Below are 144,179 nucleotides of genomic sequence, written 5' to 3' on the forward strand. Positions count from 1 at the left end.
TAATTAAATTGGTTAATTAAGTTATTTAAGGATTTAATTGTTGGAACTAGTCGAAGTTGGAAATTATCGGTGTAATTGGATTTGAGCGGTTAAGTTTATAGTCGAATAATTATAAATTGAAAGTTGTTTTAGTTGAATAAAGTTGTTAACTGATTTGTAAATTGGAAGTTCTAATTCCGTTGTCTTAATAATAAAAAGGTTGTTATATTCATATGAATAAATATGTTGTGAGTTGCTCAGCCGAATGTTATGTATCATGTTAAAAGAAATACAAGTTGTTTGTTGTTTTAAGTTGAAATGTGACATCCTGTTTTATGTTTGAAATTTTGGCACTTTGATTCTAATATAAATGTTGGGTAGAAAATGGAGTGTTACAAGAAGGGGCTGTAAGAGGCCTGAGGATTTTTTTAGTTTCATACTTCACTTGTTGGCAGATGGTACAATTTTTGATGAATTGTTGTACATGGTTTCGCATGCCTTCCCACCAAATATTAGCTTTCTATCGTGCTAGAGTTTTGGCAAATCCCATGTGACCGGCCGTAGGGGAGCTATGGAATTCTTCTAAGAGTGTGCTACAAAAGGAAAGTGAGCGATCCAACCAAATACGATTATTAAACAAAATGAGGCCTTGATGTATTTTGTGATTGGGGAATTAGGATGGTGTTTGGGAAATTTGATTGTATAGAGAGGTGAATTGGGTGCTAGCAGCCAATGCTAGTTTGAGTTGCTCTAAAAATATATAATTAGGCATATAGAGAAAGAGATACGTACCTGAGACTGTTCTGGAATGCGAGAAAGAGTGTCGGCGATGATGTTGGATTTCCATGTCTTATACTGTATCTGGTAATCATATCTCATGAGTTTGGATAAATAGATTTGTTGCTCGGGTGTTTGTATTGTTTGTGTGAGAAGTTCTTTAAGGCTTTGGTGGTCGGTGTAAATTGTGAAGCGATGTCCTAGCAGGTATTGTCTCCATTTTTTTAACTGCAGCGGTGATAGCATGGAGTTCACGGATATATGTAGAGGATCTTTGAAGTCTGGGACAAAAGGGCTTGCTGAAATAAGCAATTGGGTGTGAATTTTGCAGTAACACTGCGCCCATAGCAAGACTGGAAGCATCAGTTTCAAGGTAGAAGGGTTGTGTGAAGTCTTGGAGGGCTAAGGTATGGGCAGAGGTTATGGCTAGTTTAAGAGCTTTAAACGCGATGGCGGCTTCAGGAGTCCACTAGAAAGCATCTTTGCGAAGGAGGGATGTGAGTGGTATAGCTATTGATGCATAACCCTGAACGAATTTGCGATAGAATCTGGTAAGTCCCAAGAATCCTCTTAATGCGGTGAAGTTTTTAGGGGTTGGCCAGTCAAGGATGGCTTGGATTTTTTAGAGTTCTGGTTTAACACCTTCAGCAGAAACAATATGTCTTCGTGTTGCACCCTAAAATTTGCCCTCTTTAGTTTAGCTATAGGTTATGGATGACGTTGATTTCGTCAATCAAAAGTTGAAAAAAAATAATAAATATGTCTCAGGGTTTCAAGAAAATGCGGTGTGAAATTCGATTTATATAGCGGAAATATAAAGTTTTCAAGTCTCAGTTGGAAGGTGCTATGAGTCAGATTCCCGCGTTGTCGGGACTACTTCAACGTTCCCTACGTTTTTCGTGTTCGAGTCGAAAGCCATTTCATCAAGGAAAGTGACAGGAATTAATTGTTTCTAAAAGTTCGGGTTCGCCGTTCTACAGTCCATCGAATATTCAAAAATTCCTATCCCCTGTGTGGATTACTGTCTTAAAGCGAGACCTATGTCGAAAGTTTTGTTTCGATATATACTTCATTTTGCTTGTTGGGTTCGACAATGTATTCTGTGGAAAAGGTTGTCAAATTTGCAAATTACCTGATTTGTTACAGTGAAAAATGGTGCTGAACCGCAGGTTTTCGGACATTAAAAAATTCATATCTCATGATCTGCTTGTCAGATTCACTCGAAATTTTAACTGCGGCTCTGTGACAATATTCTCGAAATTTCATATGTTCGGGCCGAAGACCAATTATGCACTGAAAACACCCATAATTTTGAAGAGCGTCGTGACTTTTCGGCAAAAAAGTGTATTTTCGGGTATGTCGCGACAAGTTTGAAAATTCGTAACTTCTTCAATTTTTATCGTATGAAGTCCATTCCGGCGGCATTCTCTCGGAAATTTCGTTAGCTTCGATTCTTCGTCACATATGCTCATTCAGATTTCAAGCCAAGGGATGAGTTTGATCGCGTTCTTTGAGCGGTACTCGCAAAATTCTGCATAGTCGCACCAGATGAACCGACGTTTCTCGTCATTCAAACGCGCGTAACTTTTTGACCGCTTATCGTATCGAGACGATTCTTGCGGCTGTGAGTCACAAATTTGGTCATTTTCGCATTGACATTGGTCTCGTTCCCGATTTTCGCGTCAAATAATTTTTCCTTGAAAATGAGCTTAAAAAAAGACACGTTAAGAGTATTTCGGGCAATTCACCTTCGCACTATATATTTCATTTTGCCCTAATTTTCATTCATTCATGAATTTCCACTCTCTCCACAAACAAAAATTCAACTTTCTCTAACCTCTTTCTAAAATCAAAACACAAAAATATAGAAAAAAATAAATCAAGAACACTATGAACTTCATAGCATTCCTCAAAAACACTTAAAGATGAAATCTCAAATCTCCTTCTCAATTCTCTTTTTCCGATCGCACCACTGCTAGTCACCGCTCACCACCATTTCCGGCGGCCTCAATCTTCCACGCCGGCCACGCTCGCCGTCCTCTTTCCGTCACGCAACTGCACTAACCGCGATGCTCTTCCAACTTCTCCGCGGATCGTGACTTCGTCTTCTCCTTCCTCCGATCAATCTCCGGCACGACGCTCCTCCCTCCGTTCGTGTTCTCCGGTTTCCTTCTCATTTTCGGTAATTCCTTGATCTTGTTAATTGTCGTGACTTGAGTATAAGGCTGAATGATGATTATGATTAGTTCTTGAATCGTTGTAGAGGATATAGTTGTTGCTGATTCGTTTACAATGCTCTATAAACTAAGTATTTGCATATAAAGTGTTCGATTTATTGTCTATAATAATTTTGGTGTTCTTGTTTGTGTTTATGTCATGAGTTTGGTGATGCTGTTGCATTGATTAAGTCTAATTGATGCTGAATTTTTGTTAATGATGATTTGAAATTGTTAATTGAACGTTAACAGTGATGCATAAGGTGGATTAGGCTTTGGTTATTGAAGTTTTGGTCGAGATGGTCGTTGATATTAACATGCTCATAAATTGAATCGATGCACACCATATGTTTGTTGAATTCATTGTGGAATTTGTATTGTCTTAGTTATGATTAATGACATGAGTTTGATGCTGTGTGGTGGATTAAACATGCTTAATGTTGATTTTTGGTGATAGAATGTATGACGATTTAATTATGAAATACATTACTTGACAAAAGTATGATAGCATGATAATTAATGGTGATCTTGTTGTCTTTTGTTGCAAATATGAAATGAATGCAAGTGTTGGAAATTTTAAGTGTGAATTGATAATGTTGTTGACATGTTATTTGAGTAAGATTCATGATTCTAATTGTGTTAAAGTGGCTGGAAATTAATTGATGATGGTTGGTCCTGAGTTCAAGTGACGATGGTGTGATGTTGTTAATTGTTGCTAGTTTTGCTAAATGTTGATGATTCAGGAACTTGGTTGTATTGTCAATAATTACTGGTACTCATTGTTGAGGATGTTGTTAATTTGTAATGCATTCTTATTGCTTGGAAGTACTCTCATGCTATGCTCCATATTCTAAAATTGTGTATGCTTGTGCCTATGAATTGCAAAATATAATAACACTGGTTCATTTCCAACACTTGTGCCGAACTTGCTTAATTGCTAATGACAATATTGTGGCTGTTTTGATTGAACTTACTATAGTGCAGAATTTTGTTTAAAAGGAAGCACTAATGTGTTTGTGCTTCAAGTAAATTCATGAAAATTTTGGTTGATGGTTAATAATTGTGTGGTTCATGAATAGGTGCTTAATTGTTGTTCTAAAACTGATCTTGAGCCTCTAATCGATGAATAAAAGTTGCTGGAAATTAAGAAGTATGGTTGTTGTTGGTTAATTGGTAATGATGTTAGTATGTTGGTGCTAATTAGAACAAGTAGAGATGCTGAAAATTAATTGGTACCATGCTTATGTGAATTGTTGTGCATTTGATTTGGTCTTGAATGTTAGTAATACTCGGTGCTTAATTGTTGAGAACTTTAATCGTTGAGGATTTGACACTTTGTGCTTACTTGAAACTATGCTCTGTTCTAATTTTCAACATGTCAATTATATGCTATCTTGTGCAAAATACCATGAACCATTTTCTTGTGTTTAGGCGTATTTCTAAGGAACTTTTTGGGACTGTTTTAAAACATTTTAATGCAGAGTTTTGGTTGTGTGTTTGTTAGTGCATCTAATCATTTGTTTTGATTCATAAAAATGTGAAAGATAAGAATAATTGTGGTGCTTGTTGTTTAGTGCTTAATTGTGGATTCAATAGGTAAAATGGACTTTATATGAGTGCTAATCATTGATAACATGAGCTGGATTTTCTGAATCATATTTGTGTTCTCTTTTTCTCAATTTTGCAAAGTGAATACGCGATACGTCGGGTTTAATTGAAGATGACATATCTTTTGATTCACTTAGAGTTTTTGAGCATATGAATAATGTTTCTTGAGTGGAATAATGTTTTCGGAACTGTTAAAGCATTTTATATTCGGTTTCGGCCGACTTTTTCTATCGATTTCGCTTCTGCCTCGTCTCGAAAGTCGTGCCTCCAGGCCGATTTAATAATTTTCGATTGCATTTATGAGTTCCTTGACACATTTAATAGTAACCGTGTGATTTTAGTTTGATTCCAATGACTTTTGTTTTTAGTTGTTTATACCGTTTTCACTAGTTTCCGGGTCCAATTAACATGTGTAGTTTTTGCTTTGAATTTCATTTGCATTCATATCTTGTTAATATTGACATACTATTTCGATCATGTTGGCTACTTAGGTTTGGTTCCGCATATCACTTGTGTGCGCATGGCTCTGTTATATCATTTTTAGTTTTGCCGCAACTTCGGGTTGCATTTTTGTTATCTCTGTCGTAGTTGCTAGTGTATGCAAGGTACACTCGGGAGATTCTTGTTTGGTGCGAGTCGCCTCGGGTTCCACTTTATTTGTGGGATATGATACTATAATATTTGTCTGTATGTACTGTGTATTTGCCTGCAGGTGTTGCACGATTGTGCTGATATATGACTCGATGCGACGTGCGATTTATTTTCGCGATGTCGCGATGCTTTGGTATTTGGCTTTTGCGGATTCCTAGTATTTCTTGTTGCTTGTGGATAATTGTTACGCTATCTTCCTGGATTTCTCCGCTTACGCTTGCTAGCTCATTGCGGATTTGCTATCCGTACGGTATTGTTCATTTTCCTTTTTACCTATTCGTGCACCATACCTTGCCATGAGAAGTAGGGTAGGCATGCTGCATCATTCATAACATGAGAAGTAGGGTAGGCATTCATCTGACCAAGCCCTCGAAAAAGGCTATGTTTTTGCTTGTTTATTATTCCCTGTTTCTTTCTTTTTTTTACTTTCAGCCTGTCTCGAGTGGCTTTCCCCGTTGACAATAGCTTCGGGTGGCTTTCCTCGTTAGCTAACAGTCTCTGGCGTGCCTGTCTCAGGTGGCTTTCCCCGTTGACAGTAGCTTCGGGTGGCTTTCCCCTGTCCCCTGGTCGTTACTCCGGTAGTTTTGTTTGATTTGCGAGCTGAGCTTGATTGTGTGCCATTGTGTGCTATTACTGTGTACATGCTTGTTGAGCGCTCGTGTATGCCTGTTACATGTATGTCTTTTATCTGCGATCCTTATTCGTACGGTATTCACCTTGTGATGCCTGTTCACACACTCACATTCGTGTATGTCTGTTACATGTCTGTTTTCTATTTGTGATACTTGTTCGCATGTTCTTATTTGTGATGTCTGTTCAAATGCCATGTTTGCTAGGATCTTTGTGATGCTCCTTGTTTGCATGCTCCCTTAGGGTGGTCGGTTCCGTTTCTCTAGGAGACGCATATCGAGATAGAAATCGAAACTTTTGAGCCGAACTACGGCGCTCTGATTTCTCCATTGCAGGTTGGGGGTACGTAGGCACAGGGTACGAACGCCCTAGCGAGCGAACTTTTCTTTTTTTTGTTGTTTTGTTCGATTTTTTTCTCTTATCTTGTCCGCTTGCTATTTGCATGTTTTCTGTTATCTGTATATCTTTCCATTGTATGTTTCCCTTATCACATTGCATGATACACACACCTTTAGATTAGAAAACTAGCAATAATGGATCATGTGGAGTACCACAGACGTGAGGGGTGCTAATACCTTCCCCTCACGTAACAGACACCCTTACCCGTTCTCTTAGACTCGTACTATTATTTGGTTTTCTTCGATATTTTTCATTCCTGTGTGTAGGATAAATAGATGTTCGATGGCGACTTCATTGTTTTTGTTTCGATGAGTTTTCCAGTTGCTTCAGCTGGCGACTTCACTAGGGAATATCCGAGAGTCGTTCCTAGTTCTTGTTTGCTTTCTTTTCTGTGGTGTTTTGTGTGTTCACTGTTATCATCATTATATATACTGCTTGCATGCACTAGCATCTATGTGTTTACCGCTTTCCATATTCTGGATATACCGCTTTGCTGGTTCAGACCAAGTATACACTTAGATTAGCGTGGATAGTTATGTTGGCTCTCGTGGCGCCTGGCACGTAGAGTTGGCATAACATACCACAACCAGGACTTGGCGAGATCAATGATCCGGCTTCTGAGTGAGCCCTCGAATGATCTCGTCTTTCTCTTGAAGTTGATCTCTTAGAATATAATTTTCTTTCAACACTTTGTCTAACCGAACTTGACTTCCTTGGATGTAACAGTCTAGCCTTTTTCTTTACGTGACATTTCTTTACTTGATTCTAAGAGATCAACTTCAAGAGAAAGACGAGATCATTTGAGGGTTCACTCAGAAGCCGAATCATTGATCTCACCAAGTCCTGGTTGTGGTATGTTATGCCAACTCTACGTGTTAGGCGCCACGAGAGCCAACATAACTATCCACCTTAATCTAAGTGTATACTTGGTTTGGGTAATGGACCTTTTACCCCATAGTAACATCCCGCCCGCCAAAAAAACAACCAGCACATCAGTATATCCAAAATATGGAAAGCGGTAAACACATAGATGCAAATGCATGCAAGCAGTATATATAATGATGATAACATTGAACACACAAAACACCCACAGAAAAGAAAGCAAACAAGAACTAGGAACGACACTCGGATATTCCCCAGTGAAGTCGCCAGCTGAAGCAACTGAAAAACTCATCGAAACAAAATAATGAAGTCGCCATTGAACATATATTTATCCTATATACATGAATGGAAAATATCGAAGAAAACCAAATAATAGCACAGGTCTCAAAGAACGGGTAAGGGTGTCTGTTACGTGAAGGGAAGGTATTAGCACCCCCCACGTCTGTGGTACTCCACATGATCCATTCTTGCTAGTTTTCCAACCTAAGGGTGTGTGTATCATGCAATGTGCAAGGGGAAACGTGCAATGGAAGGATGTACAGGAAACATGAAAATAGTAGGCAAATACGACAAAGGAAAGGGTCGAACAAAACAACAAAAAAAGAAAAGTTTGCTCGCTAGGGCGTTCGTACCCTATGCCTTCGTACCTCCAATGTGCAGTGGAGAAATCAGAACGTCGTAGTTCGGCTCAAAAGTTTCTGTTTCTATCTCGATTCCCGTCTCCTAGAGAAACGGAATCGAGCACCCTAAGGGAGCATGCAAATAAGGAGCATCACAAAGATCCTAGCAAACACGGCATGTGAACAAGCATTACAGATATGAACATGCGAACAGGCATCGCAAACAGAAAATAGACATGTAACAAGAATGCACGAATGTGAGTGTGTAAACAGGCATCACAAGTGAACAAGCATCACAAAGGGATCATAAGAACAGGTATCGCAGGTAACAAAAAGGGTATATCACATAAAGCACAACAAACATGCACACACCAGTAGCACACAATCGTGCTCAACTCGTAAATAAAAAAAACTACCGGGGTAGTGACCTGGGGACAGGGGGAATGCTCTAGCTAACGGGGAAAGCCATCCGATGCTACTGTCAGCGGGGAAAGCCACCCGAGACAGACACGCCACAGACTAGTAGCTAACGGGGAAAGCCACCTGAAGCTACTGTCAGCGGGGAAAGCCACCTGAGACAGGCACGACACAGACTGTTAGCTAACGGGGAAAGCTACCCGAAGCTATTGTCAACGGGGAAAGCCACCCGAGACAGGCTGAAAGTAAAAAAAAGAAAGAAACAAGGAATAATAAACAAACAAAAATAGAGCCTCTTTCGAGGGATTTGTCAGATGAATGTCTAGGTTCTACTTCTCATGGCAAATATGATGTTGCATGCCTACCCTACTTCTCATGGCAAGATATGGTGCGCGAAAGAGTAAAAGGGGCAAGGAGCAGTACCGTACGGATAGCAAATACGTAATGAGCTAGCAAGCGTAAGTAGAGAAATCTGGGAATATTGTGTAACAACTGTCCACAAGCAACATCAGGAATCCGCAAAAGCAAAATATCAAAGCACTACGACGTCGCAAAAATAAATCGCACGTCGCATCGGGTCATATATCAGCACCATCATGCAACACCTGCAAGCAAATACATGCTACATACAAACAAATATCAAAGTATCGTGTCCCTCAAATAAAGTGGAACACGAGAACTCGCACCAAACAAGAATCTCCTGAATGTACCTTACATACACGAACAACTGCGTCAGAGATAACAAAAACGCAACCCGAAGTTGCGGTAAAACTGAAAATGATATAACAAAGCCACGTGCACACAAATGATATGCGGAACCAAACCTAAGCAGCCTACATGATAGAAATAGTATGCAAATATTAAAAGAATATGAATACACATGAAACTCGAAGCAAAAATTACACATGTCAATTGGATCCGGAAACTAGTGAAAACGGTATAAACCACTAAAAAATAAAAGTCATCGGAATTAAACGAAAACTACACGGTAACTATAAAACGTGTCAAGGAATTCAAAAATGCAATCAAAATTTATTAAATCGGCCTGGAGGCACGACTTTCGAGATCGGACAGAAGCGAAATCAATAAAAAAGGTAAGCCGAAATCAAAAATAAAACGCTCAAACAGTTCCAAAAACATTATTCCACTCAAAAAACATTATTCACGCTAAAAAACGTTATGCGGATCAAAAGATCTGGTGTTTTCAAATAAAGTCGACGTACCGCGTGTTTGGCAAAATTCGGACGAAAAGGAGGAAATTAGCACAACGATACAATAGCATTCAGCACGCATTATTTACACTAAACAGCCCACATACTCATCCAAACATTTAGCAAGCAAATACAAATGGAACCACCACAATTGAATCCCAATCAAACAACATTTTTAGGCGTTTTGAACAAATAACAAGTAATTTTTCAAGTAATTTTCTGCATTGTCCATTTGCTCTATTAGTCACAAAACAACTAAAATCAACACCCATTCTCACATTCTTACAAGTTGATATAAACACAAAACAACACTATTTTCAATTATCTATTTAATTTCCAGCATTGTTATTGTCCAAATTAGCACCAAACCAACATTATCACTATCTATTCATGAACACCGTCAACAACTAGCAACAACAATTATCCTTATCTTTCACATTTTTATGAATCAAAACAAATGATGCATGCACTAACAAACACACAACCAAAATTCTGCATTGCTAATATTTAAAATAGTCCCAATTATTCACATATTTTCCAAGCATTTTTATGAAGCAAAATGAATGAAATGCAACTCAACCAATACCAACAAAAATTCTGCACTAAAATGTTCTAAAATAGTCCCACAAAATATATTAGAAACACACCTAAAGGCAAAAAAATGACTCATGGTTATTGAAACAAAAGAACACATAATTGGCAAATAAAAAAAACATTGAAACATGATTTTATTGACAAAACAAACTAGTATCACCATTAACAATTTTACTATGACAACTTACTTCAAACAGCACTCAACAATTACATTCTAAGCATAAGATTCAAATAAACCTCGTTGTCAATATCTAAGATGAATTATCAACCTCTCATGAAATTAGTAACACACCATAATTTTATCATATCAATTAGTGTTACCTTTTATGACTTAAGCCCAATTTATCATCAACAAGTAACAACAATATCACCTTATGGAAGTTTCCAGCATCATTATTTACTAGTATTAGCAACAAACAACAACGTCATCATCATCTTTCAATAAGCAAGATATCCATAAAAAAATTCAAGCTAACCAAACAGAACATATAAAAATTCAATCCAACTCAAACTCTCATAAAACTCATTGTCAATTCTCATCAAGAAATATTCTACCATATTATGATTCCAAATGAATTCAAACAACAACATGTATTACCTTTATCAATTTAAGAACACAAAACTCCTAGCATATTTCCCAATGGCCCCCACGGTTAGCATTCTCAAGTTCATAGTATTCCTCCCCAAACGAACTCAATGACAAAGGTTTAATTAAACAGCATCATCATCTATTCAAATCAGCACCAAAACAACAACACCACTTCTTTTTCATGAATATCGTCGCCAACTAGTAATACCAACAATGTCATCCCTATTCAACGCCTAGCACAAGCACTAGCACAAACATCTAATATGCACGTTATTGAACAACCAAATACTAATGATCCAACACCATATCGAGAGTTCTAATTCTCATATAAACCATAATCCCTAACAATTTGCAGTATTAACAGTCAGACAACAAGCTATTCACATCCAAATTCTCCAATTAGCCATAGCAACAACAATATCATCATCAACTACAAGCAAAAACTAAGTTCAATTGGAAATTTAAGAAGATTACCGAATTGAAGAACACAAGCGTGAAGACGGAAGTGATGATGTTGCCGAAGTCGCGTGAAGAAGAGGGAGAGATCGTTTGCTATACGATCGTGACCGGATAGCGGAGAGAGAAGTACCGTGCCTGAATCGCGCTGCGTCGAAAAGGAACGTCCGTGCCAGAATCAATGGAGATCGGTAGTGGTGTTTGGCTCTGAGGTGGTCCGCGCGGTGAGAGATCGGAAACGAGGAAGGAGATTTGAAGTTTTTGTTGATTTTGTGTTTAGGTGTTCTTGATGTTCTTCATCATCTTCAACATGTTCTTCATCATCTTCAACATGTTCTTGAGCCTTTTTTATTTTTTTTGTATTTTGATTCTAGAGAGAAGGGAGAGAGATTTGAGTTTTTGTTTGTATAGAGAGGGAGCGGGAATTGATGAATGAATGAAAATTGGGGCCAAATGGAATATATAGTGTCAGCGTGAATTGTCTGAAATATCTTCGACGCATCTCTTTTTAGCTCATTTTCGTGGAAACATGATTTGACGTGAAATTCCAAAACGAAACCAATGTCCCGTCGAAGATGACTGAATTTGTGACTCAGCCGCGAGAATCGTCTCAATCCGATAAGCGGTCAAAAAGTTACGTGCATTTGAATGACGAGAACTGTCGGTTCATCAGGCGCGACTGTGCAGAATTTTACGAGTACCGCTCAAAGAACGCGACCAAACTCATTCTTCGGCTCGAAATCTGAATGAGCATATGTGACGAAGAATCGAAGCTAACAACATTTCTGAGAGAGTGCCGTTGGAATGGACTTCATACGATAAAAATTGAAAAAGTTATGAATTTTTAAACTTGTCGCGACATACCCGGAAACACTTTTTGCCGAAAAATCCCGACACTATTCTAAAATGCTGGGCGTTTTCAGCGCATAATTGGTCTTCTGTCCGAACATACGAAATGTCAGGGATAATGGCACGGAGCTACAATTAAAATCTCGAGAGAATCGGATAAGCGGATCATGAGATATGAATTTTTTAGTGTCCAAAAACCTGCGGTTCAGCACCATTTTTCACTGTAAAAACTCAGGTAATTTGTGACTATGAGGACTTTCTTCATATAATACATTGTCGGACCCAACCAATGAAATGGAGTAGACCTCGAGACGGAACTTTTGGCATAAGTCTCGCTTCAAAACGGTGATCCAACCAGGAGATATGAATTTTTGAATATCCACAAGACAGTGGAGTGGCGAACCCGAAATTTCAGAAACAATTAATTCCCACCATTTTCCTTGATGAATTAGCTTTCGATTTGAACACGAAAGATGTAGAGAATAGAAAAAAAACTCCCAGCAAAGCGGGAATCAAATACATATCACCTTCCAGACGAGAGTTACTATTTTTGTACTGTTCACCGTATAACAGAGTTTTGTAACGCATTTTCTCAAAACTACTTGAACACTTCAATAATTTACTTCAATTTTCGAATGACGAAATAAACGTCATTTATAACTTATGGCACGGATAAAGAGGGCAAATTTTGGGGTGCAACACCCTGATAGTTCAAACTGCGTTGAGCCAATAAGCACTTGGACTGCTTCAACAAGTATTCACCTTGTAGGAGAGTGATGAAAACATGTTCAAGGTTACGAGAATATCGTCGAAGAACACTGTGACAAATTTACGCAGAAATGGTTGGATAAGTGTGTTCATCGCGGCTTAGAAGGTGGATGGCGCGTTGTAGAGGCCGAAAGGCATAACGCAAAATTCGTAATGTCCTTGATGAGTTCTAAATGCTGTCGTTGGTATGCCAGAAGGATTCATCCGAATTTGGTGAAACCCTTGGCGAAGATCGAGTTTAGAGAACCAGGATGCGTTACCAAGTTCGTCAATTAATTCTTCAATAGTTGGCATAGGAAAACGGTCTCGCACAGTGATGGCGTTGAGTGCTCTTTAATCAACGCAGAAGCGCCAACCTTCATCTTTTTTTTACAAGAAGCACTGGTGATGAGAAAGGGATTTGGCTTGGTTGGATGAATTTGGTGTTAAGCATGGTTTGGATTTGGTGTTCGATTTCATTTTTTTAGAAATATGGGTAACGATAAGGGCGAGTGTTTATGGGTTTGGAGTTGGGTAAGAGGTTGATATGATGATCAATATCACGTTGGGGAGGAAGTTTAGGTTGTGAATTGAAGAGGTTGGAGAAATGGAGAAGAAGTGAATGGATTTCAGGGATAGGGTGTGGTGGAATTGGGTCAGGTTATGGGTTCAGTTTGGTAGGTATGATTTGGATTTGAAATAGTTCAGCAGTGGAATGGGTTTGGATTAATCTTTTAACTTGTTGGGCCGAGGCAGGGGATATTTGGGCCTTTTTGTCTGCAGTGAGGGTTATGGGTTTGTTTTGGTGTTTGAAAGACAGACTAAGAGTAGCATAGTCCATCAACACGGGCCCAATTTCTTGCAACCACGGGGCACCCAAGACAACATCGGCGCCGCAGAGGGGAGGGACATAAAAATCAACAGAAAATTATTCCGATTATAGAGAAATGGTAATACCTACGCAAAAATGGTTGCAATCGAGTGTGGCGCCGTTGCCAACCATGACTTTGAGTGGAGTGGTAGGGATTGAAGGGAGCTCAAGGAATTTGGTGATGCAATCTTGTACGAAGTTGTGCGTACTACTGCCATCTATCAATACGGTGACTGGGTGGTTTAAGATGTGTTTGTTAATGCGAATGGTTGAAGCAGCGGAGCATCCGGAGAGAGCATGCAAACTAATTTGGGCTTCGTTGGTGGGATCATTCTTAGGGATGTTATTGGAGCAATCGTATGAGGTGGGTTGGTTGTCTAATAGATCAGGAATAGAATCTGGTGGTTCTTCGGTAATAAGGAGGAAGAAACGCCCTTTGCATTTGAGTTGGGGAGTAAAAATTTCATCACAATTATAACACAAACCTTTTTCTCGTCCTGAAGCCAGTTTCTCTGGTGAGAGTTTATGGTAGTTGAGTTTGTTGGATTTGGGAGTGGGTAAGAATGGTGGTGGGTTTGTAGTTTGTGGTTGTTTGAAGGAGGAGGAAGTTGTGGTTTGTGGTTTGTGGTTTTGTTTTGAAGAAGCGACGACGTTCGTCAATTTTGTCTTCCTGCAATTTTCCAAGAGCGATGACTTGGGTTAAGGTGTAAGGGCGGAGTGCTTGAACTTCTGTGTGAATCTCGGGAGAGAGGCCAAAGATGAAACAACTGAGGAGGAATGTTTGGGGAAGACCAACGATGCGGTTGGCCAGCTTTTCAAATTCGGTGAGGTAATTGTTAACTGAGGATTTTTGGGTGAGTTTGAAAAGGGAGTTTGAAGGGTCGTCGTAGTAGGATGAAGCGAAACGGGTTTCCAGGGCTTGCAAGAATCCTATCCAGTTGGTGATAAATCCATTGCAAAACACCCATTGGTACCAACTAAGAGCTGGTCCTTCCATGTAGAATGAAGCTATGGTTAGACGCTCTGGTTCTGGTGTTTGGTGATAGTCAAAAAACTGTGAGATTTTGAAGATCCAACCTAGAGCATCGTTGTCGTCGAACTTGGGTACGTCGAGTTTCATTCTAGGTAGGGGTAGGTGAGAGTGGGGGTTGTATTTGGTGTTAGTGTTGGTGGTGGTGGTGGGTTGGTGGTGAGAGCTGCAAGTTGTTCAGCAATGACGTCGATTTTGGATGAAAGATCATCCAATCTCTCTGCGTTAGTGGGAGCCATGGGAGGGGATTATGAGCAACAAATGAAAGCACCAAATTGTTAGGGATATGATTCCTTGAATTAGTAGGACAAGGGAATCCTCCTTAAGAAGAGATAAAGATAGAATATATAATTGTTCTTTGATACCATTCATTCATGAAAATGAGTACAATATATAGGCATACATAATGCACTATTTCTAGTACAGGTAATAAATCATAACAAACTTTGGAAGCTTCTTCCTTATTTGTCTTCTTGTACAGGTGGCAATATCTTGATTTAGTTTTCAAGTCTCTTGAGTCTTTTGGTGATTCTCTTGGGTCTCTTAAGAGCAATTGTTGATGGGTCTGTTTCTATAGAAAAGTTGGATTTTGCTTCTGTAATTGAGCTAACACAACACATTTGAGAGATGGTAATTTAGCACATACATTTGAGAGATGGTAACTTAGCACATGATTTGAGAACATTGAGAGTCTCTTTCAAGTTTCAAAGCAAGATCAATTAATTCATCTTGAGGGTCTATGACATCATTATAAAAGGGAGGTGTAGTATAAAAACACCATCATAATATCCTTGAACAAAAAGAATCGAAAGAACCTTCTTCTAATATATTTGCTTTTAAGAGTTGCCATCTCTCCTTAGCACCATCAAATTTAAGCAAGTGATCGATCTTTTTGGGATCATTTGAAAAATACAATCAATTATGAAATATAGAAAATAATAGAAGAATGAAGAAAATAAAGCATAGAGTAATACACTTGGGATTATGACAATGGATTTAACAGTATAACCACCACGGAGAAAAAATTTGTGCATCTATCAGATGCAATATGAACAAATTTGAGAAAGAAGAAAGGGATCGCGTGAATGGCACATGGTGGTAACAAAAAATTGCAATTTTCTGAGGGGTGTTGTGGCACCACCCCACCCCTCTTATGAACCGCACCTTTAAAGGGCATTGGTTGGGTTGATTGAAGTCGGGTCGACCATTGATAAAAAAAGAAGAAGATACACATTGAAGGTGAAGTAAGGTTGGAAGATGATTTTGTTGATGGAGATTTTGGTGGAAAAGAGGCTGATGACAGAAAAGTTATCTTGAACTTATGCAAAGATACCCTTTTCTCGTAAGCAACAATTTCTTGGGACCTTCGTTAGAGGAGACCGTTCTTCCTCTATTAGAAATCTCTATGGTCTATGATTTTTTTCTTGATCTTGCAGGAGTTTAAGTTTAGTGAGAAGAATGATAGGTGGGTGTGGAGTGTTAGAATATTTTATGTTTAGGATCTTGGTATCATGATTTTTACTATGCTTTATTTTTTATGAAAAACAATAAAACGCATCCGGATTCAAAACGTGAATTCTTTTCAGGTTCTCGATTCTCTATTCTAATTGTTCTCTCCTCTATTACTTCTTCCTTATGTATCTCTGATGATAACGTGTGTTCATGACAAATAAGAAGGAATTAGAAAAGTTGGTGTTGATTGCCTAAAGGTGTCTTTTTATAGGCATTTTATTTTAACAGCCATAACTCATTTCCAAGAGTCATAACTTTCTGCTTGTAGCTCCAAACCATGTAATTCTTGAAGATTTGGATTCTACACAAAATTTCCTTTGATTTGATATATTAATTTGTGTCAGGGAAGTTCTCGATGAGGGAGATAAGCGAGTTTGAAGATTGGAGATTCTTACTGAATTTGAGGAAAGAGGGCTTACGGGTTTGATGGAGAAGAAGGGGAAAAGTCCAGATTCTTGGCTAAGGTAAGGGGGGACATTTCCGATTAACATCTATTATTGGGTTATGGATAATAGGATTGATATAGATATATTATTTCATATCGATTGAGTCGTATGATAGAGTTTGGGTTTGGGGATGTTTGTTGATAATTATCTGTTTTGATGAATCCCATGAATTTGGTGTTGTATGATGTTTGATGATGCATAATATATGTTATAGGTGTGTATGATATATGTTGTGTGGCTGTTTTATGGTATTTGATCAACTTGAATCGATTTTGGGTTGAGGATGTGTGAAATTGCAGGTCTGTCGCAGACCTGAGAATCTGCAGAATCGCACGTCCGCTAAGCGGCCTCTGGCTCGCTAAGCGGATGTTGTTTGTATTTCAGAAAATAAAAGGGCTCGCTAAGCGGAGCCAGTCTGCTAAGCGGAGGTTCCAACGTGGTTCGCCTCTGTGATGCTTCGCTTGAAGCGGGGTTGTTGAATTTTTACCCCATAAGCGCGCTAGTGGTCGCTAAGCGGACCCTGTAGTGTAGAAAATTATTGGAACTTGGAAATAGTGTATCTTTTGATCCGTGTATCATTTCTTAGTGCCGTTTTGGGCGTTGTAAAGCAAATTAAATATTTTATATGATGAATTGGTGAGATGGGCGGTGGCCCGACTTATTTTTAAAAATTGATTTAATTGCTTTGTGAAATGAAATATTGTGCATATATGTGATGAGATGTGATTGCTTTGTAAAAAATGTTACCTATGTTCTTTCCAGACATAATTTTTTCCTCAATGACGTGATTGGCTAATCTTGTAACAATTAACCATGTTCCATTGCACAATCCATCAGTTTGGTCCAAATTTCTCATTAGCATAATGAGGGTACCAACTTTCAATTTGATCCTATGATTTGGTAGACCTGATGTTCTTAGTTTGCTAAGAAATTCAGGAGTTAGAACTTCATAAGCTTCATTATAACTCGTATCAGTTCTATCAATTGAATCGTAACTAAGATACTCTTTCTCTTCTCCTAAAAAGCAATCAAACGATAACTTATGAACATTATGAAATTCAACATGATATTTTTTGTTGTTGTATGTATGCATAAATAAAAATTAAATAGTTTTTTACCTGGTATTAGGTCCAATATTTAATGACTGATTTTATCCATAACTTCAATGGTTGAGGCAAGAATCGTTTTTCCTTGTAGATATGCAACATCTTGGAATACATGAACCAAATTGAGATATGTGCTTTCAACAATAGCTTTTATAGGATCCTCGAAATTGGTAACTAATAATTCTTGAGGAATCTCTATGTCAACCAATCCATCATTTGGTTCAGGTATCTTACCATCCCCAACATTTAAGATCTATTTTGAGAACTCCGCTAATTCCTTAGAACTTGTACTATCTCTTCTCTGCTGAAGTCTCATGTTTTTTGTTAGGGTTAGAACCTGACAATAGTCCCAAATATAAGAGGAGCATATTGATGCATGAACAATATCAGAATGCCCTGCTCTTGGAACAACTGGAAGAATCTGTCTGAAATCTCCTTCGAAAACAACAACTTTGCCACCAAAGATTTTATTCCCAAGACCCTTCTTGGTCATGACATCATTGAGTGTTTTATCCAATGCCTCAAAGTAATTTTTATGAGCCATAGGTGCTTCATTCGATATTATGACATCAGTTTCCTTGAATAACTGTAAATATTTGGTGTTTTGTCAATATTGCAAGTAGAGTTGTCAAGTGTTGGCATATGTATTTTGAACTTTGAATTAGAAGTTCTTCCACATGGCAATAATAATAAAGCTATGCCACTTGAAGCAACAGTAAGAACAATTTTTTTCTTCGAACGAAGATAACTTGATAGTGTTCTCCACATGAAAGTTTTACCGGTCCCTCCATAACCATGTAAAAAAACACCCATCCTCTTTGTTTGCTTACAGCTTCGATGATTTTTTTAAAGATTGAACGTTGTTCATCTATTAAATAGAATGTAAACAGTTATCTTTCTAAAAATAAAAAAACAAATAATGTCAAGTTATGCCACCACATAGTATAAAGAAAAACAATCACCAGTAAGGGCACGAAAGAGATTGTTGAAGTTTTCTCGCTCAGAATTGGCATTGTGATCATGTTCGTCATAAATCAGTTGTCATACCCCAAAATTTGCCCACACTTTTCAAAATTTCGAAGCTATTTCAAAAAATTAGATTTTATAAAATATCGGGTTCATTTACATTGACATCCTGAATTTTATAAATATTCGATTTAAAGTCTATTTTAAAATATAGTAGTTTACTCTTAAATTGCTTATATTTTAATAAATAGAAAACGTTGGCCGATGCTTCATACACTTTCAATTGGCTTTTTATTTCGAATAAATAACATAGTACAATTGGTAAGAATAAAAGACTTGCAAATAAAAGGTCACGAGTACGAATCCTGTCGGGGGTTGTTCCATTTTTTTTTGCTGATATATCACCTCCAATTGCAACTCATTGAGACATGCCAACAGCACAACCGCAGAAAGGTTGAGTTCGGTTTGGATTGAAGAATCGATGGACAAAGAGATGAGGGAATATGACTCGTTCAAAAGAATTTGGAGCGAGGGCATCGATGTTGAGAGAGGACGTGAGATCTGTTAGAGAGGGAGGCTGATTTTGTTTCTTTCATGAGTTTATTTTTTTAGGGTTTTGATGACTAATTTTGTTATTGGGCTTGTTATAGATGGCCCAACGCCCTTACCTTTGTTTCACCACTCATTTGTTGCGATACACCGCCTCATGGGGATTGATTTATTTTTTGTATTGGGCCTTCCTTTTGAGCCCAGTTATCTTAATTATTTTACACCCCTTTTTACTGTTTTTAATCCCTATTTGTTTATATGTTTCTATTTCTTGTTATTACTTGTTTATTTATAACTGTTTTAATTTTCATATTGAAAAATATAAAAATAATTTATTTAGAATTTATTTTCCCTTAAATATTAGAAAACACACAAAAAATATTTATGTGCTTTTTATATGCTTCTTTTTATGTGTTAATTACTTTTTATTTGAATTAATTTTGACTAATATTTGTCCTTATTTTGTTCATTTTATTTTATACATCTGCACTAACATTTTCTTGTGTATGCGAGGTACTATCTTGGAGCAATCTGACTTTTAAATTTTCATTTTGGGTTTGTAATATTTAATTATGACCTTTTACTTTCCGCGTTTTATTTTCCCGCCAGGTTTTATTGTAATCCCCATCCCGAAGCCATGTATTAGCTTAGGACCTTTATTTTCCTGCAAATATTAAACTGTCTAGATGTATGCTTAGGATTGTATGGCAAGATAATCAATCAATCGCTAGCTAACTTTAACTCAAAGATAAATAATATATCTGAATCTAACACACTTCGCACACACTCACCCCTAGGGTACGCCCCTCTTGGTTGCCTTACGAATAACAATGGCCGTGTCCCTCGAATATAGAGGTACCCATTAGCAAAAGTCCCGACGATTAAAAAATCATCACAAAGATCATAAGTCCCTCGATGACCCTCGATGTTGCCTACGAATATATGATCTAGCCCCTCGAATGGTTGCCTACGAAATGATGATTGTCCCTTCGAATTTGCTAAAGGTACCTCTACTTGTTGCCTTCAATGACCTCCGATGACCCTTCAATTGTCCCGTACATCCAATCAATGGGACTACCTATCCCGAATGGTAAGGATAGCCTATCTATCTGAGGAGAGCAAAAAGCATAGAAAAAGACCAAACTTAGGGTAGTGTTCTTAATTTGCTTGCTCAATTAAAAAAACTTTTCGCACCTCTCTTTTCAAAGACTAAGGCTACGCTTTTAAGCTAAAGTCCTTAAAATTCTTTTCAAAACAAACAAACAAACAAACATGAGCTAAGAAAATTAAGAGCCCGTAGATAACTACGGATGAAAAGAATGCTAATACCTTCCCTTTTCATAATCTACCCCTGAGCCCGTTTTTCTTAAAAGGTATTTTTCTGTTCTTTTTGCCCTTCCAAGATATTGAATAAAATAAAAGTCGGGGGCGACTCTTGCTCACCGCAACATTGTTTGCGACATTTTGAAAGTAAATTCTCCCACCGAGTTACATCAGTCTATTGCCATTATGTTGTGTGACATAAGAATATGGGTAAGTCATATGTTTAAATTCACGCAAACTTCTTCGATTGGATTGCAACATATTCTCAATCTCAATGAGTGTCAATTTTTTTAACTCAGTATATGTTAACTGCATATCTATTAAAAATACACCAATTAACACTTGATATATGGTTGCATGGCAGTAAGTTGATAAAGGTACCAATTAACACTTGATATATGGTTGCATGGCAGTAAGTTGATAAAGGTACCAATTAACAATTATATATGCAACAATATAGAATATTCTATATAAACAGAGATGGCATAGTACCTTATTACTAAATACTAAGATTATATAAATGTTTACCGTGGTTGTATAGATAGCAACATGATATTTGAGGACTGTTTTTGGTATAAACAACAATACAAAATATAAGCATAGCATGTAGGCATAAGTTACTTATCCATGTTATTAAGGAATGTGCAACTTGCATGTTATACATATACCAGTTTGCATGTGTGTTAAAAAAATGCAGTGTACCTCTTGTTGGCCTGTCTTTGTCGGTGAAGAATATCGTCAAATAACGTCTTCAAAGTTTTCTCCCAAACATGACGCGGTCTATTAATTGTACCAGATAGTAGCATAGTGACAAATAACTTTCTCAAAAAATATCCTGAACCCCAATCTTCCGCCTCAATAATGGCTGCAACATATTCCTTGTCATCATTAAGAAATCCCATTTCGAAACATGCATCCCTAAAATTGTCTCGAACAATTCCACCGACCTTTCTTATATCCTCATAGCATGTTGGTCCTATTGCAACCGTCAGCATCATTCTTAGGTAATACAACTCACCGGTACTTGGAGGAATCCAGATAAGTCTTCCAATGGTATGGCCTCTTTTACGTGGTCTCCATCGTCGATATCTTTTTTCATAAACAAACTTGGTAAGGAAATTTGAGTATGTCAAATTTCTGGCCTCTGGATATGTCTTGTTTGCTTCCATCCAAGCGGTAAACATTGATTCTTTCACACTTGGTTTTTCAAGTACTTCATCTATCAGTTTATAATCGGTATAGTAAACTGAATTGTCGCCCTCGAGATGAAAATACAACCTTTCAACTGTTGGAGACCTTCCATGAATGGGAAATGAAAATATCCTCCAACATGCTTCACTTGGCGAGTCATATCTACAATCAAGATATTGCTTGATTTCATCGACATTTTCAGTGAAAGAAGTTCCGTCTGTGTCTCCTTCGACGACAACTGCAATAATTTTGTCATAGCCCTTGTTTATATACTTGAGTAAGTACTCAACAGAAGTACCTTGATTACACCATTACATATTGATGTGAGCTTGAAATTTCTTTAGCAAATATGGATTATAAGGAACGACAAAACTGTTATCAAGAACAATGTTCTTCTTCATAACTGTATTTCCAGTTTCCCTTCTTCTGTACACGGGATATTCGTCCTGATCAACGATAGTCTAAGGCTGCCATTTTTTTTGAAAGAATTTAGAGCATTGTCCATTTTTCATGCAAGGTGAGGTCCTGTTTTCCAAACCACATGGACCGTGAATCATATATGTCTTAACCAAATGATACAATTGCATATCATCTTCTTTTGATGGTATCACTGCTGAGATGATGTTGTTTATGTTATCTGGAATGGAATTCTTGCTTTGCGAATGCATGAATAGCAGAATATGTGCATGTGGTAAACCTCTCTTTTGGAACTCAATCGTGTATATATCTGAAATAAATTATAGTAATGACAAAGTATGAATATAAAAGCTTTTAGATAGATGTCATAAACAGAACAATAGCTTGAGAGAAATGTAGTTAACATGACTTACATGCAACCATTCTCCCTAAGACATGCTTCTTAGTCAAATCAAACAATAAATCATCCAACTTCATTTTAAAAACTCTTGATATATTGTCAGGACGGTCAGGAGGCTGCAAATTGATTTTGTCAAGTAGTCTTTTGACTTCGGGCCAATTTGGATTGCATGTAAATGTGATAAAAAGGTCCGGAAAACCAATATGTCTACAAATAGCCATTCCATCAAAATACAGTTGTTACATGTATCTCCGACTTCCAACATAAGTTGATGGTAAAACCACTCTTTTACCTTTGTTTGCTCCTTGAGTGTTTGATTGTTGTTCTGGACTGGTCAAATTGCAGTACTCATAAACTCTAAGTATTTTCTGATGCTTGCGGATATAATTCAACATGTGAGACTCCGTCAAAGTGAATCCATCAACCAAAAATTGATGAAACAACCTCCTTGACATCAAAAGTGTATGTGCTTCGGTAGGTCTGGTTTGAATCCGAAGCGTAAGCCATTCTCTAATGATAAGCTTATTCATCTTTTTCTTTCCTTTTCTTTCCCTGTGTAGAATACCAAGTCTAAAACCATCTTCTCCATATGGAAACAAAAGTGGATATTGTAAAGCAAGATAACTTGGATGAAACTCTCTTATTCTTTTCAGCCTTCCACTCTGTCTCTCAAGTATAATATGTATTTTAGAACCTGTGTCGATATCACCAACAATAAGTGTCGCAACCTCCGAAACAGTCGGTTGATTATAAACTCTTCCATCCTTTGATTGATAAGCTATTAACTTCAGTTTTAGTTCAGGTACATGAGATTCCTTTAGTCGATCTGCTGCCATCTTAAAAGATTTAGCATGTGTGTTGAACTCATCCAGCATAAGTTTCAATATGCTAACAGTTTGTGGATCAACATTTGGATTGTTATTGTAATATACAATAAAACAATTAGTATGCATAAGCATCAGATAAACAGTAAAAAAAAGGAAAAAACTGAATAATGTCATAAAGCAAAGTAAGAATTGAGCCATTACCCTATTCCTTGCATTCTATGTTGAATCTCATTCTCAATGTCGTAAATATAAAGCTGGGCAAATTTTGGTAATTGTCCATCCAAAGGGATCATTTTCCCAATTCTATGGCAAGACTGGCCATGTATTCTAATGTTTGGCGGTCTTCTTCCCGCTTGGAATCTATTGTCAAAATTTATCCCATGAGACGTAAAGGCAAACATAATGTTGTACAATCTGCAATACTGCTGATAATTTCTACATTTTGTATCATTGTTATCAAACAATAGATGCTTGAGTAATAGTGGTGGTGCATTCAAAAGCGATAGCACAACTTTACCATTTCAACAACATAATTGGAATTTGGGTACCACACTATATTTTCGTTTGTCTGTCTTCTCTTGATACCAAATAAGTGCTCCACAATGTATGCATTCAATGAGTGGATCACTAATATCTGAGTATCCTATTTGAATTAAACGAAAATAAAGGAAGTAACTATTTTTAATAATACAGTCATAAGTAACTATAAGTTTACTTATTTCATGGCTGCCAATTGAATCTTATTTGTTCCAAGTAACAAACCATAGTTATTTTGTGCTATGAATAAATAAAGTGTAAGAATGATACATACCAGAATAGGTTAGATTTTGCGGAGTAAAATTGGGATCTATATATTCTTCATCATCAAGACTTGATGTTGTGTCATCGTTAGGATTTTCGTTTATGAATTTACATTCACTATCACTAAGCGATTCATCTAACGTACCATCTTCAAGTGATTCATCGATTTCAATGTTAACATTTGTGTTAGGATGTAAATTTCTTGTGGATGAAGACACACGTCCATGATCAATATTTGAAAATGTATTGAATAGATTGGCTCCCATAGATCGAATAGCACCAACATTCAATTATTTTCTGGAAGATACGACTGATCCACTGACCCGTGCATTAACATTCTTGTCAACATGATTAAGAAAGGATAAAAGTTATACCAATTAGAGGTGTGTTTGTATTGAGACTGGTAGAAGAATGGAGAAACTGATACGAAGAAGTGTTGTTCCTAATGTTAGCATCATGTTTGCGTGTCTGTGATGGCTTCTATTGAATAATTGATTTCGGTCGTTGCCGTGCTGATGCAACAAGCTGTTTTAGGGACATAACATCAATAGTACATGTTTAATTGGAGCTGCATGATCCAATTTTGGGTGTTGATCTATTAGACTTCAGTGTAGAAGCATAATGATGAATATCCTCATGAAACTCATTGACATCCATGTTCTTACTTTGTGTTGATGAGATAACATGCCCTCTTGGTTGTGCATTCAAATTTTGGTTCCTTTCATTCATCACTGAATAAGTGATGTTAGACAGTGGTGTTCTGATGTTGTCAATGGATGGATGATTGTACCTACTAAAACAAACTTCAAAATTCATTCTGTTCTCATCAACTCTACTTCTTTTCAATCTTTTTCATACGAAGTTGTTTCCTTTTTCGTCTTGCCAATGCTGCGATTTTGTTGTTGTTGCAAATTTGTGTTTCCATAATAGTTGGAGAAAAATTTACCACATCTACTTCCTGCAAACAATCTAATTAACAGTTATAGAAGTGTAGAATACTGATTTATATTTCTTGCAGGTAAAAATATATGTAAGATATCATAAAATCAACCATTGATTACAGAAAATCGTGTATGTCAAGTAATTTTTTGAGATACATAAATGACTATATTATGCCTCGTTCAATTAAAGGGATGGCCTCTATTATGCACAATGGTATAGCCTTTATTACAAAGGGATAGCTGTAATTACACTCTATATATTTATGACAGTAAGCATGTCTATATAAAAAAGAGGGAATATTAAAGTTGATGTTTAACCGATAGGTCATCATCAATACTCTATTGAACCAATTAATGTCCATTGTGCAATATATCTTGAAATTTTCATATACATTCATATAATAAAACCTGTTGGAAACAACCAATGAATGTCAACGAATTATAGCATTGAAACCACTAAAGCAAATTAATGGGGAAAAATCAAATCATTATATATTTACATTGGAAACCGTAAATGGGATTAGTAAATGGGGTGAATAATGAATAGTAAGAGCAACAACATGCAATTGAAAGGCCAGACACGTTTTACATAGACATATCTCTCAGATTTCTTCAAAGATTTTTTTCTTGTGGTTAATATCTTTCAACACAGGTTTTTGTCTCTTGATACTGAAGAAATCAACGCAATATTAGGGATGACTGCTAAGGACGATGAGGACTCCGAGGGCAACACCAATACTGTGATGAAGGAAGTGAAAATTGGGCATGCTATTGGCTAGTGCTCTAAAGCTAAACCTGATGATGTGATGAAGGAAGTCAAAGTGGAGTATGAAGTTGGGCAATCCTCTCTAGCGAACCATGATGATGTGTTGAAGGAAGTAAAAGTGGAGCATGATGCTGACCAATCTTCTCATGCGAATAACAATGGTGGAGGGCTCATGAAAGATATATCATAGGAAAAATAAATCACTCGTTCACAGAAGCGTGGAAATCAAGTTTTGGTAAGATTTCTGCTTTGACCAGTATTGATGTTAAATTTTCTGATTCATTAAAATTTTAGATGTTTAGTCATCTTAACATTTTTATCCATACGAAATTGTTATGCAACAATTCCCTCAGGAGTTATAAGGAAGGCTTTAAGACCAGACATCACTACTTGCCAATTGACGGACCTTGACAACTTGTTTTTTTATGATTGTCAGATCTTGAAATCAAATAAACCATACTTGGAGATGTATGTTGGGCATGGTTGGTATGCATTCTCAAAGAAAAAAAAACTCATGGTTTGAGATAGGTTGGTGTTTAACTATAATTCAGAAAATGAGATCTTGTATGTTAGGGTCATCCGATGACGCCCGCAGAAGAATGTTTAAAAGACTTATTTATCCATGTCTTCGTTGGTTCAAATGATTCAAATGTTGTATTTTGTTTAAACTATGATTATACATGTCAATGTCTTATGGATTTAGTTTAATATTACTGTTGGGTGAATCAAAACTTATGTTTTGTTTTAGTGATGTAATGTCGTTGGTGATATCTATAATGTTTAAGTTTGCAGTTCAGAACTTGGTTCAAAATAATGTAATTTACCTTCATAATGAAGGTACTTGGTAATCAAAAATTCTGTCTGTATTTCCCTTTATACTGCATATGTTTATAGTTAGCCTTTCATTACATCAAGTTTAGAATTTAAAATGGTAATACTTTAGAAGTTAAATTTGGATTAGTTTTAAACGATAAAACAATATGGAAAGATTTTGAATAATCCCTTTAGTTGGATTGGACTATTAGGAATAAGCTGTTATGAATTTTGATAAGTAACCAAATTTGTCAAAAAAAACTCACAAAAGTTTTACTATCTTTGGAGTCTCCATTCAACATTGCCAGCACATGATGTAACTTGATATTTTCCACTTAACTTTGCTCACTTTAGTGTTTCAAATTAAATTAAAGTGTTACTTGAGAGTTTATTAAGAATACAGCTGCAATGTGGTATTTGTGTGAAACATTTGGATACCATTTGGATAATATAATTAGTTTTTAGTAACTTATCCAATATTTGTTCATACATGTAGTGTTTGCAATTAAGATAACAAAGAATGCCAAAGTGTGTTTAACATGAATGTATGTTTATAGATTGTCTAATTTGAAAAGAATGTGTAATAGATTGTTAATGAGTACATATTTATGCCAAAATTGATAATTCCAAGTTGATTGGGTGTTGTTTTGTGAGGAGTTTATACCAAAACATTTATTCATGTTGCATGTTATAGTTGATTGGGGGCTGTTTATAGAGATGTTTATAACAAAGCATATATTCATTTTTTATTGAAATAAAAACTTGATAGAGTTTTAGTGATAACATGTATTATATTAACTTTAGATAAAAACAGAAAGTACATTTATTTGTTCATGCATGTAGTGTTTTTTAACTGTATCCAAATTCAGTCTAATTTAAAAATTAAAAAAAACAGATATGCCAAAGTGCTTTTACATGTAGTTTTCTTTAACTGTATTTAAATTCAGTCTAATTTGTTCATACATGTGGTGTTTTTTAATGCCAAAGTGTGTTAAATAGCAGATATGTCAAATTCAGTCTAATTTGGAAATTGTATGCAATATTTTTTTCTTCTAATATGCATTGTTCTCTTGTATTGAAAAAATAAGTTGCAGTTCCAAATTGATAAAACATAAGTATAAGTTGCAGTTCCGAATTAATTTCATTTGAATACTGCAGTAGAGCACTGTTGCATTATCATAAGGAGTAGTAAACATGACAAAGATAACAACATTTCAGAGCAAGGTGTTGGTACCAGATTCAAAGTAACAAAAAAGCAAGTAAAAACATCAACAATAAAATTGTTTTGATCAAAAGCTAAGGTTAATTAATCATTTAAAATTCTGAAGCTAACTTAGTACCGGATTCAGAGAAACAAAAAAGCAAGTAAAAATATCAACAATAAAATTGTTTTGATCAAAGGCTATGGCTAATTAATCATTTAAAAATTCTGAAGCTAATTATTTCTCCTTTTTAACATCTTTGGTCAACTTGGTTGATGATTGTTGGACACTACCAACATCTTCCATTGCATCAGTTAGAGACCTTTTAGACGGAGTCAGCCCAAAATTTTTAATTGACGGGTCGTATTCTGCAGATGCAGATAAGGGTTCCTGCCATGGAAATGGAAAACCAACAATAAGGTTTATAACATGGATATGGAAATTAAGTTTATAATAAAAAAATAAGTAATTTAGTCAATACTCACATAACAACTTATTATATCATCTTAGGACAAAGGACCAGGTGTTTGAAGCTTTGAAGTGTGTTGAAAATACCAACCAATGTTAGTACTGTTTAAGAAAACTCTAAATGCACCAAAAGAAATATACAAAGTTTACCTCCTCAAATTTGAAACTGTCCTTAATTTTCGTACGGGAATCTTCATCATCTTTGAAGCCAATGACAGAAAGTCGGCCATTCTTAGACTGAAATACAGCTCTAATTGCCAATTCCTTCTTCAGTATTGAGTCAAGTCCGTAAGGAAATTCGAGTGGATCATAATCACCTCCCTATAAAAATACACACAATTATACAGAAAACAAAGTTACGTATGTGTGTGTGTGTGTGTGTGTGTGTATATATATATATATATATATATATATATATATATATATATATATATATATATATATATATATATATATATATATATATATATATATATATATATATATATATATATATATATTGAATTATATCACATTACTAACCTCTACCAAATCCATTTTCATTTGAAGAGCAAACTTTCCAATTAACTTCACACACTCGTTGTTCCAAAAGATGAACTTCGCTTTGGCTTTACCGTCAACAGTCAATACTCCAAGCTTATACCTAAAACATTTACCGTGGCACAGGTTTTGCGCTGATATGTTCCTTATAACACTTCAGCTTTCCATCCTTCACAGTTACACTATTGGTGCATTCTACACAACCATCATAATACCAGCCCATCTTCCCATCTTCAAATTTATCTAGAGTAGCAACAGTCACACATGTTATCTCCTACAGAGTTGTCAATTAATGAAATGTCAATTTATGGTCACATAAGTGTGGTGTTGTTTTTTTTACCTCCCTGTTTCACTTGGGAGGACGGCACGCTAAACCCTTCACGCGAAATTTGGAAGGAGATGAGCACCCGGTTGTGGGATGAAATAAAATTCATAGGGCACGCTAAACCCTTCAGCTTGGGCCTCATACAAGCCAGCTGAAATCAAATCTTTCATACAAGCCAGCGAAAAAAGCCTCAAGCTTGGGCCTCATACAAGCCAGCTGAATCCCCACACTTATCAAACTCCTAGGGTTTATTTGAGATCTTTTTCCCCTTCCTCTTCATAGGATAATTAAAAAGTTCGTATGAGGCCCAAGCTTGAGGCTTTTTTTAAAGGGTTTTTAAAAGACTCTGGGAGATGACTCCACTGGGAATTTAATTTTTAACTGAGGAAATTTGTGTTCTGTACAAAGCCCAGAATTGAGGCGGACTCTAGCTGGAGAGTGTTTATTTTATTTTTTAGATTGAAAGGTTTATTTAGTGTTCTGTACATAGCCCAGAATTGTGGCTGACTCTTCCTAGGGAGACTCTATTTTTGTGCCTTGTACAAAGCCCAAGGTTGTGGCTGATTGCTGAGGAAACTGAGTATGGATGACTCTATTTTGTGCCTTGTACAAAGCCCAAGGTTGTGGCTGTTTGATGGGGAATGACTCACTCTATTATCTGCCTTGTACAAAGCCCAAGGTTGTGGCTGACTCTGAATAGGGGAACACCTATGAGTAGGCTTTTTGAATCTAAAGGGGATATCTGCCTTGTACAAAGCCCAAGGTTGTGGCTAACTCTTAAAATGGGGAAAGATCTACCAGTGTGGGACCTTTTGACTCAGAGGGGATTTTTGACTCTACTGAGGGTTACTCTGTTGTTTTGGAGACTAAGGTTGACCCTTCTGAGGATTGTGCTTTTATTAAGTAGGGATTGATGAATGAAAGACCCAGGTTTGAAAATTGACCTCACTGGGGAATTTATTTGAATGATTGACCTAAAGTAGACTCTACCGGGGAATTGGTTTTTATTGACTGAGACTGACCTAGGTGGGACTCAACTGGGGAGTTTTGAAGTTTTAAATGAAAGATGGTGGAAGCTAACCCTTTCCAGGGAATTTGGATTTGAAGGAATGATTTGTTTTTGGAGGCTGGCCCTTTCCAGGGGATTTGGATTACTGGATATTTTGTCTTTTAAAAGTTGAATGTTGGAAGCTAACCCTTTCCAGGGAATTTGGATTAAGTGTTTTAGACTTCTTGTTTAAAGCCCAAGATTAAGGCTGACTCTGACTGGAAATAGACAGATGTGGAACCTAGACTCTGCTAAGGAGGAAAATTATTGGAGTTTGAAGATAAAGGTGACAGAGACTGTCCATTTCTGTCATTCCAAAAGGTGGACTCAATTCTGAGATTGAGACATTCTTAGCTTGTTTAAAGTCTGGTTAGAAGAGTAGAAGAATCTCACCAGGGTAGGCTAAAAGGTGACTAAAGACTTGTTCCTATGTTTATAAGAAACCTGATGGGTCCTTGTATACAAGCTCAAGAGGAAGTTGGGAATATGCTTTTAAGAAGCATGTGGGTCATTGTATTGTAAGCCCAAGAGGAGGCTAATCGAGGGTCCTTGTTATAGCACAAGAGAAAGCTATGTGGTTTTGAAATTATTTGGCTCTAAGCAAATGGGTAAGAGGTTTCACCGGGAATAATTCCTCTTGGGTGGATGTGCCCTATTTTTGTTCTAAGGTTGTTTCAAGATGTTTCACCGGGAATAATTCATCTTGAGGTTTAAACTAAGGAAATCTAATTAGGAAAGAGCCTTCACCGGGAAGACATTCTCAATCCTAGGCCATAGTCATATAATATATATATATATATATATAGTTTATTTGTCCTAAGGTTGTACTCAAACGTAGTTCTAAACAATATATATATATATATATATATATATATATATACAGTATATATTTGAAAGTAATTTAAATGAAAGCTAGTAAATGGAAAGCTATAAAGCCTAACCTGGATGGAGTGGAGGCCTTTGAAAGATGTATGTACAAAGCTTTACCAGTAGCTCAGTTGTTTATTGGCAACAGTGGAATGTTTAATTGTAAACAGTTGAATATTTTATTTAAAACAGAAGAAGTGAAGATGGACACTAGGTCACATAGGTATCTGAAGAGTTTCACCGGGAATAATGCCCTTCAAATACCAGAAGAAAGTTTTGAAAACAGATGAGGATATTTTGTAAATACAGTTTTGAAAAACAAACTATGAAAAAGAAGAAGGTGTTGGGTATTACACTCTATTAGAGGCCCATTGAAAATGATTTACTGTTTATGAAAAATACAGTTGAAGAGATTTAAAATGATACAAGGTTTTGTTGTCTGAAAAGCTTGGTCGTCTGTTTAATCGGTGTTTGAAAACAGTTTGAATTATTGACAAAAGTCAACTTAATTAGGGTAAAGACAAAGTCTATACCTAATTAAGACCTAAATGATTAGGGTTTTATCACAAAAATATGTACAAGAAATTAGGTTTTGAAAATCAAGAGAAAACTATATTTTAAAGTATTAAAACATACTTAAAACATATGATTTTAACCCTAATTAAAATATATTAAAATAATATATTTTTTGTGATTTTTTTGGATATTCTCAAAATAGACATGTTAAATGAGAAGTGTGTGAAAAATCAAGGAGAAATGATTTAATTTGATTGGTTAATTAATTGTGTGAAGTTATAAAATAAAATGAAGAGGAAAAGTAGTAAAAATAATGTTTTGGCCTCACCATGGTTTGAACCCACGCCCTTGAAGCCAGCACTCAAAACACACACCAATCAGCCAACGCGCGTTTGGTGTCATAGAGGTGATTCTATTGCAATATGTGTGTTGTCAAGTGTATAGAGCAAAAAAGAAAATAAAATCAAAAGGTTTGGGGCGAGGGGGATTCGAACCCCAGACCTTGGGCACGCGCAACACACAAACTCTCTTTACCAACTGGGCTATAACGATGTATTCGTTATATGAATACCTTGTAATAAATATATTTTAAACTTATCCATGAATGTTTGAAAATGGCGCGCCAAACACCATCTTCGTCTTCAACCTCAAGCTTCCATGAATTTGAAATTCCTGTCATTTCTCAACCAAATCAGATGATGTCAACATCAAACTTGCTCTAATTTCTCTCACGAATTCAAATATGTAACTATCACAAATTATAATTGACTATAGCTACTGAATTATCAAAGATACGTGAAGAACCCTAAAATTTGAAAATCAAATTAAATGACTATGTGAAAGATAAATAGATGATGGTAGAGGGTTTTTAATCCTCTGATGATGCTGAATGAAATGGTATTGAGTTTTAACACAAAAAGTACACGAATTAAATAGGTGAAGTTCAAAAAATTACCTCTGAAACTGAAGGTCGTGGTGATGGTGGAGAGCTTCTGGCTATGAATGGATGATTGCAAAAGCTTCCTGGGACCTTGTTGATGCTATCTGGGCACTTGAATTACTTTGGAAACTTCTGAAATGCTCTGCTCGACTCCTTCTATTTTAGCTTCAAGTGAACATGGAGATCAGTGATTCTGCACTTACAGATGAGCTGCGACCATCTGGATAGCTTCACTACACCCTAAGGAATGTGTCTGATAGCTTGCTCCAAATTGAAAGTGAAGATGATGTTCTTGCACTTACAGAAGTGTTCCAGGTGTTTGGATCACTTCTAATGAACCCCCTTGAGAGGTTTGAACACTTAGTTTCAAAGGAAGAACTCTGGTTTGAAGAACCCGAGTCTTCTTGCCAAAGAACCTCTGAAAAACCTAAGTGTTAGAGGGAGAAGGAGAAAGCAAGAATTGGAGTTGCTTTGGTGTGTCTAATACTGAGGAGGGCACTTGTATTTATAGGCAAAATCTATGTACAGATTGAAGGGAGTGAGCTTGCTTAGTGAGGTAGTTTTGGTTTCTTGGCCATGAAGAAATTCAAGGAATCTTGCAAATGTAATGATGGCAAACTCGGGCTAGCTTCCTATCCATTAATCTCTTATGATCTTGGGGAAAATTTCTGATGCAGAGGAGAGTTCTAATTGGTTGGGAAGAGATGCCTTTGATGATTCACCACTTGGCCATAAATTTCCCAAATGTAATCATTACATAATCACATGTTCTTCTTTTGGGAATATTATTTAATCCTTATGCCATGGTGAAAATGAATGTATGGAATCTCTACTGATATGTTATGGGTCATGTAGCATCAGTTGGTGAAGCCATTTGCACAAATTTGCAAAGTTTCAATTTTGTACATGACCTATAATTTTACTTCATGAGCCCAACTTTGAAAAATCATAACTCCTAGCTCAAAATGAATTTGGAGAAGTTTGAGCACAATTTGGAAAGCCCTTAACATATACTTCAATTCATTAGTTTGGAGTTTCTTCAAAATTATTTGGGAAAATTGTGTAAAATGGGCCTAAAGTTTGAAGAAAACTAGGTTAAAAATACTTAGAATTTTTCTAAGTTTTTTATGACCTATAACTTCCAAAGCTCATATCTCTTAAATGATTGATCTCTTGAAAAAAGTTCTAATGTGAGAAGTTGTTTTATTTTGTGAGATCTACAATTTTCATGTTGGAAGTTTTTTGAGTTGTGTAGGTGAAATTTTGAGATCTATGAACTAGGTCAAAATGCACTAGTTTGACTTTTTGTTGACTTTTTGATCTTTGATGGATTTTCTTGATTTTCCTTGGTCAAATGACTTCAATAATCACATATTGATCCTTAAAAGTCATGGTTTGACTCAAAACCCTAAAAGTCAAAGGTGATCTTGTACAGTTGACTTTTTCCAAATGAAGTGAAATCTTGGACTTTTGTGATGAATCAAGCTCTCCTCCTCAAATGAATGGTATGAATGGATTATATTTAGGTAATAGAAGTTCTTGAACCATGTTTTTAGTTGTGGATCCATGTCCTGATTAAAAGTTAACTGTCCAGGTGAATTAGGTCTAAAACCCTAATTGTAGACCAAATGAAATTGATGACTGTAAATCTTGAATTGAGGTACAATGCCCAGTGGATATTGTCATAGGGATCATTTGAAGGTAATTGAACCCTTTGTGTGATATCCTGGAGCTTTTTAGGGTTTCCCAAATGTGGCCCCTGATTTTAGTCCTTGATGGGTTCAAAACCCTATTCTGGTGACCTGAGCAAACCTGAGTCCTGATGACTGGTGTCTAATCAACATAGGTGAATCAAATGAATCATTTGAGTCCTATGATTTTATTAGAGGTCATTTTATTATTGATTGATCATTTTCCTGAGCTTCTTTGTTCTTGCACATCCTCGATTGAGTACTAGACAAACAAATGACTGCTCTGGGTACTTGTCTTGAGTTAATGAAATGTCTAGAGATGTGACATCTCAGGGGGGTCAAAAATTAGAGTATGACAATAAGAATAACGTAAAGATAATACTCAAACTTCCTTACATGTTGCAGATTTGCTATTTCAAAGAGACTCATTATTTCACTTTCCAAACAAATTTGTCATAGTCAGAATAGTATGAGTTTTGTGTTGCTTCAACTTGCAGGCTTGAAGATGATAACAACGGAAAATCAACACCAAGTCTATAATATGTCAAACCGAAATTTTTTGCATCAAGTTAGGAATAAATTTGAATGCAATCCCAAAAATATTTACAGTAATATAAGAGGAAGGCTTTCCTACCTTTCTTTTAGATTCTTAACTTCATCAAAACGAAGGTCATTAATCAACAACTTTGTTCCGTTCCAGGTGTTGGAAACACTCACAGGAAACCCTCCTGCAGAAATAGATTTATTAGGCCAAATTAATACATAAGACAGAGAAGAAAGTGAATCAAGCGATGGTAACAAAAAACCTTAACTATATTAATCTTTTATTTATTTCAAACAAACAACACATAATTTCGATTACAAATTTAAAACAGAAAAACTTTGAGCCTCTTTAACCCTTGCATTTATTAGTACAATCACAATGTTGGAATCTTCGTTATTATTCTTATAATATTCATATAGCTGAACCACAAGTTGTCCCCACAGAGTACATTGTACAACAAATTTGTTGCTATTAACAATTGTAAAAACAACCCTGTTCTTGTTGTTGTCACCATTTACTTGTGATTGAGAGATCTCAGTAACTCCTCCAATAATATCTAACAAACACAAAATCATCCAGTTAATAAGATTATATAAAATGCACCAAACATTCACAGTTATTGGTAACATAATCAACTTACCAACTAAAACATTAGACTGAAACCTTCCTTCAACTATGGAATCCAATCCAAGAATGTTAAGGAAGCAAACAGGGATGTTAGAAAGGTCTGTTTTCTTAACAGAAGTTGATCCACAGAAAACAAATTTGTAAGAATGATTGGTTGACTTAAAAGAGAAATCATTTTTCCTAACTTTGAAATTTTGCATGATATAAGAGCTACCAGATGCAATTTCAGACTTGAATTTGGAAACCAAATAAGTAGGGACAATGACTTGAATCATATCACGTTTCAAAAAAACAAAAAAAATTAATTAATAGTTAATCAGTTAAGGCTAGACATATCATTTAACAGACAGACAATAGATATTGGTTACTTTGCACTACCTTTGAATCAACCAAAACCATCTCTATGTGTTCTTTGTTTGAAGAACTTATCACATACCATATATGCTTACACCTAAGTGCTATCTTCCACAAATCCTTAGACTCATTGATGTCCTTCACTGAATCGATTGGGCGAGCCATTCTTCAGTTTAAAATGCTACAATAATATAACAGATTTCAAATAAAAATCAAAACCGATGGAATGAGATGGAGAAACAAATATACAGATATACAAAAAAATTGAAAGAACAAATAAATGGAGTGAGATGAAGAACAGATACACGGGTGAATTGAGATGGAGAAACACAAATATTCACACTTTTTGAAAAGCAGAAGCGCATAAGAATTGGAATGGAGAAAGAAATACTGAAAAGTGGAATTCCATTGGGTGAGTAGATATAAAAATTAAGAGAAAGTTTTAGAAATTTGAAAGGTATGCAGCTATTGTAACAATTGATAGTGGAGGAGTTTATGTTTTCAAAGAACGTAGCCACTCATATAACCTATCAATCCAAAAGCAGACCTAATTTTGTGTATTCCAAACGTTATAATTTGTCATTTACAGTAGAAACTCTTTAAATTAATACTCGGTAAATTAATAAACTCTCTAAAATAATAAATTTGTCTGGTCCCGACTTGGGCCAATGTAAAAAATTGAAAAACTCGATAAAATAATAAATAATTTTTCGGGAGATCCCTTTATAATTTTCGGTCCCAAGAAAATCATAAATTAATAATTCATAGAAACTGAAAAAAATATATATTACACTCTATTGAAATATAATTCAATAGTTGTCTGTTTCACTTTAAAGTTCAAGTCCATTTGGAGCTCATCTCTAACTTTTCTTATTGCATCCAATAGCATATGAACATAGTAGTTACTAATTTACGTTGAGTCCCAAGGTTCTGCAACGTAATTCTAAGAGGCATAGACTAATTTGCCTTTTTGTTTGGTATGTGTAGTATAATTACTTAAAAACTCTTTAAATTAATAATTATTAATTTATCGATAAATTAATAGCTCTCTAAATTAATAAATTTCTCCGGTCCTGACATTATTAATTTAAAGAGTTTCTACTATATTAGTGTTTTGCAATGTAAATTTGATTCAATATAAAAATAAATAAAAAATAAAATATTGTTGAGTTATAAATGCCCGTAATAAATGCCAAAAAAATAATATTGAGTTATTTTGTAAAAAGATTTATTTAACTATGAAATAAGAACAGATTCAAGAAGATTCAATAGTTTTGCTTTTCAGATACTTTTGTTTTTATATATTATTATAATAGTTTCATACTTATATAAATATAAATATAGATTTATGAACACCTCACTATTTATATATGGTAATTTTTTCATGCATTAAAATACGATATAAACATTGGCCTAGTGGGAGGATGCTTGGGTCTCAAGGGTTTGCTCCCCTTGAGGTTCTGAGTTCGAAGGTGCCTAGGACCAACTTTCAGAGGCTACGCGGGGGAGCCTAAAAAACTCCCTTCGGGTGGATTAGTCGGCACGGAAGGAAGGATACCACTCTATAAAAAAAAATTATATCAAATCAACTATCTAGTCTAGCCATTAATAGAAGATATCACCATACTCTTTAAAATGTCCTTTTTCAGTTTTTAAATTTACAAAGGATAAAGGTTAAAATGGTCTATTCATAATCAACCTATTTTTCCAACCTTCCCATCATTTCTGATGTTGCCACGTGTAATAAACCAATGGACAAACCACCATCTCATTTCAACACACTTCACTTCTAAATAACTTTTATCTCTCTCTTCAATAAAACCACTTTAATAAAACCATTGTGGTTTGAATTTCACAATAATTTTTTTTTTCAAACATTAAAATTTTCCTTTTTTTTTCTTTCTTTATCGTACAAATTCTTTTTTTTATATAACATCGTTCAATACAGTTGAGTTTAAATTATTATTATTATTCATTTTAAATTTATATTTGTATTTAAATAGATTTTACACTATATAAAATCATTTATATTTATTTATTATTATTAAAAATATTAATTAATATATTTTTAAAATTTACACGAAATTTTTATTTTAAAATATCAAAAATTCTCTTTTTCTCATGAACCATTGTCAGTTAAATTTTTCTTTTTCTCACACCTATTTTATTATAATTAACATATATCTTTATTTGAGACATAAAATTTATATTTTCAAATGTCAAAATATTTTCTTTTTTCTCACGGGCCACTGTCAGCAAAATACATATTTTATTTTAATAAACATTTGCCTTTATTTAAAACACAAAATTCTTATTTTCAAATGTCAAAATTTTTATATTTCTCACGGGGCATTATCAGCAAAAGACTTTTTTTTTAATTAACAATTACTTTTATTTGAGACACGGAATTCTTATTTTCAATTTGCAACTAAATATATATAAATATAACTTTCAATTTACAGTATACTTTTACACTACTAAATAACTTTTACCCGTGAGGACGCACGGGTATATTACTAGTTTTTTAAAAAGACTATCGGATTTTTCATTTTTTACTGAATTTTTCATTTGCTTACAGAATTTTTCTTGCGTTATTGTTTATAAAAATTTGACAAAAAAATTTCAAATATTATGAAAAATTGAAGGGGTGTCAAATTTAAATATGAATATACATGAGAAAATCATCCTTAAAAGAATACAATATCTTTGGTTTCATACAAATTGGGCCTTATAAATATTGAGCCCAAGCAAAAATATCATGAAGTTTCTTTATCTACACTGATTAATAAAAATTATTCCCGTCCGTTTTTACTTATTTGGATGAAAAAAATGTTTTTATTCAAATTTATCTATGTAAATTAAAAAAGAAAAAAAATTATTTATTCCAGTCTAAACTGATTATTTTTGAAGATGTCATTTTAACAAAATAAATAGCATTACTGAATGAAATATACACTTTGATTAATAAATAACATTAATATTAATTTACGGGTATGCTAAAAATATAATATATTAAATTAGGTGTATAAAATATCAGGTCGTTCCCACCAATAAGAATTTAAAAATGTAAAAACTACTGTCGGTTTCAAAATCACAAAATAAATTAACATTTTTTTTATAATGTCGGCTATAAGCATGTGTATCAGAAAAATCATTTGTAAATTGAATGATACAAATTTTGTTTAATTTAAGTGAAATTAGTGGTTGCCTAACAAGGTGTGCAACCATTTTTGTAAAAGTAATATAATATTAAAATTGAAGAAAAATAGTTTTATTAAAGCATTTTAGTGGGTAGCTGCTAAAGATATGAATACATTTAAAATTACAAAAATGACCATTTTTCCACTCATTTCAAATTAATTACCCGTCCCAGTCGAAGGGAACTAGTGTAAATAGCAAGCTTGTCATTACATGTCCTAATCGAGGGGAGCTAATATAAGTCTTCAACGTCACTAGGAACGGTCTCTGACCAAGGGTGGGTTTCCTGTCATTACCCCTATATTTTTATCCTAGTTCGGGGTAGACGTCTCTTGGGCTACACCGACCACCCTCTTGGAGTGGCTAGTTCCTAAGAAGAGGGTGTGTCAGCTGCACGTAAGTGCATTTTGCCTAGTACGGTCCTGTTTCGCAAAGACAATATATGTCATATTGCCGTGGACTATAATATTATTTGTGCGTACATCATTTCTTTAGACAAAATATTTACTTATTTAATTTTTGAGGAGTCTTGAGAAATACTTATTTTGCATGTTGAGAGGATTGGCATGCGTCCTTTTGATAATCGACATCGTGGGTTCGCATATGATTGTACGGCGATAACGAGGGGGTTGTCCCTAGCTATCACAATGTTTCCTTCTCAATCTTCCTAATTACATTCATCGAGATGGATATCTGGATCAGAAGGCTTGGAGGAAGAGTTCTCTAACACGAGGTTAGGAACATAATGAACTTTGGATACAATTTCTTCACGATTTGGCTTTGGAACAAATGAGCTTTGATCGTGGAATTTCGCGGAAATTAGAAGTCAACTTTCACACACTGTGTCATTGTTCCGTCTTAAAACCTGAATTCTGTTTGATAGATAATGATGGACTCCAAACGCGGTGGCGTTGATCTCAAATATAGTGGCACGTGGGTGTACATACAAGATTATGCAAGTCAGTTACAAAGTCTAAGATGAATGAAGTAAAATTATAAGATCATAAAGTATATCTTAAACCTCACATATGCTGATTATATACGTTGGATAATTTTGATATTAGACTTTGTATGGTTAAACTGAATATGTTAATTTTACACATAATTATTATAAAATTATAATAAATTGATAGGCTAGATACAAAATATAACATGTAACATATTAAAAGTTAATGATTGTGTTTAAAATATATGAAATAATAATAAAAATTATTTGAATAAACTAATATCAATAGTATTATTATAAAGAGTTATATGTTTTTTGTCCCTATAAATATCTTAAATTTCATTTTTAGTCTTTATTAAAAAAATTATATATTATAGTCTCTACAAATATTTTATGCATGCAGTTTTAGTTTATGTTATTTTTTAAAATTTTGAAAACTGTTTAGTGATCCTTAAAATTTTAAATTTTTGAATAATTTTTTTTATACGTGTTTAGCGTATTATAAGATACTTCTTTATCAAATTATAGAACTTTTTATGATGAGAAAAATTAAATATAAATTTTTTAAATTTCAAAAGATAATGATAAAAGTAATGCAAATCTCGACTTAAAAATCAAATTTTGAGTTTTTTTTTTTAGGAATTTCTTATAACATTCTAAACATTTCAATAAAATAATCATTAAAAAATACATATCGATTTAACAATAGAGACTAAAACTACGTGCATAATAACTTTATGCAGACCAAAATATGTCATTTTTTTAATGGAACTAAAAATGAAATTTGAGATATTTATAGAGACCAAAAACATACTTAATCCTATTATAAATATATGATTTAAGTTAAAAAATAAATTTAAAATGAACAATTTCCATAAAAAGTATTAAAGGATATTCTATAATATTTGATTTTGCACAATTTTCAAAAGTTTTATATTACAATTTTAGGTGGCTTTAGCCAAGTACCATCATTAGCCAAAGGCAAAACCATATAGTGTATGATGTAGACAAAAAACATTAATATTTCTAAAATTTATGATGAAATATAATATTTGATACAAAACATATATATTAAAGTTAATATTATAAAATTAAAAAATGATGTTTAAAACATATGAAATAATAATAAAAATATTAAATCACACTAATAAATAATATTATAAAATATTAAAACTAATACTACTCCTCATAGGCAGAACCCTATCGCTATATTGTAGACAAGAACAAATAGCTAATGTTATTGTCTGCCCAAAACAAATATTGTCAGAAAAAGTTTAATACTAATGGTCTTAACACGTCAATAGTAAAAATCGGTAAGAATATATAACGAATAAAGTAGCACCCACTCACTTCTAATTTATATTTTGCTAATTTCGCGTACGTTTTTTAAGTCTATATTTACGGAAAGAAAACTTTTACACTAAAATACACATGAAACCACACAAAAACTTATTTTTCCCTCTTTCCTTTGTATTTTTGTTACTTTTCTTCATAAGCAATGAAAAGGAAATCTTTGATGCAAAATCCTATCTCTGGTGCAATAAATTGACTCCAAGATCCGTTTGTGTTCATTAGTATCTAACCCAAATCTCTTTCCCATTTATAATCTACAAAGGAATTAACCCATAAAAGCCTTTTAAAAAAAGTTGAGAATAAGAGAATCTTAATATACACTAAGATACGATACCATAAAAGAAAAAATACCAAATTTTGACGCAACAACAAAGAAATTACCTATTTATTTGGATAAGCCAATTTTGTTTCTCTTTCTCCACCATTGATCTTTTAGCCGCAATGCTTAGAAAGGACTCACAAGTTAGGCAAAGAATGTATTTTTCAATTTCTTTTCTTTTTTTTTTCCTATATTTTTTGTCTCTCAAATAAACAAAAATATAAAAACCCCTCAAAACCCCACTAATAAAGCAAATCATTTTTTTAAAATTTAAGAATAATTACCGCAACCATTATTAATATAAACAAACCTAGTTTTCTTTATTATGTTATAAAACCCAAACCCAATTCCCAAAAATTTAGCTTCTTAAGTTAATGTAGTTGTGTATTGAAAAGAAAAACATTTGAAGGAAACAAGAAAAAGAGACTTAACAAAACCTTCAATTTCTTTCTCCTTAACTTGCTTACTTACTTACCTCAATACCCCCAACAACAAAAACAACAACTTCTCTTACACAAGTCATTATTGTTGTTGTTGAAGAATGCTTCTTCCTATGAGCTGCATTCTTTTAATATGTCTCTTGAGTTCTTTCTCAACCCAAATCAAAGCTACTAAAACCAATTCAAATCTCACCTTACCCCACCAACATCCTTACCCTGAAGCTGTGGTTCATGAACTTCAACAGTAAGTTAACTCAAATTCAAACTTACATTTATTCATTCTTAAGCAAATTCTCAACCTATACTTTTTTATTGCAGGAAAATCAATGTGTCACTTTTTAGAAGAGAACTTCTCGGAAAAACGCAAGGAGGTTGTTTAACTGGAAACCCGGTGGACGATTGCTGGCGCTGCGACGCAAACTGGGCGACGAATCGGCAGAAGTTAGCCGAATGTGGAATCGGATTCGGACGCGCTGCCATGGGAGGTAAAAACGGTCAGATCTATGTTGTCACAGACTCCTCCGACTCCGACCCGGCGAATCCCGTTCCAGGCACACTCCGTCACGCGGTTATCCAAGACGAACCTCTCTGGATAATCTTCTCCGCCGACATGACGATAAACCTCCGCCACGAGCTTATCTTCAACAGCTACAAAACCGTCGACGGCCGCGGCGCGAATGTTCAAATCACCGGCCACGGTTGCATCACACTCCAATACATCTCTAATGTTATCATCCACAACATCCATGTTCATCACTGTAAACCCTCCGGGAACACTAACATACGCGCGAGTCCGACGCATGTAGGGTTCCGAGGAATATCGGACGGCGACGGAATATCGATCTTCGGTTCTAGAAACATCTGGATCGATCATTGCTCGTTGTCTTACTGTACCGACGGCTTAATCGATGCTATAATGGGGTCCACTGCTATAACGATTTCGAACAACCATTTTGCTCATCACGATGAAGTTATGCTTCTAGGTCACAACGATAAGTACACTCCTGATAGAGGAATGCAAGTTACGATTGCGTTTAATCACTTCGGAGAAGGACTTGTTCAGAGAATGCCACGGTGTAGACTCGGTTATATACACGTTGTTAACAACGATTTTACACAGTGGGAAATGTATGCTATCGGCGGTAGTGCGAACCCTACTATCAACAGCCAGGGTAACCGTTACACGGCTCCCTCCGATCCAAACGCAAAAGAGGTACGACGGTGGTGAATGGTTGTAACAGGGGCGAATTTTCTATTTTACCCTTTTTGAATTGAATGCTTTTTTACTTTTTCTAGTTCTTTTAATCTTACTTTATTGGAAATGTAATAGATATCTTGTTGTTTAGTTATTTGACCCATGTCTGGAACGAATATATGCTAGTTTTGGTGTTAAGTTTTACTCGCAAGGGTGGCGCGTGAAATGAAAATGCTATTCTAATAGTTAGTTTTTTTTCAGGTGACGAAGCGCGTGGAGACGGATGATAAAGAGTGGAGTGATTGGAATTGGAGGACGGAAGGGGACATTATGGTAAATGGAGCGTTCTTTGTGCCGTCCGGCGGGGGAATGAGTGCACAATACGCGGAGGCATCGAGTGTGCAGCCTAAGCCCGTCGTGCAAATCGATCAGCTCACCATGTACTCCGGTGTATTCGGTGATCCCAGGTACACCTCTAAGCACACTCATTAGCATTTTTTTTTAATCTATTTAGTTTTTTATAGTTTAAATTAAATAAAGTATTAGTAATTTAAATGCGGAATAGAATGCTCTAACAACGGACATTACCTGTCTTATTAACTGGCAATTTAAAAAGGTTAGTATCGTCTTTTCAGTTTAATAATATCTTAGGATGAAAAAGGTTACTATCGTCTTTTCGGTATATGATTAATTTACGGGAATGTCCTTCTCTCTGATTACATGGTCCCACAACTTTTTTTTTCTGTTGTGTTTTATAAAAAAGAAAAACACATGTTGTTGTTAGTTGAGGGACGCGGTACAGCACGAGAACAACTAAACACAACTTGTTGATGAGTAGTGTACTGTGAAAAGGTGTGAGGAATATTGTTATTTTAACGTGCTTCCACTTTTATTTCACTGTCTTCTTGTTTCCTAAACATGGGTTTAAGCTAAATTCACTTTTTGAGGTAGAATTATTGTAATGATGGAGTAAAACAAGGTTGGGATTTGTAAAAAAATGTACTACTACCAATTTTAATAATTTAGTGAATCAGAGAAAAGTGGGACTTTTTTTTTGCCTATGCACGTGATCATGAAGCAATTGGGAATCTCTTGCTCATGGGCCCAACAGACACATTTGTCTGTATTAAAAAGTTGAGCATGTATGAGATAAAACCCTTTTGTTTGTGTGGGGAGTGAGTTGATTTCGAAAGGTAAAAACTTTGTTTACTCTTGAAGACGTTGAGAAAATTGGTTGGGAGAAAAAGACCTACTACTTTGTGCGTTGAACAAGTTCTTGTGATAGATTGAAAAATCATATAAATCCAATGTTAGAAAATCCAAATCTTATTATGAGCGCTCTCAGAAAAGATTTGAATAATGTGTAAACAGGGTTGTAGTATAGGTTGAAAAAAACTAGGTATCCAGGGTAGAGTGATAAAGACCTGTGCTTACGTTAGATCAGATGTTTTGGAGGGTATTATGGGTAGATGAGTGAGCTATATTCCCTTTTTATCTGCTTTCCAGCAAATAAGCGTGGGACCTTTCATAATATAACATATTTTGAGCACCCTTTTCCTCTTGGGCCCATGTCTGATTCGACACTAACTGGTCACACAGCTCACCAAGTTGCTATTGAATCAGAATTTTGAAAGGGACTCCTCTTCCCTTGTTACTTTCTTATACTGTCTCCCACCCTTAACCTTTTATTGCTTCATTAGTCACTCTTTACAATTACATGATCTCTACCCTAACCTGATTAGGGGTGGCAAACCTATGTCGTTTAGACCTGTTCCACAAAAGTTCAAAAAACAAAAACAAAATGGGCAGACATATCAAAGAGTGTGCCTAAAATATTAGTCTTCCCCGTGAAAAAGTGAGGGTAGGGCGGATATGCTAAAGGTTAAAGTTGCAAAACTTCCTCCGTGTCTGCAAAAATCCAAAAAATATGATATGGGGCTGAAGACATTTGAGAGTGCGGGCCTAAAACGCTTATCCGTTCCGCAAAAAATGCGGGTGAAACAAACATGTCCGACAGACCGCACCCATTTGCCGCCCTTTCTAGCAACCAATGAGTCTATTGTTTCTTTATCTAATCGACTGCATCATAAAACCAACTTTTGAGTATACATGTTCTCATCTTTTAAAAATGGATCTTCTAGCTGCTAAGAATTCAAGTCCTATTAATCTATAAGATTTCAAACTACTACCCAAATAAATTTATTTCTTATTTGACTTATTTGCCTAAATTTATTGAAATCTAGTCACACCCATGTATGTTTTTGACTCATATACTGATTACATTGCCAAAAGGCTTGTATTTCTTACGTTTGAGACCCACTAACTTTTTCCTACTCAATTTATATTGCTATTGATGGATCTTTAAATAGTAAATGCAATTAAGTCTCCATCAACAAATTACTTCATCATTAAAGTTTTTTGGGCTTTCCTTCAAGATGAAGCTACTATGAATAAACCACAAATACTACTCTTTTATTTTTCTTCTGTTAGCTCAACGTTTTCATCATTATTAGTGTTTTTTTAAGAATAAATTCCCATGTCTACCTAACAAAAGTTAAGGTACTTTTCATTGAGTCTTATTATGAATGAATTATTAATAATCAGGGACAATGGAGATATATATCCCGGTTTCAACGGCGCCGGGACCACGACTGGAGCCACCAGCAAGGGCTACAATGAGGGACCCAGCAGTGACGGTGGAGACTTCTTTGGTATGATATTCAAAGGCAGTAGCAGCCAAGCAGCACCATCAGCACCATACTCATCAATTGTATTTGTTTCAACTTTATTGTCTCTTTTAATTATTTTCAATTTGGACATTATCACCAACTATGATATTCTATTATCATTATTATGATCTCTCACAATTGGGGTGGGAAAACAATTCCTTTGATCAAAAGAAAAATTATCAAAGGGAAACAAAGATTAAAGTTACTGTCATTTATTTTACAGTTTAGAAATTAGAAATCATATTTCGTTAGTTATGCACAGCTATTAGAATTTAGTAAAGTAGCCAAAGTTTCTTTTCTAATCTAACTTTTATATAAAACATTTGTAGGTATATTTGTGTCATCTTTTAATCCGACTCATACACACACTTTCTTATCACCATATAATATTTAACTCTATTATTTGGTTATTCATGCTTGACTTTTATAGCCTCTTGCAAGTAGATGCCCAATGGTGGTTATGGAATTTCAAAGTAAAACTTAAAAAGTGTTTTGTATTATACATATATTACTGATGAATGATTTAGGGTCTCTGGTAAAAATAGTGGTTGACTGGTAAAAAAGAAAAAAAAGAAGCTATAAGTTAAAACACTATTTGAAATAGTTATAAGTTCAAGATGAAAAGACCGTTATCAAACAAGTCTAAATTATCATATGAGTTTATAAGTCATAAGTACAAAATTGTGTCTTATCAAACAGAGTTTAATCGTACATATAAGGTTTGTTTATTTTTCTGGTGAATTCTAAAATCCAAACGACTTTTTGTTATTGTTATGAATTTTAAAATCCAAACGAAACTGAGTAATTTTGAGAAAGATATAATCCTTGCAGAGCTGTCATTTTTAAGATCTTAATTTATTGAATAGCTTATTCACATCATTAATAAATCCTTTATAATATGTCTAGTATGATACCCAATATTTTGAAAAAAATATCAATAACTATGTTTTTAAAAAAAAATATTTTTCAAAAAATTTACTTAGATAACCATGTTTGGGGGAACCCTACACATAGACACCACCCCATGGCGTCGTAGTGCAAATTTTTTAGGGTTGGCACTTGGCACCACCCCCAGGACGCTATATTGTAATTTTTTAGGGTTGGCGCTACCTCAGATGACACATAAGTAGAAGCCCAGCTAGGGTTTAGGGTGGGGTGGTGCCTATGTACAAATTTTGTACATAGGAGTCATATGAGATGACTACTTAGAAGTCACACATCTCTCAAACTCTACATCTCTTATCTTGGACATTATGTCAAACACTTGTTGTCCCAGCCAATAACTCAAAGTCTAGCTATGGCATCAAGATCCAAAAGAAACAGGGGTGACGCTAAGGATAAGAAGAAGGTCGGTTCTTCATCAAACACTGTGGTTACTCCTTTTTCTCTGATTTGTGATGAATCACTTGAGTTCTTTGAAGAAAAATGTATGGAGAGGATTGTTGTGAAGCAACATGTCTACAAGTTTAGTATGGTGAATGAAATGCACCTTTCGCTAGTTGCTGAATGTGTCAACTTTCAACGCATCAACCACTTTGTTTAGCTCTCACAAGAGTACAACTAAGATTTTGTGCGCGTGTTTTATGTCGGTTTGCACCGTCGGCGTAACACAGAGGTTACGTTTTGTATAGGAGGGGAAGAGTATGAGTTTTCAAAAGAAATGTGGCAAACTTTGTTTGGGATTACTGTGGCAGATGATGAGTCCAAAGTGTCGGACACAAAAATTTATCACGATTTTAGATGGCATCCACACCGAAATCAATTGCTAAGAGTTCCTCGACCTGTCAATGATTTTGCGGGTGTGACAACCGGTCACTTGAAACAATTGCCTCGCATTCTACATTGGATCGTGTCTCATGTGCTGCATTCGAAAAATGCAGATTCTCAAGGGTCGATCATATGAAAATTCATCTGGTATATCTCCTCCTAAACAGGATTAAAATTTGTTGGCCATACTATTTTGTTTCTCATATGTTCAACATTACGGAAGCTTCCAAGGGAAACTCCTTCGGCTATCCGTCCATGATTACCATAATCCTCAATCACTTCAACATCGAGGTACCAAATCTAAAATATAAATCTCATACCACTGCACAAGAATTCTCCCAGCGTACCTTAACTTTAATGGGGTACTTTTTGGATGAGGAAAGGGAACAATATTACCTTCGTCTTGGAAAGAATGGTGAGGAGGTCTATAACTTTGATGATGTTGATGCATTTGAGGGTAGTGGTTATGAACCATAAGATGAGGAACAAATTCCTGAGGATGTAAACATGGATGATGCTGAACAACAAGGAGATGCTGTTTGGGAGCAAGCAAATGAGAATCAAGAATGGAGACCATGGCCTCAACAAGGTTATGAACACAGGGAGTATGAAAGTGGCTACCAAAGCTATGGCCCGGGATCACAAGGAAATGATTATGATAAATTGGCAATGCTTCAAAGCATGCAAGCAAAACAAGATGAGCGTTATGAAGAGCACATGGGCTGGCGCATAAGCTTTCAGGAAATTCAAGATGGGCGGTACAAATGTATGCATGAACACTTGGATTCTTAGGATGCACAAATTCTGGCCATCCAGAATGACATAAGTGAACTGAAGTTTGAGTTTAGTGCTTAGATCTTGGCGTCCTATTTCTCTTAGGCTTTTCGACTGTTGTTGGAGTCGTGTCATGCATCGTCTTGTGTCTGTCATTGCATTATGCATATCATGTTTTTATTTTTGTTTTCTTTATTTATGTAAGAACAATGTTACCTCTTTGAAGTGCATTTTGTTTGTGTTGTTTTATCAAGCGCCTGTATGAACAAATAGTGTTAATGCATGTTTGTGTTGTCGTATTGTGTTTCATCCTGTTTATTAATCTTAATCATGCATGTTTACGCTCTTACTTTCGCAAATAGCCTCCATGTGATTTATTCGTATATGTGGAAATTTTGATACTTCTCATTATGTGCTTTGTTTCTTTTTTAAGTTGTCAAAGGGGGAGAAGTACAAGGGAAGATGGATGCAGATATTCAGGGGGAGCCTTCATGGAAGTCACGAAAAACATCATCCAAAAACTTGAGTTTTGCCATCATCAAAAATGGGGAGTATGTGAATACAATTGTCGTTTGTAGATGTTTTCCATGATGTCAAAACTAGGATTGAATTAGTTTTTTTGTAAATTTAATGGTGTCTCTGAGTATATGTGTGCACCCTTGCATTAGAAATATTAGTATTAATTTAAAACCAGTTTGAAATTGACCCAGAACCATGAAAAACAAATTCTGCACTAAAATGCATTGTATGTGTCGACACATACGTTCTTCAGGCCAACACATGGAACTAAATATTAAATCATGTGGCCTCTGTTTCATTTAGGCCGACACATACACCTTTTAGGTCGACACATACCACAAGTTTACTTATCATGCGTCGGCACATACAATGTTCAGGTCGGCACATGCACATCAATATTGAAGCATGTAGCCACTGACTTGCTCAGGCCAGCACATACATCTACACAGGTCGGCACATACTGTTAAATATAGGTTAATCTGTCGGCACATCCATGTTTCAGACCGACACATCATGTATGTTTTTGGTAATTATTTCAGCTGTGTTTTATCTTCCATTTTTCTCTTGTTTCCAATGCACTCACACTATAAATACATCTCTCATGCATCATTTCAAATTGATGAAACCATAAACATTTACTTGATTTCTCTTTATATTCAACCTTGACCCTATGCATACACACGGACAAATCACACATAATCGTCTTTTTTTGGGGTGCCATCTAGACTCGGTTGATAATATTCATATTTGGTTGGTTGTAATCTAAGACTGGGGTTGAGAATCAAGGGGGTTTCATCTCGAAAAACCGTGAGAATTTTTACCTCAATATTATGTAAAGATTTGAGGGTTTTTGGAAAGAGTTATGCGAATTAGATTTGACCGAGTGAAGATCTTGAAAAACAGGTGGATCTTGCAAGCCTAGTAGCGCGAGATGGTGGATAATTTGGTAATCTTGTAACAACAATTTACAGTTGGATTCGATCGAGTGAAGACTTTGAAGAATAGGAGTTTCAAGCAAGCCTAGTAGCGCGAGACGATGGATCGATTGGATTGTTGGGAGCTTGATTTCACTCTAATCAAGCAAAGAGATTTTTTTTGGGATCTACAATAACCACATGGGTGTAGAATTGCAGCATTTCTCTTGTAATGGATCTTTTGCAATAGTAAGAAATTCATCTCAATTCCAAAATGGAATTGGGGGAAGACGTACCCACACACAAGGACAAAGTGGGGAACTTCCTAAAAAAATCCTTGTCTCTCTCTCTCTCTACGTGCTTTAGTTCCATTACACAATTTATCAAATAACATGGTTTAATCGATTGACTCGTAAGAATTTTTCTCCAATTGTTTTTGTTCAAGGTGATGTGTTGATCTACTTATAACCACATTGATTATAAGTGGTTTTTGTATCAACACAAATTAATAGAAAAATTCTGAAAACTCGCTCGCACCCCAAGTGCTCGATAAAAGTGCAATGTTTTGCTTTATATAATTTCAGTGGAGATAAGAAACCTCTTGACTGATTTTGAGTGATTGAATTGAAATGATCATGTACTGATATATCTTAACATTATCTTAATTCCATTAGGATAGCAAATCTGAGTTTCCAATAACCTGGTTCGTATAGACTACAATTTGATCCAGGCGAAAACCTTACGCTTACTTATTTTTCTAAATGGTTTTTTATTTTCTCTTAAGAGTTTAAAAATGCCATTATGGTATGGGGTATCTATTCATCCCCTCTAGATAAGTTGTCATAGTCTAACAATGTTGAGTATTAGGAGAAACTCAAGTCTTGCATTGGTTAAATATAGGGTCTAATAAATGTTACGTAGAGTGACACCACCCACCTTACAAGCCGATTTTGTAGGATGAGTTAAATCAAACTCTAATTCTAAGAAACCTCTCATTCCTTTTGTATGAACAACTTTACTCATACCCAAATTTTCAAATTTGCCATCATATTTAGGAATAATTCACTGAATCTCATGATGTGATTGTCTTCATTGGGAAATTTTACGAGTTTTTAATTTTAGGATTGAGACGAGGATTGTACACCCCAAAAATTTAGATTAATTATTTTATTATTTATTTAATTAGTTTGGTGTGATTATATGAGCCTTTGCGATAATATGATGAATTAACGATGATTATATGATGTTTTGGTGATTTATGTGATGTTTCGGTGAAGTTTGATGCATAGGTGTTGTGGGGAATTATCAAGAATTAAGAGCGTTTTAAAAATAATTAGAATAATAGTTGGACTTATTTTAATTAGATAAATATAATATTATTGGTGTTAGAAATAATAAGGGAGATATATTCTTTTCATGAAGGATAAGTGGAACAAAAAGAGAAAAGAGGGAAAAAGGTTTTCATTCGATCGCGCAAAAGTTGGAATAACGTGGAAGAGAAGAGAGCTAAAGCTTGGGAGAACTTGGAGGCATTGTAGAATGCGAAGAGGATTTTGATAACGAGCTTCAATCTATGGTAAGGGGAGTCTATCCTAGTTATTATAATTGACTTAAGTGAATGATAATTGTGGGATTTGGTTTTGAGGTTTTTGGTTGATGATGAATTGTGATGGTGTAAAGGATGTAGAGGATTTAGATGTGTTAATTGGTAATAGAATGATGCCTATATGTGAAATACATGGAGTTGTGTTTGTATGATGAAAACCTGAGTTTAGTCATTTAGGACCTGCAAGATGGAGAAATCGCAGAATTTGGACTGGTTTTTATGCAGGAAATCGCATCAGAATTTCTATGATCGCAAGGATTCGCCGGGAGAACCGATGGTCTTGCCAGGCGAGTGAGGTTTGCCAGTAAGGCGCCGGACGAATAAAGTGGGCGAAGGGGTGGGTGGCTACTGGAATGGTTTGCCGGGCAAAGGAGAGGGCTCGCCGGACGAATGACACCAGATGCAAAAAAATTAAGAAGAGCATAACTTGAGTTTCTGGACCATAGGATGTAGGTTTCTAGAATTTTTTTGTGATAAGGTGGTGATGTTTTTGTGATGGATATTACCAAGTATGCTTCCCATTGTGGAATTGGAATGACTATGTATAGTTGACTATTTGACTGGTGATTTATGATGTTTTGATGATTTGCATGTTATGAAGCATGTGAAGATGAATGTGATGAGGTATGATTTGTATGATGAATGATGATGCGTTTTACTATTGTATATTGTTACGCGTCATGCATTCATAGCATTATCGGACGAGTAGTCCAGTGAGGTTTTTGCAGGGTGATGATTTGATGGAGTTGTGGGACGATCTAGTCCAGTGACGGCCTTAATCCTATTTTGTGGATTGAGTGCAGAATTGTGACATGCTCCGGTTCCAAGCGAGAACCGATCCTATTTGTGGGGATCATTGGAGAATAACGATGACTAAGTCATCAGTGACGTATTGGTACCACATGCATGGGTCTGAAGATGTTGGATTCCATTATTTGTGACATTGCATAATATGCGCACAAAGTGATGTGTTTGGTGTGATCCTTGTTTTGTAGTGATTCTATGTGGGTAATAGTAACCGTTGTTATGTCGTGGACGTGGTAGATAATGTTGTGTTGTTGTTGTTTCCATACCCTGTCAACTATATCTATTACTTATGCTTTTTATAATGATTGTGATTTACTCACCATTTCTATTTGAATGTTGCCTCCACGTGGGTAACGCGCAGTTGATAAAGAATAGTGCGAGAATCTTAAGAGGTAGCTTTGAAGTGTGCTTACTTTAGTTCCGTTGAGTCTACGGGTCTTGCTCTGATATGTAACATCCGGGTTGAGATCGATTGGTTTGAGAACGATGATTATTGTTGTCTTTGAAGGATTTTGCATTACTTTTATAATCACATTGTTGTAAACATGAATTGTGATGTTTTCATTAATACTTGAATTACCTTTCATGGTAATGGTTATTTTCTGTTGAAGATGCTTTGAATTGTTTAATCCACTGCAAAGTTATAAGTGTTTTGTTTACTATGCTAAAGATCTTATTCATGTTTTAAAGTTTGGCAACCCGTGTTACGGAGCAGGGCTATTTGTTAAGTAAAGTTTATTTATGAAGATGTGACACCCTTGCGGTTGTTTGTTTTATTTTTCGTCAAAATTATATGCGAAAATATACGTGGGGTAGAAGGGTGTTACAAGGATTAAGCTCGGTTCTTCGTGTTGATCAGTGTTATCTTAAAACTGCATCAAAGCTTATTATACAACATAATTAACTCGTGTTTGTTGTTTTTAGTTTATTAAGTACGTAATGATGGGAAATTAACATACAATAATAGACCTGTATGCAGCAGATATAAAATACCCCCAAATTATAAGAACCTTGAGGATCAACAACTAATATAGAAAAAATAAAGGCACAAGAGAACACCAGTATTTTAACGTAGAAAACCCCTCAATATGTGAGTAAAAACTAAGAGTTGTCAAAATCAAAGAAATAGCTCCACTATTATTAAGTAAGGGTACAAGAGAGTATTAAAGTGATTGAAAAACTTATGCCAACAACCACAAATCACAAACAAACTAGCTTATAAATAAGAATCAAGAAGCTGAAAAATTACTCAAACCTGCAGCTTCAGCGCGAAGCAGATATCTCTAAGCTCAGACCTTGTTTTGAAGATCCGAATGATCAAAAGGTAAATACAGGCGTGGCAAACCTGGCCTCCAAATTTGAGCTTGATCCAACAGTTTATGAATCTTGAATCAACGATTTAGTGAGACTGGTTGCAGAAAAATGGGAATATGGTTCTCTCATATTTTCTCTCTTTTGAAGCCTTCTTTTCTCTCTATCCCTCACAACCCTAAATTGACCCCCTTTACTTAAATAAGCGAGACAAATGTGCTAATCATATTAGGGCCTTTCTCCATAGGGGTGACAAAACAGGCCATGACCCGCAAAGCCGGCCCGTACACCCGCCAAAAAAAGGCGGGTTGGGTTGGGATTTTGGGTCCGCCGCCCACCAAAGCCTGTCTCGCCAAAGCCTTCCGCCCGCCAAAACTGGCCTCGTCAAAGCCCGCCGCTCGCCAAAGCCTGCCCTGCCTATCTGTTTAGCCCATCCCTTCTTAAGTCCGCCATTTTTTAGTTAATTATAAAAATTCAAATTCTTGATGATTTTATTTTATACATTTATTTATGAATATAAATGCAATATTTTTTAAGTAAAATTTGTTTAAAAGATTCTTTATAAAAAATTGAAATTTTTTAATTAAAATGTAAAAAATAAACCTATTAATCAATAAAAAAATAAATAAAAAAAATAGGCGGACAAGTCCGTTGCCCGCCATCCCGCCACCTTGGCGGGGCAGGCTATATTTTTATGTCCATTTCCACTTGGCGTAGTTGTTCACCCCGCTCCTTTTTTGTCGAGCTTAAGGCGGGGCGGGCGGCCCATTTTTCCACCTTTATTTCTTCACATAGAAAGGGATCCCAAGCCCAACAAATCTCCCCCTCATAACTATATAGAGCAAATCGTTAAACCAACGATATCACAATAAACTTCAATCTTCCCTCTTGGTAACATTTTAGTCATCATATCAGAACCATTATCTTTTGTATGAACTTTACCTAAATCCAACAACTTAGCATCCAAAATATCATGTATCAATGAAATCTCGCATCAATGTAGTTGGACCTATTATGAAAAAATTGAATTCTTACCAAAATGAATAGCACTTTGACTATCAACAAATAACACATATTTGTATTGAACAAAAACAAGCTCCTGCAAAAATCTATTCAACCATAGTAACTCTTTGTATGCCCCGGGAATAACAATGAACTCAACCTTTGTAGTAGACAATGTTACACACTTTTATAATCTTGACTGCCAAGCCACAACCCCTACAAATTTAATGTAGCTTGAAGTAGACTTTCTGGAATCAATTCTCCAGCCATATCTGAGTCAAAGTACCCCACTAGAGTAGACTTATCTCCTCCAAAGCAAAGCCTCGCAGAAGTAGTACTGTGAATATATACCTTAAAAGTCCTTTTACCACATATAGACAGTGGCGGAACCGGGGGAGGGAGCATGGGAAGGCCACGACCACCCCTCAATTTTTTAATTCATATATTCAAAATTACAAAAATACCTTTATTTTAAATTAAATTTATTTTTTATCTTTTCCTTCTCATTCATAGTTAGGTTAAAATAAAGAGAAGGAAAAAAGCTTCTGCCTTTCCTTTCTTTTTCATATGTGTTTGCTACCGGCACCAGAATCAGAACAAATTAAAGTGATTAGCATCTAACAGGTGAAAAGTTTCATTAATTCTTCTTTGATAAAAAGTAACAAATTAAAGTGATTGCTTGATTGTGTTTTTGTGATTTTTAGGGTTCTTCTTCCTTGATGTGTTATATGATTAGTGTTGATACTAATACTATGTGCTGAACTGATAAAAAAATTGATAGTATTATTCTATTCTATTCTATTTAATTCTTAGATTTTTGGAATTGATTTTTTTTTTTTGGATTTTTTCAAGTTATTACCAAATTCAAAATAAATGGCTATTTCAAACATGTGAATATATTCCAAATTTCATATCACTATTTGTATATGTATTTTCATTGTTATTTTTAATCATCGTCGCAGCTCATTTTCTAATAATGAAGTTACGCGCATTTGAAAACGGGATTAAAGTTGATTAATTAAAGCTTATGAATTAAGTTTATAATGAAGCTATGATAAAACATTTTTAATCTTTCTAAACTGATTAACGTTGATGAATTAAGTTTATAATTTTTTTCTCTATTAATTTCTATGTTCTCTAAATTGATTTTTGGATATGACATGATATTATAGGAAAAGTAAAGATGAATAATAGGACAATTGATTCTTTTTTCAAAAGGAAAGCATGTGAAATTGAAAGAGAAGAGAGAGATGAAGAAATTATAATCCCGACATTCGAATCTGAAACAGTTCTTGAGAATCCAACAATTGAAAAGCATCATGGTTTTGAAAATTCTTTGGAATGCGATCCTGGAAAGCGTCCTCCGATTTGGCAATATCCACCAAATAAAGTGGATGCATTACGAAAAGCTTATCTAAAATGGGGTCCATATCAAATTCATTTAGAAGCTATCCTTTGTCTGGTAACGAGGGTCATCCAAGAAGGTTTCAACATACTTGGTTTAGCATATTTCCCTCATGGTTAGAATATTTTCACCATTCGAAGATGCAGCGTATTGCTTACCATGTTACCTTTTTAGAGAAAAACTAAGTGGACGTCCCAAATCACATGTCTTTATTTCTATGGGTTTTAGAAATTGGAAGAAACTTGCTCATCACATAGGGAAGGATCCTTGATCACCACACAACAATGCAATAAAAGCTTGTCAAAGCCATTTGAATTAAGATAGTCATATTAGAATTGTTATGCAAAGTTAAAGTCAAAGAATGAATAATCGATTACGTCTCAAGACTTTAATTAACACTGTTTGTTGGTGTTACCAAAGATTTCAACTTCCCTATATTTAGAAAGGGTGGGAAGAGACGAAAGAGAGCTTGGTCGAAGAAGGTTCGACGCAGAGTCTAATAACGCTCCGTCAAAGCAAGTTGCAGCACGTTTACTCTTAGAAGATGCAAGTGTCAAAGTCTGGCTTCTAAGGCTAGTCGAAGTCTAAGGGCGGGAAGAAAAGTGACAGTTGTTGGTGGTTTTATATTTTGAGACACGTGGAGAAGTTCTGATTAATATCTTATGCATGGTAGTACACGTGTCGTCAAGGGGTTAAGCAACCGTCAGAAACAGTTATTTTGAAATGCCTATTTAAGCAGAAGAATAGAATCATCTTAGAGGTCCACAATTTTACACTTTATGATAAACTCAATCTCTACACTGAAAATGAGAAACGAGTGCAATCTGAAAATGTATGTTTGTGCACCAATTTACTTTTAATGCAATCATTTATATCCTTTCCATTAATGTCATTCTATTTCCTTTTACTACGCTTCATCACCTTTTACTTTGCATTTATTTCAGTTAAAGTCTTTTCATTTGTTCTTTTTTTTTTTCTCTACATTAAGTCTGTTTGTCTTTATTGCATTTAATTGGGTTTTGTCCTGCGTTTATTGCATTCAAAAATCACTTACTTTCCATTTTTCTATCATTCATTAGTCAATAGTCTACAACAAATCATAAATTAGCACTTTGGTCTGGAATATTCTAGTTGATTCCGCAAGAGTAACCTTTAAAAAGGAAAGTAGCGATTGTTTACCATTTTTCTGGGTAAACAGTTGGTTAACACTACAAGCTTGTGCTTTTAGGGGTCACGATGAAACTAGAAAATCAAGAAATCAAGGAAACTTTCTTGAGTTATTGAAAATATTAGCATCCTACAATGATGAAATTGCAAAAGTTGTGTTGGAAAATGCTCCACAAAATTGCAAGTGTACTTCACATCAAATTCAAAAAGAGCTCTTGAAAATTCTTTCTAGTAGGGTGAAAAAGAGTATTCGTGAGAAAATTGGTGACTCCAAATTTTGTATCGTTGTTCATGAAGCTCGTGATGAGTCAAAAAAGGAACAAATGGCTCTTGTATTAAGATTTGTTAATAAAGTTGGTTTAGTACAAGAGAGATTTTTTTTGATGTGGCACATGTTAAAGACACCACATTTTTAACTCTTAAGGAAGAAATATGTGATATACTTTCTCGACATAACCTTGATTTTTCTAACATTCATGGCCAAGGGTATGATGGTGCTAGCAATATAAGAGGAGAATGAAATGGTTTAAAAGCACTATTTATGAAGGATTGTCCTTATGCATACTATGTTTATTATTTTGCTCATCGATTGCAACTTGCATTAGTTACATCATCAAGAGAAGCTGATCTTTATTGTGAATGATATTTTTTTTCTACAAAACGCCATGATGAGTTACAAGCTGCCAAATTAGAAGAAATTGCTTATTGGTTAAATATTGAGGAGATTGTAACTGGTAAAGGTGCAAATCAAGTTGGTACATTGAAACGAGTTAGAGATACTCGTTAGGGATCACATTATAATTCCATTTCTAGCTTGATAAACATGCATGAAGCAACTTGTTCACTTTTAAATTTTTTTTGCAAAAGATAGAGGAAGTTATGCTACACGTAGGGATGCAGATAGTTGTTACAATTACTTGAAGGAATTTGATTTTATATTTATTTTGCACTTGCTGAAAGAAACCTTGCGAATAACAGATATGCTTTGTCAAGCCTTACAAAAAAATTCAAGATGTAGTTAATGCTATGAACTTGGTTCGTTCAACAAAACATCTTATTCAAGGTTTGAGAGAAAATGGTTAGAATTTATTGTTTACTAAAGTGATATCTTATTGTGAAAAGAATGGTATTGAGATTCCTGATCTTAATGATGTTCATTTAACAACAAGATTTGGACGCTCCCGTCTTGAAGAGAATCAAGTCACAATTCAAAATTACTTTAAAGTTGAAATCTTTTTCACTACCCTTGACAAACAGTTACAAGAGTTGAATAGCAGATTTATTGAGCAAGCAATGAATTTGTTAACTCTTTCTTGTTCTTTGTCTCCTAAGGATGGATATAAAGCTTTTAGCATTTATACTATTTGTTCTTTAGTTGAAAAATATTATCCTATGCATTTTAGTGATCAAGAGAATAATAATTTAGAATTTCAACGCCAACATTTTCTATTTGTTACTCGTCAAGCATCAAACTTGAATAATTTCTCAACTATTCAAGAACTATGTTCATGTTTGGTTGCGTTTGGACAGGCTGAAACTTATTTCTTGATTGATAGACTACTTTGTCTTATCTTGACTCTTCCTGTTTCTACGGCCACAACTGAGAGATCTTTTTCATCAATGATAATTATTAAGACTAAGTTGAGAAACAAGATGGATGATAAGTTTATTGGATATAACATGACAATATATATTGAAAGAGAGATTAGTGTAAGCATTAGTTCTAAGTCAATTATTGATGGTTTCAAGTCACTCGGAATGCAGAAAGCATTGCTTTAAGGTACTTTTATATCATGTAATTTAATTTTTTGGTAATTAACTTTATATTTATTTTAACTTTAATGTTTTATTTAAAATACTATTTACATTTTACTTATAACCTTTATTTTACGTTAGCGGTCATCCCAATTTTTTTTATCAGGCTCTGCCACTGCATATAGACTCTTTCTCAATCTACACACATGATCTTCTTTTCCTTTAACTTGAAAACCATTGATTTGTTTCGTATAGCTCTCTTTCTCTAAGTCACCATGAAGGAAAGTCGTTTTCACATCCATTTGCTCAACCTCTAAATCAAGAGTAGCAGCCAAACTCAACACGGTTTTGATTAACGACATCTTTACAATAGGTGAGAAAATCTCATTAAAATGAAATATAGTATGAAATATTAAGTAATTTATTAAATACTGAAGCAGATATGTAATATATATTGTTGTTGTAATGTTATGGTTAGAAGGAAAGCTTGATCTAGTGGATATGGAGTATTATGTGAATGCAAAGGGATAGTGTTCAACACTTGTTGGAATCAAAATTTTTAAGCTTTTGCATGTGGAGTTTTTTAATAAAATGGGAAATAAAAATAAAATGGCTGCCACGTCAGCATTTTTTAATGGGACTTTAACGTCAGGGACCAAAGCCAACAAAAATATGAGATATAGGGACTCAGACAAAAAAAAAATCAGATACAAGGACCAAAATAAAAAAAACTCACTAACTTACAGGACCAAAAGACTATTTAAGCCTAAAAAACATTAGTTTTTCAGTAACCTCTTTCATACATCATTTTTTCATAATTCAAACAACTTTTTCAAGTGTTCATATTTCCATCAAAAATGAAATTGTGTGCATAACTTTCATTTTATTTAAAAGAGTTTCATATTATATTGAGCACTTAAGTATATATGTTTGGATTCGGATTAAGATAAAGAGAAGATCAATTTGTCATATTCTTGGAATTCAAGTCAAGTCTTCAAATTACTCAAATTCTATACTTTCTTTGTATTGATTAGTTCACCATTGTTGTTTGGTATGATCATCAAGTTGTTGGTGATTGTTGTAAAGGGGAAGTAGAATACATCTTTGTGTTCTTTACATTCTGCATTTATTTTTCTGCACTTTAATTTTCAAAGCTCATCAAAAGTTCAAGAAAAATAAGAACACAAGATCCGTCATCTAAAAAAAAGAAAATTTCGTCAAACCTAATTCACCCTCTCTTAGGTTGCGCGCTCTTAAACTTAGAAAAGCTACCTTTGGGGTGGATCGAAAGAGATAAGTAAGAAAGCTCATGTTTCATGATTTCACTCTCTTAAGGAGTGGAACCAAGCCACTATCAGGAAGATGCTTTGGAGCTTATAAGCCAAGGCTGATAAGTTGTGGGTGAGGTGGGTCAATGCTTATTATCTCAATCTCATAGATCAAGATGTTATGAATTGGATCATGAACACAAGCTACTCTTGGATTTTGAAGAAAATCATGAATAATAGAAATATGGTTAGAGACCTTCCATATTGGAATGATGTTGAGCAAGGTAGAAGATATAATACATGAACAATGTATAAGTTCTACGGGGTAACAAAGATAAGGTGGAATGGAACAAAGTCCTTCTTCATAATTTGGTTCGGCCTAGATTCATCTTCACTCTGTGGATGGCCCTTAACAAGAAGCTTCCAACAAAAGATAGACTTATTAGATTTGAGATTTCTATACATCCAAAATGTAATTTTTGTGATCAAGATGAATCTCTAAATCACTTCTTCTCTGAGTGTAATACTCCAAACACTATATGGAAAGATGTGTTGAACTGGATTGATATTCATAGAAATCCGGTTCATTGGAATATGGAGAAAGATTAGTTGATAAAGGAAATAAAGAAAAAAGGTTGGAGGTGCATAAACTGTCTATGAATTATGGAGAGGTAAAAATGACAAAATATTCTTCCAAAAGAACATTTGATCATAGTGTGAAAGATAAAATTATTCAAAGTATAGTTGTGAGATGTAGTATGCATAGGGTGTTGAATACACATGTAAATTTGAATAATCTTAGCATTGTTTAGGAGTTTTGGATTTTACTGCTGGATCGGTTTGTACTTAATTATTTTTTGTAATAAAAATAATGTTTTAATTAAAAAAAATGAATTTTAAGAATTTGAAACAACTTTCAACCGAGATATCTGCATTTGACACTATAGAAGAAAAACATTAACTAACTCTTTTCCAAATTTAAGTGAAAACGATTGAGGACAAAAAACATGAAGATGGGATATGAGTGGATGAAGTAACCGTTCTGATGCTATGTCAATTTCTGTTCCCTTTTTATACTTAATAATAGACTAATAGTGAAGTGCTTAACATGGCCTGTCTTTATATCAAAAGAAAATTGTCAAACCGTCCACTTATAAAATAATCCTTCCATTTCCATGTGCATGTCTTTGGGAAATAATGTAACTTAATGAGACGTTCTAATTGCCTCATCTTTAGGCGTCATTCTATTCATGCATCATTATCTAGTGTCTAACTAATAATAATGCAAATAGTTTCATCTAGCTAGCTCACTTAATGAACTAAGGCTACGTTTCTGAGCTTGACAGAAAGAAATTTGAATATTTTGAAGAAGAATGTTAGAAAGAAAAATTAAATAAATAAATAAATAAAATTATATATTTTAATTTTTTTAATGAGAATGATAAATATTTATTTGATCACCTGATCAAATTGGGGGAGAAAGGGATGTTTATAAGCCAAACAAAAAAGTCTCGAAACTCTTTTAAAAAGTTGAACGTGAATGATGTCAAATCTATTTCAACGCTAATGGCTTCTAACAAAGATGGGATTGGAGTCAAAAATATAAGTATCTAAATTGTAATGTTACTATATCGGTGCATCTGAATTAGTTGAAAATATACCAGGGCCGGCCCTGTGAATGTGCAACATGGGCCACCGCACAGGACCTCCAATATTAAGGGGCCTCAAATTAATGTTTGGGCTTGAGAGAAATATAAGATTAATTATTATATATTTACTCATTTTTAGTATTTGTAAATACTGCTGAGTGACCTAGTGGCAAGACCTTATTTTGTGAGCGAGCAGTAGGGTGCGTGTTCGATTCTTAATTTATATTTTCTAACTTGAATTTTTATTTCATAAAATGTGAAAAGGTAAAGGATCACACCCATTCCTTTAACTGGTAAACTAATATAATTTGCCATTACACTAACTCACTCTCATGCTGTTAAATAATTTGTAAACATGTTAAATTTTTTTAGTAAATTTAATAATGTCATTTTAACAAGTTAAATAAAAACATATTAAATATACTTCGTTGTACTTCAATTGTTTTAGTAATTTTTTTTAATAATGTCATTTTAGCAAGTATTTTTAAGGAGATATTTAAAGGTTTTTATATGGCTAATTTATTTTTTATTAAAATTTTGTAATAAAAATATTATAAAATAATATATGTGATTTTATCTATGTTTTAATATTATTTATAACTTAAAATTAAAAAAATATGAATTTTTTAAAATTTATTTTTATTAGGATCAAATTTTAAAATTAGAACGGGGCCTCCAAATTGTTTGGGATGGCCCTGGTTGAAAAAGTCTCACATCGATTAGTTCTGTGAAGAAAGAAGAAGTCCAAGACTATATATAGAATACAAGTTTTTAGAAGTTCCACATCACTTAATTTTGTGAAGGAAGAGTGCGTCTAAAGCTGTATATAGGATTCAAGTTTTTCTACAAGATGTACAAGCCAAAAACACTTTAAGCTTATATTTGACTTTTTATATTTTCTCTTATGCTCTTGTTTAGAGTGTTGTGAGAGGTAGTTAAATATTTGCTTTGAAGAGTGCGAGTGTATTAGGGTCTAGGGGTGGTTGAGGTAGTCTATGTATTGTAACAATTTTCACATAGTCTTATTCTCTGATTGTCATCTGACAACGATTGTGGTTTTTTCTCCGATTCCGGAGTTTCCAATTTAATCTCTTGTACTGTTATCATGTTCCTCTTTTTTCTTTCCAAAAAATGGTATCAAGAGCCTTGGTTTGGTGAAGTATAAATTTTAGTATGTTCTGTGGTTGCAGTTTTGTTTGATCTTCCACATAAGAAAAGAAATTTTATACTCTGTGTTAGTTGGAAAAAATTTAGTTTGCTGCAAGAAAGGTTTTGGTTTCAATGTCAAGTTTTTCAAGTGTAGTGAAGATTGACTTAGAGAAATTTGAAGGAAGAATCAATTTTACCTTATGGAAAATTCAAGTCAAAGATGTTTTGATACAATTAGGATTACACAAGACATTGAAATGAAACATTTCCAACATTTCCAACGAGAAGTGGGAGGAACTAGATTTGAGAGCTTCGAGTAAAATTCAGATGTCTTTGACTGAGAATATTCTTGCGAAAGTTCTTGGTACGCCGTGAGCCAAAGAGCTTTGGGAGAAACTTGAAGGGTTACATCAAGAAAATAACATATCACACAATTTATTATTTAAGGAACAAGTTTCATAGCTTGCGTATGGATGAAAATATAAAAGTATCTGATCATCTAAGTGTTCTAAATGGTACTGTTTCTGAATTAGAAACTATTGGAGTCAAGATTGATGATGAAGATGAAGCTATGAGACTCATATGGTCTCTTCCATCATTCTATGAGCATATTAAACCTGTTTTAATATATGAGAAGAAAACTCTGAGTTTTGAAGAAGTTGCTACTAAAATTATTTCTGAAGAAAAAAGATTGAAGGGTGAGGATAATACTTCATTAGCATTATGATTACGAACAATTTTCTCATCCTTACACATATAATTTCAGTCCCGATCTTCTAAAATCTCTAATAACAATATCGCACCTTCTTTGCCACATACATCTTTTTCACCTTCTCATTTTTATGTAAATGTTCCGTATTTCAGTTTCGTTTTTATCGCATATCTTCTTCTCTAATCTCTCAACACATTTTTTCTTTTTCACTTTCACTAATCTTTCGTCTCTTCTATTTTTTTGTTTCGTTATAATAATTTTTATATTGTTTTATGCTATTATTTTATGTTTAATATTCCACTTTTGTCTAATTTAATTTTTACATATTAAATGGAAAATTGTTGTCAAAATATGACGAGTTTTGTTGTTATTTGATAGTGTATGAATGTATAAATACAAAATTATGTTATCATCTATATGTGTATGTATGGCTCAATAAAATATTTGTAAAAAACCGAACCAACCGAACCGAACCAAACCGCATTAGTTTGGTTTGGTTTGGTTTGGTTCGAATTTTTTTTAAAAGCCAACCGAACCGAACCAAACCAAACCGCACTATTTTTTCTCTTGCGGTTCGAATGATTTTTTTCGTCAAAACCGCCCAAACCGCACCGCGAGCACCCCTAGTTGTTGTGTACAAATTATTTAGTTAAACAACAACTCCTTAACTTTGGTTTAAAATTGGATCATATTTTTCTATTATGTGGGATAACACCAATGCAATTAATCTAATTCGGAAGCATATATTACATTCATGCATTAAGCATATGGAAATTAACGTCGCTTCATTAGAGATCACCTTTAAAAAAGGATGTGACTTTTGAATATGTAGATATGAAAAATCTGTTTGCTGACATTTTAACAAAATCTAGCTTATTTTCATTTATTTGGAAGGACATTGCATTGCATTGCATGTGTGAAAACTGATTTTTGGCATACTACTCACTTTGATTCAAATCTTGTTTTTTCTTGAATTGAATCAAATGTTTGAGTTAATGAAAATTTCCTTTGTTTTTAGATAATTGAATAAAAAAGACAATGAGTTCTTTAAAATGTTTAGACCCAAGAGTTTCAAATAGAATTAAAAACCATTTAAACCAATGATATCAAAATCAATTTTACACTTCTAAGATCATTTTTGTCTCTTTTTTTAATTCTTAAATAAATTTCTGATTATTTTCTTCAATTTTATTTAAATTAAACAAAAAAATTAATATTTATATGTAGAATATATTTACATACTAGAGATTCACTTAAATTTTAATTCTATTCACTTAACACAGTACTATTTACATTTACTACCATAATTTCTATCAAATTGATTTTATATGAAATAAAATTTTTCTTTTAATTTTTTTAAAATATTCTCATTGCTTTTTTAATTTTATTAAAATTAAATTCTATTCAATTCAATTAAAATAAAGTATTAAATAATTTATTTGTAAATAAAGTAATAGATAGTTTTCAAAATGTGCATAAAAAATTGTTGAAAAAATTTAATTATAAATAATAACTACAAAATATTTTAATTTAAAAAAAGATGTTAATAATTATTATTATATCTTAATGATAATGATATATATTTAATAATATATTTTAATTAATACAATTAGTTATACTATTAATTATATTGATTCTTCTTTATTTTAATTTTTTAATAATTATTAAATTTTTTCGGAAATGCTCTCCGAAAACATTTTTTTTTTTTTGTTTTCGGAAATTAAAAAATTTCGCCGCGGGTGACCAAGAAGATTAGGACGTCAATAAAGAAACTCCCTATTTTTAAGAGGAGCGTACCTCTTTCAACATCTTTCTCCATATAACCGGCGTTTAAAATTCACCGAATATTTACTTCGTGTTTTGTTCCAACATCCAACAATAATTAATTAAATTTAATATTATTTATGATTCAATTAATCGTATAAATTTTTGGTTTTGTACCAATTATTACCTATTATTAATTTGATACCAATTATATTTATAACACATACTCGGGCCCTAAATTGTATCAAATACCATAAATCATTTATATAAACTGCTTTCATATTCCTTTTTTCAAATGTGCAAAACATGTTCAAAGTTTTTTGCTTTTTATTTGACCATTGCATAAGAAAATATATTACAAAAAATATTAAATTTATTAATATGTTAATTCTTTTAAACATATAATCACCCAATAAATTTTAAGCGCTAATTAATTATCATGATTCAATTTTAGTTTATTTTATAAAATTCGTTTTAACATGACATAAAAAACATTACGACAAATTCTCATGATACGCCGAAACACATTTCGGCTTATGAAGTTTATGCAACGCAAAACCATTTATAATAATACTAGCCATAATCTAAAGCAATTCAATTCACAAATACCATTATGCATCTGCATTTCAAATATAAAAGATAAAATATATGGTTAATAAAACTCCCATGAATACAATAAAGAATAGTCTTCAAATACAAATGATCCGATGGTTAGTAGGTTTTGATGGCACATGACTTGACCTCAGGCGGCCCATTCAACCTCTTCCAGACTTTGCCCTGGAAAGTTATAGAAGGAGTGTTGGAACCATCTTCTTCTTTTGCTTTTGCTTTGAAGGTAATATAATACATTCCCCCAGCACAAACTCCATAAGTTGACTTCACAAGGTCTTCAAACACAAACTCCTTTTCTTTGTTGTCATCATTGTACTTTTTCAAAGCAATTACAGAAAGATTAACCAGGAGAGGCCGATATTCTTCAGTTATGGAAAGCGGTCCGACACCACCACCTAAAAATCTTCTTGCTGGATGATCAATAAAATCAAATTCCTGAAATGTCACCACTCAAATCATCAAATTTAAACATATTTACTAAAACACAAACTTAAAAAGATACATACACTTAGGTTTCGACAAAGCCTTGTATACTCAGCGAGTACTTTTCTTTTATAGCCACGTTTGGCCAATCTGATATGTTTTCTTCTATAGAAATCCATCGTGATTGGGTATTCTTTTCGAGAGCACCATTTACCTTTTTCAACACGTTTCTCCATCGATATTCCTTCTCTTCCAAACAATCACAATTCACTATCCTACTTATTTATAATCACTCACTAGGAAACCCTAAATATATTATAATTCATATCCGGCCCATAGCATAACAAATCCTGAATATATTATAATTAAAATCTCAAATATCATATCTTATAATTACTATATAGATATATTATCTATATAGATATTTACGTGAATAATGCAGTATGATAAAAAAATTATTTGTATTTATTATTTGTGATTAATCATTAAATTTATAATACATATAAGAGTATATCAATCTAAATTTCAATGATTCAATTAGTATTTAGTCTATAATTTACAAAACAAAATTTAAACCAAATATTTTTTAAATATTTTATTTATTTTTTTAAATCATATTAAATCTTTTCATATTGATTTTTTTCTTTGGTGTTTCTATGTTAATAATAAGTAACTTCATTCATATTTTCACGAGCTTTGTGAATAACGAAAAACAAAAAACAAAAATATTTTATTATTATTTGTATGAGTTTTTATATTATAAATTTAAAAAATTTCAACTTCAAAAATATATATGTATCTATGAATTTTAAATGATATTAGTTTTCATGTTATTACTTTCTTTGATTTATAAAATTCCAAAAAAATTATTATAATACAAATTCGTAATTTTTACTATTATTATTATTATTATTATTATTATTATAAAATATATTTTTATTTAAAATAATATTTGAGGTAAATAATATTTATGAATATAAAATTATTCAACACCAACTTCTATTGCCAGCGGTTTTTATAGAAAGCCATGGTGATTGAGTATTATTTTTAAGAGTCATTTCACCAACGTACCTCTATCAACATGTTTTTCCATAACCGGCATATTTCTTTCAACATGTTTCTCCATCGATGAAGGTGGTTTGGGTGTCAAAAATATCAAAATAATGAACTTGGCGTTGCTTAGTAAATGGAAGTGGAGGATTTTGGTGGAGAATGAGGCGGTGTGGAGTAAAATTCTCAAGGCTAGATATGGAAATTTAAAGTTGAAAATTCTTGTAGGAGATATCTCGGTCGTGAAGAAAAGTAATTCTATTTGGTGGAGGGATATTTTAATATCCGAAAATTACGCTTCTCTTTTTAACCATAATTTTGCAGGTGCAATCGGGTGTCAAATTGGAAGCGGCACTGCTGTCCCATTCTGGTACAACACTTGGTCGGGGCAGCCAACACTTATGTATCAGTTTCCGGAGCTGTTCGTGTATGCTAAGAACGACGCCGTAGCGGTAGCGGAAGCTGGCAGTATTACCGATTCTGGCTGGTGCTGGAAGTCGGAAGAAGAACTGTTTCACAGTGGCAGCAATAGCGGTTTTTTATGGAAGGAGTTGACCGAACAACTTGCTGATTTTCGGCCTTCAGAAGGGAGAGAAGACAGCTTTATATGGAGTTGTAACAGTGATGGAGATTTTAAGGTAAATTCTTGTTATGAAAGATTTTATGAAAAGCTTAAAAGCCCCCCTTTAAACTCTTCTTTTCTCAAGAAACTTGGATTTCTTTGGAGGATTAAAGCACCCCCTAAAATCCTTTTTTTTTTCCGGATGGAGACTTGTTCATAATAGATTGGCAATGAAGGACCAATTATTAAAAAGGGGCATCTCTTTGGTAGATGGAGGGATTTGCTGTATTTTTTGTTAATTGGAGGAGGAAAATTTATCTCATCTTATAGGTGGTTGTTTTGTCATCTCGAGTATTTGGAGGAAGGTCTTCGAATGGATTGGCCCGATTGACAATTTAGTCTTGGAGGAGTTTGAGGGGTTTTTTGATTTCTTTGAAAAGGTGAAGGTTAAAGCTAAGAGATTTATAATTGCGGTTATTTGGCTAGCTACGGTGTGGAACATTTGGTTGAGGCGTAATGCGCTCATTTTTAGAAATGAGTCTTTTAGTTTTACCGAATGTATGTCGGGGATAGTTTTATTATCTTGAAATTGGTTTCAATCGTATTATGTCATTAAGGATAATTGTAATTTTCACATTTGGAATATCCTACCTCTCAATTGTTTTGAGTAATAATAGGAGTTTTCCTTTTGTATTCTTCGGTTTGGAGTATCCATAATACTCCTTTTAATCCCATTGCTTATTAAAAACAATGTTTCTCCATCGATATTTCTTCGATTCCAAAGAATTAGAATTCATGTCGCCAAATAACAATAACAATTACAAAAGCAAAAGGTCACACCTACCAAAAAAAAAAAGCAAAAGGTCACCATCAACAATATTAAAATTATAGAAATAATAAAGAGTGAAGGTTCATTTTAGTCCCTCACAAAAATTGTAGAGGTTAGATTTGTCCCTGAGAAAAATAAAGTCCCTATTAAATCTCTTACAAAATTTAACTGAGTCATGTTAGTCTCTCTAATAATATTTTTTTCAAACCAGTTTTTTTCTAACTTTTGAACCGTTAAGACACATTTTAGTCCCTCACAAAAAAGGGAGAGTTCAAATTAGCCCCTGAGAAAAAAAAGTCTTTATTTAATCTCTTACAAAATTTAACTGAGTCATGTTAGTCCCTCTTTTAATTTTTTTATGCGATTTTTTCCTATTTTTAAACCGTGACTGAACTCCTATTTTACGACTGTTGATTTGAAAGTGTTGATTAATTATAGTTAATTATAATCGTGTGATTAAATGTGTTTTAAAATTATATTAAATATTTAACAATATGAGTATCTTTAATAATTTATATATATAATAATTTCAATTATGTTCTTTAAATTTAAAAGATATGTATATTTACGTGAATAATCTAGTATGATAAAAAAAATTATTTGTATATATTATTTGTGATTAATCATTAACTTTATAATATATATATAAGAGTATATCAATTTAAATTTCAATGATTCAATTAGTGTTTAGTCTATAATTTACAAAATAAAATTTAAACCAAATATTTTTTAGATATTTATTTATTTTTTAAAATCATATTAAATCTTATCATATTGATTTTTTCTTTGGTGATTCTATGTTAATAATAAGTAACTTCATTCATATTTTCACGAGCTTTCTGATACGAAAAACAAAAAACAAAAATATTTTATTATTATTTGTATGAGTTTTTATTTTATAAATTTATAAAATTTTCAACCTCAAAATTATATATGTATCTATGAATTTTAAATGATATTAGATTTCATGTTATTACTTTCTTTGATTTATAAAATTTCAGAAAAAATATTATAATACAAATTCGTACTTTTTAATATTATTATTATTATTATTATTATTATTATTATTATTCTTTTATATATATATATATATATATATATATATATATATATATATATATATATATATATATATATATATATATATATATATATATATATATTAATTCTATTATTCAACACCACCGACTTCTATAGCCAGCGATTTTTATAGAAAGCCATGGTGATAGGGTATTATTTTTAAGAGTCATTTCACCGACATACCTCTTTCAATATGTTTTTCCATAACCGGCGTATATCTTTCATCATGTTTCTCCATCGATATTCCTTCGATTCCAAAGAATCAGAATTCACGTTTCCCAAATAACAATAACAATCACAAAAGTAAAAGGCCACCCCTACCCAAAAAAAAAGAAGCAAAAGGTCACCCTCAACAATATTAAAATTATAGATATAATAAAGAGTGAAGGTTGGTTTTAGTCCCTCCCAAAAATTGCAGAGGTCAGATTAATCCATGAGAAAAATAAAGTCCCTATTAAATTCCTTACAAAATTTCACCGAATTATGTTAGTCCCTCTACTAATATTTTTTTCAAACCAGTTTTTTTCTTACTTTTGAACCATGACTGGACTGTTAGTGAAGACACATTTTAGTCCCCCACTAAAAAGGGAGAGTTCAAATTAATCCTTGAGAAAAAAGTCTTTATTTAATCTCTTACAAAACTTAACTGAGTCATGTTGATCTCTCTTTTAAATTTTTTTATGCGATTTTTTCCTATTTTTAAACCGTGACTGAACTCCTATTTTACGAATGTTGATTTGAAATTATTTGTGAATGGATCGTAGATAAATTATCACGATACCACGATATTATTTTTTTGTTGGGTTTATTAACATGCTAATGGGTGGGTTACTACGATTTTTCTTGTTATGTATTATTGTGTATTAGGTGTTGTTATTGTTTCAGTTACTAATGATCTTTTAGGAAGGTTTAGTTCTGCTACTGGGGTGATTTAGGCTAATTTTTTTACTTTTGGTAAATAATAGTTGTGACGAAAAAAATACACATGATATGTTGGAACAAAATTGGTTTATACCATATTCTTTAGATTTTGATTATAACAGAGTATTTAATAAACAATTAGGTATACTAACATATATTCAAGTGTGCAGGATCATTAGTCAAAGAATTTACCAGGCTCTGACTCTTATTGGAACATATGAAGAGAAGCTTGAGACTCGGATTATGAAAGATCAGAATTTAATGAGTCAAATTATGAATGATAAGATTCTGATGTCTCGCAACTACGTAACCCAACTTCTGGTGGAAACCCACACTCTGAAGACCATGTGCAAAGAAACTTAACCTATGACGCGTACTCAATTTCTGAAAGCAGGTCTATCTTGTCAAGTCCGGTCACGGTATAGAAATAGGGAAAAATTGTTTGAAAAAATATTAAAAGAGGGACTAACACGGCTCAGTTAAATTTTGTAAGGGATTAAATAGAGACTTTTTTCTTGGGGACTAATTTTGACTCTCTTTTTTGTGAGGGAGTAAAATGAGTATTCATTGGCAGTCCAGTCACAGTTCAAAAGTAAGAAAAAAACTAGTTTGAAAAAAATATTAGTAGAGGGACTAACATGATCCGGTTAAATTTTGTAAGGGATTCAATAGGGACTTTATTTTTCTCAAAGACTAATCTGACCTCTGCAATTTTTGCGAGGGACTAAAATGGACTTTCACTCTATAATAAAAACTTCTAATTAGTATTTTATGTTTTAAACTTAAGTCATATATTTCAGCAAGAACAAAAACATTTAAAAATGCATAATTTAATATAAAAGTTTTAAAAAGAATAAAACCTGAAATGGTTTAACAATATCAAGTACGACACCATATGTTCTCTCCAGTCGAACAGGTGGCCAGCAACGGTAGGCTTGATTTTTTGTGATGGTTGAGAAAAAAGGGGTTGTACCTGCAAGGCACTCTGATGCCAAATTAAGTGAAGGATCAACAAGGTACAACAGAAAGTATGAGATTTTTGGTGAGAAATAGATTACCTTGCCCTCTGAGGATAAAGGGCTATTTATAAGTGTTCTCATGAGGTGGGTTGGATCTCTTATCTTTTGGACTTTGGCGTGATTTCTGGCCCAGAATATAGGAGCCCTTTGACTAGGTCTTGACCAGTCATGCCCGGGAGAACTAGCCGTTTCTGAGGACGGAGCCTCAGCGTGCTCGGCTAAGTCCTGATCGCGCCCGGGGGAAGGGGATGTCGCTTTCCTGCAGGCAGTGTGTGTTGGGTCAATGATTATTGGGCCAAAGGGTGGATTGGCCCAATTGGAACAATTGGGATGGTCCAAAACATCATAAGTCCTTCATATTGTTGTAGAAATTTGACTACCAACATAACTCATTATCTCTTCTCATGATAAGAACCATTGAACTTGCAAAATAATAAGCCATTACATTAACCTGAGGCGTGTAAGTACATTTTCCTTAAGAATTTATCTGCCTCATAAGCGCAAATCCCCCATGATTCAACAGGTTCTTCTGAAATTCTTAATATTAGGTATCAAAACAACAAGAAGAAATCTTGGCCGAAAGATGTAACCATAAAAAGAAAAAGAAAGGGAAGACAAAATTTTTATCACATTTTATTTTTTTTGTCTAATTATTGTAAATGATAGGTAGCTTTATATACTCCCTCCGTCTCCCAATAAGTGTCCTCTTTCCTATTTTTATTTGTCTCCAATTAGTAATATAACCCAATGTAAATGTAACTAAAATGAAAAAAAAGGTTACATGAAACGTGAAAGGGAAACTGTAAGTTAACAATAACAATATACAAAGAGTACCACCAGTTGTTCCAATGATTTCACAAACCCATACATTTCCCCACTGCAGAATCTCCCCCAACAAAAAATTTCAACTCATTAATTTCTCTTTTTGAAAGAAAAAAATGAAGAAAAAGTGAGTAAATTTACGTTGCTCTAATTGATGAATCTCATCAAGGTCCTCTTTAGAAAATAAGGATATAGATTTTCCTTTCAACCAATATTGCGTGTAAACAAGTGCTTCCACCATTTTAGGTGTTAGACAAGTGCGATAATCACTAACAACCCTTCCGCCAGTGTTGAAAGTTGACTCTAAAGCTACAGTAGAGGCGGGAATGGCCAACACTTCTCGAGCTATGCTTGCCAAAATAGGATATTAAGTTAAGTTGGCTTTCCACCATCCCAAGATGTCAAACTCGGCTCCTTTATTGTATGGTACTCGTGCTTCTTGTAGATATGATTCAAGTTCACTCTTAAGATCATACTTATATCTAGTTTCTTGACTGTAGTGACAGAAAATATTACCATCATCGTCCTCATTCAGTGGTGTGTCTAGTTGGCTAGATTGAGAGTCATCAACACCTTGATATTGATCATAAAGTTCTAAAAGAGAAGATTTCAATTTTTCTTTAGATAATCAACATTTCGAGTGCCAACATATAAAAAAAACTAATATAAAACTCCGTAATAGACAATTTCACCCTTGGATCAAGAAAAAAAGCAATCAACAGTAAGATGTTTATTGTGTTAGGATTTTCCCAATACTTGTCGAATTTAAGTTTCATCTTCTCCGCCGTGTTTTTTATGTGCTCATTGTCACTCTCTAAATACTTATTGATCCCTTTTCCAATGGAGAATACCTCTGTCATATATGAAGCACTAGTGACATATAATTATCCAGATAAATGATTGGTAGATTTGTAAAACATCTTAAGCAAGGGAAGCATTGATACAACATATGTCCAATCCTCTTCCTTAACTCCCCCATTCGTTTTGTCCATTTCTTCGCGAAATTTCTTATCTCGTGCATAGAGCAAGTCAAAAGCTTTTTGATATTGTAAGGCAGCCTTCGATATTAAATAAGTTGAATTTCATCTGATTTCAACATCAAGGATAATAACACCTTTGTATGTAACTTTTTCCTTCATATTTCATAAATTTGGCTAGTCTGGTAGGAGAAGATTTGACATATTTAACCGCATGACGAATTTTTTAATGCAACTTTTATCCTCCTTCAATCCTAATTTTACAATTAAGTTCAAGATATGCGTACAACAATGCATGTGGACAAATTCCCCATTCAAAATAAGATTACTCCAAGACCCCATCCTTATGCTTAGATACTTAATCATACATTTGTGTGTCAATAGGGATGTTCAAAACCAAACCGATCCAATATAAAACCGCAAAACCGAACCAAACCAAACTGAAACCGCAAAAAACCGCATTTGATTCGGATGTATTTGGGTCATTTTTTACCAAACCGCGTGGTTCGGTTCGGTTTGCGGTTTGAATTTTACAAACCTAACCAAACCGCGTTATGTTACAACCCCCAAACTTCACTTAGCCTATACCCAACCCAAACTTAAACCTATTATGTCTTAGCCTTGCGATTACAAATGATTTTCTCTTCCCCACACTTAAGATTTCAATTTAAGTCTTCTCAAATCTCTCTTAGCGGTATTGCGTCTTCTTCTCATCTTTTTTCCAAGTACATATCACCTCTTCTTTTCTAGTCCTTCATCTCTTAAATTCTTTCTTTTTCATCTTATCAATTGTATGCTACTATCCTCTCTTCCAATTACGTTTTTAATGTTCCTCTTCTTATATAATCTCTCATCTCTTCTGCTCTTTCTTTTTTTATTTTCTCTAATCTTTCATCTTCTTTTTTTCTATTTCATTATAATATTTTTGATATTGTTTTATGCTACTATTTTATGTTTTTTATTCCACTTTTATCTATTTTTTTTAATATTAAATGGAAAGTTGTTATCCAAATATGATGAATTTTGTTGTTAATTGATAACACATAAATGACTAAATACAAAGTTATGTTGTCATTATATGTGTATACGGCTCAATAAATTTTTGTAAGAAAACCGAGCCAATCGAACCAATCCAAACCGCGTTAGTTTGGTTTGATTTGGTTCGGTTTTATTTCTAAAAGCCAACCGAACCTAACCGAACCGCACACTTTTTTCTCTTGCGGTTCGGATGATTTTTTACGTCAAAACCGTCCAAACCGCATCACAAACACCCCTATTTGTCGATACATTGTCAACCGTTGTGGTCGAGATTTGACTCAACCCCCAACTTCTTAAGTAATCATCAATATATTTCCCAATCATGTGACCCGAGAGCCCTGTGATTTGACAAAATTTGATAATTTTCTTATGCATCTTCCACTCAAAATCCACAAAATGCACGGTCAAACTCATGTAACTTAAGTTTTGAGTCGATGTCCAAGTATCAGTGGTCAAACAAACTCTTCCACAATTTGAAAAGAATTTTTTCAATTTCTCATTTTCTTCAAGGTAGTGCGCCGAAATATCACGCCTCAATGTAGACTATGATGGAATAGAAAATCGAGGTTGCAAGATGATCAATAGCTTTCTAAACACTTCATTCTCCACAAAACAAAATGGAATCTCAGCACACACAAATGTTTTCACAAGTAGCGCTCAACATTCCTCTTGATCAAATTTAAAATAGCTTGGTGAACAAACTACTTTCCCTTCTGAAGTGGTTTTTCTCCTTTTGTTTGGTCGAGTTTTATCATTATCATAAACAGTACATCTACCTAGATGAGTCCGCATACCACTTGTTCCATTACTATACTTAATTAAGACTCCACAGTATTGACATTAAGCTTTTTTCTCATCACCTTCCACTATGGTGAAGTGGTTCCACATATCAGACCGCAATTGGCGTTTTTTTTTTCATCGAAATTGTAAGAATTGTATTCTCTATATTCTCCGCCATCTAATAAAAAAATCAATAGTAATTAGCAAGTTGCATGAAGAAAGCCATGCATACCAACCTGTATCTCAGTACCAACAAGTTGGCAACAAAACACACTCAACCAAAGACTAATATCGAGAACCAGCACCCTCCAAATGAAAGCTAAAAATTCAAAAATTACAATTAAATTGTGATTTACTAACAAGAGATTATAGAGTGAATACATATTTTACAAGAGATCATAGAGTGAATAAATATTTTACAAGAGATAAACGAATTTGAAGATACCAAAAGTGAGTTATTTTCCTAAAAACTAAGCCTTCATAGCCACTCATCAAAAGTTGAATATTGACTTCCTATAAATAGACACTTAATATAATATATATATATATATATATATATATATATATATATATATATATATATATATATATATATATATATATATATATATATATATATATATATATATATATATATATATATATATATATATATATATATATATATATTTTGTTTGTTACTTATTTGGATATTATAAAAGGGTTTAATTTTGATTGTATTTGAGAGAGAAATAAGTCAGGTAGATACGTAATAAATCATTCAATTAAGTGTACGGTAACATTTGGATATATATATATATATATATATATATATATATATATATATATATATATATATATATATATATATATATATATATATATATATATATTTCATTTATTAAATCTATATTGGTCCTCAAGAAACTAATCATGAGCTATATAAAGGTTTACACAATTTATCTCATACAAACAAAAATTTGCTAAGAATAAGAACCTCAATTGCTTGGTATATCTACCCAAAATTGAAAAAAGATATATCATATAGTTATGCATGAGAGAAATGTATTCTCTAGCACAATTTATGTCCTTCTCTTTGCAAAGCACATGACAAAACCACTTAATATTACTCTTCAACCACACAAAAAAGCACTTTTGTACAAAATAGAACAAACACAATTACAATCACAATCCAAAATAATCAGAATTTAGCGCCGCAGTCAAGTGGCCAACTCTAAACTTAATATTAACCCTCACATAATCATCTCTACAATTTTATACTTTCACATGTCTTAGATCCTTGTTTGAATTCATTAAAGCTAATTTGTAACACCTGTAATTATCTCTAGACATTAAGTTTTCCATTCCTTCAGACTATGTATGTCATTTTCCTATTGCAATGTCTTAATTAAGATCCAATGTATAATATCCAATTTGTCTAATATGGCTGTTTTTATATGGCTCTGCATATTCAATAGCAGCATGCAGTCTTAAAAGTCCAATGCATGACTAAGGTTGTTTATGGTTGGTTCTGTCAGAAAGCCGAACCGAACCATTAATCCGAACCGTTTCAATTTTTTTAGAATCGAACTGAATTAAAAAATTTGGTTTGACATAACGGTTCGGAATTTTGATATAATGCGACAAATCCCAGTGCCCAGTGCTTCAACAATACGACAAAGCCTACAAAATGAATAAAAAATGACTAATTTATACAATATTTACATAATAAAAGTATAAAATCTATTATTTACATTAAAGTTGAGGGTTTTAACTTATTAATACAAACAATCAAGCCAATAAGTGCTACAAAATGAATACAATTTTGCACTTATCAAGTATCCAGAGAATAAACATTCCTTGGAGTGATAGGCAAACTTGTTAGTGTTGAAAGGCTTGAGGTGAGGATAACAGGCACACCTTATAAACACTTCTTGAAATTTTTAGTCTGGTTCAATATGAAAAAAAGGTCATATAGGGAGAGTTCATGCCTAAGATGGAAATGGCCATTCTATTAATAAGATAGGTGGCTGCCTAAAAGGCATGGTCCCAAAATTTTAAGGAAAGTGAATCATGTGCTAGCAAGGTACGTCTAGTTTCCACAACATGTTTGTGCTTCCTCTCAATAGGCCCATTTTGACGATGAGTATGTGGATAAGCAAGTCTTTAGAGAGTGTCTTGCTTTGTAAGAAAAGGAGTGAAAGGTTGGACTTCACCACCTCCATTAGTTTGAACTATTTTGATCTGATAGTGAAACTGAGCTTGAACATAGGCCATGAAGTTAATGAATGCATCAACACGTGTTAGTGAATATTTAAAACCATAGGAGGAGACCATAGGTGTAGGACCCCATACATCAGCAAAGGTTAAATCAATTGGAGCATAGTAAGTGGTAGTATAGTGAGTAGAGGGCGGTCTATGTATTTTACCTAAGCAACAAGCAGTGTAAAAATAAATTTTAGATTAATGAGGAACTAAAATATTACATCTTGAGAGAACATATTTGAGAACCTCATGATGAAAGTTCCCCAATTAATTGTGCCATTGAGCATACAGAGAAGGTTCTATGTGTATTGGAAACTTTATTTGTATAGGAATTAAAATCAATTGAATGTAAGGAGTTACTAGTGAGTGTGTGAACATGAGGTGGGGATGTTTCTATAAATGGATGAGACATAGCCTATAATGATCCAAATGAGTAGAGGCCATCCTTTCCAAGAGCTCCTTGTAACAAGATTTTAGAAGTATCCTGAGATTTAACAAGGCATACACTAGGATAAAACTCAAAATACACTTGGTTGTCCCTTGCAAATTGGTTTACTAAATTAAGATTCTTGGTAATTTTAGGAACTGGCAACAAATTATTCAATGTGGGTGTAACATGTGGTTTGCATGAAGATTGAAAAGAAGTATGGCCAATATATGTAATAGACAGACCTTGACCATTACCAATCACAACTTAGTCAGAGCATGAGGTGGATATGTTATCTAGAAAGTTAGTCACGTGGTGTGTCGCCCCTGAATCTGGATACCATGAAGATGCAACACTTTGACTAGTACCTATGTTTGAACCTGCCAAGTAAGCCTTAGCTTGTTTGTCTGCAAGTGAGGGATATGGTGAAGCAGAAAATCAAGGCACAAATCTCTGTGGAGGTGTTGTTAGAAAATGGTATGATAATCCTTGATATCTTCAAGAATCGTGTCCGTTCACTTTCCGAACAAAGTATTTCGACCTTATTCTTGTCTGGGTTCACGAAATCTTTGCGGGGATAATTCTCGAAGAACAATCTGTTTCTAACAATGGAGAACAGATCAGAATGTAGAGGAAGTATATTTTTCGTATCCGAAACCGAGGCCAAATGACTCCTTATATAGGAGATCAACAATAGAAACTGAAAGGACACACCTGTTCGGTAAAACGGTTATGTCCGTTGGGAAAGGGTGCAACTATTCAAACGAAAAGGCGCTGCCCCTTGGACCCAGCCAGGGGCGCTGCCCCTTGGACCCCGGCAAGGCGCTGCCCCGCACCCCCTCCAAGGGCTCCGCCCCTTGGAACCCCGTTTCTATTATTCGTATTCAATTGCATGTTTGGCTCTAGGAGCGTGCACTCCGCACTACCCCTAACTTATTTCAAGCTTAACGCATAATTCCATCGGCCTACAGTAAATCACATTACTACCAAAATACATTGATGATACTAAAATCACCAACAGGTGTGTGCCAATATAAAACAGATACAGGGCTATCCATTGGTTTTGAAATTATTGTTGAGGACCAGTATGATGCTAAGGGTTCATAATGCTTGATTAAGTTTGAGTTGGAAAGGCTGGAGCGCACCATTGAATGAAATTTGTTGATTGAACTGCAATTCTATAGTAACATACTGTGGCATCGTGACCAATTTTGGAACAAATTTGACACTGCACACGAGGCCTACCACCATTATGACCACCACCTCTAAAGTTAAATGATCTTCCACCACAGCCACTACGTGTATTATAAAACTGTGATAGAGAATCATGACCAGATAGATGTAAGCTCGTGTTAGAAATGGTAGAGATTGTAAAGTGTGAGGTAGGTGTAACATTACCCTAAGTGAGGTTAACAAAGAGTGAATCTTGAGATGAAGCGTGTGGAGTTCTATCCGGTCGTGTCTCGTGTGATAGTAGAATTATTTTAGAAATAACGGTCACACAAGGTTCATCACGATATTGGATGATTGAAGCAAGCATTTGATACTCAGAAGGTAAGTCATCAATAATCCTCTCAAGATAATTACGATGCGACATTGGATCTCCGATTTATTCAAGAATATCAATGATTTGTTGAATTCGACCTAAATATTATGTAATAAAGCAATCACCTTTCTCCATAACACGAAGTTCATAGTGAAGTTGTCTCGACTTCGCCTAGATCTGAGTTCGTTGAAATTGGTCAATAGCGGTCTAGACTTCATGTGCATGAACGCATTTGACGACACAAGGAAGAACAAGGTCCGAGAGCCTATTGAGAAGCCAAGTGAAGAGAAGCGAGTCTTCTTGATGCCATTTCAAATACGCTGGGTTTTTAGAATTGGAAGCAGGATCTTCGCTCGTAATGTAGCACAAAGGAATCACTGGATTCACAAGATAACGGTGCAGTTTATGAATTTGGATGATACATTCAACTTGTTTCCATGAAAGAAAGTTGTTGTTATCCAATTTGATACTGATTTTTTGCATGAAGGTTTTGAACGCATTCTTAACTGATGAAGATTCAGCGTTCTTCGAAGAAGTTATAGCATTTTGCGAAGAGTTTCCACCTTGCGGTGGTGATCATTAAACAATTGCGGTGGAATCCATGGTTGTGATGGATCAAAATCTCATGATACCATATTAAAAAAATGAAATAAGCATTTAGAGTAGAAGATGAGTCAACTTGGTTGTATCAACTGAATTCATAGTGAGTTAGTTACATAGAGTTTGCTATTTATAGAGCTATTCTAGTGACATCTCAACATAACAAACTCTAACAACTCAGCATAACATACTCAATCTAATCTCTAACTAACTGATTTTAATTCTAGTTTCTATAATTATAAATACTGTTAATTGTACTTTAATAAGAGGCACAATACATCATCAAGGGAGATAGTCATCTCACCGGTCAAAAGATAAAATAATGATGTCTTTGCATGCCATCTCTCAACAAATACAGACAATAAACCATAATCAATATAACCATATCTTATCCTACAAAAGTCCTTCATACCAGACAACTCCAGTATGTCCTAACACCGAGGCTTATCTGGATATGGAAATTTCGTTATCTTCCTATCATGATTTATACATTTAAATATGTCACGGTACTACAACAACAAATATATCAACAACGGGCAGTTCAATTAGTATAAAACAAGTGTTTAAAAGAGTAAATAAACATTTATGTTACCTCTCCCTCCCACATGTGCCTAGAAGCATGGTTTGCATATAGAGAAAGTAGTGAAATGTTTTTGGAACCTCTCGGAAAACTATCAGGAGCGGCAGCGTTTGGTCTGGCTGCAGGATGTGAATCATCTACATGTACAGCAACATGAACGAGAGCAATATGTGCTTCGTTATGAGTCGGAGATACTTGACAACAGAAAAAAGATCCTTAAGTAGTACGAGATGATTCTCCAACAACTCACGCCGATTTAGCTTTCGTCTGACGCACTTAAGCATGTTGGGACAATCTACTGTGTCTGTATTATTGTTACGTTAGCCATTTTTCTATAATCAAACAAAGAAAAAGCAAATCATTGTTAGAGAAGAAGAAACAATGTATAAACAAACAAATTTTAAAAAATAAATAACAAACAGAGAAATTCAAATTTCGTTATCTGTACTGAGGGTCCAAATTTTGAGATGTGAATTACATACAGAAAGCATAAAATAGGATTTTGAAATTCAAACATCAATTTTAACCTTCAAATGTCCTAAATTCACACCAAACCCAAGTAGAAATTTCAAATCTATTAAGCTATTAATGTTGTTGCATGCATCAAATATCATGAAAAGTAAGGATATGAGAAACTTATTATCAAATGTGAGAGATGCATGTGTTTAGTTTGAATGGAAAGGAATAGAAATTAATGAAATGTTTGGTTTGAATGAACAAATGGGTGAAATATTGAGAGAAAGGTTGAAAAAATGTTGGATTCAGATGAGTTAGCTATGTTATGTTCTTGAGAGAGGTTGAGAAATTGTTTCAAATGAAATAGAATGGGGAAGGAAATATTGTTCACACACACTTAAACTTGAGTGACCGAATTTCAATCTCCAAACTTGAAATCGATATTATAATATTCAAATTTATTTTAACAAAATATCTTTTTTGGTCCTGTATGTTAACTCCAGAGTTCATTTTGATTTCTTAACTTTAAAAAATTTCATATCAGTCCCTTAACTCTTCAAAACGTATCATATTGGTCATTTTTGTCTAATTAGCGACGAAAAAACTCAAAAATCAGTCGCTAAATCAGCCGTTTATATGACAAAAATTGTACCTTTTGAAGATGTAAATGACCAATAAAAAACTTTTTGAAGTTAAGAGATCAAAATAAATCCTGAGATCAAAATAATACAGGACGAAAAATAATATTTTGCTATTTTTTTTTACTTGTATTCCGCATGATTTTGAGATTGAGTTTGTTGTGTTTAAAATGCGTATGGATTCCAATTTCCGCATTCTACATATATTTTTGAAATTTTTCCAAAATAGATGAATAATCTATTTTATTTATTTATTTATAATCAAAAGAAATGGAATTAAATAGAGCACTAGGGGTGCTTTAACCCTTACAATCAAAGGAGGAAGAAACAGCAAGAGGGGAAGAAAAAAAAAACAGATTATCTAAAGCAATCTAAAAGACTTACAAAGAAGTCATAGAAATCACAATTGGTAGTATTGGTACTATCAATGACAGTCCTACTCCAAACAGGAGACATAAATATAATGTCCAGCATGTTAATGACAGTCTGTTACTCTAATAAAAACAAATACTTTCTATGAATAGATATTGTCATAAGTTTTAGTATGAGATGAACTAAGTTATAGTGGAATAGAAAATATTGGATCTAAGGAGCATGAACTAAGGTTTTTTTTTAATAGAATTCGTAAAACTATTTTGCAATTTCAGGAATTAATTTACATGTTCACTCAACACTGCCACAACCATTGAACCATTCATGAACTCATCCTTATAAGTATGCAGCAGGTTTCTCCTTAGCAAACTGTAGAAGTGAATAGCAGCAGCTTCTAAGTTTTATTTTTCAATGTAACAGTGCTTCAACAAGGCCAATAAAAAAACTGTCCCAAAGGGCCCTGTCCAGCGAATAGAACATAAATACAACACAAACAAAACCGCACAATCTCGCTTGCTTGCTGGATGACAAACAGCTTAGATCTCAAAGTGCAACGATTTGAATGACAGTCACAAACAAACAAGCAAGGACTCACTAAGGTTTGATTCATGTAAAATAGTAAACTATACCAAATGCTAAATGATAACTTTATCAAAGTTAAATAGAAGGTTATATTTACAATTAATTAACACAAGATACTGGAGGATATATAAAGGAATGAAACAAAAGAACAAGGACGAATATATCAAAAGCAACACAGCCTTTGATAAACAATAATAGAATAGTATAGAATAGAACATAGGAGTTCTGTTCTATATTTTATGCATATTCAAAGTATAACAAAACAGAATGTAAAGTAAAAAAAAAATCTAGTAAGTTTTGGTTCCACTAAAAATGATGGAACCAAAAAGAAAATCTGAAAGAACTAGTTCTTTTCTATTTTGTTTGTATGCTGAATGCCGCTTCTATGTTCCTAGCTCAGCAAAAAAAAATTATTCTCGAGCTCCTTAATTTAGTCCTCTGGTTCGTAACACCTGTAACTAAAATAAAATTATGATTTTTTTTCATTTCCTACTTACATTTTGCAGTAATCCAGCCCTGGAAAGAAGTTTCAGCAAAATCGCCTACATGGAAAGAAGACTTGTTTGCGGTCCAACACATCAGTTAACCAAAACCATCTCATCGCTCACAACAGCCTGTGCAGCTACTGCTTCCAATTGCTTCCATATTAACTCCCGCTTCTCTTCTACTTCTGTAGCACTGGCTTCCTTTTCTAAATACTTTTTTTGACACTCTTCAAACAGTTCGCCATCCATCTCTTGAAACATCTTCCTCACATTGGCTGTTAGTCCATGTACTGCTCGGTTCCAATGACTTTTCATGTTATTTTCCAAAGCATCGAAGATTATTGGCAATATAGCACTTCGATTCTGAGCTACTAAGCTTATAATATGCTCATTGTTCCACAAATAGAGTGCTCGTTCCGCAACCTGTTGTGGATTCAATTGACAGAGAGAGCAGTCAAAAGAAAATAAAAAATTATTTTTCCTTTACAAACACACTACTGTCAAAGGACACGATTAAGCCTTTATCGAAAACAAGTATTGATGATAGTAAAATCTGATGAGCATTATGCGTAGCCTATATCCTAATTTAAAAGGTTGAAAACCCAACACAGTTTCCGAAGGCACTTCCAATCACAACCAGGTACCTAATCATTTTACATACAGAAAACAATTATATATAACATATCACAGCAAAACTGAAGCAACAAACAAAAGCCAACTAAACCCAAAATAAGCCACTTAATTGTTTAGTAGATCCCCAAAGATAAATAAAAGCAAGCTCTCAACATTGGAGCCAATGTACTCATTTGCTAAAAATGTCCGGCCTACACTCCAGGAACAACAGAACAAAAAAAGAATTTTAATGATTGTAATTTTTCATAATCACTGTCATGAATTTACAATTTAATGATAATAATAATAATCAGCGTATGCAGGTCCGCGAGTCAACTCGTGAACTCATTCGCTCCAACGTTCCAATCGCATGCTGGCGTGCTGCGATTCAGATAAAATCGTATGTAGCAAACTCAGTGAACTCACCCGAGCTGAAAAGCTAACTCGCTTTGAGTCAGAGATGCAGCGCATCTATGTTTGGTGTTTTCCGAGAAGAAAAAAAATCCTAATTTTCTAAAACGGGACTGGATCCACCGGGTTGTGCCATATCAAAATCCTTATTTATTATTATTTTTTTAAAATGGAAATTCAGAGAGACACAGATCATAACTCCTTTTAAATAAAAAGGAGTATCAGCATTATGTAAATAGTTCGTGATGGCATCCTTCCACTCTCAATAAACTCAACCTTTACCAACTTATTATTTTAGCATAAATTCTCTTCCTTCATTCACGATTCTTCTTCTATATTTACTTCCTCTTCCTTATTCTAAAAGCATGCCATGCTTCCTCTTCCATTCAAGCTTCCCCTTTTTGAGAATGTGTAAGTAATTATACATATATAAATATATTTTTCTATCAGTAGCAAGATCTTACAATCTGTGCTACGGTCCTCGAGTTACGATTTTTCAATTCTCTAGCGATTTTGTGTTAACTCTCAAGTTTTTAAACATTGATAATAATAGTAGTAACAATAATAATAATAAATCGTAATATTCTTTTTTTGTTTGGGACTGCTCATGTATGGTTAATACATATAGGCTTCAAATATAGAGATGTAATAAACCTTAGTATCAAAATCTCCTAATGCCCAACAGAACTGAACACACTCCTTAACCATGTTAGGAGAGCTCTCTCCCTCTCGCTCTACTCTAGCTACCACTCACACCCTCACTCTACTCTAGCTACCACTCACACTAGTATTACTATCCTCCGTCTGCCTCCTTTTCCCTCCACCATTCTTCATGCCATAAACATGTAACCATTTCTACCTGTTTTTGTCATTCAACGTCTACAGAAATGTAACTCAAAAGGAAGCATCCCCCACCAAATAAATTTGTTTAAAAATATCATCTTTTTAAACTAAATCAAATGAAACTCCATTTTCCTGACCCCAAAAACAGGAACAGTCCCAAATTTGATTATTTTCCCTTCACTAGGATTACTAAGGTAAGTTTCCCGACCAAAAACCCTTGTACAACACCCTGTTACATGCATTTAGTTCAAGTAAAGTTCAAGAATCGTGGCTTTTCATAAGCTAGGATAAATGTTTTCAGCTAGGTCTTGTAGTCAATATGTTTATTTGCCAATTATAGAACTAGTCTTATAGGATCTTTCTCAGTTAAATACTAGCTTTCCATCTTGCCTCTCTTTTCTTACCTCGTCAGTCTTTTTAAACTAAATCAAATGAAATTCCACTATCCTGACCCAAAATATATACATATATCAGTACCTACTCCGACCTCAATAAAAGTAACAGTCTCAAATTTGACTATTTTCCCCTAACTAGGATTATCAAGGTAAGTTTCCCGACCAAAGTTCCATAAGGAAAAGACAGTAGGAAATTATTACATTCCAACATCCAAGCAACCCATACAAACGCACCCTCTTCTAGTATATTGTCCTACAAAAATCGAAAAAATATGGATATAATAGAATACATGACTATTTAGAGTACTAGTTACAAGTAATCTGATCAAAAGCAAACAACCCTCTAAAGCTAAGAATATCCCATCATCGTACTGTTTACAATATACACAAAAAATAAAACTAATGCTTGAAGCTTCACATGCAAAGTTTAAGGTAATAAATAAAATCTGTATATGGCGGTAACAGACCTGAAAGTGAGGGCTGTTAAGGCACCGACCGATCTGTCTGAAAAGAGAAGCCATACATCTTACAAACTCCGGAGGTTGAGTTGACTCAAGAACCTCTTCCAATTCACCAAGAAAAAGAACTTCCTTGTGACAATTCGTAACAGGCCAATACTTCAACAAACCCTTTATCACAGGATCAGCCAACCTCCCATCTTTCTCAACAAACTGAACAACACAATAAGACAAATTCTGATGATACGCCGAAACACATTTCGGCTTATGAAGTGGTATAAGAGCCCTAATCAAAAAAAGCTTATGCTCCTCTTTCATAGGCAAAGCAAAACCATTTATAATACTAGCCATAATCTCAAGCAACTCACAAATACCATTATGCCTCTGCGTCTCAAATATAAACCTATAGAATATATTATTTATAGCCTTTCTTATAAAAGGCCTATGAACCATAAACTTCCCGTAAATCCGATGAAGAATCGTTTTCAAATACTCGCGCTCCCGCTGATCCTCCGAATCAAACAAGTCCATAAGCTTTAAAACAAACACATGATCCACATACCGCTTAGCGATTTTAATATCCGTCTCCGGCGAAACAATGTACCTCATTAGAATCTCATACACAAGCTGCAAATGAGCCCAAGACGGATCCATATACGTATCATCTTCCTCCGGATCAACCGTCTCAGTACCGGTGTTCTCATGCGACGCCGGCGGTAAACAACGGAAAATATTAACAGAAACCATCCCGATCAATTCCTCTTGAAATTCGCTGAACGGGAAGGAAGATGATTGAATAACATCAACTAGCTCGTAAAGTGTTTGCCGTTTGATTTCCTTCTCAACGATGAACTTGAGAGTGTCTGAGAAATCACAGAGAGAGCAACACTGTTGAATTTTACGAAGAAACAGTGCGGAGCGGTCTGAGGCGGCGACTTCCTTGAGTGGCGGAAGTGATTCGATCGCGGTTTGATTAGGCGGTGGCGCCGCCGTGGTTTGTGGCTCGGAATCGAAGGTGGAGCTACGGGATGCGTGTTTGACGACTACTTCGTAGAATTGGTGGCCGTTTGTTGAATTTTCCGGGAAGGCGACTTTCCCTGATTTTCTGTGTGCGCGTTTTATGATCTTGTTGAACATTTTTGGGGGATTGTGATGAACCCTAGAAATTGGGGGAAAACGACGAAGGATGAAACGTGTAAACGACGAGTCGCATTGAATGCGTTTTTTGTTGTGTTCTTTGTTTCTTCAGTAATGGAAACAAAAGTGGAAAATTGTGAAAGGGGAATTTTGATGTTTAGTTCTCTGGGTCGAAAGAAAATAAATCCCTGACAGTTGGAATATTATTAATGGGTTTTCTTTTTGAGGGATTTTCTTCAATGGAATTAAAGATAATCATTTTCCATAAAATCATGTCTAAAAAATTACTTTTAAATTGATTTTTTTTTTTTCAAATTTTTTTAATTAATAGGAAGGAGTGAAGGAGGGTGTCTTTGGCTTCTCATATATATATATATATATATATATATATATATATATATATATATATATATATATATATATATATATATATATATATAATTTGTGCTCCAAGGACACAAATTAAAAAACTCATATATAAAAAGTTTTATTGAAAAAAGTAATAAAAATATTAATTATAAGTTTTTAATGAAAAAATACTCAATTTTCAAATAAGTTTTTCTAAATCTAGCTCTTAACATGTGTCCTTGGGACACAAATATACTCCCTCCGACTTTATTTATAAATAAATATTCATTTTTTAGGCTTATAGAATAATGAATGTATCTGGTCTTTTATGTAGACCAGATACATTCATTACTCAATAAACCTGAAAAAAAACTTTGCTTATAAATAAGGCCGGAGGGAGTATATATCAGGGTGATGTAAATAGTAAGTGATTTTATATAATTTAAATTTTAATAAAGCTTATGATTTATATCAATGTGATTGTTAGATTTAAAATTATTATTTGAAACTATTTTTATGTAAATTGTTCTTATGTGATCTTATTAGGTGGATCTCGTGAGCAACGTGATTTAATTTTATGTCATCAATTGTGTTTTATTGGTATAATATTTTGATCTTCATAGTTTTTTGTTCTAGTTGAAGAGATGTAAATGCAAAGACACTTTGGCCTCCAATATATTATCTTGTTGTGTCATCCTATTGTGCCGATATGATCACCTTGATTTTAGACCTCACTATTGGGCTTGTTTTGTTATTTGGTAGATAAATATTGTTGTATGTGTATATGTGTGCGCGCTTACGTGTGTGTGTGGAAATGGAATTTCCTAAACTGAAATATAATATTGATGTGGAACTTATGGTCCCCAAGACATATAGCTCAAGTTTGAGGTGGAAGTCTAAAAGTCTTATTGAATTTCCACGTCGTCGATTGCATGTTCTCGTGTTTTGTGTCGTGTTTGTCAATTTATGTGAATGATGTAATGACACGACCAATACATATTAGGACTTAATCAGGAGGGTAAGATCTAGTCATTTCATATTCATTTTTATCATAATGAGCGAATCAAAGTGTTTATAATTATTGATGTTACATTGTCATCACTCGTTTTTATACTTCCTCGTCTCCATTTTTTTACCATTTATGAATTCACGCTAACTTTCAAACCTTCGAACTTTTTCTCAATTTGTACTTCATCTCTATTTTTCCATCCAGCTTATCCACAATTTTCCCTTGAATGTTTGATGCATGCCTTACTCGTAATGTTAAGACTATCAACATAGCATAGACTAGGTCGACGACTATAAAAGAACCATTAAAAGCTTTTACCCCCCAACTGAAGCCTTATTTTTAGAGGATTTGACAAAATTGTATCGTCCTCTACTGTAGATAAGTAAAACATTGGCCTAAGACCTTGTATACTCTTGTACATGTCGAATAAGAAGCTTCATGATAAGAATTTGTCAAGGTGTGATTAAGTAGATAGGGATTTTAGAAAAAGGGTATTATGTGTTTTTAGTTAAGGGTTATGCTAAGTCATTTGTTGTGTCTCATATAATGATAAAAATTGATATAATTTCTATGACCTCCATGTAGCCCCTTGTAAGGAGGGCGATATAGTTAGTTTTTGTAAGGATAGTAAGAATTAAATGAAGACGTTTTATATCAATTAGCCACTTTTATGCCATTCACAAAGTTTGAGTATGGATTGATGTGTTGGTTAGATGTTGGTTCATCCCAACTACCTTGTAGTTTGGCATACATTAATTATTTTGAGTTGGTGTGGAAGTACTTGAAAGTATCATGTATAACTATCTTCTTTTTTTGTTCTTATGCCCTTAAGATTGGGGTAATGTTGGCTTGTATTCTATGATTCGGAAACCATCATAGGATTTCATATTTTTATTTGATTCATTTCATTATTCCCTTATGAATTAGTTTTCAATGTGAGGTGCATTTTTGGAGAACCTCTCCTTTTCCACGACAAGTTGGTAATCAGAAGTTTCAATTCTATTATAATCGAAATACGATAGAAATTAAAACTATAGATGATAATTTGCTTAATCCTTTCATTTGTTGCTTTGTTAAGTACCTTCAATCCACATGTTACATGGACTCTAGTGATTTATTGAATTTTATTATGAACTTTGTTGCCTCTTCCAAACAACTGAACAAGTCGGTCCTTGATAATAATTTCACTAGAAAGTATAGTGACTTCCTAGGTGGGTTGATGATAATAGTGAAAAGTACATTTTTTTTTATTGGTGCTTCAACTTCAAGATATTTTAGGAATTTTGTAAATGATTATTCAAAACAAATAAGAAGTCTATTATAAAGTAAGGATGTGTAAAGAAGAAAGTCTGCTGAAAATCTTAGAGTGTGCTATGTGTAGATGTCATGCTTCCTCTAAGATGCGTGTATGTTGAGGTAGATTAAACATAAAATTTATATGAGGGGGCATGACTTATTGATGGAGAGGTATGATAAACAATACCTTAAAGTTTGATTTGACAAGCTGTGAGAAACAGAGCACAAGATGGGGGACATGTCTTGTGAAAATGAAATACTTAAACTAGAGAAGTCCTTTTCTAATATGATGATGAGTATGGGCCTGAAGAAGTTTCTCACAAAGGAGAATAAGTTGAAAGTTGCATATTCAATTTCAAATACGATGAGTTGGGACCTGAAGAGGTTTCTCACATAGTGGGAGCCTGAAAGACGACTAGGGATTGACAACTAAAGGCCTGAAAAAGCTACGCATCTCCATCGATGGAACTTTGATTTGAATACCGACACAAGATTTCAAACTTATGTACTTACCTTCACTATAAAAAGGCATTGTGTGTTGGATAAATACTTTATTAATGAAATAAGGGATGTCCTTTATTAAAACTTCTAATGTCCAAAAATATTTTTTGGTAAAACTATTTCGATAGAAAAATATAGGCTTAATATAAGTTTTAGTCTATTAACTTAATTTAATATTTACTTTAGTCTCTTATCTACAAAAATATTACATGTTAGTCCCTTAAAAATTGTTTTGTTAGTCTAATTGATCTTTTTTGATAAAATTTGTGGAAAAAACATTAAATTGTGCATACATGGCAATCTACTTGGTATTATGTTATTTTACCTAGCTTTTTTAGTTTATTTTTTAGTTTATTATTATTTGTTATTAAACAGTAAATTTTGACAAGTTGCAGACTTGGATATGGAGCAAAAAAAACATATGAATTCGCCACCAAAGAAACCCTTAAGCCCCAAAGAATTCACCACCACAAAACTCAAATACACCACTCAACTCAACCCCAACCATAGCAACAAAACCATGTTTCATTTGATCTTCATGTTCCATCAAATTTCAATTTCAATTTTTATTGATTCTACCTAGAAGAAATATTGACCCTCTCCAAGTTGAAGAAATTATTACATGGCCTAATTTGCTGTGGTTAATATCTATTAAGGCTTTGAACTTTTATTAATCAAAGTCAATGAATTATAAATGATGTTGGTTAGCTATATACTAATCAGATGCAACTAAATAAAAGGAATAAGGAAAATGGACTCAGATAAGGAAATGGGCCCAAACAACAATAAGCCTAAAAAGGCTTGGTAATAAAAAAAACAAATTAAGTGTCTAATACCCCTATAAGCTTGAGGGTAGATAGTCTTCATTCCAAGCTTAAACAAATTGAGGTTGAAAGGCTGCAAGTCTAGTGGTTTGGTGAACAGGTTTGCTACCTGTTGAAAAAAGGAGATTGGAAGCAAGTGAAACAGTCCAAGTTAAAGTTTTTCACGAACCAAGTGTCAATCCAAGTCAATGTGCTTGGTTGTCTCGTGAAAAAAGGAATGGTTGGCAATGTGTCTAGTAGAGGCATTGTCACAATAGAGCTGAGCTGGTTTAATGAAAGAGATTGGTAGGTCTTAGAGGATATTGGTGAGCCATTGAAGTTCACATATTGTCGATGTCATTTCCCTATATTCTACTTCTATAGAAATTTTGGATATAGTTGGTTATTTCTTTGGTTTCTATGAAATCAAATAACTTTCCAGATAGATGCAAAAGCCACTAATGGTGTGTCGAGTATCTAGGCAGGTGGCCCAATCAGAATCAGAAAAAGCCTTTAGTTGAAGAGGGGAAGAAGAAGGAAAGGAAATACCTTTAGCTGGATGTAGTTTGAGATATCGAATGACTCTAAGGTAAACATTATGGTGGAGATCTGTTAGGTTGGTCATGTGTTGACTCGGTTGTTGGACAACATAGGCTATATCAGGTATGGTGTTGAGAAGATAGATCAATTGGCCCACCAGTCTTCGATGTGATGTTGGGTTGAGAAGAGGTGTGCCTTCAAATTATTTGAGACCCATAAAATTTAAACTTGGTCTATTAGACATTATTACAGCCAATGGCTTTCTTACATGGGAAAATGTTAGTGGGAGAATGAGTAGGGGTACAAGCTTCATGATAGTGGGAGTGCTAGTTTTACTGGTAGGTTGGGGAGGGTAATTAAACATGACATCACTTTCATTGGTTGAGGGGGAGGAATGTTAGAAGATGTGGAAGTGTGTGTTGGAGGAAGGTATGGAAAATTATGTTTATAAAAGATGCAGTTTATAGATATGAAGGTATCCTTTAGTGCTGAGATTATAGAGGAGGTATCCTTTAGTGCCTGTAGGGTATCGAGAAACATATACTTAAGGGCTCTTGGGTCAAGTTTGTATCTATGTTTATTGAGGGTAGAGGCATAAATTAAACAACCAAAGAATATTAGGTGTGTGAGGTTAGGGGTATGGGTGTTCATGGGTCGGTTTGGGTTAAATTTAGCCAAAACCATAGTCCAACCCGTATATGGTACACTAGTTTGGGTGAGGAAAAATAACCACCCATAATATCATTGGGTTGGTTTGGGTAAAACCACAAATTTGTGGGTTGGATTGGATTGGGTAATGGGTTACCCAATATTATTATTTTTTATATAATTATTAATGATATGTTACATTTTTTCTTAATAAATAGTTTAACATATTACTGCTATTTTTTTAAACATCAAATGTCAAAATGTATAATGAAATTTATTATAAACATATATTACAGTAAAACCTAAAATTACATAAAATACTTGTAATTTATTAGAATTAGCATCAAAATAATCAAAATGTGGCATCCAAGTTAAAATCATTACTTACTAAATAAAAGATGTTCAAAAAGTTGAAATTGAAGCAAGCAAAATTAAAAACATCAAAGTCATCACTTGTCAAATTATAAAAAAAAAGAAAAAATATAGTCACTCAATAACCCATGGGTTTTGTGGGTTGGGTGTGGGTTTACCCATAACCCAATTATTTTGAATGGGTTTTCATTTTTGAAAACCGTATTCACCCAATAACCCGACCCAACCCACTTTTTTGGATCGGTTTGGGTGGGTTTGATTGGGTTTATTGGGTTTATCCAACCCATGAACACCCCTAGTTAGGGGTGTCCTTAAAAAGAAGTTCATTGGGTGTTTTGTGTTGTATGGTAGGCTACATAATCTATTTATAAGATAGGTAGCATGGCATAGAGCAAAGGACCAAAAACACTTAGATAGAGTACATAAAAAGAAAAGCTCTAGTAACATTCAAGAGATGCATATGCTTCCTTTCAACAGTGGAGTTTTGTTGCGTTGTCTCAACACAACTCCTATGATGAATAATGCCAAGAGAGGCATAGTAGGATGGAATAATAAATTCAGTACCATTATCACTACGAAGGGTTTTAATTTTACATGAAAATTGAGTGTGAGTGTAATGAATGAAGTTCATAAAGTGAGTCCTAGTTTCAGATTTATCACGCATCAGAAAAGTCCAAGTATAATGGGTAAAGTCATCCACAATAGTTAAAAAGTATTTAAAACCATCTAAAGAGGGGGTTCCTATTGGTCCCCAAATGTCCATATGCAGTAATTCAAAAGCATGAGAAGTGACGGTGGTACTCTTGGGTAAGGGGAGTTTGCATTGTTTTGCAAGATGGCATGTATGGCATATGATAGTTTTATGAAATTTAATGCAAGGAAAAGAATGAGGCATGTGTTGCAAGACATCATTAGAATGGTGGCCTAGTTTAAGGTGCCAAATATCCAAAGTGTTGTGTTTATTATTATTGTCAACTATATCAGTAGCAGAACTATCATTATAAGTGTTGAACATATTACATACAAAATGTTTAAGAGTGGGTGCCTTGTTCAGGATGTATAGGTTTGTATGTTAGGTAGCTTGACCAATCATCATTTGTGTAGATGCAGCTTGGATATGGCAAGAAGTGTGTAAGAAAGAGATTTGATATGAGGGATTATTACGTAACCTAGATATGGAAATTTGGCTAAATTTAAATTCTGGTATATAGTGGGCATCATCTAGAGATAAATATTGACTAAGATGAATGGTGCCAGAGAAATTAGCTATTATGGTATTTCCATTAGGAAAATAGATATGAATAGGGGATAATTTTAATATTGGAAAAGAATTTGATGTGGGGGCACACATGATCATATGCCTCTAAATCAAGAATTCATAAGGATATATGGCTGAAATCCATACTTGTATTGGAGACATTGGAGATAACATGATAGGAATCAACCGAAGCTTGTTTATCAGATGTCTTGGTTTGAGCCTTTTTTCTTGGATTGTTGAAGTAGTTCAAGAAGATGTTGATAGTCTTCTTTGGAGATAATCCTTGACCTGGAGTTTTTTACTGTTGGTTTAAAGAAACAAAGGCTTTGGTTTCTGCATTAGAGTTCTTCCGCATAGCTTAATTTTTGGTATGATATCCCGGAGGGGTGGGAAGCCATGTTTAAAGTGACATCCATCTACAGTGTGATTGGTTTTGTTGCATTAAGTACATAGCATTGAGGTTTTAGGGTTTCCTCGTCTTCTACCGTGACCTTGGGAGTTAGATTTATTGGAAAATAGGATGGTAGAATCGATGGCAGAAGGTTGAGGAATCACCTCTTGTTGCACGATAAGGGAGTAAACATGACTGATGATGGGAATTGGATCCATGATTAGAACTTGGGTGTGAATGTTATTGTAGCAATTGTTTAATCCCTTGGGAAAGAAAGAAACGTACTTTATGTGTTTGTATTTACAAACTGTCTTCGCAAGATCACAAGTACATGGGATTTGACATGAATAATTAGGGGTTGGGCTTAAATCTTCAAGCTCATCCCAGAGAGTCTTGAGCTCGGTGAAATATTAAGATAAGGTTTTATTGCATTATTTGATAGAATGAAGATCTCAAAGTATATTGGAAAATCTGAAATGGTTACCTATTATGAATCGATCATGCAAATCTTCCCATAGATCTTGTGAGGAATCAAAGTAAATCGTGCTTTGAGCGATGTGAGGGGAAAGTGTTTTGTTGATCCATGAGAGAACCATGATATTTGCATGTTCCCGAAGTTCTAAAACAGAGTGTGTCGAATATGGTATGGTTAGGGTTCCATTGACGAACAAAATCTGGTTCTTGGATGTCAAAGCGCGGCGCATAGAATGAATCCAGTTATGGTAATTATTGTCGTCGAGTGGTGGCGCAATGAGGATATCGCTTGGGTTTTCTTCGGGGTGAAGGTAATAAGGGTTTCTTAGGTCTGTTGAAGGATCTTTAGTTGTGACGATGGATGTGGAAGAATCATCTTCGTGAATGGATTCTTCCTCATGGTCGAAAGCCATTGTTAAATGCAGAGAGAAAAACAAAGGGAGAAATCATAGGTAGATGATGAATGTGATGGGTTGGGTGCAAAAAAGATGAATGGGATAATGGTATACTGATACCATTTGTTTTTCTTATTACTAGGCCTTTTAGGTGTATTGTTGTTTAGGCCCATTTCCTTGTTTAGGCCCATTTCCTTTATTCATGTTATTTAGTTGCATCTGATTAGTATATAGCCAATTAGCATCATTTGTAATTCATTGATTTTGATTAATAAAAATTCAAAGCCCTAATGGCTATTAACCATGACAAATTAGGTCATGTAATATGGTATCAGTAGACCATTATCTCATTCATCTTTTTTGCACCCAACCCGTCACATTCTTCTTCTACCTCTTATTCCTCCCTTTCTTTCTCTCTTTGCATTCAACAATAACTTCCGATCCCGAGGAAGAATCCATTCACTGTTATGATTATTCCACATCCACCATCGCATAGAAAGATCCTTTAACAAACCAAGAAACCCTTATTACCTTCACCCCAGAGAAAACCCAAGTGATATCCTCGCCGCGCCACCACTCAACGACAACAATTACTCGATACCTCATGCTTCTGCGGTTTCGCAAAAGCTACAATAATTAGTCTGATCAACCAGGTCTTCATTTCTATATCTGGGTGGTTCTCAAATTTGACACTCTCACCAGCAACCCCTATTACATGGTTAGTCGTATCCTTGTCTAGTATTCCATTTATTGGTAAGCTCTTAGTTTCTTAAGAAAAAAAGGGTTTTGATCGCTTCAGATTCTGTTAGAGCTTTAGTTAGGTCTTATTCCTACTTGGGTCATACCGAAAAATCTATAAAGTCATTTGGTAAAATTTGTGAATTTGGTGTTATTCCTAGTGCTCGTATGTACACAGTTTTGAGAGATATGTCAAGGGAAAGTTATTTGTGCTTTCTTTTGCTTAGTATAATACCATGCATGATCCCAACGTTGATCCTAATGACTATATTTATAACATGTGTTAGAACAAGATTTGTTCTTATCAATTATCTTAGTTTTGATGATAACAATAATATGAATTTTGCTTAAGATAATATGGTACTCTAATCCAATGCAATTTCCCTTTCAGGAAATATATAAAGAGTACGCATGATTCAGCGCTCAGAAGTTGTGTCTCAAATGGTTCAGCATGCAACATCAGAACATGGTCTGGCAAGACATCAGAAGATGGTCGAAGCAGAATCAGAACATGGGTCTATGGAAGCATCAGAAGAACATGAGATCAGAAGCACTGAAGATCAGAAGATGGTATCACGCTCAGAAGCACTTCAAGGTCAGAAGATCAGAAGATGCTATGCACCAAGCTGTTTGACTCTGATGATATTCAAACGTCGTATTCACAAACATCAGATCAGAAGGAAGTACACGTGGCAGACTACGCTGACTGACAAAAGGAACGTTAAAGCTACTAAAGGCTACGTCAGTAGACACAGCGTGAACAAGGCTCGAGGTAGTTGACAAAAGCGTATAACATTAAATGCGAAGCTGTACGGAACACGCAAAGCATTAAATGCATTCAACGGTCATCTTCTCAACGCCTATAAATATGAAGTTCTGATGAGAAGCAAGGTTAACGATTTCGCACCAATACAATTCAAATTAACTTGCTGAAACGCTGTTCAAATCAAAGCTCAGAATCTTCATCTTCATCAAAGCTCACTACATTGCTGTTGTAATATTTTAGTGAGATTAAGCTTAAACTGTAAGAGAAATATCACAGTTGTGATTATCGCTTTTAAGAAGCACTTGTAAACTCTTGAATAGATTACATTAAGTTGTAAGGAACTAGAGTGATCGGTTGATCAGTATACTCTAGGAAGTCTTAGCAGTTGGCTGAGCAGAAAGTCTTAGGAGTGAACTAAGCCTAGAGTGATCGTGTTGATCAGTAGACTCTAGAAAAGTCTTAGGAGTGAACTAAGCAGTTGTTCCTGGAGTGATCAGGTTGTGATCAGAAGACTCTGGAAGACTTAGTTGCGGACTAAGTGGAAAACCATTGTAATCCGTGCGATTAGTGGATTAAATCCTCAGTTGAGGTAAATCATCTCTGCGGGGGTGGACTGGAGTAGCTTCGTTAACAGCGAACCAGGATAAAAATAATTGTGCAATTTATTTTTATCGTCCAAGATTTAAAGTCACACTTATTCAATCCCCCCCTTTCTAAGTGTTTTTCTATCCTTCAATTGGCATCAGAGCGCCGGTTCTAAGGTGCAAGCACTTAACCGTGTTTAGAAAAGATTCAGGAAGAGAAAAACGCTTCATTTAAAAGATGGTTGATGAAAGTGAAAGGACTACACCTACACCTGCATCTACATCTGGCTCTGCTGAGCAATACAACGGTAACAATGGTTATACTAGACCGCCGGTATTTGATGGTGAAAACTTTGAATACTGGAAAGATAAACTGGAAAGTTACTTTCTGGGTCTAGATGGTGATCTATGGGATCTTCTGATGGATGGTTACAAACATCCAGTAAATGCCAGAGGCGTGAAGCTGTCAAGGCAAGAAATGAATGATGATCAAAAGAAGCTTTTCAGGAATCATCATAAATGTAGAACTGTTTTGCTGAATGCTATCTCTCATGCTGAGTATGAGAAGATATCTAACAGGGAAACGGCCTATGACATATATGAGTCCTTGAAAATGACTCATGAAGGAAATGCTCAAGTCAAGGAAACAAAAGCTCTTGCCTTAATCCAGAAGTATGAAGCCTTCAAGATGGAGGATGATGAAGACATTGAAAAGATGTTTTCAAGATTTCAAACTCTGACCGCTGGATTGAGAGTTCTTGACAAAGGATACACCAAGGCTGATCATGTGAAGAAGATCATCAGAAGTTTACCCAGAAGATGGGGTCCTATGGTGACTGCATTCAAGATTGCAAAGAATCTGAATGAAGTTTCTCTGGAAGAGCTGATCAGTGCCTTGAGAAGCCATGAGATTGAGCTGGATGCAAATGAGCCTCAAAAGAAAGGTAAGTCTATTGCATTAAAATCAAATATCAAGAAATGCACTAACGCTTTTCAGGCCAAAGAAGAAGATCCTGAAGAATCAGAATCTGAAGAAGAAGATGAACTGTCCATGATTTCCAGAAGGGTAAATCAACTCTGGAAGAGCAAGCAAAGGAAGTTCAGAGGCTTCAGAAGTTCAAGGAAATTTGAACGTGGAGAATCTTCTGATGAAAGAAGATTTGACAAGAAGAAGGTCATGTGCTATGAATGCAATGAGCCTGGACACTACAAGAATGAATGTCCAAATCTTCAGAAGGAAAGTCCCAAGAAGAAGTTTCATAAGAAGAAAGGTCTTATGGCAACCTGGGATGAGTCAGAAGATGATTCAGAAGATGAGCAGGCCAACTGTGCGCTGATGGCGACAGAAGATGACGGATCAGAATCTACATCAGAATCAGATTCTGAAGAGGTATTTTCTGAACTTACTAGAGATGAGTTAGTTTCCGGTCTAACTGAACTTCTGGAACTCAAGTCTCAGATTAGTCTCAAATACAAAAAGCTGAAAAAGCAATTTGAATTTGAAACAAAGAAGCTTGAGTTGGAGAATTCTGAATTAAAAGAAAAACTTTTAAAATTATCCAATAATGTTGGATCTCCTTCTGATTCAGAAAAATCCACTCCTAGTCTGAACCATATTCTGAAAGAATATGATTTAAGTTTCAGAAAGTTCTTATCTAGAAGTATTGGCAGAAGTCAGCTAGCTTCTATGATATATGCTGTGTCTGGAAACAAAAGAGTAGGCATTGGTTATGAGGGTGAAACCCCATACAAACTTGAACCTGTTGATGAAATGAAAATCACATACAAGCCATTGTATGATCAGTTCAAGTATGGCCACTCTCATGATATTAGGCACACTTCACATGCACAAAGTTTTCACATAACACACACCAAGAAGCATGTGACACAACCTAGGAAATATCATGAAACTCATATTAAAAATTATCATGCTGTTCCTCCTATTGCTTACAATGTTAAATCCAAGTTCAATCAGAACTTGAGAAAATCTAACAAGAAAGGACCCAAGAAAATGTGGGTACCTAAGGATAAGATTATTCCTATTGCAGATATCCTTGACTGCAAAAAGGACAAGGCACAACATGTCATGGTACCTGGACTCTGGATGCTCGCGACACATGACAGGAAGAAGGTCTATGTTCCAAGACCTGGTGCTTAAGTCTGGAGGAGAAGTCAAGTTCGGAGGAGATCAGAAGGGCAAGATAATTGGCTCTGGAACTATAAAGTCTGGTAACTCTCCTTCCATCTCTAATGTACTTCTTGTAGAAGGATTAACACATAACCTCTTATCTATCAGTCAATTAAGTGACAATGGTTATGATATAATCTTCAATCAAGAGTCTTGCAAGGCTGTAAATCAGAAGGATGGCTCAATCCTATTTACAGGCAAGAGGAAGAACAACATTTATAAGACAGATCTGCAAGATCTTATGAGTCAGAAGGTGACTTGTCTTATGTCTGTTTCTGAAGAGCAGTGGGTCTGGCACAGGAGATTAGGTCATGCTAGTTTGAGAAAGATCTCTCAGATTAACAAACTGAATCTTGTCAGAGGACTCCCTAATCTGAAATTCAAATCAGATGCTCTTTGTGAAGCATGTCAGAAGGGCAAGTTCTCCAAACCTGCATTCAAGTCTAAGAATGTTGTTTCTACCTCAAGGCCATTAGAACTCTTGCACATTGATCTGTTTGGCCCAGTCAAAACAGCATCTGTCAGAGGAAAGAAATATGGATTAGTCATCGTAGATGATTATAGCCGCTGGACTTGGGTAAAATTCTTGAAACACAAGGATGAGACTCATTCAGTGTTCTTTGATTTCTGCATTCAGATTCAATCTGAAAAAGAGTGTAAAATCATAAAGGTCAGAAGTGATCATGGTGGTGAATTTGAGAACAGATCCTTTGAAGAATTCTTCAAAGAAAATGGTATTGCCCATGATTTCTCTTGTCCTAGAACTCCACAGCAAAATGGAGTTGTAGAGCGAAAGAATAGGACTCTTCAAGAAATGGCCAGAACCATGATCAATGAAACCAATATGGCTAAGCATTTCTGGGCAGAAGCAATAAACACTGCATGCTATATTCAGAATAGAATCTCTATCAGACCTATTCTAAATAAGACTCCCTATGAATTGTGGAAGAATAGAAAGCCCAACATTTCATATTTCCATCCTTTTGGATGTGTATGCTTTATTCTGAACACTAAAGATCATCTTGGTAAGTTTGATTCCAAAGCACAAAAATGTTTCCTTCTTGGGTATTCTGAACGCTCAAAAGGCTACAGATTATACAATACTGAAACATTGGTTGTAGAAGAATCAATCAATATCAGGTTTGATGATAAGCTTGGTTCTGAAAAACCAAAGCAGGTTGATAATTTTGCAGGTTATGATATTGACATCTCAGAAGTTGTTGAGCCAAGAAGCAACGCATCAGAAGCAGAGCTTCTCAGAAGCAAGGAATCTGAAGACCAAGTATCAGCTTCTCTGGAGGATCTAAGCATTTCTGAAGAACCATCTGTCAGAAGATCATCCAGACTCATCTCTGGTCATTCAGAAGACGTCATTCTTGGAAAGAAGGATGATCCAATCAGAACAAGAGCATTCCTTAAGAACAATGCAGACTGTCAATTAGGTCTTGTATCTTTGATCGAGCCAACTTCTGTTGATCATGCTCTAGAAGATCCAGACTGGATAATTGCTATGCAAGAAGAACTGAATCAGTTTACAAGGAATGATGTTTGGGATCTTGTTCCTAGACCAGATGGATTCAATATAATTGGTACAAAATGGGTCTTCAGAAACAAGCTCAGTGAGAAAGGTGAAGTGGTAAGAAACAAAGCCAGACTGGTGGCTCAGGGTTATAGTCAGCAAGAAGGGATTGACTACACAGAAACCTTTGCACCAGTGGCCAGGTTAGAGTCTATTCGTCTATTAATTTCTTTTGCCACTCAACATAACATCACTCTCTATCAGATGGATGTTAAGAGTGCCTTCTTAAATGGTTATATAGATGAAGAAGTTTATGTCCATCAACCTCCTGTTTTTGAAGACTCTATGTCTCCTAATCATGTGTTTAAACTTAAGAAATCATTATATGGATTGAAACAGGCTCCCAGAGCTTGGTATGAACGCTTAAGTTCTTTCCTTCTGGATAATGGTTTCACTAGAGGAAAAGTGGACACTACTCTCTTTTGTAAAACCTTTGAAAAGGATATTTTAATTTGTCAAATATATGTAGATGATATTATTTTTGGAACATCTAATGCTACACTTGGAAAGGAGTTTGCTAAGTCTATGCAGGCTGAGTTTGAAATGAGCATGATGGGAGAACTCAAGTACTTCCTTGGAATACAAATAAATCAAACATCAGAAGGAACATATGTTCACCAAACCAAGTATGTGAAGGAACTTCTGAAGAAGTTCAATCTTCTAGACTGCAAAGAAGCCAAAACTCCTATGCATCCAACATGCATCCTAGGTAAGGATGAGGTAAGTAAGAAGGTAGATCAGAAGTTATACAGAGGTATGATTGGATCTCTTCTATATTTGACTGCTTCTAGACCTGACATTCTGTTCAGTGTTTGTTTGTGTGCTAGATTCCAATCAGATCCTAGAGAATCTCATTTAACTGCTGTTAAGAGAATTCTAAGGTATCTGAAAGGTACTACTAATGTTGGCTTAGTTTACAGAAAATCTAAAGAATACAACTTAGTAGGATTCTGCGATGCTGATTATGCTGGAGACAGAATTGAAAGAAAAAGTACTTCAGGAAGTTGCCAATTTCTTGGAAGTCATTTGATCTCCTGGTACAGCAAGAAGCAAGCAACTATTGCTCTATCAACAACAGAAGCAGAATATATCGCAGCTGCTGGTTGTAGTACACAGATGCTCTGGATGAAGAGTCAGTTAGAAGATTATCAGATATTTGAGAGTAACATTCCTATATTCTGTGATAATACTTCTGCTATATGTTTATCTAAGAATCCCATTCTTCATTCAAAAGCTAAACATATTGAGATTAAACATCATTTCATAAGGGACTATGTTCAGAAGGGTGTTATTTCTTTAAACTTTGTGGATACAGACCATCAATGGGCTGATATCTTTACAAAACCCCTGGCTGAAGATAGGTTTAAGTTCATTCTGAAGAACATCAGTATGGACTTATGCCCAGAATGAGAAGATGAGAAGTTCTCATGTATGAGTATCTTCTGAAATGAATGTGGAACATTTTTTTTTAATCAGAAGTTCTGATTGAAATCTTTTAGAAATTATGATTCGGTTATTACTAACGTTTCATTGTCTAAGTTGATTCAGAACCTCTTTTAAAGCAAAACAGCTGTTACGTTTTATCTCGGGATGGTAAACCTGTCGTTACTATTCATGGATAAGCGCGCGTGCAGTTGAAGGGACGCCGACCATAGGTAACTGTGCTAGTCACCTCATTTGTCTTTATTATCTCTCCTCACGTCACGTAACATTAAATGCTAGTCATCATTCGTTTCATTTTTTTTCTCTTTAAATACTCTTCAAAATGGTTTTTTGGTTTCCTATCTCTTTGTTTTTCTCTTAAATTGTTTTCTCTCTCTCTCTCTCTCTCTCGTCTTTCATTTCTTCTCTCAAAACCTAGCGTTCACCCTAAGCCTGTTGAAGCTCCATGACTCAAAGGCGACAGATCTCTGTGCATCTCGGGATGGCTCTTCTAATACCGCTCAAGTCAGACTCTTCTTTGATGTTGTTATCAACTTTTATCCAAAGACAGAAGACTTTCTTGAGTTATGGGAGGAGGTTAAGAATGATATTCTTAACTTCTATGTTAAGGGAAAGCCCCGTTTGCAACATTAGCTCTCTGTCTGTGAACTGTCCCTCACTTCCTCCTTGGTTCTGGGATCTCTCCTACAGTGGAGGTTTCAGTCTGGAAGACAAGAAGTCCTCCGGGATTCTTGATGGGTTGACACAGAGCGTGTCTAGCTAGGGTTCTGTTTTTAATTTTTGTAGTGATTTCCTCCTTGGAAATCCTTTTTTGTATTTGCTAGGAATGTTTCTCATCTTGTTAAACATAGGAACCTCTTGTAAACCTTTTGCTTATCAATGAAAAAGTTTCTTTGTGCTTTTACATTCCTGTGTTTTCTTTTGTCTTTTGCATCTGAATCTTTTTAAACATTCTTTTTGATGTTATGACAAAAAGGGGGAGAAGATAAATGATAAATGATTTGATTAAATCTATCAGTTGCTGGGTAAAGGCTCCCACACATTCACTAACAAGAACTGCAAGTTCTATATGGTTTAAGTGTTTTGCAGGTACAGAAAAGTGAAGAGAATCTTCAAAGCAAACACTAGAAGCAAAACCATAAGAAGCGTTATTCTGTAAAAGGAATAAGCTCTTGGAAACTGAAGCAAGCTGAGTGCTATCAAGCTTCAGAGATCAGAAGCAAGAAAGAAGAATGAATCAGAAGCACTGATAATAGAATTTGAATATCTTTGTCTATCCTGTTCTGACAAAATTCTATTTGCTTTGATACATATAATGTTATGGCTCTGATACATTATTTGCTCTGATACACGTTTTTAGCCTAAATGCTCTGATACATTTGGCTCTGATACATATCATGTATTTGAATATACATTTTATGTTCTAACTCGTTCATGCTGAATTTTGTCGTTTAGTTTTTGTTCTGTAACATTTCAGGATGTAGAGATGCTTTGATGATGCTCTGGTACATTCAACAATGTTCTGATACAAATCTAGCATGAAGTGATGTTGGTAGACATTCAAAGTTCTGAAGCTATCCGAGGGAAGCAGAAATCAGAAGATGTGAATGTCCTAAAAGATCCAGTAATTCAAGTTCTGAAGCTGTCCTGAATGGAAGCAGAAGTCAGAAGCTGTGAATGTTCTGAAGATCAAAGAAATTCAAGTTCTGAAGCTGTCCACGATGGAAGCAGGAATCAGAAGCTGTGAGTGTTCTAAGGATCTAAAGAAATTCAAGTTCTGAAGCTGTCCAATGGAAGCAGAAGTCAGAAGCTATGAATTCTCTGAAGGCAGAAGCTTATATGATCGTCTCTACCGAAATAATCAGGGAAGTCTTTTATCAAAGTTCTTCGAGTATTTATTTCAGGGGGAGATTATTTATCTCAGGGGGAGATTGTTAATCTCAGGGGGAGACATATTCATATGCTTATGCTATAGCTGTGTAATTTGTCTTTTTGCCGTCTACTCTTTCTGATCGCAAATTCATATCATTTATATATGTTTTTGTCATCATCAAAAAGGGGGAGATTGTTAGAACAAGATTTGTTCTTATCAATTATCTTAGTTTTGATGATAACAATAATATGAATTTTGCTTAAGATAATATGGTACTCTAATCCAATGCAATTTCCCTTTCAGGAAATATATAAAGAGTACGCATGATTCAGCGCTCAGAAGTTGTGTCTCAAATGGTTCAGCATGCAACATCAGAACATGGTCTGGCAAGACATCAGAAGATGGTCGAAGCAGAATCAGAACATGGGTCTATGGAAGCATCAGAAGAACATGAGATCAGAAGCACTGAAGATCAGAAGATGGTATCACGCTCAGAAGCACTTCAAGGTCAGAAGATCAGAAGATGCTATGCACCAAGCTGTTTGACTCTGATGATATTCAAACGTCGTATTCACAAACATCAGATCAGAAGGAAGTACACGTGGCAGACTACGCTGACTGACAAAAGGAACGTTAAAGCTACTAAAGGCTACGTCAGTAGACACAGCGTGAACAAGGCTCGAGGTAGTTGACAAAAGCGTATAACATTAAATGCGAAGCTGTACGGAACACGCAAAGCATTAAATGCATTCAACGGTCATCTTCTCAACGCCTATAAATATGAAGTTCTGATGAGAAGCAAGGTTAACGATTTCGCACCAATACAATTCAAATTAACTTGCTGAAACGCTGTTCAAATCAAAGCTCAGAATCTTCATCTTCATCAAAGCTCACTACATTGCTGTTGTAATATTTTAGTGAGATTAAGCTTAAACTGTAAGAGAAATATCACAGTTGTGATTATCGCTTTTAAGAAGCACTTGTAAACTCTTGAATAGATTACATTAAGTTGTAAGGAACTAGAGTGATCGGTTGATCAGTATACTCTAGGAAGTCTTAGCAGTTGGCTGAGCAGAAAGTCTTAGGAGTGAACTAAGCCTAGAGTGATCGTGTTGATCAGTAGACTCTAGAAAAGTCTTAGGAGTGAACTAAGCAGTTGTTCCTGGAGTGATCAGGTTGTGATCAGAAGACTCTGGAAGACTTAGTTGCGGACTAAGTGGAAAACCATTGTAATCCGTGCGATTAGTGGATTAAATCCTCAGTTGAGGTAAATCATCTCTGCGGGGGTGGACTGGAGTAGCTTCGTTAACAGCGAACCAGGATAAAAATAATTGTGCAATTTATTTTTATCGTCCAAGATTTAAAGTCACACTTATTCAATCCCCCCCTTTCTAAGTGTTTTTCTATCCTTCAACATGTTGATTGATGGGTTTTGTAAAAGTGGTAACATTAAGGGTGCACGTGAGATGCTTGATGAAATGAAGAAAGTTAGTATTGTTCCTAGTGTTGTATCGACCACCTCTATTCTTTATGGTTTATATCACACGAATAATGTAGATGAGGCACTTATGTTGTTTAATGTTATGAAATAAAAAGAGTGCTCGCCAAATATGATTTCTTGTGACGTTATCTAGAATAGGTTTTGTAAGATGGGGAGGCTAGAGGAAGCAATTTCTTTTATATGGTTAATAAGAAGAGACGACTCATCCCTCAGTCAAAATAGATACAGTTCTCTTATTAATGTGTTTTTTAGGGCTTAAAGGAGCTTTCATGCTTTTTGAGGATCTGCAAAATAAGGGTTTGCCACCTAATATTTCTACCTATGGGACACTTATTAAAGGGCTATATAAAGTTGACGGAGAAAGTATTTTTACACATTATTAACTATTTACAAGGGTTGTTAACCTCCGGAAACTAAACCCATGTAGTTTAAATAATAAATTAGTTTTTTAATACATATGTTAACTCATATTTTGACCAATTGCCTTGTTGTCATGTCATGTCTGTATAAGTTAACATTTTTTTTTACAAAATCTAACGGAAAGGACCAATTAGACTAACAAAAGTGTTTTTAAGAAAATAACATGTAATATTTTTAGATAAGGGAATAAAGTGAATTATTAAATTAAGTTAAGGGACTTCGTGACTAATTATGTCAAAAATATACAACACTCTATTACATGAATTTAGTTCAAGTAAAGTTTAAGGTGTGTGACTTTTCATAACCTAGAATAAATTTTTCAGCTAGGTGTTCTAGTCAATATATTCATTTACCAAGTATGGAACTAATCTTATAGGAATTTCTCAGTTAGAAGCTAGCTTTCCATCTTGCCTTTCTTTTCTTACCTCGTCAATCTTTCATAACACTAGGTATTATTTTTAAGAGCTTGTCGGTTAAACTTTTGTGTTAAACATGTTTTTCGTAGAATCATTTATGTTTGTTAGATCTCTAACCTCATTAAATATGACAAGAATTTTTTTCATTTTTGGTTCTGGTGTGGGCTAACTTGACATGCCTTATCATATTGGTGTTGATCTAAGGTCTTCTAGTATCAACGCAATAGATCTAAAGACTAATTTAAAAGTTGTTTCATGTGTTAAGGAGTTGGTGTAGTGTGATATTGCTACAATACTCCAAGGGGGTCTTATTTTCATTCTCATTTATCTGGATCTTATTGGTTTCTTAATTTGTTAGGGATTATCATGTTAGCTGATACAACTTGTTTGTTTGTTTATGGGTGTTATGCGAGGCAAACTACAGTTTGATGTTGAGGTTGATACAAAAATATTGGAACATTTAATTTGTTACTTAATTCATATTCTATATGATGATCGAGTATTATAGACAATGTATGTAGAGTGTTAACCGCGTGACTCCAAACATAAAAGGGGAGTGAATTCGTAATTGATTTGAAAGACTTTGATTTTTTTAAAACATTTATATTAGAAGATATAAAAAACACATAGATAACTGAGGAAAGGTATATAGAAGCTAAAGAATAAGAGATGTGCAACAGAAAGAAAATAATATAAAAAAAAGGTAGAAAGATTAAGTCAGAGATTTATACAGGTTTGACCTAACTATTAGGCTTACTCCTATCCTCAAGAGTTTTCTCTTGAGATTGTCCTAAAACGGATATATGCTTTAATCGATTAATGGATTTTTCTAATGGACTAGAATGTGTTTTCCATTCATTTAATCGATCATACCAAGTCCTTAATCAATTAGGTTGTGAGTTAGCTTTCCTAATTGATTAGAAACAATTCTTAATCAATTCCATACATGCTTGAATTGATTTTGAGATTTTTAATGAAATCAAAAGAAGTTTGAAAATCGTGTGTGTGTGTGTGTTGCCTTAGTACTTTAAGACTTACTTTTGTCCTTTTACAATTTAAACTAATCAAGCTTAGACGTTAAGCGTAAGACCAGACGTGTTTTCACTTTTTCTCACTTTCAAACTTAAAGTTTCTCCGCTTGATTCTATGTTGATTATCACTTCAATTTGAACTTTGAATCATCTAACTAATGAGGATTGATATGTCTTCTTCTCAATCGAGTTTCATCATTAGAAACTTACAGGATAGTTTCATTCAACTCCCTCTTAGACAGTTGTCACAAGAATTTTTTGAAGAGAACTATCAACACCAAAAACCATTTGACTTAGGATCAGTGTTTTAAAAACCGGACCGGCCGGTCGGACCGGTCGAACCGGGAATCGGCCAAGTAACCGGTCTGGTTCAATTACTGGATCAGATATGTCATTGAACCGGTGTGAACCGGTCAAAACTGGTGTAAACCGCTAAAACCGGCGGTTTTCATGAACCGGTGGTTTAATTGCATTTTAACAAAAAAATTATTAAAAAAATTAAAACAACGCGATTTTGATTATTTTAATGAAAAATAAAAATAAAAAATAAAAGAAATAAAAATAAAAGAACTTAAATAAAAAATAAAAATAAAGATGTTGCGGACGGTTGACTTTGTTGCACATGGTTTTGATATTGAAGAAGGAGATCCCAACATTTAAACAATTTTCCTTCCTTTAAATCAAATTTAGTAGACAATGAAATTATTTGGTTATAAATTATTTAAGTATATATTATTTAAGTAGATTATGTTGCGTTTAAAGTTTGTTTGCAGTTCTACTTTATAATTTTATACTATTTTATTATGTGTGATATCTATGTTTAAAATTTGAATTTAAATTATGAACTTGTAAATTTAATTAAGATATGATATTTCAAAAAATTTAAATGCTAGTTATATGTTATAGAGACTAAATCATCCGGTTTGACATGTTTTATACCTATATGATTTTGTTATAACGACCGGTCTATTACACCGAGTTATCTGGTTTAGTCATGTGGTTCGACCAGTGACCCAGTGGTTCGATCAATAAACCAGTGACCCAATACCCTCACCGGTTTGATGTTCGGTCCGATTTTTAAAACACTGCTTAGGATTATCATCTTTAAAAGTTTCTTTACAATTGTCATAATTAAAACTATTTACTCCCTTCGTCTCATAATAAGTGTCTTATTTGAACTTTGTGTGTTTTTAATTAAATGATTAAATGTGTTAGTTTTAATGATAAAATTAATATCATTTACTAAAATACTCTTATTTATTATAGGTAGTGGAGTACTTGAAAAACATAAAAGTTAATAAATAGGAGTACAATAGTAGGAAAAATATTAAATGTATTGGTATTTTAAAGATAAATATATTTTGAGACATAAAAAAAATATAAATGAGACACTTATTATGAGACGGGGGAAGTAACATTTATACCTACACGTCACATAGATCCACATAGACAACATTCTTCCAAAACAAACTTCCACGTAACTTCTTTAATGATTATGGATAAAAGCTTGACCTTTTGACTTTCATCCATTTAAATATGATGATTGGTAACAACTATGAATTTTAGATGATTTTATGTAGGTGCGAAAGGCCTAAGGATGTATTTTAGATGATTTTATGTAGGTGGGAAAGGCCTAAGGATGTCCATCCCATGACATCATGGTCTCATATAGCATTTCGGGCAATTGATGTGATTGATGGAAGAATCTTTGGAACTTGACACATTTTTGTATAATTCCCTTGCAATCTAAATGTATGCTTGTCAAGTAATGTTTTGTAATGTACTCCCTCCGACCCACAATGAGTGATTCAGTCCACCATTTCACACAAATTAAGAAAAGTGTATAAAAGTAAGAGAGAGAACAGAGTTTTTACTATAATACCCTTATCATGTATTGGAAATGGTGAAACTTTTATTAATTAGAGGGTAGAATTGGAAAAAATGTATTGGAAATTGAAATGGCTCATTCATTTTGGGAAATCATTTTATTCCAAATGGGTCACTCATTGTAGGACGGAGAGAGTAGTAGATTTATTCGACTAAGGTTAGATCCCTCCCTGTAATGATTTCTACACATGCGCTCGTGGACCTCCAATGTAACGATTATGATTCACTTTATTTTAATCACAAAAATAAATGTATAGAAAAATGTGTTCTTGTTTAACTTATCACAATGATATTGTAGTGTGTTTTAGCTTGCTTGAATTTTTGAGCTTCCTCTCTCTGCTAGGTAAGCTTCTGGATCCATGTTAGATTTACTTTTGAAGCACATATTTTGACTTCGAAACACTAAGTTTGGTTTACTTTTGAAGCACATATTTTGACTTCGAAAACACTAAGTTCTTGTACAGTACTGATGTTGAGAATATAACTTTGAGCTAAGGATGTTTCCATAGTAGTCATCTAGGGAGGTAAATTGTTTTGACACTTTCAATTCCTTCCGATAAAATACAACTTGTTTTTGAAATGCTTGCTTTGGACTTTCATCACATTTGTACTTTTCATTAGGCTTTTATTGATTGTCAAGCTATAGCTTATTAAGTTTTTTTTATACAAAAGATGGCCTAAACGCATAAGATAACAAGAGTTAAGCGCCTAAAAAGACCATCCTAGACACACAAGCACAAGATAAATCATCCAAAAGTAAATAATGGTAGTTAGTAGAAAGTCTCCACCACAATACATCTGAGAGAATTCCTAGAGAGACTAAAGTTCGCAAGCCAATTTGCAGATATATTTCACTCTCACCAAGTTTATTGAAATTGCTAACCTAATGCTAGAAGATTGCATATATGCCTCTCCAAATTGAGAACCATGCCGAAAGGTTTCAGTGTTTTAAAAATTGGATCGGACCGATCGATTAGACCGGTCCAACCGGAAACCGGCCAGGTAACCGGTCTGGTTCAATATCTGGATCAGAAATTTCATTAAACTGGTGTGAACCGGTCAAAACCGGTGTAAACTGTAAAAATCGGGAAAGGCGGCGATTTTTATGATCCGGCAGTTTAAGTGCATTTTTTTATTTTAAAAAATTAAAACGACGTTGTTTTGATTATTTTAATGAAGAATTAAAACTAAAAAAATTGCATATACGGTTGATTTTGTTACCGATGATTTTGATATTGAAGGAGATCGCAACATTGAAACAATTTTTCCTTTCTTGAAATTAAGTTTAGTAAACAATAAAACTATTTTGTTATAAATTATTTAATTAGATTATATTGCGATTAAACTTTGTTTGCAATTATACATTGTAATTTTGTATTATTTTATTATGTGTGATAGCTATGTTTAAAATTTAAATTTAAATTATGAACTTGTGAATTTATTTATAATATGATATTTTTAAAAAAATTAAACGCTAGTTATATTCTGTAGAGACTGAATCATCCGGTTTGACGGGCTTTTATACCTATATAATTTTGTTACAACGACCAGTTTATTCAACCGAACTATCTAGTTTAACCCAGTTTAATTTTATTCAACCGAATTATCTAGTTTAACCAAGTTTAATCATATGGTTCCTCCAGTGACCCAGTGTTCAACCAATAAACCAATAATCTAGTACCCTCACTAATTTGATATCCGGTCCGATATGGTCTCCCCAAGCCATATCTAAGGTAAAGTACAGGTCCCAAATCTCTGCATCCAAGGTGCCACACAAATCAATTTTCATGTATCCTTAGATCCAGTGCATGTCCTAGTTACGAAAAAGAGCACCACAGGCATCGGGATTTCATCAATCAAATGTAGGCTATAGCTCCTTATCCTAACATGTACAGGAATCAGAATAACATGTCCAGGATTAAATGGTCTTATAGGCAACCCCAAAGATTTGATTTATTTCACCAACACACTATCATAAAAGTAGATTGACATATTAGACGAGGCAGAGCATGCCTTAGTTGCCTGCACAAAACGATATTTAACATTCTCCTTCCCATAACTAGGGCAAGAAGGCTAAATACCCACTCCCAACCTGCTCAATAAGGATGCAGTTATGAGCCGCCAACCACAAAGTCTAAATGCAGTGAAGAACCAACTAGGGCAAAAAGGAAAAATACCAGTGAGAATACGCTTATGTGCATAGAAGTCTAAATGCTGTGAAAACCTTTTCATCATCACAACTTTTTCCAATATCCCTCAATAGCAAGACCGCATATTATTGCGGACAAAACACACATCCACTTCTCTTCGTGATTTTTTTTAGTACCAGAGTATTTTTTTTTTTTTGCAACTAATCTTATATGATAAAGCCGGAATTATTTAGAAGATAGACCTCTCCTAACAGATTTTTCCATAGGATTTTTGTTTCTTTTTTGGCTGTTAGGCCTCTTTGCTTCCCAAAAAAAGTGCAAATGTACTTGGACAATTTATGTGTAAAAATAGATTCTTTCATATCCTATGATATGATTGATTATCATACCAACTAACCAACTATAGCTTGTTCAAGCCCATTGTGCAAAACTCAACCAAGAAAATGTGCTAGAGAATTACCATATGATCAACCCATTCCGTAATCATATGATAATTTCATCACAGATGTGAAATAAGAGACTATAAGCACCACTGTCAATAAATAAGCAACAATATACTTTTCACCAGATGGAAAAAACAACAACGCAAGTCAATACATACACAAGAGAACAAAGTATTTCACAAACCCTCAAAAAATGCAGTAACACAACTGCACACCAAATTCCATCGAACATTCATTGCAAAACATAGCAGAAAGGGTTAGTCATTCATCATATCTGTTTACGATAATTTAAAGTTGCCATAATGGGCATCAAGTTCCAGCAGAAAGATTTGTGTATTTACAAAAATGGTTGAAATCAGCAAGAAACTACGGAGCTTGATTTACTTTGGTTCGTTTAGCATGTTCTAGAAAGTAATTACCATCCACCTTTGCTACCATTGTCATTTTTCTTGCCCCCCCACGAACCTGCAGCACCACCTACATAATACATCAGTCACAAGTTTAAGTGAGTTTGTTATATACAAAATTAGATACTTGTTTTCTGATTCACATTAAATAAATAAACATTCCTTGCATGCCCATAATCTTTTTTTCATTTGAAAATATCTCAAGCTTATCAAAATGGATGTATACTAGAGAGGACAATTCCTTACCATTTGCTGCAGAATCATTCCAACTAGACGATTGACCCTTATCTGGAGCAGACTCGGTTCCCTTTGCCCAGCCAGCACTAGAATCAGTTCCCTTTGCCCAGCCAGCACCGGAATCAGTTCCCTTTGCCCAGCCAGCACCAGAATCCGTTCCCTTTGCCCAGCCAGCACCGCCTTTATCCTCTGTCCCCTGTCCTGGCCCATCACTGTTCCAACCACTGCTAGCTCCACCACTTGCTGAAGTCCAGCTCTGCCACGGCTTATTACTTCCACCTCCAGCATTACTTGAACGCTCCTTATCTGCATTATCATGGCTCCAGCTCCCTCCATCCTTCTTGTCACCACTATTCTGGTTCCAAGCCCCAGACCCACTATTATTCTTCCAGCCGGAGGATCCATCCTCGCCGGAATCGCGGCTATTGTTCCAAGCACCAGGTTGGTCATTCCTTCCACGGCCTCTGCCTCCTCCGAATCCTCTGTCTCTACCACCAAAACCTTCATTATCTGATCTACCTCTACCACCAAAGCCCCCACGTTCTCCTCTACCCCGAAACCCTCTACCTCTAAAGCCACCTCTATCAGAGCCACCTCTATCAGAGCCACCTCTATCAGAGCCACCTCTACCACGGTAACCTCCCCTCCCCCCACCTCCGTCTTCAGAAGTTTCATTTGGACCTTCATTGCTTCTCCAATTAGTGCCTTCACTTGCACCACCAGAACTAGAATTCCAGTTGCTTTTCTTTCCCCAATTTGAATCTTGAGATTGGGGATCAGAATTCCATTTACTTTTGTTCACATCTGAAGCTTGGCTTCCACTGTTTCCTGAGTTCCATTCGCTTTTCTTGCCCCATCCACCAGATTGATCCGACTCAGATGTGGTTCCAGTGTTCACTGCAGCACCCCACGAGGGCTTCAGAGTTGAAGTACTTTTAGTGCCCCAGGCAGTATTCTGATTGTCGTTAAGCTCTGCCTGACCCGAACTGCCTCCACCTTTACCCCAGCCACCAGACTGATCAGGCTCAGATGGGACTCCTGTGTTCACTGCAGCACCCCATGAGGGCTTCGGAGTTGAAGTACTTTTATTGCCCCAGGAAGTATTCTGATTGTCATTAAGCTCTGCCTGACCCGAGCTGCCTCCACCTTTTCCCCATCCACTAGATTGATCTGGCTCAGATGTGGTTCCAGTGTTCACTGCAGCACCCCACGAGGGCTTCGAAGTTGAAGTGCTTTTAGTGCCCCAGGAAGAATGACCAGAATTCTGATTGTCGTTAAGCTGTGCCTGAACTGAACTGCCTCCACTTTTTCCCCATCCACCAGATTGATCTGGCTCAGATGTGGTTCCAGTGTTCACTGCAGCACCCCATGAGGGCTTCGGAGCTGAAGTACTTTTAGTGCCCCAGGAAGTATTCTGATTGTCATTAAGCTCTGCCTGACCCGCGCTGCCTCCACTTTTTCCCCATCCACCAGATTGATCTGGCTCAGATGTGGTTCCAGTGTTCACTGCAGCACCCCATGAGGGCTTCGGAGCTGAAGTACTTTTAGTGCCCCAGGAAGTATTCTGATTGTCATTAAGCTCTGCCTGACCCGAGCTGCCTCCACCTTTTCCCCATGCACCAGATTGATCTGGCTCAGATGTGGTTCCAGTGTTCACTGCAGCACCCCATGAGGGCTTCGGAGTTGAAGTGCTTTTAGTGCCCCAGGAAGTATTCTGACTGTCGTTAAGCTCTGCCTGACCCGAGCTGCCTCCACCTTTTCCCCATCCACTAGATTGATCTGGCTCAGACGTGGTTCCAGTGTTCACTGTAGCACCCCATGAGGGCTTTGGTGTTGAAGTACTCTTAGTGCCCCAGGAAGTATTCTGATTGTCGTTAAGCTCTGCCTGACCCGAACTGCCTCCACCTATTCCCCAGCCACCAGACTGATCAGGCTCAGATGTGACTGTGGTGTTCTCTGTAACACCCCATGAGGGCTTTGGAGTTGAAGTACTTTTAGCGCCCCAGCCGTTATCTTCTGCATTACCCTGAGAGCTGGGGGGATCCGAGGTAGATCCTGGCTGCAACAACAACAAAAATATATTTACAAATGCAGAAAAATAACAAACAAAACCCTTGAGGGAGACAGAAAAGAGGCAAAGGGGGAATAAAAGTGTATCGAGTATTTTTGGACTACAGTACGGCATACCACAGAACTCGGAGCTGAAGGGTTAGACCATGCACTCCTGCAAAAACAATACCGTAAGACACGAGGGGACAAAAAACAGAGCAATAAAATGCAAACTAAAAAGTAAAATAAGAACAAAAGACTGTCCTAGCAAAAACAATTATCATGACAGTGTTTTTTAAACAAGAATGCTATTGTACAAATATACACTATAATTTCTTCATATATCAATTAGAGACTATTCATGAAGACTGTGTTCTTTTCTGTATCAGAAGAAGTGTTGTTACATTGCAGCCATAGCGGAAAGGTGAGGCGGATTTTGTGAAACGCCACCTACCATGGTGGTGCCGTATGTTGCCATCCCAATTTTATATGGCAAAGTTTTGGCCATCCACTATAAACTACCATTCACCATATACAACATTGTTTTCATGATTAATGAACAATTTTCTGATATTATGTGAACCTTCCTTTTGAAGATAGAAGCCATCAAGAATAATTAGCCATCACTATGAAATCAGAGTAACTAACTACCCATCACAATGCAATATGCATACCTTTCAGCTGACGTTTCTCCAGCATTCCATCCACCACCTCCAGTGGAGGTTTGTCCAGCATTCCAACCACCGCCTCCAGTGGAGGTTTGTCCAGCATTCCAACCATCGCCTCCAGTGGAGGTTTGTCCAGCATTCCAACCACCACCTCCAGTGGAGGTTTCACCAGCATTCCATCCACAGCCTCCTGTGGACGTTCCCGCATTACTATTCATCCAACCTTTCCAATTGAAAAGATGTAAATCTCAACAAAAAAATCAATGGCAAATAGAGCACAGCAAAGGAAACTGTCATGCATGTTAATTAAAGACTGTTTTATATGGACAATGTTATTCTTGTTGAAGGACTAGGAGATGCCAATAAATTTGAGAAAAAAGGATTCCCACCTCCAGAGCCGCCTTCAGCGCCACCCAGCAAATCAAATGGCTTCAGTGAACTCGAATCTGGATCATCACTAATATAAGAAACATAAAGAACTCAGAACAATGCTCACAAACAGACAAAACAAACAGTAACAGTAAGAAGTTCCGGCAATCACATTTCACGCCAATCTCATAAATACCTTGTTGACACTGCGGTACTCTTCCCTTGAACCACAGAAAGGTGCTCAGATTTAACTGAATGAAAACAAAGTTCATGGAAATTGTCACAGATGATGGTGATCTGATATTCAAAGAATCTGATATTCAAAGAATCGAGAGTGAGACCAGCATCAGCATACCTGTAAGAAACTTTTGTTGAGAATCTAGTTTCACAGTAACATCAGAGCGACGTATGCCAGTGACACGGCAGAGGTATCCCTTCAAAGGACCTATCCTAATTCTCAAGGTCTGGCCAATAGCAAACAAGCTGTCACTGTCCCCACGGTTAACTGCATGCACAATTATTACATTGAGAAAAATTAGTAACATGTGTACTGTGTCCACATCTAAAAGACATGTCTAGGAGAAGGGCATCTTTGCATACACTCGCGATCACTTTCTCTTGCTTGCCATGGCTTTTTCGGTGACAGTGGTGACCTTGGCGATGATGGTTGATCATCAAAGACTAAAGGACCTGGTTCACCATCCTGAGTATAGATCAATGAGTAAAAAAATCAAAACTCAACACAAGTTCTCAGTGTTTCTATCCAAGCAGGTACTAGAAAAGATATTAGACCTTTCCAGTTCCACTGAAATCACCAACAGCAAGCTTGACTTTCTCACACATAATAGCTTTAGCTGTGAAGTAACCACCATTTTCTTCCTCATTTCCATCATACACAAAAACAATCCCTCGATAGATATGCCTAACCACACCTTGTTTACCCTACAAAATAAAATAATAGTTTTGAAAATATCAAAAGGTGTGAAGATATTCAAAAATACCACAACCAACAAAAACCCATTCAGAAACAAGCATCATACCTGGGATGGACCTTCCAGAACCTTAACGTTATCATTAACAATTATAGTCTTATTGTGCAGGTCTTGGGCACTAAGTTTAAGATCACACAGCGCACTTTTTATTTCGGTTCGTTCAACAGTTACAGCAGCAGGTCCTTCTGAACTCTCTTTTAGAATCTACAACAGATCGGAAAAGCTATAATATAACTATAAAAAAAGGCACCAGAAAGCTTATAAAAATGACACTGCATAAACTGAATATTACCTTGTAAGTACCATCTTTATCAGTGCTTATTATCACACCAAAGTCCTTTTTGCTGCAATGGAAAAGCTCTGTCAGACATTAAAATCATCCATCTGCAGGATGTGCATGTGTGCAACTGCATCGGCATGTGTGTGCGTGTGTGAGTGAGAAAGAGAGTTTGTACAATATCATGAATGCTAAGTTTAAGCAAAACTTACCGAAAACACACGAGAGCAAATAATTCAAAATCTTTTCCTGAACCTGATGAGCCCTCTCCTTTGCCATCGCCCTTGTCAGCTGTTATTACCCGCTTTTTCTTTGTGTCGCCATAAATATTAGAAAGCCAATCCATATCATTTGATTCATTGTTTTCAGAAGACCCGAACTTTAATTGCTCCTCCTCAGTGGGAACAACACCCCAAAAACTTAATGAATCTGGAGATACTTTCTTATATACATATCCATCTTTGAGGAGCAAGCCATCAAGAACCTGAAAAACCTTGCCTGTGTCCTGGTCGCGTCTAATTTGGATCAGAGGTCGGAATTCCCTGCAGAACCATTGAAAAATAACCATCAGACAAACAATCCAAAAAATAAAAATTAAGTATGAGAATATGCAATATTACTCAAGTTCACTGGAGCTGATTAATCTTGGAGCTGGTACCGAGTTTTTTTGGCGACATCCTCCACCCTACAGAAATGAGAAAATATTCAACAACAAGTGTCTTGTCTATGTTAACAACCATAGGACAAGAACAACAAAGTCAAAAGAGTAGTATGTGGAAATGGGAATTTGCATCACTCCGGGACACAACCCACAATACAATTCCGCCTTAAATTCACGGTGACCGGGTAACAGTTAGATTCCCTCCCAGGTTTTACAAACCAATGTAATTAAAATATTTAAAAAAAAAAAAAAACAAGGAATAATTTTCCATTGAGTCAAGTTACAAGTCCAACCCCAATTGTAGCAGTTTCCTCAATCTACTATGCATCTTACAATAATTTCCATGACACATCAGATTGAAAGAATCAAATAAAAATAAATATTCAAGGGATTGGAAAAAGATTCAAGTTGCAAAACTCGAGTAGATGTGATTTTGACATGATCCATCATGACCTTCCATATACCAGTCTCTAATCTTACTTTCCTGAACGGAAACAGGAATAGTCAAAGCTAACAGTTGAACTTCAGTAAATAGAAAGGAAAAAGCAGAGAAAATCATGTGAAGGTAGATTACAAATTTGGCAGCCAGAGCTTGTAGGTCTATTCTTGGAATCAGCTTCACAGTAACTTTTTTGCGTGTATTATTCACCGCTACAACCTGGCAATATAAAATAATAGATAAAAGGAATAAGCATTTCACGAGTTGGATAGCAATGAAAACTCAACATCATTACTCATGCAATACCTGTGCTAAGTCCCCCTTGTAATTACCAGCTTTAACGCGAGCCCACATGCCCTCAGAAATTTCAGGTTTTTTAATTTTAACAGAGAATAAATGAAAAACTTCATTTCTCGGAACAGGTTGCACCCGAGTAGCATAAATACCAGTAATCCCTTTACATGCCTGAAATGATATTTGTAACCCATAAAAACATACTTAACTAGCAACAGAAACCTTTCTCAAATGATAATCTATATCTAATTATCTATAAACCAATCAAAATCACCAGTACTGAATCTACCTCATTTATATCACATTGCCTTTCAGCTTCAATGTATACATAGCCTTTCATGTGATCTACAGCAAAGGCAGATATTATCTGCAATTTAGTATCAAGTGATTTCAGGTGAACAAACTTCTGCATCAAACAGATAGCTGAAAGCCTCTCACGCCCAACCTGTGGTAAACAGAGCTTATTAAACGATGAAACGAAGAAGCACTTAAAATATAACAAACCTAAAGCTTGAAACTAAGGTTAACATAATCACTAAAAGTCCAGTTTCAGATAGCATACAGTGCATTTAACTTTCCATATGGTTGGAATAGATTCCTTAAGAGCATGATGCAAAGAACTCTGGTCCATTGGTTTATCCTCAAACTCATCATCACCGTCACCAGCAAAAGTGAAAAACCTAGAATTAACTCGTTCTTCCATCAGTCTATCATATTCTTCTTCATCCACAAGCTCCTGTTTGGGGACAGATGGGTAGCTACTCTGACCCTTATCTGACACATTCCTCGTTGACAAAGTCTCAAATTCATCTTCATAAGAATCTACACACCAAAAGTTTCAAATAGAAATTCAATCATGAAAAATGAAAATCGTGAACCATAAAATCAGAAGAAACGTGATCGTAACGAACAACGGAGTGAAACAACAAAATGTAAGTGAAACCCTAACATTTCTCGGTAAAAATTGAAGAAAACGAAAGAGAAAATGAGAAGGAAGTACGATCGTGTTACCATCGCTTAAATCAATGGAGTCACTCTCTTCGCTGTCGTCGATGTCATCTGCTTCTTCTTCGAAGAACTGATCGACTCCTCGATTCTTCCTCTTGAGGCCGCCGGTTTTGTCGTCGTCGTAACCGCGCTTGCGTTTCCCGTCAGAATCTTTGCCGGCGGGAGCTTTACCCTTAGCATTTGCTTTGCCCTTGTTCGTCATTTCCGGCGAAATGGGATCAACGGGAATTGCATGCAGAGAGAGAGTGAGAATGAGGAGTGAGGGAGTGAGTGTGAAAAGTGTGAAGAGCGATAACTTAGAAACGCATTTGTTGTGTATGGAAAGAAAATGGAAATGAATTTTAGTTTGTTAGAGAGAAAAAATGGTCAACGTGGCTTGGAAGTACAGTGGCAATGCATCCCTTGGGCCTTGAGTGTTTTCCAAAGAATCAAGCCCGGCCCATAATGTCAATTGGGTGTTATAAGTTGTATATTGTATTTGGTATAAAAAAAATATCAAAAAAAAAAAACAATTTCTCATTGCACTCTTGCTCTTTCTCCCAAATTTTGGGCGAAATTTCTAAAATGTCTCGTATTTTAAGAGATACATTTTCGAACGCACCAAATTTTCATTTTAATCATAGGTTAATTTGGAGATGTATCTTCGAAGGATTTTGTAGAGTGTGTTCAGAGATACATCTCCGGATACACTGTTTTTTAAAATTCAAATAATTAATTCGAAGACGCACCTCCGAACTAGGTGAGCATATTTAAAGCTCGCTAGACTCTCCTTCTTCTCCTTCTTCATTTTTCAGAAAATCAAAAGTTTCTCTCTACCTCACCCTACCTATTTCCAGTTCCCACTCAAGGTCAAGTTTTGAAGCAACATTTACTTGTATCTTGCCATTTCCAACTCCCTCTAACTACTGCATTCAACATCAGAGCATTTTAGACCCTCATCAACATATTTTTTAGTAAGATTCTCATTTATCTTATTTTGATTTGTGATTAATGTATTAGCTCAAATAGGTTAGTTTTAATACATTAGATAGCATTTACATTTCAAATAGTTTATGTATGGATTATGTTTATATGATTTGAATGAGTTTGGATGGCTAAGGCAGTTGTAGAAGCACTTCTGCCATTAAAGTTGAACGAAACTTTTTTCGGAGATGTATCTCCGAAGTGTTCTATTTCAGGTTTTTCAGAGATACATTTTCGAACTCATTCCTTCCTCATATATTAATCTCGTTTATTGTGTATTTTTCAAGGGATATGGCTGAAAATAACAAAATGTTGAGACTCGGGCGACCCACCCTAGTTGCCTTTGCTCGTCAGCACGAACAGGCTAAAGTCGCCCCCCTTCTATCTCACGATAGGGAGGTGTCGACCTCTAGGAGTCGACTATCACGAGGATCGGGATCGCAGAGTCGTGTGCACCATGATGAAGATGCCCCAGTTGCACCAAAAGTCCCAATTGCTAAGGATTCCATACTTGCAGACTCTTTTCCAATATGACCCACTGACACTTCTTTACTGATATACTTTGGAAAGCATGTGGCTTTGCATGTATGGGACTGAGAGGCATATTTTTGAACAGTGTTATTTTTTATTTTGTAATCAAATTCAACTCGACTATTACATTAGATGGTGTAGATTGTCTTTTGCACCTTCCCATCAGAGGAAGGTTGTTTGATCATTCTAAGATCAGCAGGGACAATGCAGTGGATATAGTGGTGGTTTATTTGGGAGCTGGTCCCGCGGAAGCATTTGAGCAGTAAAGAAGCATCAGGGGTACACATGTCAAGTTTGCTTGGTTGGCAGATTTATATGCCAACAGCTTATAAATAGTCGAATACCCGGACATCGATGATTTTTGGGTTGCCTACCACAGAGAGTGTGAGATGAGGTGCTTCTTCATGTTCTTGGTTGACACGTCCATGTTTGTGGACAAAAATGCAACCTATGTGGATGTGACTTACCTCAAATATTTCATCGGCTTGAAATGCATTCATGAGTGAAATTGGGGGTGTCGCATGCTTGGTTTACCAGTACTCCAATATGAGTGAAGGTTGTAAATGGACGACAAAGCATATGACAGACTCATGCACCCTACTTACGGTAATTTCCAGATCTCTATTAAGTTACAAACAACTTTTTTTTCACAATTGTTACTAATGTTTTTAATCTTATACGTTTTTAGGGATGAATCCTTAACCATGTCGCGCTGCAAAAAATACACAGTCGCCACCGAACTTTATTTATTCCAAAGGAAGGAAAGGGATAATATCGAGAAAACCCCTAAAAGTGAAAAAAATGGTCTCATAACCAAATTTGGTTTCGGGAATCGGCTATGCAAGAGGAAGGTATTAGCATCCGTCACTTTCGTTGTACTCAACGAAAATCGTTTTGTTTGTTTTGCGTGTAAGGGTGTTGTTATCTAAAGGTTGCTTGTTATTAATTATTATGGTTTTGATTAACGAGAAAAATAAGTTTTAAATCAGTGTGCTCGCCTGAGTTTTGAAACCTCGTGTCTACGTATCTCCATAGTGCAATAAAGAAATCAGAGCCTCGTAGTTCGTGGGTTGAAAAAAAGTATTTGTTGGTTGTTTTTAGTGGATGATATTAACATTCACGTTTTAGCATGGAGGTGTAGCTTTTCGTTGTGTGGAAACTTATGTGTTACCTGTATTATGGTAGAACGAAAATAACATGCCCTTTTCAAAAAAGGTTTAAAGAGAAAATCCCTAAGACAAAAAGGTTTGCATTTGTGGAGGCTAATTGTTAGGGGATGTGTAGCTAAATGGTCCCCCATGCGGGGGCACGTAGCTACGCATGGAACCGAGAAGAATGCACCACCAATTCTTCGTCCACCTTTAATTGTGAAATTGTTTGTGAGTTGAATCGTACTAAAATCTACGAGTGAGAGTGAATACTCTGCACGACCGGATCAAGTATCCTGCACATAAAGGTATTCAGAACAAGGTTAGGAATCCACATTTTCGTTCTTTCCCACTGCTTAAGGCTCATGGCGTACGATTCGCCTCGTAATTTTAAGTGTTTTGAGATTTATTTGCAAAAAGGAGTTTTTTGTTTTTTGGGATAAGGAAAATAACATGGTAAAAAGGGGAAATTATCCTAATGTTATTATGCCAGTTGTTGTACCTATTTTTAGGGTTTTAAAATGGGAATTTAACCTAAGGGAACATGTAAGGTACAAGTCCTAAAATCTTTCTAATTCAATTAATTAATCAAATGATATTAATCAATTAATTGAATAAGGAATCTAAGGGAGCATGCAAGAGATTATAGGTTGAAGTTATTGTGAATTCTAGAAAGAAAATCAAGCATACAATACCAATAATCAACCATAAAATCAAGACAAAAAGTGATAAAAACTCTAATTTCTAATCATATCAATTAATCAAAACAAGGCTAAAAGAAATAGCCTAAAGTCTAAATTCCAATTAAAACTCAATTATTGTTTTTATTATTTCCTAAGTTAGAAAAATGAAACAAATAAAAAAAAGAGATATTGAAAATAAAATAAATTAAAAACTCTCCCGAGGCGGTGTAAATCCCAATTGGTGGGTGTACAGCCAAACCTAGCGGTTGGGCCAGAGAGCCCAATTGTTGTTTTTTGTGTGTTTTTCAATATTTAAAAATGGCTACTTATTCAAGCGCTAAAAAGTGTAATCCCGCTAAGCTGGTTGAGCGCACTTAACGGGCTTGCAAAAATATTTGATTCTAGGAAAAGGACAGCACTTAGCAGGCTAGGCCGACTTAGCACGATAAAAAACACAGCTTATGCCAAATGGAAAAGTTGTCCTAGCGCGCTGCAAAACGGGCTAAGCGGCCTTTAATTCATTTTTCTCCAAAATTTGATTTTTTTTTATCAATGTCTTGTTTGCTCATGCTTGCCTAAGAATCCAAAACTTTCCATAAGTCATGATACCTACAAAATGTAGTACAAAGGTAAATAAACCACAATACTACTAAACAATGAAATAAATTGCAAAGGGCCACAAAATTACTAACAAATGTATCCATAATTTCATCCTTAACATAAGATAGGGCATAGAGTTTGGGCAGTTTGAGAGAGGTGGCGGTAAAGTGGTTACCCTAGTACATTCCATTCTTACCGAGGCACGAAGTGCTTTGGGTTATTGTATGCAGATGAGGAGTCGGGGTGTTAGGATCATACATACTCAATAGATTATGCTTTTAATTGTATTTTGTTTACTTTTCATCGACTTGGAGAATAATTTTTGTATTGTTATATTCAATTTCTATAGTATTCGGTTTTATTAACACATTACTCAATTATATAATATTCGTTTTTATTAATCATTGAAACAAATAACGTACATTTTAATCAAATTAAAAATAGTTTGGACTAAAAACAAGAAAATCTTAGTAAACTGGTTCTGGAAAAATCACACAGGCAATAATTCGAAGATGCATCTCCGAATTAACTCCACACACATAGTTCAGAGATGTATCTGCATATTTATCCTTGGGGAGTATTCGGAGATGCATCTTCGAACTAAATATAGGCAAAAATGGTATTTGATGCATCTGGAGATGTATCTCTGAATTCACCTATGAGCATTTTGGAATTTTCAGAAGTGCCCCCCATTATACAAGGGTGCATTGTGAAATTGCCACAAAAAAAATACAATGAGGTTCCCACCCATGGAAGCTGGGAAATAACTTTGCCAAGAAGTCAGACTTCTTGATAAGCCTATGAGATAACCTAAGAAGTCAAACGTAATGTTAGTAATAGAATAAGGGGACAAAGAATCAGAATACCAAAGTCTTCTAGTGACTTATGTCAGAGGAGGCTCTAGGACATACGTTCGGTTGATGATCAAAATTGGCCCATCAATATGAGCAACGAACGAAGTGTGTGCTTGAACAGAGCGATGAGATGCCATTTATAGCTTGGGAAGTATGAAGGTAAAAACTGTTTGAGATAGTAAAGAAAATTTGGTAGGAACCTCTTGCCTTTTTCCTCGTTTCTCAATAGGGAAGATGGAAGGAGAAAGTAAATGTTAGAGAAGAGAAAGGTTTAAATAAAAATATAAAAGGTGGCAAAACATTTTCTTCCAGAAACATGGACAAATGGCGTGTTCGGAGCCATTGAATGGCCTAAAGTTTTGGAAAATACTGTTAATGAAATTAAAAAATTAAATTTTAATTTCGTTATTAGTGGCTATTAAATGCCCTTGAAAATTGGGGCATGATGGATTGTTGGATGCACGTTTTGAGACGGACATTTTGATAAAAAGTTAGTCATGATGACTGACAAAAATCGTGGTAGAGATGACGCATACAGGACATGGAAAATTGTGACAATGTGGTTACAAAAAAATACCATCTTCCTCCCCTCAGATGTTGGTCGAAGGTGACATTTTTTAGGGACAACAAATCCAGGTGTTGACGAAGGAGAACTTGGTTTGGAGGAATCTCGGGAATAGATCCACAAGATTAAGATCATCTGGAAACATGTCTAGAATCTTAAAAAAGGTAGTCGACGAGATCCTCTCTGCAGCCAACATAACAGTCGACTGAGCCACGAAAGTTAAAGACTTAGTATTTTTACAAGTTCAAAAGACCTTTGCAAGCAATGTTGACAGCGCGTTAGAAGGTTATTCTCAGAAGTTTGTGGGGAAGTTTAAAGCGATTATAACTCAATATAGGTTGTAAATATGGAAAATCATGGGTGACACGTAAGCACACATACTCTTCATACCACTTGAGTACCCAATTCAAAGGGCGAAATAATGTGTGATAAACATGTATGTGTTTGCGTTCAGTCTTTTCGTTACTTTCTTATTTGAGTTGTTTCCTTAAATGCAACATTTACTTTTTTCTGCTTTCATTAAATTTTTATTCTTTTAGATTATTAAATTTGATAATGTTTGAACAAATACTATTATTTAGTCCTAAGGTATTGAACCCATGACCTTGCACATGAATACAAGGGTTCTTACCACTTTACTTTCTATGTTTTGCTTTCTCTACAACTATATATTACATAGTTAACATTTATTTTCAAAATTAATATTACATAAGAATTATTATAAATAAGTACTATTTATTTTTTATTATATGAATATTATTTTACACGTGTACTATTTATTCTATTTAATACATGAGTATTATTTAGACATATTATTTCAGTTTTTTTTTAAATAACTGACATATTAAACTTAACTATTTTTTTAATAAATTGAAACGTAACTATATTTTTTAATAAATTGAAATATTAAAATATTTAATATATATAATATTTGAATATAATATTTTAATATATTCAAAAAATATTAGATAGTATATATTCAAAAAATTAAAACGTTATTTTACATAATATATTATAATTAAATTGAAATTAAAAATTAAACAATTATTAAACAAAAATTATTTTAATATTTATTATATTAAAAACTGAAAATAATAAAATAATAATAAACTGAAAATATAAATCAAATTGAAAGTATCATATACTCATTATTTTAATATTTATTAATTATTATTAAAATATAATATTACAATTTATAAAAACAATACGTTGAATTTATTATTACAAATAAATATTAGAATATATTTATTTTCAATTTAAAAAAAATTTATATTACGTTTAATTTATTTTCACTTTATTAATTTTAGTTTTATTTATGTTCAGATTATTATTAAAAAATAAACTTATTTAACATAATAAATTCAGTTTATTATATAATTTTATTTAAATATTCAATTTATTTACTTTCAGTTTATCAAATGTATTTTATTTACTTTCAGATATGGTTTATTACATAATAAATATATTTTAATATTTATATAATATAATATAAAAATATTATATTCAAATATTATATATATATATATATATATATATATATATATATATATATATATATATATTAAATATTTTAATATTTAAGTTTATTAAAAAATATATTTATGTTCAATATTTTATTAAATAATAGTATATTAAAATATTATATTATTTAAAAAATTGAAATAATATGTTAAAATATTATATTTATGTTCAATATTAAAATATTATATTTACGTTCCCTATTAAAATGCAAAATTTTATGTTTTAAAATATATATTAACATGAATTAATAGTATATTAAAATATTATATTATTTAACATATTTTTAGTAATATATTTTAGTTTAAATAATAAATAAATTTAAAAATTAGAATGAGTATAAGAAATATGGTTGAATAATTGTCATGTAAAATCAATTTGAGAAATAAATAGTAGTTATGTAGTATATACATTTTGATGCAATCTAGTAAACAAAAAAAAAACAAATAGTTTAGTGATAATGGTTGCTACTATCATGCTAAAGGTCTTGGGTTCAATATTGTTGACTAAATCCAGCAAGAGAGCAAAATAAGAAAATCTATTACATGATTAAATCTGTGTTTTTTTTACATGATTGTTTTCGATACGACTGTAATGATCTTATTGATCAAAACTTATATACATGTAATGATGAAGTCTCAAATTCAAACTCATGACATAATATTCAATTTAAAAATAATAATAACATTCATCGATTGAACTAAAATTTACACATCAATAACTGTTTTTTATTCTGCTCCACTTTTTGTGATTGGATTCTTGCGATACTTTCTTCTGCCTCGCTCTCTATTTGTTTCAATGGGGAGCTTCGTGGTTTTTTCAAGTGTTATAGAGGAGTTCGCCAAGGAGATCCTCTATCCCCTATCCTATTCGTCTTGGCGCAGGAAGCCCTTAGTAGACTTATCCTCTCTGATGGTGCTAGTGGCATCATCCGTCCTATCAAGGCTTCCGTATCCAACCTGGTTCCCTCGCACATTACGTACGTTGACGATATTTTAATATTTTGCACAGGAAGCTTGTCTAATCTCAAAGCGCCGAAGCACATTTCCAACTTTTATGCCCTTGCGTCGGGTCATCAACTCAACCTCTCCAAGTCATTTATATATATGGGATTAGTGTCTAGTGCGAATAAAGCTCGCCTCCTAAACTTTTTGGGTTTTCAGTTGGGATCTTTCCCATTCAATTATCTTGGTGTCCCTATTTTTAAATGTCGGGTCGAGCAATCTCATTTGGCTCCAATTTTGGATAGAACTTTGGCAAAGTTTTCTAGCTTGAAGGGTTCTTGTCTTTCGATGGCGGGTAGGCTACTCTTGGTCAAGTCGGTTATCCATAGCATGCTGATGTATTCCATTAATGTCTACAATTGGCCTTCTTCTCCTATCAAATGTTTAGAAAAAGTTTGCAAAAACTTCATCTGGACGGGAAGCATCATTAACAAGAATATTTGTGTGGTTTCGTGGAAGAAAACCTGCCAGTCTACTGCTAATGGGGGCTTGGGGTTGAGGTCATTAATTAGCTTGAACGAAGCGACTAATCTGAAGCTTCTTTTCGACATGTTCAACAACAATGAAGACTGGGCCATTGTGCTGTAAAAACGGGTCCTCAAGCCTTATGGTTTTATAAGATACCATGTTTTCTCATCCATCTTGACTAGTATCAAGGCTGAATCCTTTCACCTTCTGAGCAACTCGAGATGGGCTCTTGGTTCGGGCAGAAATATCGCTTTCTGGACGGATACGTGGGCTGGTGATTCGTTTATTAACGAGACGACTTTGACTTTTCTTGAATCTAAAGGTATTAATCCTCATTGTCGTGTCGCTGATCTCTCTTCCCATGGTATTTGGTGTATTCCTCCTGATTGGTTATTGTGGTTCCCTTTTCTTAATGACTGTATCGTTAGTTGCCTGGCTCCTTCGGATGATTTGTCAGATTTTCTCGGGTGGATTCACAATCCGTCTGGATGCCTCAACCTGCAAGACGCTTACAATTTTAAAGCAAAAGTATTGCCGGACTCCCCTTCTCTCAAGGTTGTTTGGCATAATAGTATCCCCCTAGCAGATCCACTCTTGTTTGGAGAATGGTCCATGGCAAGCTCCCCACTGATGATTACCTAATGAAAATTGAGATTGCTCTTTTTTCCCGGTGCCCGATTTGCAGAGTTAACGTTGAATCGTACCAGTATATCATCTTTGATTGCTATTTCTCTAAAAGCCTTTGGAATTGGCTTGTGAATATATTTCATCTAGTCTCGACTCCGACGTCTATTTCAGACTAGTTAGATATTTGTCTCAGGTACAAGTTTCTGCAATTTGCGTTGATTCATTCTGCTGTTGTTATCAATTTACTTTTCGTCATCTGGCAAACTAGGAACACTTCAAAGCACCAAAACATCAAGCCCTCGGTTGATAACGCTATTAACTAGATTAAGTTGTAGGTGCAGATTGTCGATAACTCTTCCCGTAAATCCTCCCATATCTCTATGCTGGATTTTACTTTCATCAAGCAGTTCAAGGTCAACATAATCCCTCCCAAAGCCCCCACTATTAAAGAAATCATTTGGTCTCCGCCCCCTTTGGTTGGTACAAATGCAACTGTGACGACTCCTTTATCCATGAGAATTCCAATGCTGGTGGTGGGGGTTTATTTCGTAACCATAGGGGAGACTTCATTCTTACTTTTTTGGAACATATCATTTGCAATTCCTCGGTTCTAGCTGAGTTTGGCGCTGCTATTCGCGCTATAGAAATAGCTATTGATAAGGGTTAGCCTAGGCTTTTGGTGGAATCCGACTCTATTTTGGTGGTCAAAGCTTTCTCCAACCACAATCTTGTTCCGTTATTTTTTAGGAACCGTTGGCGGTACTGTTTCACTAACATTAGTTTTTCTCATTTGATTTTCACTCACATTTATAGGGAAGGTAAATCTTGTGCTGATTTTTTGGCGAATTTCGCGCTCGGCATAGATTCTACCATCATTTTCGATTCCATTCCTTTGGATATTCGATTTTTTTTTGTAAAGAATAAGTTAGGTATATCTTTTTTTAGGTTTTTCGTAAATTTTGGAGCTAACTTGATCCCCTTTTGGGATCGGTTTTCTTTTGGTTATATATATAAACCGTTATTAAAAAAAAAAGTAATAATAAAAATAAAATAACAGAGAATTTTATTTTGCTCACATCTTAAAATGATCATTTCAATCATGATTGATACGACCTCTCATTTTACAGTCTCCCTTCATTTGGATTCATCGTTCGTTAATTTACTTGAAACAAGTAACCACTTGCCACAGAAATCCTAAACCAAACACGCACCTGTCACATGAAAATGTTTTGTTTTTTTCCAATGACAAGAAAATGTTAAACACGAGAAAATGCCAAAATTAGATAGACAAATTTTACACATAACCAAAACTAGTCACTACCATAATAATATAATTTTTGATTCCCTGTATTTATATTCATCGTCACATGAGTACAGTAAAAAAAAGACAAAGTGGACCTAAAGACCCAAAAATATAGAAAGTTCAACACCAATAATATAGTAACTAATATGTCTATGTCTCTGTATCCCCGGTCAGATAAATTCAATTGATAGTTTTGTAAGAACATCATATACATTAACGAATAATTTTTGCTTCTTGTTCTCTCTCGCCTTCATTTTGAACCACCGCCAACTCCACCGCTTCCGACCGGTACTTCTTATATATATCTCCTTTATAAAACTTAATAGTCCTAGCCACCAAAATAAGAGAAATAATGGCACCAAACAAAGTAGCTCCAGTGATAATAATGAAAGACAATTTAAAACAACTTGCCCCTACACAATTCAATTCCTGACCCTCTTTTCTCGGCAGTCCACTTTCAAACAACTGTCTCTTAGCTTCTTTGTCATACAAAAAACCAGTAACCCTAACATTTAGAAAATACAATCCAATAGGACTAGCTATCCCACCAAAGTTGTACAAAGTTGAATAATATTTCAACCCAAACAACTCCGAAATTATGGCGAAAACCAATGGCCATTGTGCACCAAAGCAAAATCCAATGATCACCGAAGCAAAATAAAGACCATTCTCAACATCAAAAGCTATCAAAAGATGACCGACACAGGATAAAAACATGGTAAACGTAAGCAAGAGTGTTCTTGGGAATTTGTACTTTGCTAAAACATGTTCCGAGCCAAAACCTGAGAAGACTCTTCCTAGGTAGTTCCATATACTCACCAATGAAACAAATGTGCTTATGCTTGTTTTTGGATATCCTAGGGATGTTCCGATTTGTCCTAGGTTGTCTATGGCTGTTAAGGTTCCACCAACACCGCATGTTCCGGCGAGGAATAGTAAGATCATGTCTACGCTGAAAAGTGCTTGAAGTATTGTGAAATCTTCCCCTTTTTTCGGTGGTGTGAAAATATTTTCCCACCATCTTGTTTCTTTTTCTTCAATCATCGGCGGTGGTGTCGACGCGGCCGGTGGTGAGATATTATCACCTTGATCAGCTACTATCTTAACAGAAAACGGATCAACAAAAGCAACCTTTTGAAGCTTCTTCTGTTCGACGAAAACAACAGCGAGAGGTAGAAACAAGAGAATAAGAACAACAGAAGCACTTCCTATATACTCACTTTGTTTAAACGTAACTTTTTTCTGTAGTATAATCATGACCAGTAAAAAACCAGCAAGACCAAGTGAAGTATACAAAAACTTATAAAAAACATTAAGTTCGTTGTTCTGTTTAACCGGTTTCATGTATCGAATTGTTCGAAGAAAAAGAAAAGATATAGCAGCAGGAAGCCAAGCTATGAGAAGAATCAAAGCTTTTGGATCTTTGAAGTAAATAGCTAAATAAAGCTGTGTGATGATAGCACCACTAAGACCAACGTAACCTTTGAGAATCCCCAACACAACACCGCGAGTTTCGGGGAAATTCTTGACACAAGTAACAAGAGAACCTGTGTTTGAAAAAGACTGAGAATTGGCACCTATGCAAATGTAAAGACACATTTGCCAAACTTTTGGTTTGGATATTTTTTTGGTTACTGCTAGCCATATCATGAAGTAGCCGAAGAAATTAAGGACAGAACCGATTGCGAGAACGACGTAAGGTGGTGTGATTTCGTTGATTAGACCGGAGAAAACACCGAGGTTTCCTCCTAAGTCTTTGAAGAAACTAAGAAGATTGAGAGTTGTTTGGTCGTAGCCTAAGGAATTTTTTATGACGCCGGAGTAAAGACCGAACATGTAGGTGGCTCCCGAGGCGGACATGATTAGGAAGGAAGCGAACACCACGAACCACCGTCCTGTGATGACTTGAGTTACGAGGTTCCTTTGTGATAGCTTCATTGAGCTTACACCTTCAACCGCCATTTTTGTTATCACCAGAAGGAGTTTGAAGGTTTTGGCTAGGTAGTGTGTTAGTGTGTCAATCATTATATAGATGCGAATTTATGAATATTTTATTTTTTATTTTTATAAATTTATTTATGACACTTTTCTAACTGGAAAATTCTCACTTCCATTATTGTAGAATTATTTTTTCTCGTGTAGAAATTTCAGACAGCCATTAAATGGATAAGGTTCTATTTTTTTAATTTATATTTTATATTAATATATATTATAAGAAATAATATTTTTTAATCTTAAGCAAATATCTGATCCGTATAATAATAATAATAATATGGATAGTGTTTATATATTTACAATTTTAAATGTAAAAAGAATATTAAAATTGTTAGGATATGCATGGTAAAGTAACGTTTGATGCAAATTATAATATATAATATATTAAAAAATAATATTATGAAATGAAAATGGTTTGATTATATTTAGAGTATACAAAATCAAATAAAAAATTCAAACTAAATTAATAAGTATTTAAAAATATAAAAATCAACTGATACATTACATAGTTTTTTTTACTAATTTTGTTAGAACTTTTAAATGTATTTATTATTGGCTTAATTAGATTGAGATTGATCGGATGGAAAATGAGAATTTGGTTTAAAATTCTATGTGGAGGAGACTATTTTTTCTCCGTAAGTTATGCGTGATTGATAGTCTTCTCTTTGTGCTTCATAGTTCTATTGTCTTTAGATAGAGATAAGTGGAATTGGAATCATACTAGAGATGGTATATTTTATGTTGAATATGATTATCATGTTTAATCGGATCTCATACTCTCTTCACTGTCATCTGATTTGGTTGAGTACTCAACCCTCCCCATATTTTAGGCAAGCTAGATCTCTTTTAAGGTGGTGGTCTTTTTTGGACAGCTTCTCCAAGATAGATTAATTTTCGAGAAAAATTTGTTCACACGGGGGAAAATTGTTGATTCAAATAGGATATCTTGCCTCATATTTAGGAGTCTCGTTGAGTTGGTTTCCTATCACTTTGTCACTTGTGAGTTAGCTTTGTCAATTTGATATGTGATCTTTCCGCCATGATTATCTAAAGATCGCATACTTGTGTTTGAGTATTTTCTCTCTTTAGGTGAGTCTACATGTGATTTTGTTATGATTTGATGTGATGTTATTTGGTATATTAGGAGAGTTTGTAATGATGATATCTTAAATGGTGTTTCAACAACAGTGCAAGAAGTGGGGGAAAAAAGCTTTTTTTGTTGAACTGGTTACTAGGTAGGACAAAGGTGGTCTCATGTACTTTCTCCAACTTACTTCAAAACATTAACTATGTTTTAACCAATAGCAAAACGAGTGTGTCTTGATTTTGAGGTTGGTATGTTTTGTGGTTTTTTGGTTCATTTTTGGTGACCTATGATCTGCTGTTGATGGTTTTGACAATCTGAGTTCTAGCGCGACCTCCTTGGGGTGAGATTTCTAGCTGTTAATATATTATTTTTTATAAAAAAATATTTGTATTCCTTTACTTAAATTGTTTGTTTCATATTTGAAATTATGTTCTTTATATGATAAATGTTGGACACAATGTTTGGAATAATGTGTATAACTTATGACAATTTAACAAAAATAAATGATAAATATAAAGCAATAAAGAACACAAAGGAATTGGTAACGCGGTTCGGTGCAACATCAAGTACGTCTTGGAGGCTTCCAACCCAAGAAAGGAAATTCACTCTCAATAGTACTAGTACATAGTGTCTTAGGTGAACAACCCTTTTTCAATGTCCCTCTTCCTAATATTACACGTGTCTTTCCATTTAGGACTTCCTCTAAATATGAGACCCCTCTCACTTTCTCTCAATCACCAACCCTATTGATCAATACAAAACTCGGAACAAATGTTTGTTGAATTACAACTCTAACAAAACAAACAACCTCTATACCTTTCACTACTACAAAAAACACATTCCACCTCGGACACGAAATGTATTTAACCTTGACTATAGAAGTGAGGTAACGAAAGGTGTCATGAAAAGCTGACACAATTTACCCCCCGGTTTTTAAAACACTGAGGAGTTAAATTATATGCACATGGGTTCGAATCCCAAAATCTGCACTTTTATTATTTTCAAAACTAGCGCATCATACCTCTCAGTTTATAAATAAAACCGAGAGATAAGATATATTATTTTTTAAAAAAAACTCGTTACATTGTTTACACAGAATATTAATAAATTAATTTATTTACAAATATTATTTTTCCATAATATTACATTGTTAACACAAAATATTAGATTACAATTAATTTGTCAGTGAAGATAAAATGTTGGATCTTCGAATCATTAAATTTCGGGGAAGATCAAGTGTTGGGTGTCAAGTTATTTTTAATTGTTTTTGCTTGCATTTGTTTATGATATAAAACGAAAAAAAGGTTAGATAAATAAATGATTTTCTGCTCACATAAATATTTAAGAACACAAACCTTAAACCCAAATTTTCTGCTCTTGCAAATCCATCATAGAGAACTTTTCATGGCAAATGCTTTCACAAGAAAGAGAACAAAATATATAATGGTGGATGTAGATAGTTTCAAGCGCTTCATGATGTTTCATTATAAATTTTTTATATTCATAATGCTTTTATAATAGAAGTTTTTTATGTTTCACCCGAAGCACTAATGGTAGTGTCTTGAGTGTTAATACTCATTAAATGGATGACACAGATTTGTTTAAGGACAATGAGTATCCTTAATAAACACACTCAATTATCCCATCGGTTACGGAAAAAACCGAGATAAAAAGTATTTACCCCTTAGTTTCAGCTGTAAACCGAAGTGAATAAGATTTTTATTTTTCTTTTTAAAAAAACATTACATTAGTTACATGAAATATCAAAATATAGTGATTACAACAAATTCAAATTCAACATCGCCGTTGTTATTCTTAAGGAAAAAAATCTTTGATGTAATTCAGATTTTGTTGCAAACCTTGTATGCATCAAACCTCTGATAAGTTATTTGATAGGAAAATAGCAAGTGTACTATTTTTGCCTATTGTAGTGATAAAAGGAGTTTTCTCCGAATGTCGATCTCAAGGACTGCTTGAGGATATAGAGTTGGAATATGATTTCAATTAAACAAAAGATCACTGGTAAATGGTTTGGTTTATAAGAAAATGATTAAAATATGCAATTCAGAAAGAGCGAATAAATCAGTTAAACGAATAACAGATATGAGTAATATGCTAGGGGTAGGTGAATGATTCTGCCTGCAATAATTTCGACTTATCAGTGCAATAATATACTTCACAGCAATTGATTACCGGTTCTCTAGAGCATCTAAGCCTAAATCCTTAGTCAGAAGATCTTTGAACACATACCCTAACTTCTATGTCCATAGTCAATTACGGTAATGATCAAGCATTCAGATATCGAGAATTTTCCGGTCAAGATAAAATATTTCTAGTCCTAGATAATATTTATTATCAAATGTTCTTATTCAGGTCGATAAACAATAGCTGCCCAGCTTAATATTTATAAAAACTCATAATCCGTTTTTCCGACGGTTTACGCATTAAGAACGATAACAAGAACAAATCAATTTAACAATAAATAACAGAAATTAATGCATTGACAAATACGAATTCATTACATTCAGAATCAGGGTCACCCCCCTTAGCAAAAGGGGGTTTAGCTACTCATAATAAAAAACAAAGCAATGAAAAGAATTGTTGTCATTACAAAATCTGTCGAGGAATCAATCTTCAATTGTGTAAACTCTTGAATGATGTGAAACCCTTGCCAAATTCTGAGTTCTCCAGCGCTCTGAACGTGTCTTTGCAGTCAAAAATCGTCCAACCCGGTGAAATTCGCAGTACTGGTTTATATAGGTCTGAGATGGGCAACATTTTGGGCCTCATACGCGTATGATACTCCCTATACGCGTATGGGCAGAGTCAATTTTGCACATGATTTCAACAAAACGCGTATGAGACGCGTATAGGCTAGGGGGCATACGCGTATGACATTCCCATACGCGTATGATCAGACTTGTTTTTTGCCTTAGATTTTAAGGAACGCGTATGGGACTTGTGGCTGATTGAGCCATACGCGTATCAGAAGGTCCATATGCGTATGGGCTGCCTTGACTTGGATTTTCTTCCTTTCTTGCTTGTCCCAGCTTTTGTGCTCCTAATCTTGGACATCCATGCTCATAAACCTGAAACCACTAATTATACCAAAAAGAGCGTAAAAAGAAACCAGAAAGAGATTGCCTTAAGCAAAATACTTTTTACTGAAAAGAACAAAGATAACTTAAAATCGCGTGTTAAATCAAACAGTTTACCTGAATTCTTACTTTTTAAATGGTGAAATACTAACAAAAATGGTGACTGATCACAACCCCAAACTTAAATTGTTGCTTGTCCTCAAGCAACTTCAAATCAAGACCAATCACATCACCCCAAACTTATTTGAAACAAAACTCTTACCACAATACCTGTGAAATCTTTCGCACCTCATTTCGCGATCACCCTTTAATTCTTCCAACTTTATGCCACCATCGCTTAGAGACACTTCCATTTTGAAACATCATTCGACCTGTCAGCTTCTTTCACACTCTCACCAGTTCTCTCAGGGGTTCATGTGTTTTCACTCAAATTCATGGTATGTAATACTCACTCAATAATTCGAATGAATCCTAATCCTTGTAAACATGCATAAGTCACACACTTTTTTGAGGTCTTTAAGGATGTAATGGGGCTCGGGTTAAGGTGGAATAAAAACAAAAGGATGAAGGTTACAGGTTTCAAGTATGTGTCTATGCGTCTCACTACTAAACACGATTACTGCCGGGTCTCTTGGAAAAGTCTTCGGGTAGTTCCATGCACTTATTTGTGAGTACCTTTTCATTGTAAGCTTTCTTTTTTTTTTCAACTCTTTTTTCTTTTGTTTTTTTTAAAGGTACTCATATTGTGAGTTCATCTTTTGAATATCATTGCATAGCTACCCCAAACTTACACGTTGCTATTCCATGAGCAACCCCAAACTTACACAAAAGCCGATAAACCAACAATTGTAATTTACATACTTGAAACAGGGGAAGGTGACATTTAACCAGGGTGTGAGAGAAAGAAAAGATATCTTTTTTTTTATAAGTTCGAAAATGGGGAACAAGGGATAACCAAGATCAGGTGACTACAAAAGGCTCTAGGGTGAAAGAAAAAAAACTTGCCTCAGTGTGTTATTATGCAGTATACAACAGAAAAGGACGCATGCAAACTCTGAATAGTAGAATCATACCTGAATATCCCTCATGGAAATGAATGAATAATCGGCTATATCTGATCTCACCATGGTAGGTTGATTTTGACAGGTCTCCTGATGGCTCTCCATATTGTGCGTCTTCACTAAAGTTGTCACAAAGCTGTTAGGATTTCAGGATGACGTTGACTAAAGTGCGTCCGATCTTGAGTCACAGGTATTTATGAATGAGGTAACATGATTGGATGATTTACACATTTGTGGAGTCTAGAATGGATGTCACCCATTTAGTTAGAACCACCATCTCTATAAACAAGAAATTCATACTGAATGATAAAACAACGGATTCATTAATAAGTTATGCCCAATGGGCGATTACAGAGAAATAAAACTAAAATAAAACAAAAACAACGAAAACAAAGTACATCATAACACAAAATAACTAGAAGCAATCGAAACAGAAAAAAAAACTAACAAACGAACTAGAAGATAACAAAGAACTCTATGCGTGGGTTCTTCCATCCCTGTCCTGCATATCTGCATCAAAACTGATGTGCTCATCGATATCAAAAGGTGTCCCCTGAACAAATGCATCTAGTGGGGATACAGTCGGCTGCGGGTTAGGGGTTTGCTGATGTGGCTGTTCTTGCGGGATAAAGGGTCCCCCCATCTGAAATGGTGCAGGGAATCCCGGAATGCGAACGAGCCCAAAAGAAGGATCATCTGAAGTGCCAGAGTACCGATCACGGAAGCGCTGAGCATCATTCCACAAATCAGTCTGGTGACACATGTAGCGTGCTGGAATCCCCATCTGCAGGCACTGATCTTGCCACATACACCAACCTGACATCATAAACCGATACAACCGAGAGTTTTCATCCATCATATCTGCAGCAAAAGATGATGGAACAGATGCAGAAGCATCTGGAGCAGTAGTACTCTCTGGTGCGGAGGTGGTGTTCTCAGGTCTCGTTGTGCCACTCGGTCCTGAACCATCAGCTCTAGGTTCTTCAGCTTGAGTGTTGTGAGGTGCAACGAGGGACAACCAACTCGACCCTAATGATTTAGCTGGTCTAACCACTGGTCCATCAAGATCCGGAACGCCTGCTTTCCTGCATAACAAATAAATCACAGAAGCATGACCGAGCGCTTTCTTGGAAGAAGATTGCGCTATGTCGTCAATATCAGAAGAGATGATCCGCCCAATGTTCACAGGACGGTGGGTCAAAAAAAAGAATAACAACATTGCTCTTTCAGCAATTAAATCAGAGCCGCTTTGATTTGTGCTCAGAGTGTGATGGACAAAGAAAGCCCAAGCTTTTGGAATAGGGGCCAAATCCACAACCATCATCTTTGAAGGCGAGGCTCTTGTAGTAGGGTGCCAGTCCTTTCCTTCTTGAAGCAACAAATTCTTCATCTCGTCAAATGGCCAGAATCTTCTCATGGACATTTTCATCTCTTGATAGTGGCAATGTTCCTCGAGAGGTTTTGATTTCAGAATCCGATTAATCTTATCAGCACTAAAGTTTATTCTTTTACCCCGAACTCGAGATTCCAACACTGGATCAACCTCTGAGCCTGTTCTGAAGGCGTTGGCATAAAATTCTTGGATCAAAACTCTGCTAACAGGTTTAATCCGCTCATTCAAATATGTTAACTTTTGTTCCTGAAGAACAGTTTGGACTTCAGGTAGTTCCTCTGGTGTTAACGTCCAGGATCTTTCTTCAATAATGTTTCTGGTGGCTAAACTTTCAAACTTTGCATAGTGTGCAGCAGATCTGAATCTGTTTCGATCATATGGGGCCATGGTTGAGAAGAAAGAACAATGTAATCTGAAAACTTAGACACAGACACACAAAAATCCACAATTCTGCAGATAAAATGAGAGCAATACGAGAACTGTGCGTATGCAAAAACAGAAAAATGATCAGAAATGACAGGAAAAAGCATAAATAGTGGGTCCAGAAAATGATACGCGTATCATACGCGAAAATGGACGAGCCATACGCGTATCATACGCCTCATACGCGTATGGGCAGAGAAATTTTTGTGTGTTAAAAACTTGGATCTCGTATCAACCATACTCATATGCGTATGGTGCTCTTCATACGCAACTTCCAACGGTCACAAATTCAAAAATGCGTATCCAGATCTCGTATCACATTTCATACGCGTATGGCTGCGTACCATGCCTACCATACGCGTATGATACGCATATGGCCAGAGCCCAAAACCTCAGAATCCAATATCCCATACGCGCATACTAGGTCTCATACGCGTATGGGCAGCCAAATTTTTCAACTTTTTCAAATTTTTTTTATTTGAATTAAAGATATTTGCAGTAAAACAAAATTCGTACCTTCCTTGGGTTGCCTCCCAAGGAGCGTTTCGTTTAACGTCGCATGGCTCGACGGTCTCCACATCAAGATGTGAGACGAAGATATTGAATCAAACCTACCTCTTGGACTTTATGGTAAGGTTTTAACCTCTGTCCGTTGACTTTGAAAATATCCCCGTTACTTGGGTTTTTAACCTCCACTGCTCCATGAGGGAATACTTTCGTGACCACGAACGGTCTGGACCACCTTGACTTTAATTTCCCAGGGAATAGCTTCAACCTGGAGTTAAACAATAAAACAAACTGCCCTTCCCAAAATTCTTTCTTTTCGATCCTCTGATCATGCCATTTTTTTGTGTTTTCTTTATATATTTTGGCATTCTCATACGCATAGTTCCTAAATTCTTCTAACTCATGGAGTTGGAGAATTCGGGAACCATTAGCTTTTTTGGAATCGAGGTTTAAGAATTTGGTGGCCCAAAATGCCTTGTGCTCGAGTTCGAGCGGCAAATGACAAGCTTTACGATAAACAAGCTGATACGGAGACATACCTATAGGTGTTTTGAATGCTGTCCTGTAAGCCCAGAGCACGTCATCCAATTTCACAGCCCAGTCTTTCCTAGAAGTATTAACGGTCTTTTCCAATATCTGCTTGATCTGCCTGTTGGACACTTCTACCTGTCCACTCGTCTGAGGGTGATACGGTGTTGCAATCTTGTGCTTCACATTGTATTTTTTTAGCAAACTCTCCATAAGCTTATTCAGAAAGTGAGTGCCTTCATCACTAATCAAAGCTCTTGGTACCCCAAACCGGGAAAAGATATTGTGTCTAAGAAAACTCATAACTACTTTAGCATCATTTGTGGCTAATGCTACAGCTTCTACCCACTTGGACACATAATCGACCGCCACCAAAATATAGTTCTTTCCGAATGATGGTGGAAACGGTCCCATAAAATCAATACCCCACACATCAAACAGCTCTACCTCTAACATTGAATTCTGTGGCATCTGGTTTCTCCTCGTGATATTACCTGTTCTTTGGCATCTGTCACATTCTCGGACCAAGTAATAGGCATCCTTGAATAGCGTAGGCCAATAGAACCCGGATTGGAGGACTTTTGCTGCTGTTCTATCTCCACTAAAGTGTCCTCCATACTCGGAATTGTGACAAGCCTTCAGTATATCTCTCTGATCTCCTTCAGGAATACATCTTCTGATTAGGCCATCCACTCCCCTTTTGTATAGGAATGGGTCATCCCACAAATAAAACCTGCAATCATAGAGAAACTTTTTCTTTTGGTTAGCACTAAAATCATCAGGTATAACTCCACATACCAAGTAATTTGCATAGTCAGCAAACCATGGGGTTCCAGTCACAGCTAGGATTCTCTCATCAGCAAATGTGTCTTGGATTGGATGCTCCTCTTCAGTTTCCTTAATCGGGTTCATGCGAGATAAGTGATCTGCAACTGTATTCTCACAACCCTTTTTATCTTTGATTTCAAGATCAAATTCCTGAAGGAGAAGTATCCATCTCAAAAGTCTGGGTTTGGATTCCTGCTTAGCAAACAAATACTTTAAAGCAGCATGATCAGTATAAATAATAACTTTAGACCCAAGCAAATAAGACCTGAATTTGTCAAAAGCATAAACCACGGCCAACAACTCCTTTTCGGTAGTTGCATAGTTCATTTGGGCCGGATTAAGGACATGACTAGCATAATATATCACATGTAATAGTTTGTCTTTTCTTTGTCCCAAAACAGCCCCCATAGCAATGTCACTAGCATCACACATTATTTCAAAAGGTAATGACCAATCGGGGGCTATTACAACAGGTGCAGTACTCAACTTACTCTTTAAAGTCTCAAAAGCTGCCAAACAATTACTATCAAAATTAAAGGGCTTGTCTTTAACAAGCAAATCAGTTAATGGTTTGGCCACTTTTGAGAAGTCTCTGATAAACCTGCGATAGAAGCCTGCATGTCCTATAAAGCTCCTTATCCCCTTTTCATTCACGGGGGGTGGGAGATTAGCTATCACCTCCACTTTGGCTTTGTCCACTTCAATTCCTTTATGGGAAATCTTGTGGCCCAACACAATACCTTCCTGCACCATAAAATGGCATTTCTCCCAATTGAGAATAAGGTTAGTTTCCTGACACCTTTTCAAAACAAGAGATAAGTTAGCTAAACAAATATCAAAAGAAGAACAAAAAACAGAAAAATCATCCATAAACACCTCCATATGCTTTTCAAGCATGTCAGCGAATATAGATGTCATACATCTCTGAAAAGTAGCTAGGGCATTGCATAACCCAAATGGCATCTGTCTGTAAGCAAAAATACCATAAGGGCATGTGAATGCAGTCTTCTCCTGATCTTCTAGGGCTACAGCAATCTGATTGTACCCCGAATATCCATCCAGAAAACAGTAATACTCATATCCTGCAAGTCTCTCTAACATCTGATCAATAAAAGGAAGAGGAAAATGATCCTTCCTTGTCGCAGTGTTGAGTCTTCTGTAATCAATGCATACTCGCCACCCTGTTACTGTGCGAGTTGGAATCAGCTCATTTTTTTCATTCAAGATCACTGTGGTTCCTCCTTTCTTCGGTACCACATGTACTGGACTTACCCAAGAACAATCTGAAATAGGATAAATTAATCCTGCATCCAACAACTTTACAACTTCTTTCCTCACTACTTCTTTCATTGCTAGATTTAACCTCCGTTGAGGTTGCACAACCGGTTTCTGGTTATCCTCCATCAGTATTTTATGCATGCATACCGTGGGGCTAATTCCTTTTATATCCTTGATAGTCCAACCAATAGCACTCCTACGCTTCTTAAGTACCTGTATCAACTTTTCTTCATCTTTTTCATTTAACTCAGAATTGATAATAGCAGGACATTTTTCTCCAGATTCTAGAAAAACATATTTAAGATTAACAGGTAGTTGTTTTAACTCAGAACTTGTACCTGTTTGGTTTTCTTTTTTATCTTCTGTTTCTGGTGAACCTCTTAAATCCTCCCACCGGTGTGGTTTGGATTTCAACCAAGGTGGTTGTGCATCAAGTAGAGCAAGAATTTATTTTTCCTTCTCATTATTACTCTCCTCCATCTCCTCAGTTGACAAGCACAGAACTCTTTCTAATGGTGATTCTGGAAAACTACTCTGAATGTTATCGGCTACTATCTGATTAATCACTTCCACTGAGTGATTTGTACCTACATCCTCTTTGTGCTTCATAGTGCTTCTCACATTAATTTTCAGCTCCTCATCATAAACCTTAAGAGTCAAAGTACCATTCTCAATGTCTATCATACACCTACCTCTCTCTAAAAATGGTCTTCCCAAGATCAGGGGTATCTCCTCATCTTTTGGCATTTCCAGAATTACAAAATCAACAGGAAAAACAAATTTATCAACTTTAACCAGAACATCTTCAACAATCCCAAAGGGTTTCTTCACTGAGTGATCGGCAAATTGAAGTGTCATTCTGGTGTCTTGAACTCTTCGAATCCCGAGTTTCCTGTAGATGGACAAAGGCATAAGGCTCACACTAGCCCCCAAATGAATCAGAGCCCTTTTAAAGGACCTATCTCCAATGGTGCAAGGAATAGTAACCGAGCCTCTATCTGGTTTTTTAACTAGAATCTTCATACCCTACAAAATAGCACTACAAGTTTCAGTTAGTATAACAGAGTCAGTGTCGGTGGTGCGCTTCTTGGATATGATGTCCTTCATGAATTTGGCATAAATAGGCATTTGCTCGAGTGCCTCAGAGAATGGGATGTTAATTTCCAACTTCCTGAACATTTCTACAAACTTCTGAAAAATTTTCTCGTCCTGCTTCTGCTTCTTGTTCCTTTGTGGGAATGGGAGCTTTATTATGGGTTTTTGCTCAGTGGACCTTTCCTTCCCAACTGGCTTCAATATGGCTTCTTCAGTTGGTGGTGTTTTATTTTCTAAGATTTCCAAATCCACTTCAAGCAGTGTATCTTCTTCCTCAACTTTCTTTTCAAGAACTTCATTCGCTTTTCTACTTCTTGTAGTTACTGCACTCACATTATTATGCTCTCTTGGATTTGTCACAGTTGCACTTGGTAAAGCACCTGGTGCTTGAGAACTTGTGATCTGCTCTGCTATCTGTCCAAGTTGAAGTTCAAGATTTTTGATAGAAGCATTAGTGCTCCTTTGGTTATTTCTTGTCTCTTCCTGGAACTTAACATTCTGCACTGCCATTTTTTCAATGGCTATCTCCCAATCTGCTTTCTTCGGCCCTTGTTGGTGATAGGATTGCTGAGGTGGCTGATATTGTTGCTGGTAAGGTGGTTGTTGTTGAGGCATGTACTGTTGTTGTTGAGGAACTTGCTTTTGGACATTACCCTATTGATCCTTCCACGAAAAATTTGGATGATTTTTCCACCCTGGATTATAAGTGTTGGAGTAGGGGTTATTTTGCCTCAAGAACTTTATAGCCTCCACTTGTTCTGCAGTAGCAACACAATGAATGGCGAAGTGTGGTCCAGCACAGATTTCACAAAC

General features: G+C 35.0%; 8 protein-coding genes across 11 annotated transcripts; 2 read left to right on the forward strand and 6 right to left on the reverse strand.

Annotated features, from left to right (window-relative positions):
• Positions 1-14,612: 14,612 nt before the first annotated feature.
• LOC131646104 (uncharacterized) lies at positions 14,613-19,093 on the reverse strand. The gene is made up of 5 exons (XM_058916257.1): positions 18,962-19,093; positions 17,928-18,176; positions 17,630-17,843; positions 17,232-17,501; positions 14,613-14,746 (listed from the first exon to the last, which is right to left on the reverse strand). Exons 1-5 carry the CDS (start codon positions 19,091-19,093, stop codon positions 14,613-14,615), a joined length of 999 nt encoding a protein of 332 aa, XP_058772240.1.
• An 8,930-nt stretch (positions 19,094-28,023) lies between these two features.
• On the reverse strand, positions 28,024-35,627 carry LOC131646112 (uncharacterized). The gene is made up of 8 exons (XM_058916262.1): positions 35,366-35,627; positions 35,063-35,281; positions 34,816-34,909; positions 34,619-34,715; positions 29,010-29,068; positions 28,777-28,897; positions 28,405-28,575; positions 28,024-28,176 (listed from the first exon to the last, which is right to left on the reverse strand). Exons 1-8 carry the CDS (start codon positions 35,625-35,627, stop codon positions 28,024-28,026), a joined length of 1,176 nt encoding a protein of 391 aa, XP_058772245.1.
• Positions 35,628-41,850: 6,223 nt separating this feature from the next.
• Positions 41,851-46,127, forward strand: LOC131642425 (probable pectate lyase 18). Its single transcript, XM_058912671.1, has 4 exons — positions 41,851-42,206; positions 42,281-43,175; positions 43,419-43,624; positions 45,762-46,127. The coding sequence occupies exons 1-4, from the start codon at positions 42,064-42,066 to the stop codon at positions 46,012-46,014; spliced, it is 1,497 nt and encodes a 498-aa protein (XP_058768654.1). The 5' UTR covers positions 41,851-42,063; the 3' UTR covers positions 46,015-46,127.
• Positions 46,128-48,160: 2,033 nt separating this feature from the next.
• LOC131646122 (uncharacterized) lies at positions 48,161-58,937 on the forward strand. Its single transcript, XM_058916267.1, has 3 exons — positions 48,161-48,411; positions 57,220-57,511; positions 58,281-58,937. The coding sequence occupies exons 1-3, from the start codon at positions 48,161-48,163 to the stop codon at positions 58,935-58,937; spliced, it is 1,200 nt and encodes a 399-aa protein (XP_058772250.1).
• Positions 58,938-65,949: 7,012 nt separating this feature from the next.
• On the reverse strand, positions 65,950-66,726 carry LOC131646134 (uncharacterized). The gene is made up of 3 exons (XM_058916276.1): positions 66,613-66,726; positions 66,197-66,502; positions 65,950-66,039 (listed from the first exon to the last, which is right to left on the reverse strand). The coding sequence occupies exons 1-3, from the start codon at positions 66,724-66,726 to the stop codon at positions 65,950-65,952; spliced, it is 510 nt and encodes a 169-aa protein (XP_058772259.1).
• Positions 66,727-83,067: 16,341 nt separating this feature from the next.
• Positions 83,068-87,544, reverse strand: LOC131642436 (serine/threonine protein phosphatase 2A 57 kDa regulatory subunit B' beta isoform-like). Of its 2 annotated transcripts, none has more exons than XM_058912679.1 (2): positions 86,227-87,540; positions 83,068-83,921 (listed from the first exon to the last, which is right to left on the reverse strand). In XM_058912679.1, exons 1-2 carry the CDS (start codon positions 87,352-87,354, stop codon positions 83,592-83,594), a joined length of 1,458 nt encoding a protein of 485 aa, XP_058768662.1. In that variant the 5' UTR covers positions 87,355-87,540; the 3' UTR covers positions 83,068-83,591. The 2 variants fall into 2 exon arrangements, with proteins under 2 accessions (XP_058768662.1, XP_058768666.1); XM_058912683.1 differs by lacking the exon at positions 83,068-83,921 and adding an exon at positions 83,928-86,012 and having other exon boundaries at positions 86,227-87,544.
• Positions 87,545-112,504: 24,960 nt separating this feature from the next.
• Positions 112,505-120,145, reverse strand: LOC131642451 (protein RNA-directed DNA methylation 3). 3 transcript variants are annotated; one of them, XM_058912697.1, is made up of 19 exons: positions 119,813-120,145; positions 119,364-119,623; positions 119,091-119,246; positions 118,814-118,972; positions 118,643-118,726; positions 118,028-118,092; positions 117,620-117,949; positions 117,423-117,474; positions 117,179-117,334; positions 116,931-117,080; positions 116,739-116,841; positions 116,494-116,643; positions 116,335-116,389; positions 116,159-116,226; positions 115,776-115,992; positions 115,240-115,276; positions 113,662-115,111; positions 113,062-113,631; positions 112,505-112,885 (listed from the first exon to the last, which is right to left on the reverse strand). In XM_058912697.1, the coding sequence occupies exons 1-19, from the start codon at positions 120,009-120,011 to the stop codon at positions 112,824-112,826; spliced, it is 4,323 nt and encodes a 1,440-aa protein (XP_058768680.1). In that variant the 5' UTR covers positions 120,012-120,145; the 3' UTR covers positions 112,505-112,823. The 3 variants fall into 3 exon arrangements, with proteins under 3 accessions (XP_058768680.1, XP_058768688.1, XP_058768676.1); XM_058912705.1 differs by having other exon boundaries at positions 113,062-115,111; positions 115,776-115,959; XM_058912693.1 differs by having other exon boundaries at positions 113,062-115,111.
• A 9,943-nt stretch (positions 120,146-130,088) lies between these two features.
• LOC131642470 (protein NUCLEAR FUSION DEFECTIVE 4-like) lies at positions 130,089-132,088 on the reverse strand. Its single transcript, XM_058912711.1, has one exon. The coding sequence runs from the start codon at positions 132,033-132,035 to the stop codon at positions 130,287-130,289; it is 1,749 nt and encodes a 582-aa protein (XP_058768694.1). The 5' UTR covers positions 132,036-132,088; the 3' UTR covers positions 130,089-130,286.
• Between the last annotated feature and the right edge of the window lie 12,091 nt (positions 132,089-144,179).

Source organism: Vicia villosa, linkage group LG1 (assembly GCF_029867415.1).
Source record: "Vicia villosa cultivar HV-30 ecotype Madison, WI linkage group LG1, Vvil1.0, whole genome shotgun sequence".
Lineage (NCBI taxonomy): Eukaryota > Viridiplantae > Streptophyta > Magnoliopsida > Fabales > Fabaceae > Vicia > Vicia villosa.

Coding starts and splice junctions, on each gene's coding strand:
- LOC131646104 (XM_058916257.1), bottom strand. CDS start 19,093: ATGCCCTCGCTCCAAATTCTTTTGAACGAGTCATATTCCCTCATCTCT. Junction 18,177..18,961: donor TCAATGAGTTGCAATTGGAG/GTGATATATCAG, acceptor AAATATTTACAG/TTATTCAAGGAAACTGATGT. Junction 17,844..17,927: donor ATATTTGGGACTATTGTCAG/GTTCTAACCCTA, acceptor TTCTCAAAATAG/ATCTTAAATGTTGGGGATGG.
- LOC131646112 (XM_058916262.1), bottom strand. CDS start 35,627: ATGATTCAAGTCATTGTCCCTACTTATTTGGTTTCCAAATTCAAGTCT. Junction 35,282..35,365: donor TCAGTCTAATGTTTTAGTTG/GTAAGTTGATTA, acceptor TGTGTTTGTTAG/ATATTATTGGAGGAGTTACT. Junction 28,177..28,404: donor ACAGTTTCAAATTTGAGGAG/GTAAACTTTGTA, acceptor TTTCCATGGCAG/GAACCCTTATCTGCATCTGC.
- LOC131642425 (XM_058912671.1), top strand. CDS start 42,064: ATGCTTCTTCCTATGAGCTGCATTCTTTTAATATGTCTCTTGAGTTCT. Junction 42,207..42,280: donor GTGGTTCATGAACTTCAACA/GTAAGTTAACTC, acceptor TTTTTATTGCAG/GAAAATCAATGTGTCACTTT. Junction 43,176..43,418: donor CCGATCCAAACGCAAAAGAG/GTACGACGGTGG, acceptor GTTTTTTTTCAG/GTGACGAAGCGCGTGGAGAC.
- LOC131646122 (XM_058916267.1), top strand. CDS start 48,161: ATGGATGATGCTGAACAACAAGGAGATGCTGTTTGGGAGCAAGCAAAT. Junction 48,412..57,219: donor CAGGAAATTCAAGATGGGCG/GTACAAATGTAT, acceptor TTGTGCTTTTAG/GGGTCACGATGAAACTAGAA. Junction 57,512..58,280: donor TATTAAGATTTGTTAATAAA/GTTGGTTTAGTA, acceptor TATTGTGAAAAG/AATGGTATTGAGATTCCTGA.
- LOC131646134 (XM_058916276.1), bottom strand. CDS start 66,726: ATGGAGAAACGTGTTGAAAAAGGTAAATGGTGCTCTCGAAAAGAATAC. Junction 66,503..66,612: donor AACGTGGCTATAAAAGAAAA/GTACTCGCTGAG, acceptor GTGACATTTCAG/GAATTTGATTTTATTGATCA. Junction 66,040..66,196: donor GGTTGAATGGGCCGCCTGAG/GTCAAGTCATGT, acceptor GAATTGCTTTAG/ATTATGGCTAGTATTATTAT.
- LOC131642436 (XM_058912679.1), bottom strand. CDS start 87,354: ATGTTCAACAAGATCATAAAACGCGCACACAGAAAATCAGGGAAAGTC. Junction 83,922..86,226: donor TTAACAGCCCTCACTTTCAG/GTCTGTTACCGC, acceptor AATCCACAACAG/GTTGCGGAACGAGCACTCTA.
- LOC131642451 (XM_058912693.1), bottom strand. CDS start 120,011: ATGACGAACAAGGGCAAAGCAAATGCTAAGGGTAAAGCTCCCGCCGGC. Junction 119,624..119,812: donor CTCCATTGATTTAAGCGATG/GTAACACGATCG, acceptor TTTGGTGTGTAG/ATTCTTATGAAGATGAATTT. Junction 116,390..116,493: donor TCAACAAAAGTTTCTTACAG/GTATGCTGATGC, acceptor GTTTTCATTCAG/TTAAATCTGAGCACCTTTCT.
- LOC131642470 (XM_058912711.1), bottom strand. CDS start 132,035: ATGGCGGTTGAAGGTGTAAGCTCAATGAAGCTATCACAAAGGAACCTC.